Raw genomic sequence first — 144,179 nt, forward strand, 5'->3', positions numbered from 1 at the left:
TGACAAAAAATACTGTCAATGTTTTTTAACAGTTGCCTGATGATGATGACGATGTGGATGGTGGTGATGATGATTTTCCGAATGATTATGATGATGATGATTGCGATGATTATGATGATTATGGTTAGGATGTCCATGATTACCAGCATGATGGTGATTATTATTATTATGATTGGACATGTTTCCGCTGAGAATATTCTCGATATGATATTTTCGAAGCTATATAAAAAATAAATTAAAAAAAAATTGATAAGAATCAAATATGAACAACAGAATGTAGATTAAATTCAAATGGAAAATTGATGTTTTGTTCGAACTATCAAAATGGAAACTTATTTTATATAATCTTGATATTGGATCAAAGAAAAAAAATTCACAAATCCAGATATTTATGATGTTCATGTTGTACGGATATTGATGCACGCGTTTCGAATTCAGATTGTTTGCCAAAAAATCTATTGAATCAAATCACGAATAGACACACACATTCGGGCACACTCACTAAATATATACTTCATCTCACACTCAATTAGAATCGAATAATAAGCCTATAATGACATGTTAATATTGTAATTGGCAACGATTCTCATTGTCATCATCATCGCTGTCGTCATGATGATGATAACAAGAAGTATTTTTGTAGATTTTAGAACATTAGCCGTTGGCAACACGCGCTCACACATTCATTTTTAGTAATTCGGATGTCGACTGATTTATATATTTAAAAAATGATATGATTCAAAGAAAAAAATGATGATGACAGAATCACATCGAAAAATAAGAAACAGAGCGCAGAATTGGCCACGTGTCATTTGTCATTTTTTTTTGCCTTAACAAACGCGTGCTCCAAGTCACTTGAGCATACAATTAGCTAGTATTATTAGACATTGTCCATTATAACAAATACATACGTAAATATATTTTCTGCTTGAAGCCGTTTTCTCTGGATCCATGGATCCAAAATATGATCGACAATAGATTCAAGCTTGATTTAGCTGCTATTGCTATAGTTTGTCAATACGTGTGACAAGTCATTCAACTTGTTAAAAAACCTGATTAATAGTGATTTGATTAGCTGTTATTTGAAAATGAAGGGGAGGAAATACGAATATACAAGGGGATTGGTCATGTGTCCTATCCATTCATGTATAGATTTTTTTTTCTATTCTATTAATGAATTTTTTTTCAGTTTCTGGATTTGTGTATGTGAAATTCGTTGGTTCGATACTGCAACAAAAAAAAGAAACAGGAGAAAAAACACGAACGGTTTTTTTTCTGTTCACAGTGTAACAATATCATTGCATATATATATTTTTTTCGTGTTTGTTCACCATCATCATACGCGAATGTATCCTAATATCATGTTATTATTGTTTGCATACAATTACAACAGCACAATCGAAGGGAATCGAATATCAGCAACAGCAGTCAACATTCATCACATTTTTTTGTTGTTAGTTTTTTTTTGTTTGATTGGACAATGTATCTGAATGTAAAGATTTTTTATATTACATTTCTCATCACATTCTCAGTCATGAAAACGAAGTGCAAACCAATTAGACATTGTTGATATGTGTGAAAGAATAAAGATGATACATACAAACATAGTCACACACATACTAATGATAATAAACAAGCCAAACAAACTAACAAACGTAAAATTGTAAACGATTGCGTGCCAAAAATGCGTTTTTATTGTTCTTCAATCATTGTATGTAACAGTATTTGTTAGTTTATATTTGTTGGTGTGTTTGTGTGTTTGCTATGAGCATCATCATCATCATCATCATCATCAATCAATGATCATTCGTGCAATTTCCGATCAACACGGCATTGTAAAATGAAGGGAAAAAACCAAACAAATGAAATTGAATCGCGAAATAGATAGCAAGCGAATGAAGAACATATATGAAGAATGAATAAAAAAATTTTTTTCATGAAAATAAAATAAAAACCACCACATCCACACATATATAGACAGAAATATATATATGCGGTGGACAAAAGGTGATGCGATAGATTTGATATTTATGTATGCAATCAATGCCGCTCAACATTGACCAATCAACCAATCGGCCGACCAACACTGACATGTTAATTGTACAAATAGAATGCTATTCAACAACATTTCAAGTTATCGGTTATATACGAATGCAACTTTGATTCGTTTCCGACATAAATATCTAAAATATCTATTGGTTTGTCGATGAACAAAGAGCATGAAAGAAAAAGAGGTGCCAAAAACAAAGTATTTCGAGGCTATATAAACGAATAAATAATGGACAATGGAGAGATGAACATTTTGTGGCTCTACAATTCGGTGTCTTTGTCAAATATATCATTCATACCATAGACTTTCAAATATGGTAATGATATGTTGTGTAACAATTAAATTCAACTACACACATACTGACACAAGCAGAGAGAATAATGTTGTATGATAATAAAAATTGAAATCAAAATGTTATCCTAAGAAAGAATAGGGAGAAAAAAAATTCTTTCTTACCTCGCCTTTACTTAGATTGGCTGGTGTAGTCGTTGTGGCCAATGTGGTTGTCGCCGTTGATGTTATCGTTGCTGTTGCGGTAGTGGTCATTGTAGTCGTCGCCGTCGTGATCATAGCAGCTGCTGCCGTATTATTATTATTATTGGAATTAGCATTATTTGTATTGGAATTATTTTTCTTCTGATGTTCAGCTTGCGCTAATTTATATAGCCGTTGTCTTTCTTCGAATTCTCTCATTCGTAATTTATATTGTTCAATTTGTTGCCTTAAGATTGCATCCTCGATTCGGCCACGATCTTCATCATATTCTAAACAACCAACACCATCCAGACGTTCGAGATCAATATAGCCACGCCATCGTATACATACGCCATCGATTATCATTGATGATCGTATATGAACCTTAAAATAGATGAAAAAAAATTGATTGAATAATAATAATAATAATAATGATAATAGATATATCAACGAATAACAGGAAGCTTTATGATGTTGAATGAAACGATTTCCGTTTTTTTTCTGCAATGAACAATAACAAATGTCATCTTTCAATAATGATTGATACGGAAATGAAACAAATTAAAAATATCCAATTTTAGTCACATACTGGTAGATTCTTTCATTGTTATTAACAATCATGTTGTTGGATATGATTTGATCACAAACAAACACATTTGACGGAAACGAACAAACAGAAAGACAAGGAATTTTTCACCATTCCACACTGAAATGAAATGTTTTGAGCCAAAACATTCAATTGAACATATAGACATATGGTAGTCATGATTCATGTTTTACTAATGAAAGCTATAATTAATCGAGATATAATCTAAGCCATTCAACAATCATTACATCCATATGTACGCGTCATAATAGTTCAAAAATTCAAGTTTCAAAAAATTTTTCCTGCTGAAAATTTAATTCTAGCCTGTAGACAGTCAAAATTTGATGATTGGAACAAGAATGTCACCGCCACTCTGTGTCGTACCATTTAATAACACAGCTAAAATAACCTATATATATATATATATATATATATATATATATATATATATATATTATTATGACCTTTTCCATTGTTTGAACTTTGATTTTTAAACAAAATTATTCTCGACACGCGCCAGAATATGTATTGGCCTTTGGGCGATATACATGCGATAGAATCATCATGTACAATAATACCAGAAGCAGAAGCACAGTACTTTTATCATACACATGTTTTTATTTTCAACAAGGAAAAAGAAATAGATTTCACTCAAACCAAAGCTAGTGGATCAAGCCTAAATAAACTGTCCAAGCAAAAGGGAGAACGCATCTCAAATTGAAAAAAAAAACAAAGTGAAAGCATCGGTTCTCCACATGTTTTGTTCAACTTATCTCTCCATACTTCCATGATTCATTCATCCATACGACGATCATCATTATCATCATGGAATGATGCATCTAGAGGTACAGAAAAAAAACTAGGAAATTAGATGAAAAAAATTATCATTCGCTCGATTTGGTTTCTCGGTTTTTGCCGAATACAGTGGGTACTCGACTTACGGAAAAAATTTTTTTAATTTGAAATTCTAAACTTTTCCAACCAAAAAAGAATGCAGAACCAGCCAATGATGATTTTTTTTTTGTTGTCAAATAAACTAATAAATAAAATTATCATAAATGATGAATTTCAACCGGACATTAAAAATTTTTTTCCGCATACTCGAAAATCTATCATTTATTCAAATTGATTCCATAAATTTGAATAAAAACATCCTCTGTACATTATATTCTTTAAAATGTTACAAATTCGAGTTACGAACATTATTCTTGAATGCAATTGTTCGTAAGTAGAGTGTCCACTGTATATCTATCTATACAGGATGCTGCTACTGTGTTGTGTCATACACACATACAAACACACACACACACACGCAGACTCGTCCAATTTGAACCATAAAGAATTCTAAACGGAAATATTTTTTTTTCACTAAATTCTAATCTATATTTGTGTGTGCTATATATAGAGCGAATTTTTATTTCATGCTATGGATACGAATATTCTGTATGAGATCACCCATTGAGGAGGGAATATAAAGCGTAAAGAATGCCACTCTATATATAACTTGTGATGATTAACTAAAAGAGAGAAAATTTTCGAATGATTTGGATCATTCACTTGGATCGGGGATTTTGAGTCAAAGAATTTTTCTTTTTTTTTTTTTTTTTTTTTGGTTAGTTGATATGTGTGTATGAGGAGCTAAAAAAAATGTAATGCACAACATTTATATGGTTGTATATGGGAATGGAAAAAAAAGTTGTTTATTTCATGTGTGAATCACATATTTTCTTCGGCATTCATACCAACAACGGCCATAGTCAAGCAAAACGAACGTTTGATACCAAAAATCTTATATGATAATTTTTGCTGGAAAAATATCATAAAATTAAAAAATTATTGATAAAATTATATATTGAGCAAGAATAACTAAAAAAACAACGATAACACTACAATGAAGATATCCCAGCAAATGAAATGAAAAAATACAAGGTTCCATTTACAAAATAATTTCCATAATGGCCTGCCACAACACCATATAAACATCATCATATAAAACAACGATTGCACATCATCATCATCATCAACAACAACATAGACGTGCAATTAGGATTCTTTATAATTTGTTATTGTGAAAATATTCTGCTTTCACTTTCTTTTTGGTAGTCGTTTGGTTTTGTTGTTGTTGCTGTAGTTTGAATTCATTTATTTGCTTGGTTAGTGCTTAATATATTTTTATGTGACGGAATTCAGGCAGCCAACCAAACCAAAAAAAAAAAAAAAAAAAAATAAATAAGTAAAAGTTGAAAACCCGAAAATAGGAAACAAACCGGGCCCCTGAAAAAGTCTGTTTCAATTTTTTTTCTTGATTTTATAATCATCATCGTGTGATTGTATGAGCAAAAAAAAATATTTAAACACAAACTTATAATCAAAAAAACATAAGAATTGAGATGTCTGTCAATTCAATCAAACAAGAAAAAAAGAAAGAAAGAAACAGACTATTACACTCGAAGTTGTAGTTTTTGATAATGTCGTTCGTGAAAAAAATTTAATGATGATAACACCATGTATATGGTTTTATTTCATTCGCAATACTTGCGCAAAAAAAAACAATTAAAAACTAAAAATCTCACATTTGAAAACGAAAAACACAACACACACACACAGAGAGAGAGAGATATAAACACCCATCATCATCATAATCATATTTACAAAATTACTGAAAAGAAATCAGTTATACTGACTGATATCTGATATGATATGGGTTGGAGATGTGGATCGTAAAAAAAAAATTTACATGCATATAAAAAAAATTCAAAACTATCAGGCAAGACGGAAATAGATAACATGATGATGATGATGATGACATTGTTGAAGACAAAGATTTTTTTATGACAAAATTGATGACGACATCATAATGATTATGATCATTATTTTGAATCGAAAAATTTCTAATGAAAAAAAAATCTTAAAGCTACTGTAATGATGGTATAGTCATTGTTTGTTTGATTATGGCAATTTTTTTTTTTTGGTTTTTAAATTTTTTTATTTGTTATTTTTTCTTGTCGGCTTTAGTGGTAATGATAACCGGTCGTCAACCGAACTGATGTAGAAAAGAGAGAAGACAACATCATCATCATGGTTGTCGGTTTTTCTTTTGTCATTTGTCCAGAAGTCACACACACACACACAGGTTTTGGTTTTTAATAATCCAAAAAAAAAATACAAGATAATTGCTTTAGGGAATAGACTTCATTATATTGTATATTGTATATAGTTTCAATTCAATAAATGACCATGGATTTATTCATCTGTTTCAAAAAAAAATTGGTGTCATATATGAAAATAAAAAAAAATTTCCCATAAACATATGAAGAGATAAGATAATATTTAAAGTAGATGTGAATGTAGTAGTCAATCACAAAGGTAGTTGAATTATTACCAGTTTTAATTACTAAAGAAGAAACAATCATCATTATTTTCATTGAATTCTGCCAAAATAAGAGGTTATCTCTATTTAATCTTTGATAAATAAAAAAAAAAAATTTTCCGCTTGGATGTCAGGGATCAATGTATGATTTTATTATTGTGTTGAACGACAAAAAAAGTTAATATTGGCCAAACGAATAAAGAACAACATTCTAATCAATAACTACATTGTCTTAACTCGAATAATTGTTAACGAATCGTATATTCATTTTTTTCTATGGCTCAATTATATATATAATTGGTATACCACACAAAGTTCAAAACATTTTATGAAAATTGGAACAATCAAAACAAAAATTGATGACTGAAGAAAAGAAACAACCAAAATTATTATGAACAAGAACAACAAGAAATGTGTAAAAAATACATATTGGCTAATAATATGGTTCATCATTATCATCATCATTATTTTTCTGTATTCGATACATAGATGTGCATCGATAATGATGATGATGATCGACTTTCAAAAAAAATTTCGAGATAAGAAATTTAAAATTTATTCAAAAATATTAGAAAAAAAATGAATTTGCATCACAATTTTTATTTTCTCTAATTTGAAAATCTTATGATCATCAATGATGATTGTCATGATTAGCGTCATGGTCTATGGATATTTGGTGGTATAGATATTTAAAACAAGGCGAGAGTTTAGATCATTTAGATAATTAAATGATAGTTGGTCTCTGGTAATGGTATTTGTATGTGTGTGTGTGTGATTATAATCATCATCTTAATTATTATAATCGTTATATGGATGATATCAATATTAAATTGGCTAGCCATCAAACGACATGCATTCTTGACGATTATGGCTTACCAATCATTTCTTCACCATGTCATAATGGTATTTAGCTCAACAACAAAAAAACGTATCAGATAACTATCGTTAGTTTGTGCAATATAATTGTTATATCGTGTGTTTAGGTTTCAGAACCATGAAAAAATAACAAATTTTTAAGGAGAGAATTTTTTGAAATAAAAAAAAATTTGAAAAAATTGAATAATTAACTCAAACATTCAATGATCAACGATAAACACTGAAAAAAAACCAAAATTTAATCATTTACTATTTAATATTTTGTGTATTACATACTAACAGAACAGGTGACAACTTGTCACATAGGTATATATCCTTTATATTTGTCGGTAACAAATGACAAATTAGTAATGACAAAATACGACAATCAAATCAAGACAGATGGAAAACGACGATGAATTTTTTTTTGCTTTCTGTATACAAAAACACATTTATAATCACAGACAGATTAAATGAGTGTTTGTGATTGTTGTGTGTGTGTGTGTGTGTGTGTATAAATTGTTTCTTGGCTTGTTTTTATAATTTGGCGCCATTAAAACTATTATTATTATTATCATTATTGTTATTATTAGGACCATCAACCAAAGAGAAAAATAAAAACAATGACCAGAAACGTGCTTTTCATTGACATATTCAACAAATAACTGTTACAACATACACGATTGACTGACTATGGTATGTGTGTGTTTGTTGGAATAAACTTAAACCATTTATCACTATTGTTGTTAAGAGTATGAAATAAGTTATTATATAAACAAAAGAAACGAACGAACCAAATCACGATAATGTTTGTATTTCAAATTTTTTTTTAATGATGTCGATATGTTTTACAGATACGATTATCATCAACATCAACAACAACATGGTAGATCATTTGTTTGCCATGATGTAAAAACAAATGAATGTTTAGAAAAAACACACACACACACACACACACGCACACACAGACAAATTTTTTTTTCTTCATACATTCATACGGATCGAATTATCATCATCTTTTTTTTCGTATTTGTTTTCATCATTACAAATCCAGAACGAAAAAAAATGAAAATAAAACGAAAACGGTACCAAGTTTTTGTTTATTCTCACCATTTTCAGTTTTGTATATGGTGATATTTTTTTTTATTATCATTCGTGATAAAGTTACTTGTATTGGATTCTCATACATTGGAAATAAAAAAAAAGTGGAAAAACAGAAATAAAAACACCACATTTTAGCCGTTGATTGTATTTGGCAGTGATTTTTTTTTCACTGTTTGGTTAGTTGTGTGTGTGTGTGCTAAAATCGTATGATTATCACAGATGAAACACACACACACATATAAATGAAATGGATTTGTTTCAATTGTATATCCGTATACAATATCATAATATGATTCGTAAACGATCACTATCATGAACCTAACTAACAACATCACAATAATAATAATAATAATGATCATAATAATCACACTGATAAAAACCTAAACCTAATCATTATCATTAATTAGTGTCAAAAGAGAGATGTATAGTGAAACAAAAGAAAAAAAATTAACAACGACCCGGTATATTAGATATATCAGTATCGGATTTCAAAACCTTTAGGGCATTGATTTTTTTTGCCAACAATTTTGGTCAAAGGTAAAAAAAAACTTTTAAAATTTATCCATAACGATAACCACCATCATCACTATTATCATCATCATCATCATCATCATTATTATTGTTATTACCTAAAAAATATAAAGACAATACAGCAATTATACCGCAGAAAAAACATTGATTTAAAAACTTGAAACAAAATATATGAAAATTTTTTTTTTGAAAAATGAATGAAAAATTTAAACAAGGTGTGTTTTTTTCTTCGTTTTCATTTACTACAGACTGTGCTAAAGAAAGATTGGCGCCAATTGCCGATTGTGGCCTAGCCACATTCAGTTTTTTTTTCATTCATTCATTCATTCATCTCTCTTGGTTAATTCAAGACAGAAAAAAAATGGCAAAAAAAAATTTCAGATTTTTTTTTGTTAACAAAAAAAAATTAGAGGTTTCACCCGATTGATCATTAAATGAATGAATGAAAACAAGAGCAATTATTTCATCTCATCATAAATGCACAAACACACACACACCAGAAGAATTAAGATCCTAATCATACACAGCATACACACACACACGACTGATTGGCAAGTTTTTTTCTGTTGTTGTTATTCCTGTTTGTTTGTTCGTTTGTTTTTTCTTACTTTGAACCAAAAAATTGAAAAGGTTGATTATATTTTCATCCGTCAAAACAGAAAAAAATTTTTTTTTCTCCATTCCAGATAGATTACTGTCTATATGTGATGCCTTGATCATCATCATAAACAATAAATTTTTTTTTTGCTCCCTCAAAAATCCATGTAAAACTGTGGGCTGTGTTCAATAATAATGATGATGATGATGAGTACAGCGAAAAAAAAGAACAAAAAATTTGTAATGCAAATTTTTCATGATGCAGTTATGAGTTGGACAGTTTTTTTCTCTCTCGTTGAAATATGATATAGTTTTTATAGTAATAAGTAGTGTAATATTCAAAAAGACAAGATAAAAAACATGATCATTGATCAACCACCTCTCAGATTTTGTCATGTTGAATATATTTATACATAAAATGAGACACTATCATCACTATCATCGGCCACGACCACGATCATCATCATCAACATCGTGGTGATGATCGATGTGGCCAACCAACGCCAGAAAAAAAGAAGCCACCGTTTGTGTGGTGGTTGATGTGTGTGTGTGATACATACATATGTAAAATGATTCATTTTAAATCAATGATTAAACATTCAGTTTCCAGAATAATAATAATAATAAAAACCAAGACAGCCAAAAAAAACAACAACAAGCTTCGTTTGATACAATCTTGGTTGCGCCCTTTTTTTCGGCTGCAAAATTAAAACAACCATACCTTGCCTTTTTCCTTGTCAAAATCACAGTAATCAGTGCCGGTGAATGCATTGGCCAATGGATTGAATAAAAGTTGTAAATTCGTACCAGTCGATACAAATGCCTATTTGAACAAATAAAGAACAAAAAAAATAGAAAAAAATTTGATTTTTTAGAATGAGAATTTATTATTTGAGTAGCAGCAGCAGCAGCAACAACAACAACAACATCAACAATACAACCCTACAGGGTTCAATAATCAAATTTAAAAAAAATTTTGAAAAAATATGTATTTTTGTTGTTGTACAAATATTGACACATCATCAACACATCCACTTGTCAACAATGTCATTTTAAAACAAAAAAAAAACAAAACAAACAAAATGGGGTATGAAAATTTTTTTCCAATTTTATTGTTTTAATTTTTCTTAACACTATATATACATACATGACACTATTAATCATCAATGATAAAGGCAAACAATTTTTTAGTTTTTTTTTTGCTTAACCTTTAACTCGAAAGGTCCGTCCAGTTAATCGTTGTATAATTAGATATTTTTGTTCTTTTTTTTCGTCAAAAAGAAAAGATTCATTAATTGTCTGAACCATTTATGCTGTGTTATTGCCTGTCAATTTTTTTTTCGTCTGATAAAAAAAACTTGACCGAACCCTTAAATAATGTGAACCATCATTTTTGAAAATAGAGGGTATCGATATAACATCATAACAAGCATAGCGGTGCATTATGTCAATGATCAATTAGTGAAAGCAGATTGAAGGTTCAATATAATAATAGAATAGAAAATGCAAAGCAGATGGTCTAGTCTGCATGGTTGAAAATTAACCAAGCATTTTATACATACGCATACACACACACACTAAGAATCATAATACCTGTTCTCTGTTGTTTGACTGGAAAATATAAAAGGCATCAATTATAAATTACAAAATTTTCAGTTTTTTTTTTCTTAAAAAGCTGATAATGATTCTTAGTAAATGTCTTCTTCCAGATTTTTTTTTCATTGTCTTTGTTTATGGTTATCTACTTTGTATACCTGTGTGGCTCTTTTTTAACGATGAGCGATCAAGCGAAGATGCACCAAATGAAAAAAAAATTCAAGATAAATGATTGTCGGTGGTAATAGGGGTGGTGGTGGTGGTGGTGGTAAATTTCTCGCTTTTCACATTCGACCGGTGACAATAGATACAAACAACAGATAAATAGATGGCCAATGAATTAATTGTTAGTGTCAGTTTCATTTGTATCACCAATTTTGTCGATTCTCATTGAAATGATAGAATTAACCAAAAAGCCTTGACAGTTAAAAAAAAAGAAACTAAACATCAAACAAGTTTGTTTCATCATTCGATGGCTGTGTGACGCCAGATAAGTTGCCGAATTACTTGTGTCTTATCTATTTTTTTATTTTTCTTAACCAAGGACAATAATGACTTCCAGATTTTTTCTCTATTCGTTAATAACTTCATATCTAGTGTGAATAATCAAAATTGTAAGTTGGACCAAGACAAAGACAAGACCTAAAATTGTGTCTGCATAAAAACATATTTTTGGTTCACCAGACTATCATTATTTTGGTGACGTTAATTTTAAACCGATAATAAAGATATCATGAAAGACCAATTCAATACTAGCGTGGACTTAAATTTGATTATGAAAAAAAAATCAAAAAAAAACCATATCATAGCTCTAGCCAGCAAATTAAAAATTGACACAGTAACATTAATAAAAGACTATAAATTGATTGACAAGAGACGAATGTCGGTTAATCGTTACAATCATCGACGGCAGCGGCGGTGGGCGGCGGAAGATCTTTGAACATAGTGAAACCAAACAAATAACATTAAAAAAGAAAATCTGAATCACAAAAATCATTTTAACACACCGAATTTCGATCCGAAGCCACATGTATGTAGAGTGTATTGAATAGTCATCATTCGTGGTTGCAATGTTGCAATCACATTTTTATGGTCATGATCATGATAGGAGATTTTTTTTTTATTTTTTATTACCGACCAATGAAGATGACAACAGCAACAGCCAAAGTTACTACAAAACTATAGTCAGATAGTAAGTAAAATGATATCAAGATTCATCGAGAAAAAAAACTCATATTTAACAACAGCAGATACAATGAAATAAAACCAAAAAAAAAAGAATATCTTGTTCTTTTCAAATAATAAAAAAACAATTTTTTGTTTGTTTGTCTGTGTGTGTGTGTGTATAGATCGAGTCGCTAAATTTCACAAGGTTTTTTTTTGTTTTGATCTATAATTTTTTTTTGTATGTTACATTTGTCGATGTGAATATTCCATATGTTCGAGATATAACATTTACACCAAAAAAAAAGATCAATAGATACTGTATTATTTAATCTGGTTGTTATTTTTATGATACGAATCTTCTGGTATAGAATCTGGTCTACGAACATTTCGAGTATCATTCAAGTGTCATAAAGAGTGGAATGGAAAATTGAACCCGGTTAAAAATAAATGGACAAGTGTGTCATGTTATGTTTATGTAACTTTCAAATGAAATAAAATGGGCTAGTTTAATCATTAGTTATGGTACTTACAATATCTGTATGGCCTTCACGACATCCATTTATGAAACGTATTTGCCGTTCTTCGAGTGGTCGATCACGATAACCAGTATAACGAATCTTAATTTATCATCAAGAATAATAACAATAAAAATGATAGGATTAGGCAAATCCAAAACAAGTGTATCGATTCTCATGCATTATTCTCTATATGAATTCGACCATACCTCACTTTCTCTTGATAATTTTCTAAACAATTCATCATTTTCAAATTTAGCTTTTTGATCGGTAACCACTCTTGGCATTTGAAATATGAATCGTGGTAATTGTTCAAATATTGTAGGCGTTTCAAATGGTAACATTTTGCTATAATAATAATATTGATGACTTAATGGTGATGAAGAAGAAGGCGATGATGATAATGATGAAGCCAGATTGAATCGATTTTAGTTTCACAAAAAACAACAACCAAGAAAAATAATAATGAAGGCGAATATATTTTGTGGAAATCAACCCACACACATATACACAAGCATACACACTTGATGGACACAAATCCACTTATAAGTGGTCAAAACATCAGCAAAAAACAAAAATTTGAGAAACAAAGAAAAAAAAATCGGGCTCTACTAGATGATGGGCGACGATTAGAAAGACAATTGGCGGTAGAAAATGTCCAGAATCCAAGCGGTGACAAACCAATATTGAAATACAATTGCTTTTAAACCCGAACAAATGCTTGGAATTGAATGATGCGTCAATGTTTGATAGTTGGAGTTGGTAGGTTGGAGACGAATTGATGAGTCTCTTGATTGAGTTGTGGTTCGACACAAAATATCAGAATGTGTGTGTTGAGCATCAACTTGTCTTGCTCTCTCTCTCTCTCTCCCTTTCTCTATACTATACTATACCACAGGCACACATCCACAGGAAAAACCAGAGAGATGCGGATTGATGTTGGTTAGTTGGTTGGTTAGTTGAATGGAATATCTTTTTCTCTCTCACTCTTGATTCATTGGAAAAAATAGAAAACAACAATAATAAAAACAACCAGAAAATTGAGAGAAATAGAGCTGTTGTAGCAGCAGTATTGGTCGATGATGACGATGGTTCCTGTTTTAGGTTTTCATTTATACTTTTTCTTTTAGAATAACTAAAACGTATATCTTTTCGCGCCCAGACCAACTATACATGAAAATAAAGAGAATTTAGTTGAAAATTTTGGCGGCAACAGCATCGGTAGAGGTTTTTGGGTGCCATATATACAAATTTGTTCGTTTTGATCTTCTTTCATCGACCAGAGAGGAAAAACCATCATAAGAGTATCAAATAAACTCACAATACAACGAACTAACCAACCACAGATTTTTTTTCGTTGTTTTACGGTAGTGAAAATCAATATCCTTTGATTCTGTTGAGTTGCTCGATGGATGAATTCTGTTTAGAAATCTAATATTCAACTTTTTAGCTTCTGGAATTAGAGTAGATTGTGTTTTCTTCATTTCTTTTTTAATCTATGGTAAATTTTATTTTTTTACATTAAAATAAATTTCAGTATCTCTCAGTTACAGTTGAATTTAAGCCATTGCATCCAAGTGTATTCATGCACAGACACACAAACATAATATACACGCAGAATTAGTTGAGTTGAATTTTTTTTTGTGGGCACTTGGTTTTTTGGCGAGCCACAGTATCTTGGCCACACATTCACCAAATATTCTTGCTTATGCTTTCTCTCTTTTTTTACGTATGAGTAGCTCTATCTATCTATGTATGTATGTGTCGAGCCACAGCACAACGGCCGAAAAAGATGAAGAAAAAGAAAAAAAAACCCGAAAAACCGAAAACCAAACCAAAAAGACCGACCGACGAGTTGAGTTGATGATGGAACACCACACATACATAAAAGGAAAAAAAAGGGAGTCTTTTCACAATGTCTGAGTATGTGTGTGGTGGTGTATAGAGTGATGAAGGCCTGGTTATGAAAAGCAAGATGATGCTGTCGATTCATACATGCAGATAGCTAAAGAGAAGTTTGAGCAATAACGATAACAACAACAACAACAACAGACCAAGAAGCCGCACAATCCAACCAAAAATACCACATATACAACAGCAGCATCAACAACAACGGCAGTAGTATATAACACCACAGAATAGTATTTATGTGTGTGTGTATGTGTGTGTGGTGATGGACCAACCCAATATAATATATTAAATATAACATATAACAGTGTATGTGGCTCTTTTAGTGGAAGGCCGCAGAGCCAAACCCATCATTCTTTCAAACTATACATTGAACAAAACACACAAACACAAACACATGAACAGATCAGAAAAAAAAGATGAGAGATTGCCCGATAATACTATGGATGTTGGAATTATGATCAGCACATCAACACAGCCCCCGCCTTCCCTCTTATTTCCTATTTTATTTTCCATTTTATATGCTTTCTGTTTATTATTATTATTATTATTATAGCCTTAGTGCATCCAATTCCATTCATCGATCAATCCATCCATTTTTTCTTTTATCCCCAAGTTGGTTCGATGTATCGGGCGATGAGGGACTAAAGCTCGTAGGAAAAGAAAAATCTGAATGCTCGGAAATTGTATCACATTAAAAAAAAGATGGAAAAACACTGTCAACAAGATAGGATGAAATAAAAAAAAGAAGCGTGATGCTATGTGACAAATCAAGCGAAACCACCACGAAAACGAAACCAACAAAAAAAATGTTTAGAAATAAAAACAATACAAATATCATAGACTAGTGAATACAAAATTTCAAATTCTTCGATCATCATTTTATTGCCTGAAAGAACATCCGATAGGCTAAGAATACTGAATATGTTTTATGTTTAAATAATAAGCACTGATTTGAGTCTTATTGTCTCAGTTAGGGTTGCCAAGAGGTCGAGGAAATTTTTTTTTTTTTTTTTTTTGGAAAACACTTAATTATACAGTTTTACATCGGTTAAAGATTTTTTTGGTTAGGTGAGAAAGTTGCTGAAAAGAGAACATGTAACCCTAGTCTCAGTAAAGTAAGTCACAAAAAAAACTGAAAAATTGAACATGAATACTGAAATAAAAAAAAGCATCCATGGTAGTGATGTACAAGAATCCAGCATATTTGTGTGTGTGTGTCTACATGTGGAACACCACATCATCGCGGATTCACACACATACACAAAATACAAACCAGCCAACACAGTGGCTGACTAAACTTGAAACTAAATGTAGGATGGTACAGCATCGAAAACATCATGATGATGATGACATGGATTCATGCATCTATACATCTATGAAGACCAGCTGTAGATAAACTTTATTCAAAGTGAATAGAATACATCATTCAAAAAACATTCAACCGAATGGATGCTACACATTGCTCATCGTGATGCTACTGTGTTATTAATTTTGCTACATACATCCAAAAAAAAAAAAAAAAAAACAAAATCTGATGTTTGGCCAGTCAATTCATGTTGGAGAATTTATGTTATGAGTTTTATATGCACGCTCACACATACATTAAAATGACTTTGATTTTCATTTCATCACTAGATTACAGAAAAAAAAACTTATTTCATAAATCCATAGAAGTGAAAAAATCAATTCTGTTATATGCACATTCTTAACAATGTGTGTGTGTGTGTTCATATTGTTCAATCGATCGTTTTCACTTTTCTCCCCATGAAAGTGTATGTGTGATCAAAAATTCTTGATTCTGATGTTGTTGATTGTGTGTGGAAAGCCACCAACGCCACCACACACATCACACAGAATATAATAAACTATAGTTCAACCACCGTCACCACCACGACTAACCTAAAAGAATGGTTTGGTCGTGAACAGTCGGTCGATTTCGAGCAATGATGATATGTGTGTTTGTGTCAGAAAAAAAAGAAGAGAGGGAAAGAGAATTTCGGGAGATTCAAGAAACAAGGCGCATACACACACACACACACACACACACACACACACACTGTATACATAAGAATTGTGAAGCGCAACCACCAAAATGAATCCACATTCACAGGGCACTAGTTTACTAAAAGTTTTAGTTCATGATTCTGAAACTCATTCATTTTTTTATACTTCATATATTTGAGCATCTGTGTATGAATGCCTGTTCAAGAGAACATCATCAATATTTCATCCCTCTATCCGGCCAACAAAGAAAAATAAAAAACAGTCAATCAAACCGACCAATCTATTGAGAATATAGTCAAGTGAAAATGAAAAAAAAATTCAATTCTATAATCTTACAAAAAAAAATGAAAAAATAAAACATAGTCCACACATCATTATTACAAATAAAAAAACAAAAGTAAATAGAGAATGACCATTTCGATCGGAAATAAAGCACTTGTTCGTATTTCTCTTTTTTTTCTATAAGTTGCTTTCATCATTATTGACACCAAGTCAACTATATCAAGTTATGAAACGATATGATTATTTGGTAACTTTACTTGGTAACACCCACACCATTTTTTTTTCTTATTCATTCGCCCAAATCCTTTCTATGTTTTTTGGTATGCTGTCCGACTGATTTTCACAAATGAGACTTTTTTTTGTTTGGTGTGAACCTTGATTAGTTTGGTTTGTTTTATTTCCATTCTAATAATGGTGTACAAAAAAAAGAGAGTTGCCAGAACATTTTGTTGTTTTTTTTTCACTGGAAGCTAATCGTTTCCATTTGTCGTTGTTGTTGATGGTAGTAGAACATTTATGTAATGTAATGTGTAAGCTAGTGTGTGTGTGTGTGTGTGTGTGTGTGTGTGTGTGTATGTTGGTGGTCATTGATGAAAATGTTATTCGGCTTTTTTTTGTATTCGATTATTTGGCGGTATTATATTGGTCTAGAGACTTATGTGATGTGGACATTGCAAAATAGTCATTTGGTTTTGCTGTTGGTTTTCTTTTTCTTTTTGTTTCAATTGAAGTTTGTAGTTATATTTGTCTGTATGTATATATGGCACCTATCTGTCGGTACACCGAATTACTAACATAAACATTTGGTCTGGTCATTTATTGATTTTTACCTGAACAAAAACAATGATGATTATGATGACATTGAAAGTATGATAAAATGACTAAATGCTATTTCCTTCCACAAAAAAAATATGTAAGAGTTGTCCATGGGTTGTAAAACAACAAAGTTTAATTGAATTTAGACAAAAAATAAAAAATTTCGTCAATAAAGGATTTTATTATGATGATGATGAATATTACCGATCAACAAACCACCACACAACAGTGTATATAAGGTGACAATCCGATTTGTCGGCATTTTTTGTTGGACTTTAGACAACTAACTAAAGGAAAACATGAGCCGACAAGAGAACAAAAAAAAAAAAAAAACAAACAAATGATCCATGTCAAAATAAAAACTCTTTTCCCTTTCATCTAATCAATCAACAATAACGACACAAACATTGTTTGAGGATGATTGATTGATGACTGAACTATCTGAACAAATGCAATGAACTAGTCCGATGTTTTGTCCTGGTTGTAATCATTATTTTTCTTTCGTTAATAGATTGTGAAAGTTTGAATTACTGAAAAAAAACAATAACAAATGCTACATTTAATGACAATTATATAATTTTTATATCAGTAACTGTAAAGCATAATAATAACGAGATAAATTTGAAAATCATCACAAAAATTGTTGACGATGCAAACACGGAAAATTATATAATAATGCGAAATATATTTTTTATTTTCTGTCATCATAAGCAGCTTGTTCTTGTTGTTGGATATATAAATATAATAATAATGTAATGTTAAAAAACGAGGTTTGTTAAAAACAAAAACAAGACCTATCCAGCCTCTATATACGATGTCGATAACGAGCACAAAAACAAATGAATTTGGCAAAAATCTAACTGTTTGTTACCGTGATTGGACTAATTTAAAAATGTCTATCTCTCTGTTTGTACAGGGCATTATAATTGACAACAACAACAACAACAACAACCATCCAAAAATATTCGTTTCTTTTTTCGCCTTAGTTTCGTTAATTTTGTCGTTATTGCTTTTGTCATCATCATCATCATCAATGGTTGTCATTAGTGAGTTTTTTTTCGCGTTGGACAAATTTAATTGATAAAGTAAAACATTGAATGTATAGCATTTTTTTTGCTTGTTTTCTTCTTTCGTACTCGTGTATAATCATGAATCTTATCGTTTATATACAAAATTATATCATTTCAATCAGAAATCTTATGGGTTCTTGTTTTGGTATTGAGATTACTGATTCAATATGGTGTATATGTATATGGAGTGTGTACATTACCACCGATTTTTTTCCTTATTATTTTTGGCTTGTATTCGATTATATTGAATCGATGATCCACATGCATAGATATACAGATGAATGGATTCACTTTGATACGATTTTATTTTTCATGTGTATCCAATCGAATCGAATTGAAACAAATGAGAATAATAACAGCAAATATAATGGACATAAACATTGATGACCTACGATATTTGATATGAAATGGACAAATAGATTTAAAGTCATTTGTCGACAATTGGTAACTATTGAATTGGACCACCGGTTTGGATTTGCTTGCAATTATGAGTAATAAGAAGAAGAACAGAAAAAGCTAAGACCAAAAACGTGTCTCAAGTTTCATTTGTATTCTAATCTAATCTCCCTTTATTTCTCAGCTACTGTGAATATCGTGCATAGTTTTTACTGAGAGAATGATGAAAGTACGAATTTTTATCCATTTTTGTTTTCGCTTACAACACAGATTATTTATTTGCAAAAAAATGCATCTATTACATTATATCATTGAGGTTCATGGTAAAATTTTATTCGTCTTTTTTGTTTCTCATAGACATAATATATGTCATGCATGGCTTAGTCGTTGATGTATTTATGAAGTAAAATTTCCTTCTGAAAAAGCAGTAGCAACAAAAACAACAACAACAACAATAACAATGATAATAATAACGACAACAATACGTTTGTTTATATGCTGATGATGATGATGATGATGATGATAATAATAATCGAGTCGGTGATCGAGCAATCTCGCTTTAACCAGATTATAAATTGAAATAATAATGAGAAATACTGAAACAAACAAGACCGAACAAAGAATATATCGAATGAATGGAACGACATTTGACTAAACGCGAAATGGTTCTATAGTAGTTTACGGAAAAAATCAAAATCCGCTCAGATTTTTTTTTTTTGAAAAATATGGACCATTACTTTATTGATAGATTGAAATGGATGATGGATTAGAATATGAGCAATTTTTTTTTGCAGGCAATCAGGCTTTTAATCTGAACATGCATTGACTGAATTCATTGTGTGTGTGTGTGTGTGTGTATTGGATAGCAGCACATTAATGATAATTAACAACTAAAATTGGTGCTGACATTCATTGTGAAAAAATTGGTTTTTGTCATTCTTGTTAAAATGTTTAAAGATAAACAATATCAAAACAAAAGTGTGCACTTATGTTGACACGATTTGATTTGATGATGTAGTGTTATTCGAATAATAAACAACAATAGTTAAGTGTTTTGCAATAAGAAAAGAATAAAGCATCATCATTGTCATCAATATATTCATATAATTGTATTGTGAACAAAGAAATTTTGATTTGAAATCAAAGTGAAATGAACATTCAATATTTTATTGTTTGTATCGAATCAAAAACCAGTTTTTGTTGTTGTTGTTGTTGTTGTTGTTGCGATGCCAAATAGGAAAAAAAATCAAAGCACGAAAAAGAATCAGGTCATCGTTTTTTCTTTTGCCTTCTAATTAACCATCACGAACCGTTTATAGAACAAATAAATAGAATAAAAAAACAAAAAATTCAGATTTTTATTTATGAAGAGATCAAGGATCATTGGATTAGTGGGAGAGAAAAAAAAGAAGAAAACTCTTCTTCAAGTGATCAATTTGGATATTTTTTTTCACGTAAATTCGTGATGATGACCATATCCGTTGGTATTAAAACGATAAGTGTTTCCAATAATCATCATCATCATAGAAAACTACTATTAAATTCAAAACTTTCTAATAAAAACAGATTGTTTTTCTGTAGAATTATCATCATCATCATCATCATCATCATCATCATCGTTTGTACGATATTGTGTGGCCATGTTTTTTAACTTAAACATTTTTCTTGGTTAAAATTGGTTGAGTTATTATTTGTGATTATTATACGGGAAATATTTCTAGAAGCCACTGCCACACCACATCACCACGATGACCAAAAAACAAAAAAAAAAAAAAAAAAAACAACAGCTAATAATAAGATGTAGTATTTTTTTCCAAACAAAACACTATGACTACCAATAATTATGATAAATGCTTTCTCATGATAATAATAACACCATCTTCTCATCATCAACAAAAATATGAATCCAGTAGGATGATGATGATGATGATGCCGAATACAATTAAAGATTTTTGGTTAATATCCTTAAGCTTAAACTATTGAACCTTTTTTTCCATGAACTGAAACCAAACATAATCATGATTATTATATAATGATTATGTTTGATATAAGGTGTTATTTAAAGTTGGTCATAAGAAACAAATCGTTTCTGTTTATATTTGGGATGATGATGATGATGATGAGTAAGACAGGATATGAAGATCAATTTTACGCCTGACGAGAGAATAATTTTTTTGAAATTTTTTTTTTGGTTTCGGTTTTGGGATCAACATAATTGTTGGCCACAATGATAAAAAAAAAATGGTTTCTTTTTTTTGTTGATCTCCTCTCTTGACATTTGCATATGAGAAACATGTAGAAACAAAATATTTTGAGTGAATCGTACGAAAAAAAATACATTTTTTTTCACTACAACTATGGCAGTGAGATATCCACCGTTGATGATTGCATGGACCAAGAAACAAACAAATTATATTCATTCATCCTGTGTTTCATTGTAATTGAAAAAAATCATTGTTTCTCATACAAAATGGCCATTGTGTAGTGAATATTGTTAGATTATTATTATTATTATTTTGTAATTCAAATTCTCCTGATTTAAAATGATGGTGATAATAAATTTATCAATCGAAATCACAACAAAGAGGGGATTGCAATAACGAAAAAAAAATCAACAACAACAACAACAACAATCTGAATCCGACCAAATGAGGGTCCGAATATGGGCCAGATAAATTTGGATAAATTTCTGTCAAGGGCAACAAAATCATTATTACGACACATATACACGCGACATTTGTTTGCATATACTCATCAAAAAGATACACAATATTTTATATGTCATCGAGTTTATTATTGTCATCAAGATCGCGTGTGTCTGTGTTTGGCAAAAATTTTAAAACATATTAAAAAATTTTATACAATCCATACGAATTCTTGTGATGATGTTCGGTTGGTTATTTGGTTGGTTGGTTGGTTGAATGGCCAGTATTCAATCACTATCATATGTGTATTGAATAATTTGACAATGACAATTTTTGTTGTGTTCTCAGTAAGACACGTGGCTAAATTTTTCTACTTTTTTTCATTCTCTCATTTTCTGGGCCCCATTGTTGTTCAATGAGAAATAGACGATGCACAAGGCCCAAACGAGCGCGTGCTCAATGAACTTCTAGTGTTACTAAGACACATGAACAAACACATATTATATATGGTATATGCATGATCATGAATAGATTAATGAATGATGATTATGAAACACACATCATAACAAACTTTATCATGAAAACAATATAACGGGGAATCGTTTTTTTTCTACATTAACAATAGGAACAAAAGAATGGGAAAAAAAGGTGACATAGGTCCTAGTCAACTGACTATTTTCATTTTTTCTGGTTGGTTATATAGTCCAATAAACTTTGGCCCAGTAAATCATATTGTTGTTGTTGCAATATTTTTTTTTGGTCGATTCAATACAATCTAATATTTTTTATTGTATTTGATCATTCTTCTATCTGTCCATTCACATCCATGTATACATCAATACATCCAAAATAAGTCAGGTCAGGTTGTTTTGTTTTCCTCGCTCTCATTATTATGTTTCATTTGGCACAAACACACATAGTGAAATGACTGACGACTAGCCTCCTCGTGATCTGAAGACAAATTGAGTTTTTTTTCCTGCTATGAATTTAGATTGATAATAATATCAAGAATGACTTGGTTGACTGTTTTTTTTTGGATAAATATGTGTGTTGTCCATATCGGTGATCATTGATCAGATCAATTTTTCCATCTATATTACAGTATAGTGAAACCATTTCTAACATTTTGTTTTGATTAGATATATCGATTATAATGATGATCATTTTGTTTAGATAGTGTCATTCAATCATTTTTTTTTGTTCGACATTTCAATTGATGATGATAATTATGATGACCGAATGAATGATGATGAATAGATCCAATTCTTTTCATTTGTACCGACCGGTTTTTTTTTTGAAGAGAGATAAAAAATTCACTAAACATGACTTGACTTGCACACAATAAAATATGAATGAATTGGCCACACAAAAAATGACACGGAATCGACGACAATTTTGTTTCGTTTTTGTTTTGAACACACCAATCAACTAACCGATCGTCAAACAAGAAAACAAACACGAACATTAACTCTCTTTCATTCAAAAGTAGATTACCTGATCACATATGTAATTTATACCAAAGGTTTTGTTTGTTTTATTGTCGAGGTTTTTATTGTTATTGTTGTTGTCATATATAATATAACAATTTTGAAATAGAATCATTCAATCATGAGAAAATACGATCTCATCACATGATTATAAACATAATCATCATCATCACGACAGAGATGATTGCAAAATTGTTTCAGACAAAATAAAAAAAGGTACGAAATGAGCATTGTAACGATAGTGAATGACATCTCAATCTGTATGAATTGAAATTGTTAACGCAGACAAATAAGAAATTCATACAAAATTAGATAATAAAGTATAAGGCAAAACAGACAAACACACAATGAGTAATTTAGTGTTCATGATTATATTGTTATCTACCAACGGATTTGGCCGACCATGATTATGGAAAATACAAACATGAAAATCAAAATGAATCTCATCTCATATTTTTGTTTCCTCAATTTATGAAATGAAACGAAGAAAACATTTCTATTATGATAATTGGGCAATATTGTATCGATTGATAGCATGCGTCTATGTGTTTTTGTTAATGGTGAATCTTCTTTATATATAAATATTTTGATTTATAATAGAGAAAATCAGAATCAATGATTTTTTCTCTCTGTATTTTTTGATAAGAATACCCTACATTGAATAAAGAACCGTAAAAAAATAAAAATTCAATGCGGATAAAGGAGCCAATTTTTCTTTTATTTCCTTTATACAAAAAAAAAACAGATCCAAACTAATTTGTCATAGGCATCAAGAATGTAAAAAAAATAGTGAACCAAAAGAACTGTTATTGGTGGTCAAAATACCGGCTTTATATTGAAAGAAAAACTGGTATCAAAATGAATTGATTATGTTCATTGTTCATGTTCATTCCATTGTATACAATACGATTATTTATGACTTTCTTATTCAAGATATAACGTCATCGTTGTCCTGATGTCATGATATCAGAATGGAACACACACACACACACGCTACAAAGTTTTAAACTTTTTTCTCTCCTCATTTTTTTGTTCATATTGTAGTGAGGAAGCCAAGTGTCGATTACAATGAATGACTGATATTTATATGACAAAAAATAGACAGACACACATAGTCACAATATGTGACACCCGTTTTTTTTCATTTTCTGAATCGTTCGTTCTGTCATTATTGATATCAAGATTTAAATAATAAGCTAGTTAAGCTGTTAAATTGAGATAAATTAAAAGCTGATTTTCAAAACGATGAAAAAAACCTATGCGATGAATTATAATAATTGAAGTCAATAGAAAAGAATGGGTCATTGTATTTGGAAGTTTTTTGTTGTTGTTGTTATTGCTACTGTTATTGCACATAGGTTCATTTGTCATGCTACCAGTAATATATTTGAAGTCAGTAAGCTTAAAAATTTTCCTTTTTCTCCCCCCCCTCTGAAAACTAGGTACTAATCGTTGAGGGCATTATTTTGATCACTATTCACACAATATTGTATTATCGATACATACACATACACATACATTCAAATCTTATCACATTGATAGAAGGCGTGACGAAACTAGTAAAAAAAAAATGAATTAGTTTCCAAATTTTTTTTCTGGTCATTTGGATCTAGTTTTTGTAAATTGCATTGATGGCATTTGTATATTTGGACATTTTGGTTTCCAAATATTTGCATTGGTTTAACCACTGTTAAGCTATTGTGTCCCCTCTTGACTGAGTGTGTAAGTTTTGAAGAAGAAGAAAAAAAATGTATGTTTTACTTTTTGTTTGTTTGTTTGTTACTCTGATAAGTTACCAAGAAAGAAAGTGGACCATTTGTCCATCCATATATTGTAACTATAAAATTGTTATTATTTTGCTTCTGACAGGATCGATCCATCATCGTTTGTCTATTTATCCCATCATCATCATCATTACATTGCATTGCTCCAAGTATATTGGCTCAAATGATTCCAATGGTTAATCCGTAAATTTTTTCTCGCCTCGTTCATTTTTCTTTTTTTTTTGCTCGTATCTAAGCTTGAGTTATTGTTATGATTATTGCTCTTCATACAAACATATAACTTAAGAATTATATGAAGAAAAAAAGTCAAAAGGTCAAAAAAAAAATTTTGAGACAAATGTATGGACACATGTTTATGTGTTTAGATAGAACAATCGGAATGCCATTATTCAACCCAACCAAATAACAATCCAATACAAAGTTTACCTTTCAATTCAATTTTTTTTCTGACAATTTTTCTATTCAACACATTCCCAAAATAACTTAATTTAAAATTACAGATAGAAAGATGTCTAATTTATGTGACAAAATTTTTTTACGCAATAAATACATACCAAATTGAAACAATTTCATTGAGCTGTGTATAAGGAAAAAAACAGGACAAAAAATCACTACAAATAAATCAAAATATGGATTTGGAACAATTCATGCTGCGATTTTTTTCTTTGTGCGTGTTTTTTAGCTGAAAAAAAACAAATTTTAAAATAATAAAACCATCCAATAGCTTGATAATCATGAATCCAGTCGATCTAAACACAAATGTAAAATAAACAAATGAAAAAAAGAATTCGGACAAATAACACAATAATGATTTAAAAATTCAATCAGACAAAAAAAACTTGGCAGTTGAATGTTTAAATTTTATTATAAAATTTTTCACAATTTTTTTTATTTGACGTTTACAACGATGAAATGTTGTGAAACAAATCAAAGATCGAAAAAAAGGAAAAAAATTTAAGATGGCACTTGATTAAGTAATTGTCAAATAGTTCATAATATTATGTGCTAAGTGTATACATTGCAAAATCGATAATTTAAAATTATTTGTTTAGTTTAAGAAACAACAATTTGTAAAAAATTTTTTGTTTATTACAATATTTTTTTATCACAAATGATGATATATTTATTTTTTTGTCCAGACAGAAAAGATCGGGTTAAAGGTGAATAAAATCAAACGCAAATATTAATTCGGTTTTCGGAATTGGTATTGAAAAGAGTATATGATGGATGAATTTGTGAGGAGATCGGTGGTTGTTTATGAGTATGTCAATCATTTACATACAAAATATTTTTTTTATTCAAGATTTTGCATCAAAATCGATAGCTCACGAAATGATCGGCCAATTTTTCCCTGTAATGTTTGTCGTTTCAATACGAATGCTCGTGCTGATAGAAGATAATTGTAACATTTCATACATTTGTTATATCTATGACATGAAGAGAAAAAATTACATGAATGATTTTTGTTATGATAAATTATAAATCAAAAATGAACCTCACCTTTCTTCGCGAGAGATATCCACACCGATACCTGGTGGAGCCGATATGTTATTCTTGATTGTAGGTGAAAATGTTTTCAATATCAAAGCCAATGCACTGCATCCGACTGACATGTAACTGTTTAGATTTAAAGAAAAGAATTAATTTTTAAAAATTATATAAAAGTCAGAAAAAAATTGATGACAAAACAATCAAAAAAAATGTCAACAAATGAAAATTTTGAAATGACTTGAATTCGATAATGAAGTGAAAAAAAATGAAAGGCAATTTTCCTAATTATATCGATCTAATACAAAACACAGTGATCCAAGTTGACAATGATAATAATAACGAATACAGGCCTATGGGATATATGCAATTTAATTGACAAACACTATAGAAAGGGAGACCTCCAGAGGAGATGTCTTTATTATCGGGGTCTTTGAGACAAATACACACACACACACACACACACCTGCAGCTGTTGCCCATAATAATGCTTTTTTTCTCTGAATCATCGTCACTGTTTGAAACGAAAACAAACACACACACACGTATAGAGAATAACCGTATAGCGATCATTCAATTTGGTGGTAATTGTCACCATTTTGCACAAACACAATAAAAAAATTGTTGGTGCGATCGCACAAATACACACAAACACAATACACGGTTTGCATACACAGACACAATAGGTTTCAAAAGTCCAAATGAATAAATGGATGGATGAAAATACAAATGAATTGAATAGAATAATGATGATGATGAAAACAAACGGCCCAAAGTTTGCCGTTTTCCTTTTACGTCACATTCGAAAACTATAGAAAGCCAAAAAAAAATGTGTCCCGGGCATCAAATCATAATATTTAACAACAAAAACAGCGATGATGATGATGATGATATTGACATCACAATGTTAGCTCTGTTTGGTTTCCAACTTCAAACAGCAGCAGACATAGATTGGAACAAAAACGTCAATGTAAAATTCAATTTCATAATAATAATAAAAAATTTCATAACAATCAACTGTCTTTCTTTTTCATGTATGATGTCATATTATGAATAGTTGACAATTTTTTGAATGAGAATAGTTCCAATATTCACCATATTCACTGAGCAAACTATGTCATTGTAAAAGGAAGCTAATTGAATAATCAAAACAGATAGATAGTTTTCATCACTGAAATAATGGAATGCCCAAATAATGAAGAATAATGATGGTTCAATCAGATCATCACTGGTTTTATAAGATGAAAGATATATGAATTTTTATGTTAATGATTCATTCCATAATTGATTGATGAAATCATTATGTTGAACAATGTTGGCTATGATTTCCAGCATAGAACACATAGCTTTGATCATACGATCAATAAGCTGTTTGAATGGGACACCCATTTGAGAAAAATTTGGAACAAGAGTTCGATATAATAAACGTCACCGTCATCAGGTAAAATAATATCCTAGATTGACATATGATAGACGCGAAAAAGCAAAATGAACAAAAAACAAACAAACAAACTATTTCTGAGTGCTCTTTTTTCTTGTCAGTCGATCGCAAGCAAGCCGACGAAACACAAAAAAAAATCTTTGAGTGCTACTGCAATTTTTCTCCCCTCGTATGAAATCCGAGACATTTCCCAATGAATGCCAAGTATAAACGAACCAAACAAAAATGACATCTTTTTGCTTTAAAATCAATTTATCGGATGAGAAAAAATTTCCAAGTGTGCCTATTCCAGAAGGTTTCGGTTTAATAAGTACCAAGAAAGGTGCATATCGACAAACTTTTTACAATTTCCAATAAGATATCCATAATATTGTGACTGCATGTGAAATGAATGAAAAGTATTTATGATTTACGCAATGAAAATGACAATAAGATAAATATGGCCTTTTTACAGGCGGAAAGCGACCTTCTTTTGATCCATTGTTCTTATTTTTTTTTTTGTCAAAGAAAGATGAGCGATTTTAGAAAAGCAACCGAAAGAAAGATTGATCAAATCGTATTAAAAAAAGCCAAATAAGACAGGCGAGTACAAACATAAACAATAACAACAAAAACAACAACAACAACAACAACTTCAGAGTTTTTTCCTGGATTAACTCCAGGTCCCATGCACAAACAAACAAACAAATAAATAAATAAATAGACAATATGCCAAATTTTCCCTACCATTCTTCTATCCACAAAAAAAATCATTCATTCATTGAAAAATCCGTGAAAAAAAAGATTCAAGTGACAACCAGATGAAAATAACAACTGACGACAACAATCATGATGAAAGCAAAGATGCACTTTAATATTCAGTTCTTTTTTTACAATGAATAAAATTTTGAATAATAAATTTTTAAAGCTGCTTAGGTAAATTTTTTTTTTTTTACTTTCATCAAGGATTTGAAGATTCAATCTCTTATTGTTTCTCAAACTGTTATCTTTTTCTTTTTTTTTTTTGCTGAAAGAATGATGATCCTATCAACCAAAAAAAAGTAGCATAAGCAGGTATAAAAATATAGAGAGAGTTAAGAATGAATGAGTAAGTGATTATCACACAATTTCAATCTCAATATGCATAAAATTCAATTAGATCTAGAGAGAGAGAAAGAAAAAATACAAACGATTAATATGGCATTGAAATAAACATTTTTATGTGACCAGACAGTAAACGGAATAAATCAGTAAAAATGAATAAAAAACGGAAAACTATCATCATCATCTACGCACACACAAAAAAAGGGAAACAATATTAGATAGGCAGACATTTGTTCATTTGTTTATGTCACCGAACCGATCGAAATTTGGGGTTTCAACAAATGAATATGAGGAAAAATAAACTATCAAGACAATAAATACTTTTTCTGAATATATACACTAATGGATCCAATATCATACTATTATCATGTTGATTAGATCTAAACTGAATACTATAAAATCGAAGGTTGCAAAATGCCATAGACTTATGGATTTTTTTCCTTCTCATTTTCGGTGCATTATTCTGGATTATGACTTATTATTATTATTATTGTTATCATTCGATTGTCACACATTGTCTAAAATGTGTTTTAGAAAGGGCAAGCAGACGGGTGACCCATGATTATCAGCAATAAATGAATGAATAAATAAAATTTTCTTTGACACATCATGTCTCAAAAACCAGTCAACTAGTCAAACATACACACACAAACAAACACACACGTAACATCTCAATATGGAACGACAACAATCAGACAGAATGAAAATGAGATAGATAGACAAAAGAACAGAATGATCAACTAAAAAAAGAGCAACTTAGCTTAACTTCAGCTTGTCAAAGGTCAGATGCTGAGCTATTAGAGTGAATCCATTAGAAGGGAGATGTTTGAAATAATAGTATTAACCATTACCTAATATATATTATGGTGATATGTATTGAATAATAATCGATCGTGAATGAATGAAACTTGCCCTTATCCATTCGAATAAAAGTTCCCAACAACTAGGACTATTTTCCGGAGTTTAAATAAAACGATCAAGTTTTAAAAATCAAATCAAATGATTGTGTCACAAATAGAACCTAAATAAGTGTATGAAAGACAAACTGTCAAATACAGTAGACAATAAAAGAATGGATCTTAAAGTCCAAGCAATTTTTGTTTCTTTTGTATTTGTCGTGTTTGTGTTGCTGTTGACAATTCAAATTATTCATTCGAGCAGGAAAATGTTGTCTAAAGTATTTTTGATAGTCATGAATTAAAATCGAAACAACAACAACAACAACTAGTGATGACAACAAATCTGAATGAGAAAAAAAACTTGGGTGTAATGTTTACATACATACGTACAATTAAGCAAATATAATGGACATAAATACAGGTAAGCATTACAGGTATGTATGTATAGCTGCGAACCATAATTCATTCTATGGTCTAAATCATGATCAATTGAGCATGATTAACAAACAACAACAACCATAGCATATCTCTGGTAAAATGAATAGCTGTTTCTAAATCCCACCATGAAAAGATTAATGGCTATGATTACTATTGTTCGATTGATTTTACTTATGAAAATAAATGCAAACAATCAGAAAAAAATCTGCAAAACTAGAACTAATATTTCAAAAACAAGAAAATTCATTTTTCAATGCTACATAGAAAAAAATATGAAATTTGAATCTTTAACCGCCATCTGTTGTTTTATTAATAAAAAAAACACTAACCTTTCATATTTACTTTGAAGTAATTCCTGTATGCATGGCAATAAAATCAAAGCAATATCCAAATTCCAGACAGATCTACAAAATAATAAAAATTAGATAAATCCATTAACAATACAATTAGATATTAACATACGGTTTCCAAATCATAACATTCAATATATCGATAATAATTGATTTTTCATCCAAATTGATGGCATATTCCAATGCTGTTTTTGAATCTTTTGTCGCCCACATTGCCAATACAATCTGTACCTGTTTTCTTCGGTAATCTAAACCAGCTTTTGCTGCTTTATGTCCTTTCATTATCGTATTAATAGTTTCGACTTCTGAAATAAAAGGCTGTTGATCACAGCCATACTGTTGTATGTGTTTCGGTAGAAAATCGTTAAAATCCAGACCGGCTGGATGATCACTTATCTCCGGTATGATCATAGTAGAATCATTTGTTGTCACGTCTATATTGCTATTCTTTAATGATGGGGATATCTGAACAATAGACGAAGATGATTTGACGCAGGTCATTACATGGTCATCCACATTCATGGAGATGGAAGGTTTTTGTTGATGAATCGGATAGCTGCCAGTGATGGAAGGTCGATTTGAATCGTTTATGATTGGACGAACCATGGATGTGATTTTATTTGGAGTCAATGTTGTGGCTATAATGGATGTATTGTTATTATTGCCATTTGATTTTTCATTCAATTTCGTTGATGATGACAATTTATTGGTCGTAGTTGTTATGGTTGTGGATGTTGTCATTGATGATGTTGTTGAATTGCCATAAACAGAGGGTGAAATTAGTGAATGATGACTCATTGGGGACAAGGTGGTATTATTATTAGATGCGTTTGTATACAGGGATGAATATATTGGATTGGATGCCATTGTCATTGATGACGAACTTGATGATGGTGTGTGTATCATTTTATTATGACTTATATTCGAAATATTGGGAAGTGTTGTTACATGATGGCCATCACCGTTAGCATTTTTCAATTGATTGAGACCCGTTAACGATGTAGAATGCGGTAAAATGTGATTATTATTGGCTACATTCGAATCTTTTATGGCCGAAGTTGAATGATCATTACTTTTGTTTGCGATAATCGGAGACAATGGAGTACTAGGTAGGATATTATTATTTCGATGATTTAAATTCAAATTGTTAAGCGATTCGGATAGATGGCGAACTGAATGCAATGGTGTCGATATTGATGTTGTTCCTCTGGCCATATGCATTAGATTGGATTTGAGCGATGGTTTTTGGCCGACCGTAAAACCAGTCGAAGATGTGGAAAGACTTGTCTGGTCGAGTTGAAGGCTATGTAAGTTTTGATCTATAAATGAAAATTGTCGGAAAAAAAACCATCATTAGTCATTTGAAATCGATTTAATGAAATGATTATGATACCATTGGATATATTATTATCTAATGGTGGAGGTGTGCGCATTACTATCGTGCATCAAATAACAATATAAAAAAACATAACGGTGAATAATGCCAACAAAAAGAAATGAAAGCCAAAACAAAAAACAAAAAACAAAAGACATAAGATTAAAAGCAATAGAAAAATTAATTGATGAAGATATAGTTACATTCTCTCCGCGATTGAAATATTTCTTTATAATCACAGGTATTGTAAATTTCTGCCAATGAATCAATGCCATCCGATCCATTCATTGTATCCATATCATCCGTTCTACTTGATTCCAAGGACCTAGAATAAATTCTACAATGAATTAAATGGCAAATCGATTGGTTAATTTGTTCATACTCTAGTTGTTTGCAAGTTTTGCTTGTATGTTCGAAATTGAAACTTCTTCGTGTACTTTGCCGTAGAACGTTGTCACGTGAACAAAGTTGAGATTTGTTTGCATTATAATTAAATGGCTGTATGGCATTCAAATCGACCATATACACGGAAACGTTTGTCGTTGAAAATGTTCCGGCAACAATTTGTTCATCCATAATGGCCATGTCATTTAATCGACCCCAATAAGTATGTGCTACATCATAAAGATGTGTTGGCTCCCATCCGAATACTTTCATTACATCTTTACCACTTGCAATCAATGCTTTGCCTTCAGGATGGAAAGCAATCTTTCTAATGGCTCCAATATCAGATTGATAGGTAGTCGTCGATACTTGAAGAAAACTTTCTAAATCCCAAAATTTTATCGTACCATCTGAACTTGAACTGGCCAATAGAAATTCGTTCGGATGGAATACCACATCGGTTACGGATGATGAATGACCTTTTAATTCGGCAAGCATTTTTCCGGCAACAATATCATATAACATCACAGACCCTTCATTGCCGCCGGATGCAAGCCATCGGCCATCCGGGCTAAGTTTCAGACAGTGTACATCTTTTGAATGTATCTATATATAAAAATAAATAAATACACAGATTGAATCAACGTGAATCGTATTCGATTAAATTTTTACCTTATATGTAATAATACAAGTCTTTTTCCGGTAGTCCCATAATTTAATACTAGTATCGAATGATCCAGAAGCAAGAAAATGACCATAAGGATGAAAATCAAGACAACGTACATTAGTCTTGTGACCAGTTAATGTTTGTATCACTATTGAAAGAAAAGAAAATTAGAATGATTCAATTCAATTGACAAATAAATGGCATTATTAAAAAAAATACATTTGGCTGCTTCAAGATCCCAAAGTTTAATGGCACCAGATGCTGAACCAGCTCCAACAATATCTTCATTTTGATTAAATTTGGCGCATTCGATCGATGTTCGATGGCCATTTAAGCTCTGTGAAAAATATTCGAAAACAATGTGAATAAGGTATTAATAATTACAATATAAACAATGATAAAATTATAATGATCGTTCAACAAAGAAGTCATTGAGAATCGGCCACAGGTGGACATTTAGACGATAAATAAGAGGGTAATGAACTCAGGTGCAAGGAAGTATATAATCATCTCATCATTATCATTATACATTCAAGGTAGACTTGAATCACATTCTAAATTATAAACATGAAAAAATTAAAATTATACCGCTAATCACCAAGGGTGAAAAATTTATTGTACACCTGTCTTTTGGTTATAGTAATAGAAAACAATGGAAATTTCATAATCACAAATGCAAACATATAACGATTCTTGACTACGCTTCCTAGTGTTGTCAGGTTTATCAATTCTATAAATTCATTCAGAAGCCGTTCAACTCTACAGAAAAAAAAACTGACAAAGAGGTTGTTGGCCTCAATCAATATCACTGACGGTCATGTCTGTCTGGTTGTTGAATCAAGACCGCTAAAACGTAATAAAAATGGGAAAGTAATGATAAAAAATTGTCAATGGGAAAACTGATACAACATGATCATTTTTTTTAGAAATATCGTTTGAATGAATTGAACGAAAACAATTCCATTATTATTCGATTAATAAATTTATCAAGTAATCAATCAATCAATAAACCAATCGATTTCTTATCATTTTATTCGATAAACGATCAATCGAGTATGGCAGACGACTTTTTTTCTGGTCGGAAAAATTTGTTTCAGTTTTTTTTGCACAATGGTTACTAGAAAGGATTCTGATGAAATCTTTGCCAACTATTACCATTATCATTCAGGAAGTTCAATGATCTACATTCTTAATTAAAGTTGACAACAATCATCCATCTGTCTGCTGTCGAGTATAATTGTCATTGGAAAACGTCTTCATGTTTGTGATAATAATGTAAGACTGATGAAATGAGTATGGCAATTTTCATTTAATGAACAAACAATGACAATACTATATGCGAGAGATATACTATGAAAAATATCTGAGATTGTTTTACAACTGGTCAAAAGAAAACGAATTTCCAAACACAATAAATATAATGAGCTTGGCCATTTGACCGCTTTAGGTGTGAAAAATTAGAGTGAAAAAATCTAAAGATTTCGTCCATTAGATATGATATGGAATTTTTTTTTTGTTAGACATAATTAGACAAAATTATTTCAAATACGTGTTCGGTCATGTTTTCTATCTAATATAGCATAAGCATTCGAATCGTTTCTTTCATACACTGACCATCATTGTCATTTTTTTGTTGTTGTTGTTGTTCAGAATGATGGCCACTTTTTTCAACATTTGTTGATATCGCTATTTATCCTTGCATTTTTAATACAAAGAAAATAAATTACATTTAATTTCGAAAATAAATCACCTTGCATACATTCGCCTTGTCGCCATACACCCACACGAATTGTTTGACATATGATAAAAAAAAATGGATCGATCGAACTGTGATTATTTATATAATCACAACAAATGGCTACCATTACGCGTAACAAATTCTTTTATTATAATCATAGTATGTCTTTCAAAATATTTTCAAAGAGAAAAACTTAATTTCTGGACTAATATCTATATATATTTGATGGCTGATCACCAAATTTAGATTTGACTTGTAATGACTATAAATTAATAAAAATATCGAAATTCGTAGTGATTTCTGAAAAAAAATCAATTCATATATCGGATTCACAAATAAAACATATGGAAAAATTGTTAAGGATACGGATTCATTACTGTTGTTGTCAAGATACGATGTAACAATTAAATATGAATTTATTGACAAGCTTAGAAAACCATTTTCCAAAAATAGCTCTTCAATGACAACTGACAGATCAAGTACGGCTGATATTTGAAATCTAAATGTCCATTTTTTTCTGAAATTAGAGTTCAAACGTTTCATAATTCGTTTTCAATCAAACGATCGATGATGATGATGATCATGATTGTCGCAATGATAAAAAGTGTATGACTACAAAAAAAAATTTTTTTGATCGATTGAAAATTGAACACACTAGCGAATAAAGTAGTGAAAGTAATAAATGACTAAACGATTTGTTGAGTATTTGATAAAAACCTTCACACAATTACATGGACAATTTGGATATAAATACGATAGAAATCGGTATGCTGGCTTTTCTGAGCAAAAAAATAAAAATAAGGTATGTAAATACCAACCAAACAAGTATGAATTGTGTAAATTGAAAAATGATAATTGAATGACAATTTATAAAATGTGTTTACATATAACACAATGATTTTTATTTGTCAATCAACATGACAAAGTTGATTCTAGTATTTTATTTGATATTTAATTAAAAAAAAAATTTCTGACATTTAGGGCGCCTAGTCTCAAATATAGGAGAAGGATGAAACTGAATTCGTACCGTGAAAAGATTGGTTTTGATATCACATATAAAAAATAATAATAAACACAAACACCAACCACAATAATAATGATAATGTGTGTAAGGAGAAATAAGAAATTTTTTTAAAACTTTTTTTTTACTTCTGAAATTTTGAACTTAAAGGATTAGAAATTCGAAACAATCATAATGGCAATTCTTATAAGGATAGACTATGGCCAGACAAAAGAAAATTTTGTATATTTTGATATACATTGTATGATGATTAAAATAAAAATAGAATGAGTGTGAACCAGATTTCCAACATAACAACTGAACACGAAGAACATGATTATAATGGTGATATCAAAAGGAAAAAAAATAACAAACTAACAGACAACTGGAAAAAATCAGAGGCTCGACATCGCACAAACTGACTGACAGGTAAATCAATTAGAAATGGCCAATACAATTGAAAAAGAAAAAGATTTTCCCATTTTTTTTGACCGGTCGACTGATTGGCCATTGTATTTATTAATATAAAATAAAATATGTGTTTGTGTGTATTTATATGCATGTTTTTAGGAATGATCATCAAAATGGACGATGACAACGTGATTCGTCAGATTCGAATGAATGGATTAATATATGAATTTGATCAAACCGGTCAACAAACACATACAATAAATATATGGTGCTGCACCGTTTACACGTTGATTTGGACGAAAAACAGAACATACAAATAAAAAAAAACTTTGTATATAGATTTGGGACAAAAATATCATTGAGAAAAAAAAATTGCTACTCACCATAATACAATTTGGTTTACCAATGGCCCATAAATTTATTTTGGCATCATCACCACCGGTAACCATAACACGGCCAGATTTTTGTCCTAAAGCCAAACATGTGACAGCGGATCCATGGGCGACAAATTCGTCTAAACCAGATCAAATGACGATAAATACATGTGTAAGAGAGAGAGAGAGAAAATATTGATGAGAAAAAAATTAATTCATTTGTCAAACAAAAAGTGTTATAATAATAGAGATATTGAATGATTCAGGATTTCAAAAAAAATCTCTGATATATTTTGTGTTCAATTGCAATAAAATGTTTAGATCAATTAATAAATCAATCAGTAGTTGATGCATAAGATTTCATATTAATTGACTCAAAAAAAACTAGTTTTGATATAATAATTTCCAATGAAAAATTATCAACAGGATCATAATTTGTGATGGCCGGGAATGATATCAAAGTCGAATTCAAAATCTTCTCATTCGAATTTTTTTTTGTGTTTGCAATGTTAACCACTTATTGTTGATTGTCATTAAATGATGATGATGCTTATAGTGAATATATTTTTGACCTAGAATCACGGTTTTCATAATAGACATCAAATTTAAAATTCAAAGATGAAGGGTTAAGCCCATTTGATATTTACATCTAAATCAACTAAACCATAATCATCATCCTTGACAATCGAATGGATGATGTCTTCGTTTTTTTGATAATTGTTCACATACACACATACTGAATGATGGGATAGTGGGATGTTTTGTGAAAATCAACAACAGGAAAAACCGTTATTTTTACATTTGAAAAAAAGTAAACCTAGGTCAAATGTAAGTTACATCCCTCAATGATGATGATGATGATGATAATGATTCAAAAGCCATAATTTTTCAAGTAAAGTATTGTTTGTTTGTTTGTTTATTTCTAATCATCTCCAAATCATGAATTTTATTGTGAAGATGTTCCATTTTACAGTAATAATTTATAGATGAGAATAAAATATGATAATTATAATCGAGAGAATTGAAAGTCAAAATTATCATCATTGACATTGTACAATCAAATTATAATTTTTTTAGAAAGAAAAAAATAAATTTTTAATCATTAGAGAAAAAATCGATTGATTCAATAAACAATGTTTATAAATACAGATGCGAAATTCGACACACAGCCTTCCAACCAATCAGATCACCACCACCACCACCACCTGACAGAAAAATGAAGAATTGATTTTCTTTTTTTTATTGAAAAAAATGTGAAGAAAATTTCAAAGTATAAGTGTACAATAATCATCATAACGCCATTCAATTTTTGAAAAAGTAAAGTGAAAATAACACTTTAGGCTTTTAATATACGAAAAAATAATGAATGAATGTATGTAATGTGTTTGAACAGGTCGAACTGATGGCGGATTGCATCCCACATAACCACAAAAAAAAAATTTTGTTTTGAAGGTGAATATAACTTAGGAATATTTAAAGAGTTGAATCGCTATTATCATCATCATCATAATCACCGACATCATCGTTATCATCACAGGCTGGGCAAATATTGTGCGAGAAAAAGGAGGTTAAATTTAGCACGTTTTTTTTCTTTCCAAAAAGATTGGATAGACGATAAATTATTTATATAAAATACAAACATAATCATAATGAATAGTGAATTTATGCTCGGTATAGATAGGATTGTTTTTGGCCACCATTCCATAATGGTTATTTATCTATACAATACCAACATCATATTCTGTGAATGCATACATCAACCACACAGACAGAAAAAAACGAAAAACTGAATGAATAAAAATCAAAGCAATGAAATTCAAATCTGAATACAAACAAAAAAGAAAACAAAAACAACATGCAAAACACACACACACACAACAAAAAATGAAAGATAACGGGAAAACAACCATGGAAAATCTAAATTTATATCTATTCCATTTCAGAAATTTGCCCAGGATTTCATTTTTTTTTCTACCACAATCTGATGATGATGAAAAAATCTGACAAGAACAATAATGACGAAATAAATGAATGCATATGTATGTTCATTGCTTACTGATGGTTTCATCAAGCATACATTCAAAGACTTCTAAACATAGAAAAAAAATTGATGCATGGCCATCATTGACTTGCCTATTGTTCATTTGGACATTTGCGTTTTATATATTCATTCACATCCTAAAGTCATATCGAATCGATTAGATACTAATCATCGAAAATGAATTGATTATGGTTCATATCAAAAGATAACGAGAAAAAAAATCAAAAATTATTATTACTATTGAGATAATTATAAATCAATCAACTCATGAGAAAAATTTTAACCATTTGAATCGTGATCAAATTTCATGCCCTCAATTCGAAATATCAGATGACCAACAAAAAAAAACAACAACAAATTGAATCGTACAAAAAAGACCTGATGAAATTACCCTTTGGCGGATCATATTTTTACACAACATATTCCTTGTTTGGGCGCATGGTTCGTAAACGATCCATTGGTGGTCTAATGTAAAAGAACAAAAAATGACATATGCACATATAGAGATGCATAATGTGCAGATGATAAATCACGATTTATAAATTGTTGATTCGTGAATTATGATAAAAAAAAATAAAAACAATCGAAAGTGTGAACAGGCACACACACACACACATATACAATGAATATCAATAAATTTCAATCTCAACCATAACAATAATATTCTCACACTCATAGGTGCATATTGGAACAACAATAAAAAATAACAATGATGCATATTGTTGTCCGAATGGTCAGTGAAAGAAAATTAGGATAAAATTCAAATCGAAATGTATGGAAAGATGCTCTGATTAAATTGGATAGATTAGCCAAACAATTATGAGTTCATTAACACGGATTGTCCATCACACACATACACACACAAGAGATGCATAAATGAATGAATTATAAAGAATGTATTTTATTATAACATCATCAAACATGCATTCATGTCTTCAAAGATGAGATATGTGTCTAATTGTTTATGCAATCTGTCTGTAATAACCAAGATAACGTCAACAATTTGATTTATATTTATAGCCATTTGGCATAGAAAAGCAAGAAAAAAAAATTCAATTCATTCCTTACGAAAATAATGATAGCTAAAGAAAGCACGATTTTCTTCTTTTCTTATTATGAATACTAACCGATCACTGCAAATTGCATTCGACGGTTATTATTTCAAATCGAGAACGAAAATTTCGTATGATATCTCACAATCATCATCACTAGAACGCGAATCGACACAAATGACGATAATACTCTAAAATTATCGATATTATTATCGATCTATCGATCAGGTAACGTTATTGTACTGTTAAGATCAAAAATTATTGATTGTAAGAATAATGACAATTTCAGAGATTGTAATGAATGAAATCAGATTGAATTGAATGAAAAATGAGAAATAAAAAAAAATTCGTGAAGTAAAAAGATTCAGCATTTCTCTCACAAGAAAAACGTACGCTCAGTTATTTTTGGATGATTGGATCTGTTGGAACGAGTCGCGTGACTTTTGATGATGCCGGGACCATTATTACTAACAATTGTGGATGTTATCGTATTTGCTTTTGATGAAAAATGTTCATTCGTCAACGATGACATCGATGATGATGAATGATGATTATGAGAACGTTTATAGTTCAAGAATGAGGATAAATAATCCGACGGTGCTGGATCGGAATTTGGTGATGATGTCACCGATGATGGCGATGATGATGGACAACTACTTGTTGTCGATGAATAAGTGGCAAATAATGATGATGTCCATTTAGGTTTCGTAACCGTAGTGTATGTCGATGATAAGGATGTGGCCATTTTACCGATACCAAAATTTTTCTTTCAGACAATAATTCAAAATTCATTTAAAATGTATACGAAAAAAAGTTTCGAATGTAATCACGCACGTAAACTATCCACACATTTGAGATGATTGGCACGAAAATAATGGCGAAAAAAAGTGAAAATAAAATCCACTAGATTTTTATCATTTTAAACGGTAATTTTTTTTTGATTTTACAAATTTGAGAACGAAAATATATCGGAAATTTTCAATGTAAAAAAATAAACATATCAGACTTTCCATTTAAAATTTATTTTAAAAAATAAAACCTGATAGGTGTCACACACACAGCCATTTATTTCATTTGAAACGTAATTTTGCGATAATCATCAAATTGATCGATCGTGAAACTTTATGGGAAAAAGTTTGAAGGAAAAAAGCCGATCACAAACATAACATAAACATAACTGGCATCAACATGGAATGGTCATGTTTGACAATCATCATATAGTATTCAACATCATAAGACCATTTAATTCAATTCATTTTATTTCTATACAAAAAAAAATAGTTGTTTTATGTGGGATGCTCTTTCAAGGAGAAAGAGAATCACAAAGAGTGTCCAATAAAATCGAAAAAAGATTTTTCTCTTTCTCTACTTATTGATGAAACTTTTTTTTTCCCCTTTTTCTCTGTGTTTGGCGCCATTCGCCAAGTCTCTTTCGTTTTTTTTATCATTTTACAAACAAATGAAAAAAAAAATTTCCTATTATAATTGTATACACATTGTCAACAATAAACTGTGTACATTGTATGTAGTTATTTGGTTGATTTTCATTCAAGAATGAATGAATGAATGAATGGCCACAAATTCACAAGGATGATATTCTAGACAAAACCAGCTATATTCGATTTGTTTGTTATTTTAAAAACAGGATGATAAGAAGAGGAAGAGGAACATATACGACAATTATAGAACAAATAGTCAGGGACATTGAATAATGTTGAAAAGCTGATGCTGCACATCAACGCATCAATAACAATGATGAAATGATTATGGATCGATTCATATATACTGCATGATGTGATGATTTCTATAAAAAGAAAACTCACAAAGATGGAATTTCTAACAATTCATTTTGCACATTTTAGTTGAATGACTGTTTACGGAAGAGGAATTCATTCATTAAACTGCGTGTGTGTGTGTGTGTGAGTGTGTAACAGAAAAAATCGCCAAATCTGTGTTTAGAAGGACAGAAATTTAATAAATTATCAAATAATTTTCAAAGTGATGATAATTAATTATGAATAAAACGAATTAAAGCAACATTTTGTGTCAGATATCAACACTTAAAAAAATACAGAAAAACAAAAAACTTGCCGAGTTCCAGAAACAGAATGAATTTTGAGTTGGCAATTTTCTTTTCTTTTTTTGAAACAAAATCATCTGTTTTGTGTGTATATGTGTGAGTGAACAGACATACCTATAAAATTTACAAATTTTAAATTTTTACCTAGTTAGCGTATTTGGGAGAAAAAAACAGGCATATACTGTCATGTTCCGGGATCAGTACTGTGATGGTGGATGATGATGATGATGATGACGATTGTCTACAAACACAAACATTTGTATAAAAACAGACAGATAAACAATAGTGGACACAATCGAAAAAAAAACAAAATGATGTGACCGGAAAGCAAAAACAATGGTTCATTGATTGAAGAAGAAAAAGATTAAGTTTTGTCCAATGATGATGATGATGATGGACAACTAAAAATGCATCATCATTTTGTTGATGAGAGATGGACATTAACATTAGCTTCATTAAACTTATGTTATTATTATTATTATAAGCTTGGAGACATACAATGGTGAATTTAATTTATTTTTTTCATTTCAAACATTTTTCAACTACAATACGATATGAAAAGAGAAAAAAAAATCAGAACAAGATTGAATGTGATTCGATTGATCGATCGGTCATTGAAAACAAATTGCTACATTCATTTCATAGTTATAAAAGAAAAAACAATGAAAACAAAACTAAATGGATCAAATGTAGATTTTCTATTGAAAAATACACTAACATGAATGATTATTTTATTCAGCCATCATTTCATTTCATTATATCTCATCTATAATGATTGTTGTCGGAACAATATCGATTGAATTTGAAGAAAAAAGAAAAGCAATTATTATTGTTACCTGGTTTTGGTACACAATTAATATATATTGGGATAACAACAATACATACAGAACAATTACATTTCGATCCAGAAACTTAAAGTGTTATAATAATAATAATAATTGTGACATCAGTATTTTGCATCATAGATAATCTCTGAAACAAATAATGATTTGATTATATTGTTAATGATAATATCTTAATCCATGAATTATATTATATTATTATATAATTATTATTCTAACTAGAAAATGGTAACAAAAAAAATTAAAGTCAATTAAAATATTACATAACCTCATCTATCCACTTAACTTTGTGGTAGTATAGCAGCTTCAATTTTTTTTTAGTTTTTTTCATTATAAATAAAAAACAAAACAAAAAAAGGCCAGCTACGGCTAATCGACTAAAGGTGAACATGGTTAAATATAGCTACGCATCAATCTTGGAATACCACACAATATGTGTGTGTGTATAATTTGGTTAGCTACACTCTAAGTTCATCATTCATTCATTCATAAGACATAACAATCTCTGGTTAAATTCACTTGTTGAATACATTAAAAACAACAAAAAAAAACTTGACTTCACGCTATGAAACAATTCACACAAGCTAAGAAAAAAAAATAATTCAATTTGATTATGCTTTTAAGAATCATTATTATTATTGATGTACACAGACAGCACACTGGTCGAATGATTGGTCATCCATCATTTGCAAATATGAAAATTGATCATCAATTGGTCGATTGGAAAATGTGTCATAAAAATTATATACAGTAGTATTTCGGTTAACGATGAAAATCCATTCCGAAAAGGTTATCATTCAAACCAAAACAATTGTTAATCAAAGCAGCCATTCTTGGCTGTTTGGGGAACATATATTAACCGAAATAAAGTTTACAACCATTTTTCTTTGTAGACGAGCAAGAGATGTAAACACTTGCCATAGTCAAGGACGAAAACGCTGAAATCAGATGATGATCGTTTTATTGCTGAAAAGTTTATGTTACAACAATTTAACCTGGAAATCACGATAAAGGTCGATTCGAGCTGTTAGATCATAACATGTTCTACCCTTAATTACACATTATAATCATCCACATACAGGTTACGGTTTTTATGATAGATCAATTTTGATAAACAAGTTTGAAATGCAATGTGCAATGCCAAATAAACTGAATATATATTGGATATAAAATCGGAACATGCCATTCTTTAATGATGAAAAAAGATTTGATTCATCGATAATTTAAATTGAATCAAAACAGGTATATATTACAAACAATTCTTTATGAAATCAAAGCATTATTTTATCATAATCATTGTCAATATTAACAATCAGCTAAATCAATTTTAAATTTCAATTACATCTATCTATTTGTAAACACATTTGTATGATATTAAAAACCAATGGAAACAAAAATTTGCCTACTTACATAGTTTATGATTTCGGCCAGTGAAATATGGAGACATGTTTCAACTTGTTGAAGGATCGATAAACACTGGCTATCATGTATATTTATATTCTCATAAAGATGACATCAGACTAACTACAATTGGGTGCGTTATGGGCGATATTTTTTTTTCTCTTGATGAATGATGAATTGACTTTTAGTATAATAAGTTGATTTTTATCGATGAATAAACTCGATTATAAATTGATGATGACTTTTGAGATTTGACTTTTTAATACAACATTGAACACATACATACAAAACAAGAGTTATTGAACACACACACAGAGAGAAAATTTGAAAATCAAATAGATGTTTATTTAATAGGTTTGAAGTTTTTATAATAATAAAAATAAAAATAAAGCTCATATATTAGTAATTGATGCGTTTTTTTTGCTATACACGACGTTTGTGAAACGTCTCTCTTTGATACATATATTATGATTCATAAACGAATTCGAAACGTTTATTATATGATGCATCAACAATATAATTGATGATGATGATGGGAAGATTAAGATGAAAATTTTTGATCGTAATACGTATTTTTTCCTCTTGTTATTTTTATTATGATGATATGAAATGAATGAATTTTGTTTTTCGTTTATTGACTATGACAATTTTTTCCAATTGTCAATAGTGTATATTGTCACATTGATATATCACAAAAGAACAATACGTGTTGAATGTTTTTTTTGTTTAATTATTGATTGACATATGACTCAATTGGTTAGTCATATTTGATAAATAATGATTTATTATGGTGACTAAAATATTGATCTTATTTATATTACAATCAATAGATATATAAGAAAATGCCTTTTTTTAAAAAAAAGCAACAGTCTCATATCAAACAAGTGATAGAATATATCCAAACAAAAAAACGAGTATCAATATGTACATGGCACTAAGTCATCACCACCTCCATCATCATCATCATCATCATCAGTTACCCATTTGTTGTTGTGGCATTCGATCAATGATTGATTATTGATAGCTGGCATATATTGATGGAGATTGGTAATGGGGTCGTCAAGGCTATAACTTGGTTTTTTCCTATATTTGTTGTTGAGCAATCATTGTTATCCATTGAAATTGGATGCATTAAAAAAGTATGATTTTTGATTATTATTATTATTATTATTATCGATGAAGGAAGCTAAAGCATCACATTTTCAGGCTTCATGTTCTGAAAATATGATATGATTTATGGGTATTTCATGGATTTGATGATCAAACAAATCAAACATAAAAGTTTACATTTCTTCTTCGTTGTATTCGTTAATTCTGGTCCTGTAGATTTTTATTTTGTTCTCAAAATGCTCATTTTGATGACTTTGCGTTTATGATTATAATAGCTGTATATATAAATGATGAAGATAAAAAATGATAACGTTATATTTTCCAATATTGTTAATATGCCAAGCAATATTATCGATTCTTTAAAAAGTTATTTTTAATTCTTGAGAATCATCTTCATTGATTGAAGTTGGCAATGGATACCTTAGAATCCTTGGCATTTTGTGGGTTATATTTTGATATAATTTTTCGTTTGTGTTGATGATAACAATGTTATAAACACACAGACAAATTTATGTGAGTATATCCTCGACTATGGCATTGGTTGATTTGTTGGATAGATAAACTGGATAGAAAAAAATTCACAAACATACACACACACAAAACAGAAATTAATATCAAAAAATGATTTCGTTGTAATAGATGATTTTGACAGTCGATGTTGGTTGACTGAAATACTGTCAAACACAGATTGTATATCACAATGAAAAATGAAACGTCAATTGTAATCTAAAGAATCTCATAACACAATTATGTTCTGTTTGAGAAAAAAAAGAGTTAGAGGTTAGAGCGCCAAATCCATAAATTATTCTATTCTATATTCATCACCACTACCACCAATCATTTTGTTAGTTGTGGTTCTATAGAAAAAATAAAACCAAATGTTCATCCTACCTAGAAATTAATTGTATAGCAGAATGACAATTTGAGCTGGCATCAGATCAGCAATCACAACTGGTCAGTCAATTAGTCAGTTATTCAAATTGATATGAATTCAAGAAGGTTGAATCATCATTATCATCAACGGTGATCACAATCAAAACAAAACATAAACTCACGCCAATCCATACACACACATACAATGAGTTTTCTAAATCGTCGATTTCGTGCATATACACAGTAGAGAAAAAAAGAGAAGCAGCGGACACACATTGGCAAATCCAATATTCAATGTTACCTTGTTGTAGTTTGTGTTTATGTGTATGTGCAGGTATAGTTTTATTTTATCATCACAATACACATTGGTTACCTTTTTTTGATGTTATGTTTTTAATGTTCCACTATCCAGCAACAGACGATGACAGAGATAGAAACGTGAGTGAACTCGATATATTGTATGGAGACAGGTACCCAGAAAAAGAGAGAAAGAGACGATGATTTAGCTTGAAAGTGGACCCGTTCAACATCAAGAAAACAAAGATAAACATTTGTATGTATACGGCCGAAATCGTCGTCGTGACAACCTAGCTGCTATTGGTCGCTATACAAGAAAAAATTTTTAAAAGTTAGAAACCTAAAATGTTTGTCCGATCTAACAAACATGTATTGCAAGACCGATCAAGAGTAAAAAATAGGATTTTTTCGGATTCAACCTATAGGTTAACGCCGGAGGGTTCGATCCATCAACGACATCTGGTATTATAAATGCTAAATTTTTTCGAAAAAAAATTTGAACCCAAAAAAATGCTGATATCATCGATGAAGAAAAACCCAAATTATTACCGGTAATAAATAAAAAAAAGTAGAAAAATCTAGCAACAACAATTTTGGATGACGGACGACCAAATTACCGATGAGGATGAACACTACAAGAACAAATTTTAAGCAAACCGGCTGGCAACCCAAGTTTTTTCTGATGTTCGTTACCAATAACACCAACAAAAAAGACGGGCAACCAAGCGTACCGATGCGTGACAAACTATCTGTGAATGTACGTGGAATGAAATTTAAAAAAAAAATTCAACAAAAACATGTCAGAAAAAAATGGAAAAAATATTATTTAATTGGATGATAAGATTAAGGCAATTTTGTTCCATTGTTCATATTTATACGAAATTGATTTGATTTTGATTTTGTAGCCAAAAATATTTTTATTTATTGATCAATTGATAGTTTAACACAGAATTATAATCATTCAGATTTCAGTGCATTTGTTGCTACGACAAACGAAAGCGATGATGATGTTGATTGAAAATGGCAGAGACAGATACGGTGATACAAATTGTCATTCAATGTCATCATCATATATATTAAACATGTCAGGATATATTATTATTATTATCTAAAGATAGATTGGTGGTGATTGTCTGCTGGTTTCGTCTCTTGTTTCCATTGTCATCATCAGGCAACCAAAAAAAAAAAAAAAAATTTCGCTTTTGTTATTCTCTGAGAACCAATATAACAAGTTTTGTTTACATTCATTGGACAGAACACTGCTTATTTCCAACTATCGAGTAAATCTTTTTGATTGAAATAATATCCCACCAACAAGATGATCAGATTCAATGAAGCAAGTTTTTGGAATACTACGCTACATTGATTATCATTAGCAATATGGCCAACCGTCACCGTTATTCTCACATCATCACCATCCTTGCCGCTAATATTGTCATAAAGATAGATTTGGAATTCATTTCGCATACGACTACAAAGACGAGTAATTTGCCTTAATAAACAATAGGTATCATCAGGTTGAATAGAATCCAATGCGGCCAATAGTGAATAAAGCCATAGGCCTCTTTCGATAGTGAATTTTTCATGACCATCTTCTCGTAACCATTCGTAATGATAGTATAATAATCGGCAAACTTCTTTTTGACTAATTCTAGCTAGTAATGATAATCGAGGCAAATTAGTATGATAAGAATTTTCAGGCTTATATCCCATGTGGTTAGATTTATTTTCATGGCTGAAACAATATTCACGCCACCATTTACGGGTATGTTGGATTAGTTTTCGAGTGTCAGAACATTTTGTTCGTAAATCATCGATATGTTGGCGTAATGTTAAAAATGATTCAATCAGTGATGGTACTATTGATTGCTCATGAATTTCAAACGCAGGCAGTGAACGTATAAATTCCTTTTCTTCAATCGATTTCACGTGATAATCATAACATTTTGGTTTTCGAATCAAAATTTGTTCGGCCACTTTTATACTCGGTTCTTGTTGAGATTCAAGTTGAACTCGTCGTAAATAATCTGCACCGTTTTCAGGTGGAATACTTGGATCATAACTATCGAATGTAGCCACAGGTAACCTAGGAACCAGATTCATCAAAGCATCATCATCATTAAGTTTGTCACTATCTTCTTTGTAAAGATTCATGATTCGATTTTCATTTTTGAATATTAAAAACATAAAATCAGCTGCATGTCATGCTTCAAGACGATTAAAGTTCATTCATAAAAGACGAGCAGTTATATTTTTGTGTTGAATTTCGTGAACTCTATCATTAAAACCATCTGTGATAGAAAATGATCCTTAAACTTTCAACGAATATCAATCGCTTCAAATGGTACGATCACTTTTTGTTCATTAATAGTCTACGGCATCAATCGAATCAATCATCGAGTAAGCTTTATATCCAGGGACAAAATGATCCAGAACGACCGAAGATTCGCGAATATTTCTATTACATTGATCACAATGGAATGGTAATTTTGATTTTAAACGATGAATTAAATTAAATTGTGTTATTCATAATCGATTTCAGTTATTTTTAGATGATTCTCGTATGAAAAATTTTACTAGTTGTTTTAAGGAAAAACAATTTTTGAATTTCTTTTTCAAAAATATAAAATTTAATAAAATGGGTCGTTATGAGAAAGAATTTCCATACATTTCATTATGTGGAATCGAAAGAAATTTTATACGATGCGATGATGTGCCTATCGTTTATACGCATATAGTTCCAAATACTAAGGATTCATCGAAAAATGAATTTAATCTGATCATTGCTAATTCGGATCTAGCTTTTCCATTCAATCCTGAATCATTGTACATGTTACCGGAATCAATCAATACTGAAAAAGACAATGATGATGATGATGATGATGATCAAAGTATCCTGAAACACGGTGGACGTATCTATCACGAAGCCGATGATCGATTCGGAAGTTATGGATTAATACGATCAATGCTTGCCCAAGAGATTGGCAACCTGTTCGTTTTGAATGAACAAAAAATACCAATCATTTTCAAATGGAACGGAGTTGAATACAGACTATCGAATAGATTAGCTTCAATTGTCATTGGAAATAAGGACAAATAAACCGGACAATAAAATTTATTTCTTTTTTATTTGTATATAGTAGATTGGTAAAATTCAACTATACACTGAAAAAAATCCTACCGGGAAAAGAGGGCAAATTTTGTACAGTAACAGTTAAATCGAATTGAAATATTGGTATAAAAAATGCGTGGCTTACATAGACTTTTTTCCCCATTTTTTTCAATGTATACTATACAATACATAGCTAGTATATTTTTGTATCAATGAAAAGTTTTCAGATTATAATTTAATTTTTCGTAAATCGTTTGTACTTAGTTCGGAATAAAGCCTTAGCAATTGATGTAATTCATTTGGATTCACTCTCAAGGCATTATAATTTCCTTCAGAATGTATGTAATCATTGATCTCATTGATATTCTCCAATGTGAAAATGACCCCAATGAATTTTAATTTAGAAAAATATTCTCGTAAAGTAATGGTCGTCGGCGAAATTGAGGTTAGGAAATTGATAATGGCACGCACCTCTCTATCTAATTGAAATCCACCAAACTGTAAATAATTCAAAAAAAAAATTAATTGTAAATAAGCAGATGTTTTTAATGCTTTGATCGAGTAACATGATGGGAACTGGCAAATTGATTATCATACTGACCTTATTGAATAGACATTTAAATAAAGCTTTATACAATCGATTGGATATTTCCGCACTGATTACGGTCAAGAGCGTGTCAAAATTTTTCTCGGTTAATTGTTTTTTGAATGGCGCTAATGTTGAATTTATATTCATCAAAAACGTTTGAATGAAAGGCCGTAAACCTTCACTGACTTCATAGGTGATAATATCTTGATCATTCAATTCATGACTAGTTGATATAAATGAATCGATCATTGATTTGACTATTGTTTTGAATACGACTGCGAATAATTGTTGCATACCCGACTGAATCAACATCTGAAACTTGGAACTAAGTGAACTGAAATTCGAAAGACAGCTATCGAAAAGGTCAATTTGATTCTTTTGCAATACACCGCTGTTGGTTACATCGACTGTTATGGTCTGGTTCAGTTTATTTAAATATTCACAAGCCGTGTCCAGATTGTTCAATGCACATATGAACATTATTTTCATCTGTTCAACATCGTTGGAAGATTGGAGATATCGCCCAGCTTGAAGAGCATTATATGCATTGGCTAGATCCAAAGTTGATGACGCATTCGGATAGCCACATTTGATACGGTTATTGATTACTTCATAGAAAATCGTTTCCAAAACAATACTACAATGATTGATCATGGCCATTATAACATTGGCTGAGCCACACGATATGGCTCTTTTAAGGCATTTTTTAATAATAAAAAATATATCATCAAGCATGCTCGATGTAATTGCTGTTGAATCCAAATCTTTATGGTCAATATCAATCGCATCCAATTGAATGGCTTTCTGTATAGATTCTTTTAGGAAATATTCTTCAAGCAAAACATAAACGGAATCTAGATCATGTATCATACGAGAAAGAGTACAGTCCCTAATAAGAGAATCAATATCTTGAGAGCCAAATCTAACAGGTAGTTCGTCATGTCGTTGATCCACTTTTTCATTGTTCTTGGCAGCTTCTATATCGCCAATCAAACGGTTGGAGATGAAATTGAGGTATGTTTGGTTACGATTTATCATGTACATAATATCGTTTAGATGTTTGTCAACCACTTTTGGATCTAATTTGTTCATATTCTGGTTAGTGGAAAAATTTTTCAAAGCTCGTGACACGTTTGATACAAGGGACGTGAAAGTTTTTTCATTTTGGTAATCCTCGATAATCGATTTTACTTGTGCGTCACACTCTTTTTGCAATTTTACGACAACCGGAAATAAATTCCCGGGACCATAATAAGTTTCGATCAGCGGATAATGAACATCGATTTTTTGCGCAATTGTTTCAAAAAGATTGGACAGCTTGGCCAACGTAACAGAACCTTTTGTGGCAGCATTGATTTTTTTGTTCGTGATTTCTTCAATAATCTGTGACCGAAGATAATTTGAAAATTGATCCAAACCTTGTTTGTGCTGTTTAATTAACGGAAATATTTTAAAGAATCGCTCAACACCGGCGCTATCTTTATGAGCGACAGCTTCATCAAATCGTATCATAACTATTGATTTCAGATTTTGTTCCGCTTCATGCAATTTCACAAAAGATTGTTCCAATGAACAAGTATCAGGCATTTCATTATTGCCGCTAAGACTTTCATCCAATGCCGTTTTTCTCAACATAGATTCATCCATAGACAAAAATCTATAGATATGGCGAGCAGCTTTCTCATAATCTTCATCGGCCAATGATTTTTGTATTCCATCTGTACATGAACGAAGGTCGATAATATCTTCTACTTGTTTCAAACATTCACTCACACGATTTTTGACCAGATCAAATGAACGTATTTTATAGCTAACATTATCAGCCATGACTGATGTGAAATTTATCAAATTGGCTAAACGTTCAGCGTCGCTTTCGATTAACGATATGTTAGCCATGTGTTTGATTAACGATGTCATTAATAATTGCAATTCGTTTTCTTTTTTCAGAAATAAATCAACGTCTTGCTGGATCATTTGTTCTTCTTCATTAAGATGTTCCAACGTGCTTAATATATCGGATCGACTTTGGATGTGTCGAAATTCATCCATGATTAAAAATCAAATTGAAATCAGATTATCAACAACAATATTTATTATTTATCATTATTTAATGTGCAAGAAATTGGGAAACGTCAGCTGTATGGCCGACTCTATCGGCGTTTACTAGATGGCAGACCAGAATGATTAGAATCAATCATCAATAATAAAAAGTGATTAAAATGCCAAAAAATTATCATTTATTAATGAAAAGTATAATTAAAAGATAATAAATAAATATAATACAATCAAAATATGAAGGCAAATAATTATATTGATGATTGATAGCTCAATTGTAAACAATTTTTTTCGCCCAAGATAGACCAGAGATCGAAGTTGTACAATAATTACGATTGGGATGTTCTACTGCACTGGATATATTACCATTGGCACCAAGATAATCAATACCAGAATCCAGAGAGAATTTTTCTGTTAATAATTTATGTTTTACTTTGTCGATTATGGAAGAGTTTTCTGGCTCAGTAAAATCAATATAGTTTTTATCATCGCGTTTTATATTCATGGCACGATCATTGAAGTCATTCATTTTATCTTCGATCATTGTTTTCAATTGTTCCGTGTCATAATTTAATTTATCAATATTGGCCAAGTGTTTAAATTGTTCGATATCATCAAATTCGAATACTCGCTTAGCAAATTCAATTACTTCAAATATAAAATTACACGTCGAATTCCATTTAATGAATTTACTGGACATGTCCAGTTCACCAGTCTGTTCATTTATCAACGGATGGTGAGGTATTGGATCAAATATTATTTTCTATGAATAGAATGATTAATCATAAGGTGGCTGATAAATTCATTTGAAAACAAACCGGTATATCACAATTAGGATATGATGGGCTGATGTGTATAGAGAAGCGAAATATTTTTCCTTTGTATAAACCATGATGGATGAACATTACTCCAAACCATTCAAATGCAGATTCATGAGATGGTGATATGTAGACATGAAGAAATTCTTGTTTTTGAAACAAAACGCTAAAAGGAAGTAAGTAAGTAGAATTAGAATAATTTATAAACATTGTGAAAATACAAACAATTCTTTCATGAGTTGATATTCGATGAAAATCATAGAACATTGTGGTGATGATGGCGGTAATGATTGTGTTGATTGATTTAATGGAAATCGATTCGGATTAGATTTTGTTTTAGATGCTGACTGTTGTTGTTGGGTGGCTTCCATGATTAAATGACACGTATGGCTGAAAATTCCGTAAACAATCAAATACAGTAATACCCCGCTTAACGCTGTTTCGATATAACGCTGTGCAATTACATTACATTGTTTTCCTGTACAAAAATTTTCCTCTCATATTTCTATACTGCTACATTTTAAATTATCAATAAAGTCAAAATAGACAAAGTAGACTGTGAATATAGTAGCAATTTTTACAATAAAATAAAAATAAATTTTGACCACGCATTTTGATTTGAACACGCAACCTTTTGATAAGCTTCAGATATCCAATAAAGTCAAAATAGACAAAGTAGATTTTGCCAAATGTTGAAAAAAAACTTGATTTTTCATCTTTTGACGATGCCTAGGAGAGATAAAAATACAAATAAATCAATCGTTTTTTACAATAAAAACAAATTTTGACCCGGACGTGATTTGAACACGCAACCTTTTGATAACATCCGGAAGTATAAAATTTTTATACTGGAGTCAAACGCGCTACCAAATTGCGCCACCGAGCCAATGTCACAATTAAAAAAACTACTGTGCCACCACATAAGTACACCGAAAAAAATGGGGGAGTCAAGTCTACACTCAGAAAAGTAGGAACTTGATGTTGACAAAGAATCTTATCCATTGATGTTTTGCAATTATTGGGCACTAACGTTCTATACGAATGTTACTCTGGCTCAAACCGCGGGCTATTTCATATTTTTTACATAAATAAGAAAAAGTATAAAACAGTGACACCAGATGACGATCAATATTCAATTAATTTGCCATGACATTCGACTTGTGCGAAAAAGAGGGGAGACACACCTAACAACATAGTGTTATATACTGTATGTGGTTCCGATTATAACCATCTGATATTATATGATTACAAATGGAATTTTCGTATGTAGTATTTGTTTTGATAATTGTCCCGATGTTATTTGTGGTTACCATCGAGATAATCGGGTGTTACCGTTTCGTTTATATAATCAGTGAAAGTGAATACAAAAGAAAACCTCGACCAGTTTGGTTGGAATGGAAATTACGATACTTTGGTCAATGACGACAACAACGACATCGTGACAAGGTGTGATACTATATTATTCGCAATGGTTGTGATCAACCCAAAGAGAAAGGTTTCTACTGGGCGTATGCTTTTTTCCAATTTTGATTTAAAAGAAAAAAAACAACCAACAGCTTTTTCATTTATTCTTTCAATGATGATAGATTTTAGTTTAATATATGTGCCTAATTTAAAATGAATCGTCTGTGCGATTGCTCAAGTGGTGGTGGTGATGATGGTTTACGTTTTGAATTCTAAAATTATCGATTCTGGCTAATCAAAAGCACCACCTGGTCACACATAGCTTGGACAGCTGTAGCCGGCTTTGAATTTTTCATCTGCATCCGATTCAGCTGTATAGTTTTAGTCTAGTTTTTAACGTACGATTCTATCAATATAAAAACTAAGATTTAAATATTAAAGGCGTGGTAGCAGCAATTCCAACGATAGATTTTTTTGGTTGCATAAATGATGCTGAATGATTAGATATGAAAAAAAACATGCGTCATATCCTAAATATTCTGGCCTAGAATATATTAGATATAAAGGATAAAATTTGGTAGTGGCATTCGAGGAAAATATTCATTACATTACCGATGACCGCATTGCAGTAGTTTTAGTGAAAAACATAATCTTTTAGCTCTTTGAACAGCCAGTCTGAATTTTCCAATTACATTTTTCCATTATCATCAATGATGACCGATTTCCATGGTTAGTCATGTGTTGATTGTAACATTTCATCAATTCATTGTTGTTCATCTTCAACCAAATGAAAACAATGGCTGATGCAACCAACTATTTTATACAAAAGCAATAGCAAGCCATTGATCCATACACACACCAGATTCACATTATCTGTTTCATTTTGTATGACTCAACTTGAACTCAAAATAGTTGACAGAAAAAAAATTCACAAATTCAAATTGGATCCAGATTCGAAGTTTGACTGTAAACACAGTCGATCTGTCTGTCTGTCTCTTTCCCTATTTGTGTAAAGAATTGTATCTTCAGACCAACCTAACCATAGCCACCAACCGGTACGCACAAATCAAAAACGATACAACGTGGATACAATATGAATCCCTGAAATGAGCGCCACTGTTTCATGGAGCCACCACCACGATTACAACCACGACTACCAAACTTATACACAACCGCGCCCTAACCTCGAATCAAATTCATCCATCCTATTTGTGTATGGTAGACGATTGTAATAAATTGCGGAAATCTAGGTTCTTTTAGGGTCACTAAATTCTTTGGATAGATATATAAAGATTTATGGGTTGAAGGATACCGTGTTAATATGACCATGATGAGATCGATTTAACAAATTTTTTATTTTATTTTAGATGGAATTTATAAAAAAACCTATAATGTTGGAAATTGAATTGGAATTGACTCAACAAGATGTAAAATGAATAAATATGATTGTCAATGGCCCTATGACCTAATGATCATCGGGATTATGAAAAACAGAACCCAATGGATCAATAATTCCATGAATTCCAATCTTAAACAGTAAAAGTGAAAATACGCTGTATATAAACCAATGTCTAATATTCAACATGCTACTACGTTCGATAGAAGATCCACTATCACGTTGAATACCACTACGACCATAATATAACTTGCTACAGATGTGGACCTGATGCTGCTATGTTTATTTGAATGAGCAAGAAATTGTATCCGTGTGTGTGTGTGTCTATCTGAAGCTAAGCGCATAGATGGATTGTGTTGTGCTGCAGAATCTTAATTAGTTGGTGATTTTTATATTTTGGTTTGATATATCCATATCACATATTCCAAGCAAAACATTTAATGCAGCTTTTTTTCATGTTTGTGTAATGTTTGTTTGTTGTTTTGTTGTTGTTTTTGTTATTGATAATGTGATCCATAGGATCCGGAATAAAATTTTCTAAATAAAAACTTTCATCCTTTACAACATCTTTGTAATTAATATCGAACATCATCATAATCATTATCGTCATCCATCTGACATTAGCCGATGATCAACAAACACTTGAGCCAAGAACAAAGATTTTTTAGCTGTTGGTGGCTCTTTATTTTTATTTACGGTAAGCCATGCAATGTTAAATGTGTTTATTATTATATACAGAGAAAAAAGTAAAATTCGGATAGTGTGCTTGTTGAAGAATCATAAATAGAATCTTTTTCCTTAGACTCGAACACACACTCATTTGATCTAATTACTAATGAATTTGTAACGTTTATTTCGTATCGAAAATCTTTGTTGAATATATGATTTTTGTTTTCAATTGTCGATGACAATCAAAAATGGATCCGATTTCTGTAGGATCAATCTGAATTGGAAATTAGAATAAAATAATACCATTTTATCAGTCATTGTTGATTGTTGTGATGATGTTCTCGATTTTCATCATATCTTTTCAATTTTAAATTCGATTTCGATGTTTATTTATTCTCTTAATCCATTTGTCACATCAATAACTTGTTCTCAAATTCACACATGCATAATTTGTTGAAATGAAATCATTTCCAATGATGATCTAAGAAAAAGATGAGCAGTTATCATTATCACATATAAAAACACACACGCACACTGAGATTTACTGAATTCAAAATTTGAATGAAGTTATGCCTCTTTTCTTCTGGTTTTCTCATCTTGTCGGTTTTTCAGGCGGTTGGCGTTTTGTTGCTCATTCCTCGCCCAATTTCAAAGTCCATCCACGGCATCGAACGATCAATTCAACCTTAAAAAACAGACAAACAAACAACCAGACAACCATCATTGATGATGATCAACATCAATTATAAAAATAATAATAATCATATATATATCCATTTATTCAAAGACTGTTGCTGCTTACCAGCCATCCATCCCAATCATTAATTCAAGTTTATATCAAAGATGAAGAAAAATGGGGTATCATGATGATGATGATCATTACAGTCGTTATGTCCTTTTGTCTATTTTTTTATGATTATGATCATCATATTGATACATAATTGAATGGCGTATTCATAACAACAACAAACAACAGCAACAACAAAAAAATTGTCAACATCATTCTTTTGTCACATTCATTCTCGGTCATTATGTTTTATTGTCGTCATATCAAGCTTATGATTCAATTATCATTTCGGTAAGACTTTTTATTTTTTTTTTAAAAATATAGATATTCATGTTGTGAATCACCATGCTACAGTAAGGAAAAACTATAAAATTATTCTGCTGTTTTTTATTCGTTGATACTACCGGTTGTGAAATTGTCACCGTCATTTATTTTTTCATTTTTAAACTTTTAATTGTTAGCAATGTTTGTCCTCATCGACATTCATTCTCTATATGATTGATCATTTTTTATCGTATAAACTATATCGTGTTTACACATACACACATGTCCCTTATTTTACGGTTAAGAAACATCTGATTTGCTATTTTTGTATGACTGATGATGATCATAATGAAAATCAATAGGAAAAAAAATCTACCAACTATTTTCATTGTTTGGTCGTCCGTGAATGGTTGGTCGAAATAATGAATTAAAAGTAGTTAATGTCACATCATTTATAAATTGGGTCCTTTTGTCATCAGATCTATTTTTATATTGATGGATTCATTCACCCATTCACAAGTGAAGATTTCTTATTGTTATGAATAAAGTGAATTCATTCCGAATTCACAACTTGTTGCTTTTCAAGCATTTTAGTCAATGAAATTGAAGAGAGAGAGAGAGAGAGAGAGAGAGAGAGAGAGAGAGAGAGAGAGAGAGAGAGAGAGAGAGAGAGAGAGAGAGTCGAATTTTTAGACAATTTCAAAATGTCATTTGACCTTTTTTTCTCCTATCGTTTGTTTGTTTAAATTCGCTAGATTTATGATACCTGTCATTTATTCATCATCATCATCATCATTCATTTTATTTCAATAAAATAACTGGCTTCATCATTTGCATTAGCTTCAAATTCTATTAAATAAAACGAAAGCAAGTGTGGCAAAACGGACATTATTGAAATTGAATATCAAATATACTAGGTGTGTATGTGTTTATTCACAGTTTTTAAGTGTTTGCCAGGAAAAAAATGTTTCCTTAGCTCATTTTACGGCTATATTCACACTTTTTATTGTTCATCAATCATCAATCAATTAATTGCATTGATTCATATAGTTTGGAATTCCAATTTTCATTTCATCAAGAATTGAATGTATCGATTTTTTTATGAATCATTTACAAATGATAATGCCTATTGATAATGATGATGATAGCATGTTGGAATGTTCGTGTTATGGCTGACCTTGCCAAACAATTGTCATTTGATTTATTAGAAATATGTTGGTCATTTGGGATGTTCGTTCTTTCGTGTATCCCTTCCCAAAAAACGAACATGCATATACACATACACATTAAGATCAAAATTGAAAACAATAATGAATGTTCACTGTGTTTTGTGTGTATGTTTTTATTTTAAAAGGTAATGCTTAAATCGATTGTAATTATGTGTGTTCATCATTACACATTAACTTTGCCACCACATATAATCATTGGCTGATTGTCGTCGTCATTTCAACATCATAACTTTAAACAGTAAGAGAGAGAGAGAGAGAGAGATTGATTGTTGAAGGTTAATTTTACTCTCTCATTGAAAATATATTTGTATCCTATTGCCTTTGTACACAATTGAATTTTTTAGCCTAAAGAGAATGTGAAAGAATTAAAGAGTTTGAGCTACTAATGTATTCTACGATTTGTATTCGCATAATTGTTATAACAAATGGATTTTATCCACTATATTACATGTGATATGATATAGCAGACAACTACATCTACAAATTTTATTATGAGGATGACTACACAAACGATTTTGTCATTTTACCACAGATTTTTTGAGATTAATAACATTCACAATATAGTTTACGGCATTTTTCGAAATTATGAGATCCATCAATAATGTTGCAATGATTATCCCTGAATTAAATTTAATAAAAAGCCTGCGCAAAGTTATCATTAGCCAAGTTTTTTATTTACCAAATTGTTTCGTTTGCGAAAAAAATCAATCTTTTTTTTTGATGCCATCACCATTAGTAATCTGATTCATCCAATAGAATTTGCCCAAGTTTTTTTTTTGGTATTCTTGCAATGAGTTTGATTATATTGAAAAATTGCTTTTATTTTGGTTTTAAGCAGAAAAAATTTTTATTTTTGGCACCTTTACATGTGCACATGTGCCTCCGTGATGATAATGTTCAACAAGCGTGCAAGATTCTAGATAACGAGAAAAATGTTGGCTTTACATCTCCATTATTTATTCAACTTTATATGAACATCGAGAGAATGTGAATTTCATTTGTCAGTATTTTATTTCCGTCTTGGTTTGTTTGTTGTTTTTTCAACATTTCAAATTCATAAAGAATTAATATATACGATTATCTAATCTCCAAAAAAGAATTTATTCTCGTCTGACATGAATGTTCGGGTCGTTGGCTAGAATTTTTAATAAAAAGAATTGACTATTTTCTTTCTTCTTCTCTTTAAGTTGTGTTCAATGTCAAAAACAAAACGTAAGCATGCAAAATCTCATTTCTTTCATTCCTCCAATTATGCAGCAGATGAATTCGATTTCAATTTTTTTTTTTTTTTGGCTACAATATTAGATTTCTTTGAGATCATTTCATTTAAATAAAAATGTTTTTGACTGATGTCATGGAACATTTGCAAAATTCGTTAAACATTTCTAATCATTCAATCGATTTATGAAAAATTCGTTAAACATTTCTAATCATTCAATCGATTTATGAAAAATTAACTGAAACAGTCAATGATTGAATGACACACATTTACAGCAAACCAATTCTTTCATCTTTTTTTAATTGGTTTGTAATGTGTCATAAGCTATGTTGATTGGTTGATTCGGTTTTTTATGTGAACTTGAAGCCAGCCTTTCGCTTATTTAGGACAATATTTACTTCCCACACATGTCATGATTTTCAATCATATCATATCAAAAATCATGATAGCAACGGAGGTGTTAATTGTTATGTCAGGCAAGTTGAAAAAGTTGCACTTGACCCTAAATATTATTGTATTGTTATGTACAACAACCTGAATCATTGTCTTTGGACAAAATACCATTGGGAACTAGTAGTAACTAAGAATAAAAACTGGTGATGACGATTGCTTACTTATTGTGTAATGAATGAATTAATAAGCATGTCATTTCTTTGTGAATGGCCAAATCTAATATTTTTCCTCATTGAAATCATATTTGGAATGGAGAATTTTAGCTTGATTAATATCTGTTTTTTTATTCATGTCACTCTTTTTCTATTTTAATTGGTTTGATAATATTCGATGATTCTAAATATATAAAACATTTATTTTGTTTGTTTTTACTAATACTATTTTTTGTCTGTTTGTTTCGTTTGTAATTTAGGAAGAAAAACTTTTGACTGACGATCGAATGATAATCGAAACCTGGAAAACTTTGTCCACTTTCATTTTTTCTACGAATTTCATATACTTGAAGCAGCTGTAATTAGGGAATCTTCATTGTCATATTCGACATCTGCATCATCGTTAATTTTTTTCCTTATTGTTGGATCAACATCATCATCACTATTGTAATTTTATTGTCGTGTTTGCTGATCAAACAAGATTTTTTTTAGTATACTTCTCATTGAATACAATAAGTGAACATAAAATGGCCACCCAAGCGGTGAATAATCACCATAATGATGAATTTGATCCAGATGATCCGGAAATTCAACGACAGATGATGCGTCCCCCGGATATTGAACAAGATATGAAGGAAATGGATCGTCGTCGTCGTGTTGATGTCATATTAAACAGCCAGGTGTTCCGTGAAGAATTGGAACGTATAATCGAGTCACAATTGAATGATGGCTATTTACCGGCATCATTATCGGCATTGCAACAGGTGACAGAATTATTGATGCCTGGTGCCAGTAGTCGTGCATTGCGTTTGGGACATTGTGGACCACCAATCAATGATATCCGTGGTGTCGATGGACTCAAATATGCTAAAGGAGAAAAATTACTGCGCTGTAAATTGGCATCCGTTTATCGTTTGGTCGATCTATATGGATGGTCGATGAGCATCTATAATCACATCACCGTTAGAGTCAGCCGAGAACAGGAACATTTTCTATTAAATCCATTCGGATTGCAATATGATGAAGTGACCGCGTCTTCTTTGATAAAAGTGGATCTACAAGGCAACGTTGTCGATCCTGGTTCAACGAATTTTACATTCAACAAGTAATTATGCAAAAATCCTTTATCAATAAGCAAAGCGTTCTATTAATAATCTTTTTTAATCAGAGCTGGTTATGTATTGCATTCAGCCATTCATGCGGCTCGTCCAGACATTAATGCCGTCATACATCTTCATTATGGACCTTGTGTGGCTGTATCGGCCATGAAACAAGGTCTAATGCTATGTTGTCAAGAATCTTGTGTTCTAGGTCACATTAGCTACCATGATTATCGTGGCTTATTGGTCAATCCAGAGGAAAGAGCTGATATTGTTCGAAATCTAGGACCAAGTAACAAGGTATTGGGTTTTTTTTTACAATCAAGAGTTTACCTTATCATCATTTGTATTTAAACCGTTAGGTTTTGATACTCCGCAATCATGGTGTTGTTACGTGTGGTGAATCATTGGAAGAAGCATTCTTCCTTATGTATAATCTTGTATTGGCTTGCGAGACACAAATTCGTCTCGCACAGGTGGGAATGGAAAACATTCAATTACTGCCACAAGAAACATTTGAAGAGGTACAAAAAGTTCTTCGTGATGATGCTGGCGCCTCTGTACAAGGTCTTGATTCAAAAGATGATAAACAAAAGCCCAAAAAATGGAAAATCTGGGATTTGGAATTCGAAGCACGGATGCGTATGTTAGACAATGCGGTAGGTTGATTGCTAATTTTTATTGTCTTCATCAATGATTCTATTGTTTGATAATTTTTTCTGACAATTTGCAATCGTGATTTATCGATTATGATAATTATTTGGTTGTTCTATTGTTTTTTTTTTTTTTTTTGATGATGATCACCTGAATATGAATGTAGGGATTCCGTACTGGCTACATATATCGTCAACCATTGTTGCGTGCCGAATCAGCACGACCACGTTCGGATGTTGAAGTGCCACCGGCTGTCACATCACATGCCGGTCAATATGAAGAAGATAAATGGCTTAGTCCGTTACGAAAATTGGTGCAGGGAAAACGTACACAGGATAAATTGAATTGGGTTAATTCACCGAATAGCTATCAAAAGGTCGAGGTGCTCGAAACGGGTACAATGGACCCAAAAAAAATTACCAAAGTTTGTTTTGTTTTTTATTAATCTGTATTGAATTATGACAATGAATTTGTGCTTATTTGCAGTGGGTACAAGATGGCGCATCACCCAATCATAGCACCCCGGTCAAAATTGATGGTCATAATCAATTTGTTGGTGTTAATGGAGGCGATCCGGCCGAATTCAAACGAAAACAGAAAGAGGTTTGGAAACATGGAAACATTTGGAATTATTTATTTTTAAATTAATTACTTGCATTTTTCCTGTACAGATGAAAGAGATTCGAATGAAGAATATGATTTCTAGTGGACCACAGAGTTTAATCTTAGAAGGAGCAAATTGGGATGATGCAAGACGTGCTGCACAACAAGATAACATCGATGGTGGTCGTGTGTATTTGGGCGCAGCATCTAAAGGAATTATTCAACGAGATTTCCAACATAATGCTACTGTTTATCGAAGTGCATATGCTAAAAATCCATTCGATGGTGTCACCGAAGAAGAATTAATGGAATATCGTAATCTTATTGAACGTAAACAACGTGGTGAAAATGGTAATTGAGAACATTTTAATCTTTCATCATTATTAATCGCTTTATCATTCTTATTCATTCCAATTTAGTTGATATTCCAGAAAAAATGAAACATTTAATGGTTGAACCAATGTCTTTTAATCAACAAGATTCGCAAGACATTGCTAGTCCTACATCGCCGACATCACCTCTTTCGGATGAAGAAGGTAAGATAATCTTTTCTAATAAATTTCATATAGCCACAAACTAGTAGATCATTTGACCTTTTCCTCATTTTATTTTGAATATATAACACTAAGTTATTCACCTATTTTTTGTATTTTATTTTACTACCCCGAATTTAATACACATTTTCATCAAAACTAAAACGAATCATATCCGTATTTGTTGTCGTTGTCCTACTAACCTCAATCGATTGCGACCGAATTTCACTCAATCAAACTGATTTTTTTTTGTAATTTCACTGCCATATTACAAACGCACACATCCACACATATACTAAACCGACTAAAACCACCTACAAAAAAAACTCGATTCCAATGGCGGTACAAACACATACACATAATATTGGTTTTGAATCATTTGTTCCCAAAAAATGTGATATATTCTGAGTATAGATCTGACTGGTGGTAGAGGAGGAGTACATAGATCACATTCAGCTAGATTAGCTCTTAAAGGTAAAGTTTTTATCTCACCATTGTAGACCATGTATCTGTATATCTTTCTGTTTCAGTTATTGGTCTATTTCTATCTGTCTTTTGTTGAGGAACCTTTCGTTGTTTTCAATAACTTTGGTGTCTTTGATATCTTTACCATTTACAAACCCATTGATACCCATTCATGTCACACAGTCAACCATTTAATTGATTTATATCATAATTTCTTTATCTTATCTTATTTTTTTTTCTAATTTTATATTTTCATCTCGGATCTATTTATCGTTCTCTATTTCTCGCTCTATCTATATTGGTCTTGCCTGTCTTTCTGTCTGTGTGCCTGCCTTTATTCTTTGATAAAAATAATCATAAACACAAAATATTTATTCGCAAATATGAATTCTTAATTCGTGACAATAAAACTTGTTTCAGCAACATACACAGAAGCAGATTATTCTGAACCAAGTCAAAGTCAAAAAGGTAAGATATCGCTTATTCGTATATTTTAGTTTGCCGCCATAATTTCGCCAAATCGAATTAATTATAATATTAAATGAATGAATGAATGAATGAATGTATGATGATGCTGATTTTATGGTTAAAGAACCAGTGATGGCCATTAAAACTTCCTGTCATACCTGGTGGTCGAAATTTATTTTTTATTGTTACAAATGTTGTTGTTATTGTTTTTGTTGTCCGAATCCTACATCTAAACATTCTATTGCAACTACTTCTGTTTCCTGTTATTCATCTGGCTGATTTCCTTGCTAATTTTTCCTTAGTATTTTTACTTTTTTGTTTTATGCAATTTTAATTTATTTTTATTTTTTATCCATCCGTTTTTGTATGAAAAAATTCACACTTAAATTGTCATTTTGAATTTTGACCTAATTTTTATTTGATTCGTTGCATGTCACATCTTACCACAATTCATCCTGCTTATGTGTCTTGTTTTATTTTGTATTAATCATGATGATGATGATCAATATAAATACCTAACTGTGTTACTCGTGTGTTGCCCGTCTGGATTGTTGCTAACACAAAAAAACCAAATACCAATGCTAACCAGCCACCGAAGATAAATTGTTTGCTAGAGGACGATTTAGGTCCGAACGAAAACCACAAAGATCACGTAAGTTTTTTAGTTCCAGAAAATTAATGTTAGTGAATGTAAATTTATATGGGTGTGGGTTATTGGTTTTTTGAATATTTGCATATATTATACTGGGAACGTATAAATTCTGTCATTTTTCGCTTAAAGGAATTCATGAAATTATTTTTTTTTCTATACTAATCCTTTCATATTATTTTGAAAATTTGTTTTTTTCTTGCTTCAAATATAGAATCAAATGTAAATGGCGATGATAAACATGGTACATTGGAACGCGGAGCTAGTGGTGCTGATACCTTATCCAGAGAGGTATGATTCGATTCATTTGTTAATGATTGTAATGTCTAATAATCATTTTTAACCAAGGGTTCACCAATGAAAGAGGAAAAGAAAAAGAAAAAAAAGGGTCATTCATTGTCATTCTTTTCCAAACGTAAATCGAAAAAAGATAAAGATGAACAACATGCCATGACATTGAATTAATTTCTAATCAACGTTTCGTTCGATACATCCATCCATCGATCGTTAAGGCGCTTTTTTTGATTTTATCATTTTTTCATCTCGGTGACAAAAAAATGTAAATCAATCAAATTTCGAACGAAATTTACTCAATCTCATAAACGAATAAAATTAGCCTCTCTCTTACATACACTCAAAAAAAAAAAAAACAAAAACATCACACAAATATCATTATGATTATCATCTACAAGCCATTCTACACCCATTGATGATATTTTATACAAAAAAAATTGGACGAAATTCAGCAAAAAAAAATTTCCTTAATTATTCATTACCATTCGATCATACACCCCATATTTTTGAATCAACGATCCGTTTTTACACACACACACACACCCGCACAAAAGAGCTCTAATTATTATTGACGAAATTAAATTCAATTATTATTATTTGATCACATGTAAAACACAAGAAACATTTGACAGCTTTTTTTTCTTGCACACACCTACCTTCAATTTTGAAAGCTCATGAGATGCAGCTATATGATGAAATGATGATAATCATTACATAAATAAAATTCTTGATATAATTAATTACATAATGAATGATAATGCAAACCTTCAACCCTTTCCCAAGACATACACACACACACAGGCCGCTGTGTAATTTTCATTTCATATATTCTATGTTATTCATTGGCTACTACTCATGCATTTTTTTTTATTCACAATCTTTTTGAGAAAAATCACAAAATATATTCAATTTACAAAACTTTATATATTATATATTTTGACCATTGTGCATATGTTCTCGATAAACAATTTTATGCTACCATTATATATTAATATAGATTACAATGATAAAAAAACAACTACAACAGAAAAAAAACCAATGAAATTTTCATATGTGTGTACGTGTTTAATTGTTTTATTTGAAACTTAGAGGAGTTTTTTTTTCTCACTTTTAATGAAAAATTGGATATTTTAATTTTTATTTCATTAATTTTTTATTCACAAAAATTATTTCATCATTATCATTTGATTCTATATTTTTTAGTTATATGATTATGTTTCACTCATCACTTCACACAACCACACACACACATACAAGTGATAAAGAATTTTTAAAAAAAATTTATGGTTATTATGAAAAAAAAAAACAGTACACACACAACACTCTCAAAACACAAACAATCATAAAGATTTTATCAAATCAATTATTTCGAAGAAAAAATTAAAATTGAATTAATATTTAGTTTTGAAAATTTCGTTTCTTTTTTTTATTTTATTTTAGAAATAACCCCTATGCCTTTATTAACCCATTAATGCCCAAATTTTTTTTTTTTTGAAAAAAAGTTATCAATTATAAAAATTTGATGGCTACAAGTATATGAAGGGTGAAAATGCATTATGTAAAAATAGCCCCGCTTAGCGCTGTTTCGCTTAACGCTCAGAATTTTTGTAACGTAACCCCGCGTTAAGCGGGGTATTACTGTATTATTAAATCTAAAAATTATTCATTATCTTATAGGTCACTGTCATAATCTCTCTTTCCTTGAATCATGTATTTTATTCGTCTCCCGGTACAAAAGTCTCCGGACTTCGTACTTTGTTCTTTGCAAATAAATTATTATCTATCTATCTATCTATCTCTTTATTATCTATCTATCTATTTATTTATTTATTATCTCTTTAAGAGGCTAACGTTTGTGTGTAACTGCAACTTTTACACTCGCCAAGTGCTTGCACTGTGTACTAGCACTGTGTATTAACTTGGCATTTAATGCGGCGAAGCTGAGCCGGCCATTCCTGCTTATTTTCAGTACAAACATAACTATTTAGTATGAGCTACTCAGTGTGTGTTGTGTGTGTGTGTCTGAGCATGCGGAAAAACTTTTGAATGCCGCTGAACAGTTCGTCCAGCTCAGAAGTAGAAGTCACTTCTGTGGTATGTAGCTTTGACAAAGCTTTTTTTCATTGTTCTAGCTCAGCACACGTTGCTGCAGCTTTTGCATCCAATAGATGGTGCAGTCATTCAATAGAACATAGAAAGAGTTCGAATTCGAATTTTAGATAGTGACACACGTGATTTTCATTTTGTGTTCATGTATGAATATGTGATGAGTATATGATGAGTATGAGTATGAGTATTGAAAAGTGAGTATTGTTTTTATCAATTCTAATCTAATCTAATCACCATCATTTTATATTCCGAAATCGAATTTGAATTCGAATAATTTTCATTTCATTTTTTGTTCATGTTTGTTCACCATAATCATTCATTTTTTTAGTGTTTTCGTTTAATTGTTTGTTCACCATCATCATTCATTTTTTTAGTGTTTTCGTTTGAAGAAAAAATAAAGAAAAGAAAATGCTAAACGAACAAGAAAGAGCACGTAGGCGTGAGTATATGCTGTTTGATCGATAAGTTGATGTTGGATTTACGTAACATTTTCAAAGGTGTCAGGTACAATACACAAGTCATGGCTGACCCTGCGGTACCAAACCGAAAGCCGGAAGCAAAACGCCGTGCATAGAAATCCACCGTCAGGCACGAAGCGTTAAAATTGACACCTTTGGCTGGATGCCAAGCAGGGGGCGGTGCAGCCGTCCCCTCCTGCGGGTATCCAGTTATATTGACCGTCAAGGATTTATACCTTTGGCTGGGTACCAAGCAGGGGGGCGGCGCAGCCGCCACACCTGCGGGTATCCAGTTATATTGACCGTCAAGGATTGATACCTTTGGCTGGGTACCAAGCAGGGGGGCGGCGCAGCCGCCACACCTGCGGGTATCCAGCTTTATTGACCGTCAAGGATAGACAGTCCCGCAAGGCCAGCCTGGGCAGGCGCGAAGCGCCTGTACCGGGCTGGTTATTATTATTATTCAATCTAAAAATTACAAATATATGTCACGACATTTATGAAGAGAGTCGTGGATAAGAAAAACAACGTGGTGTGGAAAAAACGTGTCACTTGAGTCTTGGTAGTTAAAGCGAACGTGTCTCTTGTAAAATATTAAATTTTGATAAATTTGAAATAAAACCGAAATAGTTTTTATTTTTAGTTTTTTTCACTTTCAACAATATCTTGAATATCGGCAGCTGGAAGAAAGTAAGTTTTAATTGATTTTTAATTATTTTAAAATTTTTTCACATTTCTTTCATACTTATAAAGATTTTTCAACTATTGTCAATCATTATCATTTTTGTGAGAAGAACATTCCTAATTGTAAAGAACAACTTGATAAATATACTGATACATCTATTGATATATATACAAATCCATTTTGGAAAATTCTTCAAAATTGTATACATGAAAAAGATCGTCTAAAACATAAAATGGAACAAACCAAAGAAATGATGAAACAAACTAGAAGTTTATTACAGATGGATGAATTGAAATGTCATAAACGTGTACTACGTCGTTTAGGTTATTGTTTATCATTCCAAATCAACATTATGTCCACACATATGGCTGCCGTTACTTTTGTACATTCAATTGGTGATTTTCGACCCAATAAATTTTCATCACTACTCGAATAACATTGCAAAGACCATTGAATATTTCTATAATTTGTTTATAATATTAACTTGTTTAAAACATGTTTTTTTTCTTTATATATATGTCAAATCAAAAACAATTCGGTTTTATTTCAATTTATCAAATTTTTACGAAGACACGTTTACTTCAACTGCCAAGACACCAGTGACGCATTTTTTCCACTCCATCACGTTGTTCTACTCATACACGGCCCTCTTCATAAATGCCGTGACATATATATAATAAATAATTGTTAACACATATATGTACAAAAAATAAAAAAAATTACAAAAAAAAACGAAATTTTTGTGATTGTTATTTCATCATTTTTGTCCTGCTATTTATATCTGTTTGCCTGTCTGCTTATCTATCTGGTTCAATATTTTTTTCTAGTGTTCAATATTTTCTGTGGAAAAAAATCAATAAAAATAAAAGTATTTTCAATTGGAATTTCATACAAAAAAATTTTTTCCCCACAAAAAAACCTCACTAATGAACTGATCCATTATACCAAATAATGTTCGGAAGATAGTGGTACAGGAGAATGTTGATAATTTTATAACAACCTCTACTATTATTTCACACACACCAACGTTTGAATTGAAATCAATGTTTTGGCGATATATTCAAAGATTTTATTAAAATTCAATTGTTACATCATCGAAAACTGTTTGCTGCATATCATTTTGATTGTATAACACATATATCTATCTCTTTATGTCTTTTTTATTATATTATCATTGTAATAATTACGATGTCAACTAATTTCAAACGTAAATTTTATCATGAATCGCAAAATGAAACGTCAATCGACGATAAAAAACAAATAAAAAATTGGAGTCTACCCGAAAAAATAATACATTATTATGGCCAAATGGGTATAAATCGATTTTTTGATTGGCAAGTGGAATGCCTTGAATTACCCGGTGTACTGGATGATCAAAAAAAATCTTGTATATTCTGCGCCAACCAGTGCCGAAAAAACAATGGTTGCCGATATTCTTTTGTTCAAAACATTATTGGAAAGGCGTAAAAAAGCCATTATCGTTTTGCCATTTGTTTCGTTATCATTAGAAAAAGTGGAAAATTTAAAACCGCTATTCAATCAAGTTGGTATACGAATAGATTGCTTTGCTGGACAAACAAATCCTCTTGGTGGTATACAAGAAGTCGATGTAGCTGTTTGTACTATCGAAAAAGCAAACAATATGATCAACCGATTGATTGAAGAAAGAGAAATGTATCGTATCGGGCTTGTTATTGTTGATGAATTACATATGATCGGTGATACATCAAGAGGCTATATTCTCGAATTAATGTTATCAAAATTGATTTATATGAAATTAAATGTCGATCTTCGTCAATTACAAATTATCGGCATGTCAGCAATAATACCGAATCTTAATGATATCGCCAAATGGTTGGATGCTGAATTATTTGTTACCGATTATCGACCAGTACCGTTAAATGAACATGTTGTTGACAATAAAATTATCAAAATTTCGACAAATTCAATTCAATCACCATACACACAGTTTGATTCATTAGCATCGACAGTTGTTTCAAGTGGTGGTCCGAGTAATAATGACAACAATGGAAAAATCGAATGTATACCGATAAAGACAATTGATTGTAATCTATTAAAATTAAATACAACCTTTTCCAAATCGTTGATTTACATGGCCATTGAAACATTGGTTCAAGGTTTTTCTACATTAATTTTCTGTCCAACTCGTTCAATGTGTGAATCAATGGCTAACAGTATTGCTGCCAACATATTCAACATTGGCCAGAAAGATCATGTTCCACAGAATGATCTCTAACGTAATATTCGACAAAGTATTCATTCTGATAATATCCTATCATATGAACGAATTGTTTCGCTCATCAACACATTGAAACGTTCATCTTCTGGTTTTGATCAAAATCTTGAACGTGTATTGAAATTTGGTTGTGCATTCCATCATGCCGGTATGACAATGGAAGAACGTGGCATAGTTGAACAAGGTTTTCGTGATGCTCCCTTGAAGATACTTTGTTGTACAACCACACTTTCAACCGGTGTAAATTTACCAGCACGACGTGTGATGATCATATCACCATACGATTATTCCAGTAAACTATTGCCCGTTGGTATTTATCGTCAAATGATTGGCCGTGCTGGACGTAAGGGAATCGATACAATGGGCGAAAGTTATCTTTTCTGTACGGACAAAGATATCAATATGGCTCGTCGACTTATTACGACCAAAATGCCATCAATTAAATCCAATTTAATTACGATACAAAAATTGAAAAATAACAAACCATCTGCAACAACAACAACTAGTGTTGGACAACAAATTCCAACTACATCTAATAAACAATGGGAACCTGTAGTTAATGATCCAATTTTACGTGCTGTTCTTGAAGTGATTGCAAATGAAATGGTCAAAAATATCGATGATATTCATGTTTATCTTGGCCGTACTTTTTTTTGTAATTGTCCATTAAATTTATTGTTGGCATCTGAAGAACAGCAATCATCACAAACAAATATGGAAGAATTAAGAATGGAAAAGGTTGAAATCATTAATGAATGTATACGTATGGCATTGGATAAATTAAAAACTTATGAATTTATCTCTATTGATTCATCTGAAGAAGCGAATAACAGTAGTGAAACAAAATCGGTTGATTCATCATCACCAATTAATGTAACTGAACTTGGTCGAGCTGTAATAAGTTCAGGTGTATCACCATCGGATGGCCAATTCATCTATGAAGAATTGAAATGTTTCCGATCAAATCTATCGTCACCGTTGCCTGACTTATATATGGTATATCTTCTGTATGCCAGGCAAATGATGATTGCCACATGCCAATAACGTATTGACACCCATAATTTTGATACCATAACTATCGTTGATAAGATCCAAGATTGTATTCGAATTATTGATATTAAATTCCTTGCAATCACTATCTGTTAATGATGATCCAGGAACATCAACACCATAAATTGCCGAATTATAGGCAATTACAGCCAGAATATGAAAATGAAAATTCCCAATGGATGAGAAAAAAAGACAACGTACGAATTTACCAAAAAAATACGACCATTTCAGAATCGAGAAAATGAAAAATCCAACCTACCTGTTGTTGTTGCTTTGCTATGTTTTGTTTTTTAATTATGGAACTTTACAAATTCTGTTTTTGAACATAAATATTTGTCACTAAATTTCTATTGATTATTATAAGTTTCTTTCCGTTTTTTTTCTGTTCGAATATACCAATTGTTAATAATTCATATTTCCAAAATCATTTGTTAATTCAATAAAAAATCAAACATATTCAAAAAAAAGCAAATAAAAGATAATAAAAACCGATTTATTTGTCAATAAAAAACATTCATTTATATATATGTAGACAAAAAAAATTAAAAAAAAACAAACTTTTGAATCAAATTTAACCTTTTTCAATGGGGGAATATCAATATAATCATTGTTGGTAAGTGATATCATCATTTATTATTAATGTCTGGTTCCATCATATCGATTGATTAATTTGTTCGTTGATCCTATCTATTTACATTCTGTTATGATTAATTGTTGAATATGAAATAATGTATTTATGTTAATTGAATTATCGAACTGTTTTGTTACTGTTGATATTATTGAGTCTGAAAAATAAAGTTCTAGTTCTTGCTTTGTTCTTGTTACGACTGGTTGTTCTTATATACCAATTGTGCAGTTTTTGTTAGTGCGACGTGTCATTAAAAAAACTCAACATATTCCACCTGAATCTGGGGAAAAAAATTGGAATTACTTGCTAATAAACTAAATAGTGGTAATAAATCGAACCAACCTTACCTGTTCACAATATCAAGAATGTCCAACATTTTTACGTAATAAAATGACAATCATCTCGCCACAAATTTTGTAATGATGATGATTCCGATTCATGATCATTTTTATTTTTGTTTATTATCCATGTCTCATGTTTCATAGATTCATCATTATCGATTCGATGACTAGAATCATCATCAGAGATGTACTAAAGCTGTCTTTTTCAGAACGAGCCATTGACGACCAAAAACCTGTTGAACAGATTTACAATGATAAGGCTTGTTCCAATAGCGGTTGAAGCATTCGATTGATTCATGTTGTTAATTACATTTATCAATAATTATGATTCATTGATTGAACATTTCAAGACAGAGATGAACATTTTAAAAAGTCGATAAGTGCAAGAATCATTATTTCATGAGTTTTTTCTTCGTGCCAATCTCGAGGTATTTCAATAAGCGAATCTTGAGTCAAAAAATCATATTTTTCAAATTTGGCAATCAAGTTTCTGAAACTCAATTATAAAAAATGTCAGATTGAAGCTTTTAACGAAATGTTAAACTTACTGAAAAAAAATGGGAATGGCTAAAATTTGCGAGTGTGGATTTTCAATGAATAATCGATTGATAATCCGAGTTGACTGAAATTCGATCAATTCACTTTGAATTTTCAATTATCTTCAACATTGAAGAGAGTTATGAACTGACTTATGAGGTGAGTCGGTAACTATTTCAATTGTGGCATTGGCTCGGTGGACCAAATAATTATCATAATCGATAAATCACGATTGCAAATTGTCAGAAAAAATTATCAAACAATAGAATCATTGATGAAGACAATAAAAATTAGCAATCAACCTACCGCATTGTCTAACATACGCATCCGTGCTTCGAATTCCAAATCCCAGATTTTCCATTTTTTGGGCTTTTGTTTATCATCTTTTGAATCAAGACCTTGTACAGAGGCGCCAGCATCATCACGAAGAACTTTTTGTACCTCTTCAAATGTTTCTTGTGGCAGTAATTGAATGTTTTCCATTCCCACCTGTGCGAGACGAATTTGTGTCTCGCAAGCCAATACAAGATTATACATAAGGAAGAATGCTTCTTCCAATGATTCACCACACGTAACAACACCATGATTGCGGAGTATCAAAACCTAACGGTTTAAATACAAATGATGATAAGGTAAACTCTTGATTGTAAAAAAAAACCCAATACCTTGTTACTTGGTCCTAGATTTCGAACAATATCAGCTCTTTCCTCTGGATTGACCAATAAGCCACGATAATCATGGTAGCTAATGTGACCTAGAACACAAGATTCTTGACAACATAGCATTAGACCTTGTTTCATGGCCGATACAGCCACACAAGGTCCATAATGAAGATGTATGACGGCATTAATGTCTGGACGAGCCGCATGAATGGCTGAATGCAATACATAACCAGCTCTGATTAAAAAAGATTATTAATAGAACGCTTTGCTTATTGATAAAGGATTTTTGCATAATTACTTGTTGAATGTAAAATTCGTTGAACCAGGATCGACAACGTTGCCTTGTAGATCCACTTTTATCAAAGAAGACGCGGTCACTTCATCATATTGCAATCCGAATGGATTTAATAGAAAATGTTCCTGTTCTCGGCTGACTCTAACGGTGATGTGATTATAGATGCTCATCGACCATCCATATAGATCGACCAAACGATAAACGGATGCCAATTTACAGCGCAGTAATTTTTCTCCTTTAGCATATTTGAGTCCATCGACACCACGGATATCATTGATTGGTGGTCCACAATGTCCCAAACGCAATGCACGACTACTGGCACCAGGCATCAATAATTCTGTCACCTGTTGCAATGCCGATAATGATGCCGGTAAATAGCCATCATTCAATTGTGACTCGATTATACGTTCCAATTCTTCACGGAACACCTGGCTGTTTAATATGACATCAACACGACGACGACGATCCATTTCCTTCATATCTTGTTCAATATCCGGGGGACGCATCATCTGTCGTTGAATTTCCGGATCATCTGGATCAAATTCATCATTATGGTGATTATTCACCGCTTGGGTGGCCATTTTATGTTCACTTATTGTATTCAATGAGAAGTATACTAAAAAAAATCTTGTTTGATCAGCAAACACGACAATAAAATTACAATAGTGATGATGATGTTGATCCAACAATAAGGAAAAAAATTAACGATGATGCAGATGTCGAATATGACAATGAAGATTCCCTAATTACAGCTGCTTCAAGTATATGAAATTCGTAGAAAAAATGAAAGTGGACAAAGTTTTCCAGGTTTCGATTATCATTCGATCGTCAGTCAAAAGTTTTTCTTCCTAAATTACAAACGAAACAAACAGACAAAAAATAGTATTAGTAAAAACAAACAAAATAAATGTTTTATATATTTAGAATCATCGAATATTATCAAACCAATTAAAATAGAAAAAGAGTGACATGAATAAAAAAACAGATATTAATCAAGCTAAAATTCTCCATTCCAAATATGATTTCAATGAGGAAAAATATTAGATTTGGCCATTCACAAAGAAATGACATGCTTATTAATTCATTCATTACACAATAAGTAAGCAATCGTCATCACCAGTTTTTATTCTTAGTTACTACTAGTTCCCAATGGTATTTTGTCCAAAGACAATGATTCAGGTTGTTGTACATAACAATACAATAATATTTAGGGTCAAGTGCAACTTTTTCAACTTGCCTGACATAACAATTAACACCTCCGTTGCTATCATGATTTTTGATATGATATGATTGAAAATCATGACATGTGTGGGAAGTAAATATTGTCCTAAATAAGCGAAAGGCTGGCTTCAAGTTCACATAAAAAACCGAATCAACCAATCAACATAGCTTATGACACATTACAAACCAATTAAAAAAAGATGAAAGAATTGGTTTGCTGTAAATGTGTGTCATTCAATCATTGACTGTTTCAGTTAATTTTTCATAAATCGATTGAATGATTAGAAATGTTTAACGAATTTTTTTATTTAAATGAAATGATCTCAAAGAAATCTAATATTGTAGCCAAAAAAAAAAAAAAATTGAAATCGAATTCATCTGCTGCATAATTGGAGGAATGAAAGAAATGAGATTTTGCATGCTTACGTTTTGTTTTTGACATTGAACACAACTTAAAGAGAAGAAGAAAGAAAATAGTCAATTCTTTTTATTAAAAATTCTAGCCAACGACCCGAACATTCATGTCAGACGAGAATAAATTCTTTTTTGGAGATTAGATAATCGTATATATTAATTCTTTATGAATTTGAAATGTTGAAAAAACAACAAACAAACCAAGACGGAAATAAAATACTGACAAATGAAATTCACATTCTCTCGATGTTCATATAACGTTGAATAAATAATGGAGATGTAAAGCCAACATTTTTCTCGTTATCTAGAATCTTGCACGCTTGTTGAACATTATCATCACGGAGGCACATGTGCACATGTAAAGGTGCCAAAAATAAAAATTTTTTCTGCTTAAAACCAAAATAAAAGCAATTTTTCAATATAATCAAACTCATTGCAAGAATACCAAAAAAAAAACTTGGGCAAATTCTATTGGATGAATCAGATTACTAATGGTGATGGCATCAAAAAAAAAGATTGATTTTTTTCGCAAACGAAACAATTTGGTAAATAAAAAACTTGGCTAATGATAACTTTGCGCAGGCTTTTTATTAAATTTAATTCAGGGATAATCATTGCAACATTATTGATGGATCTCATAATTTCGAAAAATGCCGTAAACTATATTGTGAATGTTATTAATCTCAAAAAATCTGTGGTAAAATGACAAAATCGTTTGTGTAGTCATCCTCATAATAAAATTTGTAGATGTAGTTGTCTGCTATATCATATCACATGTAATATAGTGGATAAAATCCATTTGTTATAACAATTATGCGAATACAAATCGTAGAATACATTAGTAGCTCAAACTCTTTAATTCTTTCACATTCTCTTTAGGCTAAAAAATTCAATTGTGTACAAAGGCAATAGGATACAAATATATTTTCAATGAGAGAGTAAAATTAACCTTCAACAATCAATCTCTCTCTCTCTCTCTCTCTTACTGTTTAAAGTTATGATGTTGAAATGACGACGACAATCAGCCAATGATTATATGTGGTGGCAAAGTTAATGTGTAATGATGAACACACATAATTACAATCGATTTAAGCATTACCTTTTAAAATAAAAACATACACACAAAACACAGTGAACATTCATTATTGTTTTCAATTTTGATCTTAATGTGTATGTGTATATGCATGTTCGTTTTTTGGGAAGGGATACACGAAAGAACGAACATCCCAAATGACCAACATATTTCTAATAAATCAAATGACAATTGTTTGGCAAGGTCAGCCATAACACGAACATTCCAACATGCTATCATCATCATTATCAATAGGCATTATCATTTGTAAATGATTCATAAAAAAATCGATACATTCAATTCTTGATGAAATGAAAATTGGAATTCCAAACTATATGAATCAATGCAATTAATTGATTGATGATTGATGAACAATAAAAAGTGTGAATATAGCCGTAAAATGAGCTAAGGAAACATTTTTTTCCTGGCAAACACTTAAAAACTGTGAATAAACACATACACACCTAGTATATTTGATATTCAATTTCAATAATGTCCGTTTTGCCACACTTGCTTTCGTTTTATTTAATAGAATTTGAAGCTAATGCAAATGATGAAGCCAGTTATTTTATTGAAATAAAATGAATGATGATGATGATGATGAATAAATGACAGGTATCATAAATCTAGCGAATTTAAACAAACAAACGATAGGAGAAAAAAAGGTCAAATGACATTTTGAAATTGTCTAAAAATTCGACTCTCTCTCTCTCTCTCTCTCTCTCTCTCTCTCTCTCTCTCTCTCTCTCTCTCTCTCTCTCTCTCTCTCTCTCTCTCTCTCTCTCTCTCTCTCTCTTCAATTTCATTGACTAAAATGCTTGAAAAGCAACAAGTTGTGAATTCGGAATGAATTCACTTTATTCATAACAATAAGAAATCTTCACTTGTGAATGGGTGAATGAATCCATCAATATAAAAATAGATCTGATGACAAAAGGACCCAATTTATAAATGATGTGACATTAACTACTTTTAATTCATTATTTCGACCAACCATTCACGGACGACCAAACAATGAAAATAGTTGGTAGATTTTTTTTCCTATTGATTTTCATTATGATCATCATCAGTCATACAAAAATAGCAAATCAGATGTTTCTTAACCGTAAAATAAGGGACATGTGTGTATGTGTAAACACGATATAGTTTATACGATAAAAAATGATCAATCATATAGAGAATGAATGTCGATGAGGACAAACATTGCTAACAATTAAAAGTTTAAAAATGAAAAAATAAATGACGGTGACAATTTCACAACCGGTAGTATCAACGAATAAAAAACAGCAGAATAATTTTATAGTTTTTCCTTACTGTAGCATGGTGATTCACAACATGAATATCTATATTTTTAAAAAAAAAATAAAAAGTCTTACCGAAATGATAATTGAATCATAAGCTTGATATGACGACAATAAAACATAATGACCGAGAATGAATGTGACAAAAGAATGATGTTGACAATTTTTTTGTTGTTGCTGTTGTTTGTTGTTGTTATGAATACGCCATTCAATTATGTATCAATATGATGATCATAATCATAAAAAAATAGACAAAAGGACATAACGACTGTAATGATCATCATCATCATGATACCCCATTTTTCTTCATCTTTGATATAAATTTATGAGTAATCTATGATAATCAATGTAAATCGATATAGATTGACAACTCAACTGAAGTGATCAAATTATCTTCTATTTGTTCTCTGACTAACATAAAGATACTATAACGATAACAGAATCCTCTTCATTATAATCAATCGGCAAATATGGGAAAAAATGGGCCACAGTACAAACATTTGCGATTAACACCATAGTAAAGACTAGATTATCAACATAAAGAGAAAGAGAGAGAGCGAAAGCAAGTATCAATTTGACATAGAAAATATATAATTTCTTGACGGTTCAATTCAATGCTATGATTTTGTGTGTATCCTGGAATGAATTATGTATATTTATTATCATTGTTGATTGAATATATGAAAAAAACTTGAATTAATGATTGGGATGGATGGCTGGTAAGCAGCAACAGTCTTTGAATAAATGGATATATATATGATTATTATTATTTTTATAATTGATGTTGATCATCATCAATGATGGTTGTCTGGTTGTTTGTTTGTCTGTTTTTTAAGGTTGAATTGATCGTTCGATGCCGTGGATGGACTTTGAAATTGGGCGAGGAATGAGCAACAAAACGCCAACCGCCTGAAAAACCTACAAGATGAGCAAACCAGAAGAAAAGAGGCATAACTTCATTCAAATTTTGAATTCAGTAAATCTCAGTGTGCGTGTGTGTTTTTATATGTGATAATGATAACTGCTCATCTTTTTCTTAGATCATCATTAGAAATGTTTTCATTTCAACAAATTATGCATGTGTGAATTTGAGAACAAGTTATTGATGTGACAAATGGATTAAGAGAATAAATAAACATCGAAATCGAATTTAAAATTGAAAAGATATGATGAAAATCGAGAACATCATCACAACAATCAACAATGATTGATAAAATGGTATTATTTTATTCTAATTTCCAATTCAGATTGATCCTACAGAAATCGGATCCATTTTTGATTGTCATCGACAATTGAAAACAAAAATCATATATTCAACAAAGATTTTCGATACGAAATAAACGTTACACATTCAATAGTAATTAGATCAAATGAATGTGTGTGTGTTCGAGTCTAAGGAAAAAGATTCTATTTATGATTCTTCAACAAGCACACTATCCGAATTTTACTTTTTTCTCTGTATATAATAATAAACACATTTAACATTGCATGGCTTACCGTAAATAAAAATAAAGAGCCACCAACAGCTAAAAAATCTTTGTTCTTGGCTCAAGTGTTTGTTGATCATCGGCTAATGTCAGATGGATGACGATAATGATTATGATGATGTTCGATATTAATTACAAAGATGTTGTAAAGGATGAAAGTTTTTATTTAGAAAATTTTATTCCGGATCCTATGGATCACATTATCAATAACAAAAACAACAACAAAACAACAAACAAACATTACACAAACATGAAAAAAAACTGCATTAAATGTTTTGCTTGGAATATGTGATATGGATATATCAAACCAAAATATAAAAATCACCAACTAATTAAGATTCTGCAGCACAACACAATCCATCTATGCGCTTAGCTTCAGATAGACACACACACACACGGATACAATTTCTTGCTCATTCAAATAAACATAGCAGCATCAGGTCCACATCTGTAGCAAGTTATATTATGGTCGTAGTGGTATTCAACGTGATAGTGGATCTTCTATCGAACGTAGTAGCATGTTGAATATTAGACATTGGTTTATATACAGTGTATTTTCACTTTTACTGTTTAAGATTGGAATTCATGGAATTATTGATCCATTGGGTTCTGTTTTTCATAATCCCGATGATCATTAGGTCATAGGGCCATTGACAATCATATTTATTCATTTTACATCTTGTTGAGTCAATTCCAATTCAATTTCCAACATTATAGGTTTTTTTATAAATTCCATCTAAAATAAAATAAAAAATTTGTTAAATCGATCTCATCATGGTCATATTAACACGGTATCCTTCAACCCATAAATCTTTATATATCTATCCAAAGAATTTAGTGACCCTAAAAGAACCTAGATTTCCGCAATTTATTACAATCGTCTACCATACACAAATAGGATGGATGAATTTGATTCGAGGTTAGGGCGCGGTTGTGTATAAGTTTGGTAGTCGTGGTTGTAATCGTGGTGGTGGCTCCATGAAACAGTGGCGCTCATTTCAGGGATTCATATTGTATCCACGTTGTATCGTTTTTGATTTGTGCGTACCGGTTGGTGGCTATGGTTAGGTTGGTCTGAAGATACAATTCTTTACACAAATAGGGAAAGAGACAGACAGACAGATCGACTGTGTTTACAGTCAAACTTCGAATCTGGATCCAATTTGAATTTGTGAATTTTTTTTCTGTCAACTATTTTGAGTTCAAGTTGAGTCATACAAAATGAAACAGATAATGTGAATCTGGTGTGTGTATGGATCAATGGCTTGCTATTGCTTTTGTATAAAATAGTTGGTTGCATCAGCCATTGTTTTCATTTGGTTGAAGATGAACAACAATGAATTGATGAAATGTTACAATCAACACATGACTAACCATGGAAATCGGTCATCATTGATGATAATGGAAAAATGTAATTGGAAAATTCAGACTGGCTGTTCAAAGAGCTAAAAGATTATGTTTTTCACTAAAACTACTGCAATGCGGTCATCGGTAATGTAATGAATATTTTCCTCGAATGCCACTACCAAATTTTATCCTTTATATCTAATATATTCTAGGCCAGAATATTTAGGATATGACGCATGTTTTTTTTCATATCTAATCATTCAGCATCATTTATGCAACCAAAAAAATCTATCGTTGGAATTGCTGCTACCACGCCTTTAATATTTAAATCTTAGTTTTTATATTGATAGAATCGTACGTTAAAAACTAGACTAAAACTATACAGCTGAATCGGATGCAGATGAAAAATTCAAAGCCGGCTACAGCTGTCCAAGCTATGTGTGACCAGGTGGTGCTTTTGATTAGCCAGAATCGATAATTTTAGAATTCAAAACGTAAACCATCATCACCACCACCACTTGAGCAATCGCACAGACGATTCATTTTAAATTAGGCACATATATTAAACTAAAATCTATCATCATTGAAAGAATAAATGAAAAAGCTGTTGGTTGTTTTTTTTCTTTTAAATCAAAATTGGAAAAAAGCATACGCCCAGTAGAAACCTTTCTCTTTGGGTTGATCACAACCATTGCGAATAATATAGTATCACACCTTGTCACGATGTCGTTGTTGTCGTCATTGACCAAAGTATCGTAATTTCCATTCCAACCAAACTGGTCGAGGTTTTCTTTTGTATTCACTTTCACTGATTATATAAACGAAACGGTAACACCCGATTATCTCGATGGTAACCACAAATAACATCGGGACAATTATCAAAACAAATACTACATACGAAAATTCCATTTGTAATCATATAATATCAGATGGTTATAATCGGAACCACATACAGTATATAACACTATGTTGTTAGGTGTGTCTCCCCTCTTTTTCGCACAAGTCGAATGTCATGGCAAATTAATTGAATATTGATCGTCATCTGGTGTCACTGTTTTATACTTTTTCTTATTTATGTAAAAAATATGAAATATTTTGCGTGGTTTGAGCCAGAGTAACATTCGTATAGAACGTTAGTGCCCAATAATTGCAAAACATCAATGGATAAGATTCTTTGTCAACATCAAGTTCCTACTTTTCTGAGTGTAGACTTGACTCCCCCATTTTTTTCGGTGTACTTATGTGGTGGCACAGTAGTTTTTTTAATTGTGACATTGGCTCGGTGGCGCAATTTGGTAGCGCGTTTGACTCCAGTATAAAAATTTTATACTTCCGGATGTTATCAAAAGGTTGCGTGTTCAAATCACGTCCGGGTCAAAATTTGTTTTTATTGTAAAAAACGATTGATTTATTTGTATTTTTATCTCTCCTAGGCATCGTCAAAAGATGAAAAATCAAGTTTTTTTTCAACATTTGGCAAAATCTACTTTGTCTATTTTGACTTTATTGATAATTTAAAATGTAGCAGTGTAAAATAAATTCCAATGTTTATGAATAAAGTTGATCAAAAGGTTGCGTGTTCAAATCACGTCCGGGTCAAAATTTGTTTTTATTGTAAAAATTGCTACTATATTCACAGTCTACTTTGTCTATTTTGACTTTATTGATAATTTAAAATGTAGCAGTATAGAAATATGAAAGGAAAATTTTTGGCGCTTTCACAACAGTAGTGGTAAACATTTTTTGGCTCAACTTTTGTTATTTACGCGCCAAAAACATGTGCAGCTCAACGATCGTAAGCACAAGTTATTATTTGCACAAAGGCCTTCGTCTATTCAACAAATTATATTGTAATATTTGGACCCGATCTCATCTTTTCTACCTAAGTTTACTTTATTAAAATTCTGTATGTTTAATCAAAATTTTATTTTTGTCATATTATTGATAATCAAAATTTTTTTTTCAGTTTCAGTAATAATTTTCAAAGAAAATGTCCAACAATCAAAATTCGTACATTATTGATTGGGTCAAATTGATGGAAGAAAGTGATGATGATTTAGAAGATCAAGATCAAAATTCATTGATTAGCGATTTCAGTTCAACATTGAAATGTTCAAACGAATTTGAACCCTGTGGATCTCAAACAGACGTTTCGAAATTGTTCTTATCCAAATCTGATATTTCAGTATCAGCCATTGAAATCAATAAATCAGACGAAAAAATGGAAGCTAAATATGAATTGGAATTTTCCAACCCTGAAGAAATCCAATATGATATCGATTCTGGCTTGGGCATTTCTTCTTCTGGTTTGGACGTATCATCTAGTGATTATATCAATGTAGCTATTGATGCTCAAGAACCTTTAGTTATTGACAACAACAGTATTGATGATGATATACATACTACACCAAGGTTAAAAAGACCATTGCGTGAACTTAATTTCTATCCAAGCAATCATTCTCGATCATATAGCCCGGCAAGTTCAACTTGTTCATCATTGGAACGTCCCAGAAAATCGACACGATTTAATCATAATAAATGTGTTGAATTCGAAACAGATCCTGATGTGATCAAAAGACGACAAAAACAAATTGATTATGGCAAGAATACTATTGGATATCAAAATTATATAAGTAAATTGCCGAAAAATCGTCGAAACAAAACTGACCTTTGTACACCGAATAAATTTGTCAAATACAGTCGTCGTTCATGGGATCAACAAATTAAATTATGGCGCCTACGCTTACATGAACATGATCCACCAGAAATGGGCAGCAAATCCGAACAACAGCAACCATCACACGATAATGTGAATGACGAAAATGTTAACAAAGTGAATCGAAAACTTGAATTTGATCAGGCTTCGATTGATATCGATGACCAAAACGAACCTCATTCAGCATCGACATTGGACGAAAATTCTGATTTAAACCTGGACATTTCGGACATTTTACAATTGTAATTTGAGACTTGAACTTCAAATTTTTATCATCATCGCTATTTACTCAGTATTCATTGTTTATCAGGATCGACTTTTCTTTCCTTTTGAAATCACATACAATTCATAAATTTAGGCTTCACATTTCATTAAACTGATTTAATATATCAAATAAAACTATTCTTATTTGGCAATGTATTCGTGTTTTTATTTATTTATTTAAATGTGGTTGTCACTTTTTCAAAAAAATGATAAAATGAAAACAATTGAAAAATAGCAATTAATAATAATAGAAATAAGTAAAAAAAAATGAAACACCTATGTTCAGCAAAAATTATCGACATCAAATGGACGACAGATGTTGACAGAATTAGGAATTCGATGTTATGGAGAAGCCAGAATAAAAAAGCTCTCATTTTATAAATTGTGCGATCATGTTTAGATTTTTCATTTCAATGATTGATTGAAAATAAATTGAACAAACAAAAATAAATGATTAATACAGGCAGATAAACATAATCTTTAAATTTAATGTAAAAGTGAATCTTAGATTCGATATAGAATCATCGAAATTGTGCTTTTTGTTGAATCGATCAAGACAATTCTTCTTCCTTATTTCGTTTAGATTACAGCGTCATCCGTATATTTATATTTATAGATTTGTACAACGTAGAAAAAATTATGAAATTGTTTTGTATACAATAGTAATAAATCAACGACTGAACAATTCGCGATATCATCATTTATTGCAACTTGATTATCAGATCTTCAGATTAATCAGCTTCTTGTTTTTGTACTGTTGAATCACGTCGACATATGGGACAAGTTCGATTAGTCTAGTAAGGACAAAAAAGATAAAATTATTCATAGCACAGATAAATCAAACAAACGGAATCGGATTCTTACCTTAAGCCATTTGTCGATACAACGGGCATGAAATTCGTGATGGCAAGGCAATACGCGAAGATTTTGTTTTGCCTCAAATTCACACATACATATGACACACAATGTTTGATCGGTTTCGACACTACTTTCCGGTTTATATCGATATGATGGTAATTGATCAATTTCACTTTTGTTTAGGCCACGCGGTTTAGCTTCACCCAAACGTTCGGCTAGCGATAGTAAAGCTTCATAATTTTCAGCTTCAGGCATATTATCATTAAATATTGAATTTTGCAATGCATTCGCAGGGAACAATGGTAAGTCAGACCATTCACCAAATCGGCGATCAAAACCTGGAATAGCAAATGGTGATAAAAATGCGAAATGCGGATAGTGAGGGTGGTGATGATGATGATGATGATGACCAGAAGTTCTGTTTATTGTCGGACGTCCCGACGATGAAGTGTTGTGTGGTGTAAAATTTGTTATTCTTGGAGCAGTTGGATAGTTTATTCCCTGTCTCGCTTGGTTAGCCGAACTTTGATGTTGTTGTTGTTGTTGATGATGATGATGATGATGATGGACACCGTTGTGGTTATGATTCTGGCTGGATACGTGTGGGGTCGATGTATGATGCATTGAGGATGGAGCATTTGAAACGATCGGGTTAAATCGATTATGAAATGACGAACTAGCTGCAGCTGTACTGGCAGCAGCAAGATTAGCGAATGGATTGAACATATTTGAGGAAACTTGAGCCGATGTCGAAGAAGCCTGCTGCTGTTGTTGTTGCAGTGATGAACGAATTTGTGAAGTAGATTGTTGTTGTTGGTGGTGGTGCTGCTGTTGTTGTGATGATTGGTTGTTAGAACCATTACAGCCATTTGAAGTATCGTTTTGACGTTGAATTCGTCGGACCTGTGATAACGACGGCGACGACGGTGGATAGTTCCCATGAGGTAATATAAACACGTTTGGTGGCGATATTTGGTCCATGTTTTGCGTCAAACCAAAATTATCTATTTGTGACAAAGTTGTGACATTAGGTAACACTGAAGCTGTTGGTGGTAATGAATGAATAGAACTGGCTGGCTGACCGTTGGTTGATGCCGTACCTGGTCGATGTTGTTGCAGGGGCGCTGTTGTTGTCGTCTGAGATGATTGAGGCAGTAACAATGATAATATCGGATTAATTATAGGATCATAATGCGGTGGTAGGGTTCCGACTTGATTGTTGTATAGACGAAGAACCGGGAGTCCGCTTGCAGATGATGCCGTTGTTCCTGTAATCGCTGATCGTTGCCATTCAGGTCGTTGAAATTGTGATTGTGATTGAGCCTGGCTATTGGGCGTTCCATTTTGAGGAATGTTAATGCCACTATTGCTTCGATCAGATGTCGTTCGAGGCAAACGAGAATTCATATAGTTGATATGATGTGATTGATGTTGTTGTTGATGCGATGAAGATATCGGATAATTATTCGTATTACGCTCTTGATGACGAATCTGAGAAGAGTGGGTTGCAGAATTAGACTGATGCACTTGACCAGTATTTGTTGGTTGTGATCTGGCATTTGGACATTGTTGTGTTGGTTGTTGTGGTGTGTTGGATGTTGGACCCATTGATTGCTGCTGAGATTGTCGAATAAATCGAGGATCATGCATCAGCAAATGGTAAAGCCAGTTAATCGATTGTGGATCATCTGAATATCGATTATTGAAATCAATCCTAGGATCAGAAACGACATTTCTTGTGGAGTTAGAATTCGTCGCAAGGGCTGCTGATGTCAACATATGCGGATAAGCTCCAGTACCATTGGGAAAATACTCATTGATCAATTCAAACAATCGAGGATCGGAATAATGAAAGCTTGGTGAGGATTGGTCAAACAATAGAAATGCAGCTGGAAATCGAGAATAAGTACCAGTTTCGTTCGATTCCATGGATGTTTGTTGAGGAATGGGGAGTGGAGGTTGTGCTGATGGCATTTGGTGATTCGACATTCTCTGATATCGACGCGATGGTCGATTAGATGATGACCGATTAGCTTGACGATGCATGTCAGATGCAGTAACATTCGCTGATGGCAATTGCATTTGACCATGTAAATTTTGATAATTTGTTGCCGAGTGTTGAGTATTACTATCATTATTGTACCGATTCAAGTTGGGTAACTAGAATTTAAAAATTAAAAATAATAAATTCATTAATCAATTTAACTACTAAATATTGATATACAATCAATTACCGTTCGAAGATTATTCAAACGCTGGAAATAAGGACATCCAGAATGTATATGTGCAGTAGATGCACTCGTAGTGTTGGCAGTCATATTGTTAACATTCGGTTCTTGATTTGTTCTATTAATTGATTGCCGTTCTACCTGATGATGTTGTTGATGGTAATGATGATCTGTTTGTTGAGATCTTTCAACAGTATCATTCGCATTAAGATTAGTAGATGCCACCGGTGGTGAATGATTAGAAGAATATGAGGATCCATTACTTTGCTGAAACATAGAAGGTAGAATAGCATTGCTAATGGAATTATTACTTCGAGGACTGGAAGATAATGTGGACCGATCACGCTCTACAGATAATGCTGTTGCTGAATCTCGATTAGAATTATGAAAATGCGAATTTATGAATAAAGCCGATTCATTAATCGCTGCTGGTATACTTCCATTACTGCTACTGCTGGATGAAGATTGAGGTGATGATGATGATCGTGGCACTGATTGGGCAACATCCATTGATTGAATCGAAGATGCAGAAGATGAATACAGGGCCATAGATGCTTCTGAGGTAGAGTCGATTGTGGCAGCTGTTGAATCCAATGATTGTGCATCAGACAATGTACTGCCATTTTCTTCACGCGCTTCTTCATTATCCAAATCAGTTGATGTTTGTGCGTGGTTTGAACGTGCACGGTATTTGATGACATCCTCTTCATCGTCACCTTCGTCACCATTTCGTTCATCATCATCATCACCATTGTCATTAGGATCTTGGCCATTCCCATCATTATTTGGATCGTTCATCAATGTAGAAATGGTTAATTGCTGTTGCCCGTTAAGAAAATTATTATTATTATCATGATTGGCTGATTGAATTGAAGGCGATAACTGTGTATTTATAATGGATTCATGGCCAGAATTTGCGTTAGTTGCTACGTTTTCATCTTCCTGAGATGATGTTGAGGTGATCACAGTACGTCGATTCCATGATGACGATGATGATGCTGATGAGGAAAATGATGAGGTATGATTTTGTGATACATCGAGTTCAGTGTGGTCAGAAAAAACGGCAAGAGGTTCATTCGTTTCAATGAGATCATCCATTGACGATGCTTCGGCTGCTGCTGCCTCTAATGTTTGTTGAAGGACGGTATTGTAATGATGATTATAATTATCGTTATTTGGAGATCGTCCGTCTTGGACAAATTCTCTATTCGAATCAACAGCTACTATTGGCGTCTGATCTGTGTTTTGACTACTCGCATGAGGAGGAGGAGGGGGTGGTGGTGGTGGCGAAACCAATGCAACCCATGATCCTAATCGACCTGTACCATCACTACCACTGTTAGCTGAAACATTATTCTCTTCAGCTAAAGAATCTTGAGAAGGCAGTGGCGGTGACGAAGATTCGACGACTAAATTGCGAAAATGATTTAAGGCAATTGATGTCCCGGGAAAATCCGTACGTCGACGTTTTCTTGAAGGACTTTCACTCTGTTTGGAATAAACAATTATATGTGAAAATATATTAACAATAATATCAAGTTACGGTTTTTGGTAATGATAATTTAGTCGATCATTTCCTTTAGGCATACGTCGTTTTTTTAAACATTTGCATTTGGAAAGATTATTCTTTTTCGGAGGAAAAAATTATGGGTATCTCATTCACACAAACACACACACTTCTCTCTCTCTCTCTCTTGAGCTAGCCAACACAATCATCTGGTATTGGAATGAATTGTAAAGAAAAATTGCAAACCAACAAAGCATTTATTAACGGAATGATAATTTAGCCGACCAACCAACCAACAAACTAAATGTACAGATACAATATTACAATGAATGATATATGGACTACAATTAATGAATGAAAAAAAAAACAGGTGACACCAATACTCAATCAAGCAGACAAGACAGGTGACAGCTTCAACCGGGATTAGTGAGAGTTTTGGGTCACAACGCCATTCAACGTTATGGTACCGAAAGAAAAGACAACATGATTAATCCAAAATGAGCAAGAAAAATTTCTTACACTTTCTTAAACAAAACAAGTGAAAAATTATTTCCCAATTGTAAATTTTTTTTCGAATAGAAGAATAAGAAAAGCCATCATATATAATCATATTCGAGGGATAGAAAAAATGTGATTGTGGGTTGAAATAGCCAAAATGAAAATAGCCAAGGCAGAAAATAGCCAAATAAAATATATTGAAAATAATAAAAATATTTGGCTATTTTCTGCCTTGGCTATTTCATATCGCAACCATATTATGTATTTTTGATGTTGTTTAGTTAATGATTTGGAACAATTGCTAGAAATTTCAATTTCATGGATCGAATTCCAATCACTATCAACACGTATGTTCAAAACTTTCCTGGATCGGAGGATAATATAGATGCAAAAAAAGCTAAAAATCTATTTCTAGCTTATCCTCTAGTTTCAAGATAGTGAGATGAAAATGTTTTTTATCTCCAATCCTAAATGGTGTTTGATGAGAACATTCAAACTTTTAATCCAATCTTTTGGCCAGGCCGCAAGCTGAAACAAAACTCGAATGTATTTCTAGATTGAAAAATGAAAATTATTTAGCATTTTAAAGATAGGCCTGATCTGATAGAAAATGTTAAACTTATACATGAGGGATAGGTCGGAAACTAAAATAGTATGCCAGATCATCACGGTCATATATATATATAAATTGAGAATTTTTTTTCATACTAAAAAACCATGTTGAATTGAGTGAAGATGAACATTCCTAAAAAAGAAATCAAACTAAAATTGCGACAAGTTTATTTATATTTTTTTTCTCGCTTGACAATTTTATAAATATACTTATGAAATTGTTTGGATGTAGGAAAAGTAAAAATTGTCAAATTATTTGCTATGTTGTTATTAAAGACTTTGGTTTCAAAAATGACTCCAAAAAATCCAGTTTAAAAAGATTTAACGCACACATACAAATTCGACCGAATTAGGAAGTAATTGGAAATTTATAGGGCGTAGGTCGAAGTAAATGCGTTAAAATGGTAACAGATTTCTAATGAAAAGGGCAATTATCATCCATTGATATGTGTGTGTGTGTGCCAAAGAAAAATCTATGCTAATCATAAGCTTGGTTGAATGAATTCCAATGGTCATAATGATTGTCATCATCATCATTGCTTTAGTACACAAAAATATTGGCCAAAATACACAAATTCAAATATGCAAGCATTATGGTTGTTTTGTTGCAACCATCTACCAACCAAGGGTTGATGTCATCGGAAATGACCACACCAAAAATAATTTTTTGTATTTGATCAAAAAGCGTAAATTTTTCCCGAGCAACAATATTATAAAAAGTGTGGAAGAGCATACCTTTCGAGAAAGAATATCAACCTCTGGAGCATCACATGGATTAATACGATAATGTCTGGTTCGATGAAAATGATGATGACCATTATTCGTTCCAATGTTCGGCTGTTGTGTTTGATCAACATCTTCGACGACATTCATCGCTGACGTTGTAACTGATGGTTGTTGCTGTGGACTTGTTAATGACGATATTTGAGATGATCTCGTTGATCCATTGGATTGATGATGTGTTGTATGAGGATGATGATGATTGTTGTGATGTCTTCGATAATGGTGCCCGGATGAACGAATCGGGTGATGACTTTGGCTACTACCATCACCATTTTCAGTATTCGTAAATACGGATGAGGAATCAAATTGAGCGGCGGCAACAGCTGCTGCTGTTAGATAAGCATTGGCTAATTGTGATGGTCTTTCATTAGGATCGGAATTAGAAATGGATGATGACAGATCAGCTGACGAAGTTGTTGCAGCAAATGTACGTGAATGTTGTTGATGAGCAATCGATGTTGGCGATGGTGGTGAAACAATACCAGAAGGGGCGGTAGTACCAGCATTGGAACCATCATGTAATAAAGGAACACAGATTGCCAATCCAGAACAATCAACAGATCCAATAGTGGTATTGTGGCGATGTACATGCCCCGGATGATGATGAGCCGGATATGTGGATAAATGTGCGGGTGGTGGCTGTGTTGATGATGGCCCAACTGAATCACAACGGATACCGAGAGTGGACATGGTACCAGCAGCTACACCATTAGTTGAGGATTGATGTCGTTGATGATGATGATGATGATGTGGGTGTGATGATTGCTGTTGTGGTTGTGGACTATTCAATAATGAATGCTGTGGCTGTTGTACATATTGGGAGTGGTGATGATTTAGATGATGATTATGATGATGTGGATGAAGATGATGATGATGTCTTACCAAAGGATGATGATGATGAGGATGGCCACTGCTAGGAAGCGCCGTAGTTGAAGCCGTTTGTTGTAGTACCATTACTGGTTGACTTGTAAATGGGTTGTTGGTTCTGAAACAATTTTCAATGAATTTTACACGTTCTCATAAAGAGAAATGCTGTAATTTAGTTAGATATCTATAATCATTTGTGATGAGTAAGAATTGATAATTGTGGATCGATCCTAACTATAGGATGATTAGACAATTTTTTCTTCTTTATTTATGAATTGTACAAGTGACACGAAGATTTTCCAAGAAACAAGGTTTTGTCACAACGAAGGTAATAATAATGATGATGAAAAAATCGTCGTCGTATTCGTTGGTAATAATGATCGATTCATCTGTCAGCCATATATTTTTTCAGGTGTGTTAGTGAATCAACGATCCTGTATAAAAATGATCAGTGGGTGAGAAAAATGAATGAAAATGAAAAAAAAGAAACAACAAGATTAGTGGTATGCATTATACGATTTTTTTTGTAAAATAGCTGAATGCAATGAACTGGCAATGAAAATGATTTTCGAATCATCGTCAGAATGAAACAACATCCACTTTCATGTCCACCAAATGGATCAACGGCGCGTGCAATTTCAATGCAATGGATTTTCAACTAATGTTTTTAGATTGGAATTGAAAACCCTATAGCCTGAAAACAATTCACGTTTATATTGCGTGCGTGTTCTGTCAAAAAGGATAATGGTTTGTCATTTCGATAATGATGATAATGCTAAATGGCATGGAAGAACATCATTATTACTCCTCTATAATCCTATCTCGTGGCTCATTCGAATTGTTGTTGATGATATTTCATGTGTATGAGTCTATTTTTTCGTCTGATTTTGATTCAAAGCTGCTATAATCATTACCGATCAATCATTAGAAAGACAAAGACCTCGACAAATGTACAAGGTCAAAGGTGATGATGATGATGATGATACGCCATACAAGGAAACACATTTCGACATTGCAACTCAATCGAGTAGAGAGAAAAAACTGCAACAATCGAAAGCGAATAAAAACGGATGGGCAATGTTTGTATAAAAGGATCATCAAGTGGTTGGAAAAAGATTCAACACAATCATCAGAAACACAAAAAACAGGGACAACAAGTGAGAGTCCAAAGTGGGCGCGATATCCATTCAACTGCTAGCCAGATTCAAACATATAGGAAATTCATTCACGATGATGACTAGACTCCTTGTTTCATGAAAAAAATGTGTGTGTATCTGCATGTGTCGGCAGTTTACAATGGTTGCTTATAGAGAGAAAGATTTTTTTTTTTTTTTTTTGAAAAAATTGCAGAAATCAACTATACAGCAATTTCATCAGTCAGTTATCTTGCAACATCCATTATGCTAGTATGTATTATGGATATAAAACAAAAATGAGGTCAACCGGCCAAGTACAAAAAGACCGAAAAATAGGGAAAAATATTTAACACGAGTAAAAATATAGAGACACGTGTTCAATATAATATACAAAATAATAATTTTGAATGAAACGAATGATCATGATCGTGTGGTTGATGATGATGGCCAAGAAAAAAATCATGATAAAAAAAACGGAATGTAAAGCAAAAAAACTTTTGAGCCATATAAATTAGCTATATATCCACATTCAAATGTGTTGAAAATGTTATGTGTGACATAATTCCATTTGTGGATAAGAAAAGTTTCGGTAAATCAACACACATTGATGGAATAAGCACCCACATTGGTTGTCAAATGAATAATTAGCCCATATTTCCAAATTTGGAGAATGGCAAAGAATCCTTGTTCTAATATTTGAAATACAACAAGCTATATGTACCTTGAATGCATTTTTTGTATCAAGGTTAACTGAGTGTATTTGACAATTAATGATTGGTCTCTCAAGGTTCGATCTTGCCGGTACCAGCAACCATGATCAAAGCCAATAAACTGTCAAAACATTATATAAAATATATTTGACAAAAAATAATCAATAGTACAATCATTAAGAGAAAAGTAAGATTATCAATTTGAAATTGTATTTAAAAAAAAAACCAAATCAACGATTAGAACAAGAAATTATCTATCATTTCGTACTATATAAAAAATTTTTCAACTTGTTGCAACCGAAAATCAATATCGCATTTGAAACTTGAGTTAGTAAAATAAAAATTCACCGAGAATTCATTCAATCCTTCATCATTATGCTTGCTTGTCAATACAGCAAGTAATGAATCAAGTTTTTTGGCTTTGAATAGAAAAGTACTTCCGAAGGTCGACTATAGTTAAAATATATATTTGCTTGAATGGATTTTATTTTCATTCTTCAATTTATATCTTGTTGTTGGCAATATTCATACTATTCAGAAGCGGTACAAGTTTTCTTTACGACATGCTGACCCTAACACACATACATACAAGCACAAAAAAACACACACACACAGAGAAGAGAGAGCATGGTCATAAAAATGAAGAAAAAAAAATGTCAAATAACCGAGATATGTTGTATAGAAAGAAATGAAGGAAAAAAAAGAACCAAAGAAACAGGACATGCACAAACACATACAGATTGCATTGTGTAATCATCATCATCATTTCATGATCAAAGCAGCAAGCAACAGCGGCCATTCAGCCAACAAACAACGAGGAAGAAATCTCAATTGACAATCTCTAGCAAAAATTAAAAAAAAAATGAATGCCTTAACGAGTACCAGTTCTTGTTGCCATTGCTTGGTTGTTGATGTAGATTTTTAATTACATACATCCGACAATTGCTCGGACATGGAAACTCTTAAAACAACAACAACAACACATCCGGGACGACAATAATAAAGCCATTGACGAGAGATTGATAAGAACCATATTTACTGAAGCATCGATTATTATAAAAAAAAGATGTGATTTAATGATTCAAACATTTTTTATAGTTACATTGCTAGTCAAAATAAATTCTAATATATATAAATATAGAGAGAACATCATTCCAACACAAATTCTTATTTTTAAAGAATATGTGATATGGTCAGAAGCGTTCTAAGAAAACAATGACAAGGTCATCATTGTGACAACATGTCATACATTTTACTATTCGATTTGTCAAAAAAAAAAAATTTTTTTTCCACAATACTGGGATGAATTATTTCCTCAATATATCAACCAAACAATTCATTTTATTTATATGGCACACATTAGCAATCATCATCATCATCAAATTCAATAAGGCCATGACCACTATCTGCTGTTAATACATACCAATAATAGGAAAATTCATTTGAAATGGCTATAAAGATATTATAAAAATGAAATAAACAACGTTCCGTAAAACCTACGTATATACAACATATAGACATGGCGCCCATTCATAGTTTAAATCAAAAAAAAACTGAAAAAAACGAAGTGAAATCAGCAATCATTCTTTGCAATGATTAAAGGGAATGAAAAACAAAATTACTGTCTGAATATAAAGCTGGTTGTATTCGGTCGAATCCAAATAATAACAACAAACAATCAACGAGCCATTTTTGAATGGAGAAAAAAAAATCAAGGTGAATCACTTTCACAATTATTCTCTTCATTTTCATTCCATTCATTTCTGGCTGGCTGATTGACTGTCATGGCTTATTGCCATACTCTTTCTCTCTCTCTCTTTCTTTTTCTTGTTCCCTATCTCGTTCAATCGAATTGTGGTGGTGGAACAAACAATAAAAAGAGCCAGGTAAAACGAAATTTTTGCCAATCTTCTACTCATTACGAAAGTTTTTTTTTACAATTCATACAGGTTGGACACACCAATCTTTTCAAAGCCAACAAAAATGGCCAAATTGGAAAAAAAGAAAATTCGGAAAAACCTGTTCATACAACAGAATGATGGGTATTATTTTAGATGCTTGGTGGGTACATTTTGGGCTATTTTTCATTTTATATAATAAAATACCGAAGAGTGTTTAAAATTTTGAACAATTCACAAAGACACTCACAAGTTTTGATTGATCACACACACACACACACACACACACACCAAATGAATAGCAAATACAGGTAAGAACCAAGCCAGCTCTATCCAGTCAGGCAGGGGGGCAGTCAGTCACTAGTGCGTGTGTGGATATGGAATTCATCATTGTTGCCTGTAAACGTAATTGCAATCCAGTCAACGTAATAATATAAAAACAGAGCATTGAATTGATGATGGTCAAAAGCCAATTGTCTTCAGCAAAACATCATCATCAAGATTCTACGTGGCAAGACAATCCTGTATTTTCGCTTTCTTTCGAGAGTTGAAAATTTTTTTTAAAAAATCAAAGGACCTGTGTTATTAGATTGTATTGTCTTTTTTTTTCATTTGGTGGCCAAGGATAATATTTATACCTACTTACTCACTATATCAGCCATATTGAGACTAATAACTTTGAACAATGAACAAATATATTATAGCAGGTGGCAAAAAAATTATTTCCTTTTGATTTTATACTTATTCTTTCTACTTTCAAAACTACTGTTGAAAGAGAGTAGTCGAAAAAATTCACAAGAATTACAGATGAAAAGTTTTGTCATATTATAAACCATAATGAAGAAATGTGACCAATCATCATCATCATCATTATCATCCACTTGTATCAAAAAATCTATATCATCAAATCGATGGAAAAAACTATATATTGCCATCATCATCATCATCATCAAGGATGAAAACCGCTTTTTAGTCCATCAATGACGACGGAAAAAATCGAAAATTTCAGGCCATTTCAAACAACACTATGTGGATTTCTAAAAAAAAAATTTCTTTCTGAAATTTCCATGAATGGAATAAGGTTCGAAAAAATTGTATAGATCCTAGTACCAGGCGATTTCATTTAATTTTTCTTTCGTATCGATAATTCAAGTGGATATTTTGTTCTTTTCCTCTCGTAAAACATTTCATAACTATAAATTAACATTTGTATCATTATTCTTCCACAAAAAGATTGAAGAAAATTGATGAAGAATTATATTGATTTCTGCTAGGCAATAATATACGTTTCTGACACGCCATCAAAAGATTGATGCATTTTTCTAATTCTCAGATGTGCTGTCAGGCAATCAAATCACTTAGGTCGTAGCTATCGTCGTCAGGTGTGAGCCAAAATAAAAAAATCAGATTGGTCAGAGGTTGGACCCAACTAAAGTAATTTCAATAGGCACACAAACACCGGAGGGAGTATGTCTACTATGTTATTCATTGGAAGATTCAATATAATTTTCAAATCTATTGGGTCTTTTCTTCACAGGTTCAGGTCAATCGATTACAATTGGTCATCATCAAGAAACTGTTCAGGGCTATATTTTTTTTTGCTTGGCAAAATGAAAATAAATAAATAAAAAATCTTAGTAAACAGGCCGCGTAGGAGAGACGAAGACAAAAAGGTCAGAAAAAAATATGGCCAAAACGGCTATAGATAATCACAAATTTTCGGGACAGCCAATTCAAAATCATCAAACGACCAAAGCTATTATATCCAAATAGTCGGTCCGTCGATCTAAGTCTTCACCGTCGTCGTCGAGAAGAAAGCCTAAGGGGTCGATCATCCAAAACAACGTTTGATGGAAATTGTTTTGCTTATTATAGTGGGGATCAAGTCGAAAAAGTACAAGTTTTTCAAAAAATTATTATGGCGAAAAATTACAATGGCCTGTCTCTGTTTCATATCATCTCATCTAATCTGATCGGCCAATGAATAACATTTGGATTTAAAAATCTGAAACAAAAACGATAAAGCATAAGCCAGTGCATAGAAGAATTCGATTCTTTTTTTTAGTATATATTTGAGCAATGTTGAATTTCATTCTTGATGAAAAAAACAAATTCATCAATGATTATCGAAAAATTCATATCAGGATATTTTTTCCAGAAAAAAATCAATTTTTTTCGATTATATATTCTATATAGGATAGAAAAAGATTTTTTCCATTAAACTTTACTAAATTTTTAAACAATTTTTTTTTTGATAAAAAGTAAACTGAGAAACCAGAAAAAAAATTAAAAAGAACTTATAAAGCTGAATGAATAAAAAAATCACAAAACCCATGGACAAGTATGACGATGATGAAGACCAATGGTAAACATAGAGTTAAATATATTTACAGCTTATAATCCAACAGGAGAGAAAATGTAAATATTTGTATAATGCACACACACACACACACACACACACACACAGAGGCACGAACCATCGGAAAAAATGCATGAAACGCCAGGCTTAAGATTCAAGCAACTGACTATAGTTTGAGTGACTAAAAAGAAAAAAGGTTGATATCTCATATCATAATGCCAGACATTTATATTCTACATAGGATTTCATTTTAAAAGGATAGCCAGAAATGAAAAAAAAATCCTATGGACCATTGGTTCTTATGACTGAACTTGGACCAATCGGTGTGAATTTTTTTAAATTCCAAAATTTTTCTTTCATTCAATTTTCATTCGACGTTCCAATGGAAATGCATAAATACATAGATGAAGATTGATAGATAAAACTGTCATTTAATGAAAAGCACGAGAAGAAAATATATTTCATTATTATTATTGAAAGAATTATTGAAACACGCAGACAAAAGGTCAGGTTTTTTCTTTCTTTCTTTCGTTTGTTTGAATTTACTTATGTATGTGATTTTTTGCCATTATAAAAGTTTGAATTTAAAACGAAGGGTCGAATGTAGATCGTCATATATTCGAAATAGTAGTACTCCCCACTTGATATATATATTTTCTGAATATATATACGGGTTCTTCATTGTGGTATTCAAACGAGTTTGAAAAAAAACTCGGGTCACCAAAAAAAAAAAAAAATATGGTCGTCTTGAAGGTTGAAAACACATACACAGAGAAAAAGAGAGATAGAAACTAAAATCAATTCACTTTCCATCATCCAACGCATAAATGCAAAAAAAACAACAAAAGGTTTGCTATTAAACTTACCAAAAAGATACGCATTTATTTGGACAATGGAAATATAATATTTTTTCTTTTTGGTTGATCCAGAGACAAGTGTCAAATAACTTTGCCTGTCGTCGTCGAGGTTACAGATTAGCGTGTCAGTCGTTTCTTTTATTTTTTATTTTTGTTTATATGAATGTTAAAAGTTGACTAAAAATTCGAGAAATTCAAATGACGTATCGTGAATCACTTTCAAAATACGATGATGTTGATTCGACATATAAACAAGAGAAACATCAGCAACAAAGATTGTTGTAAGCAAAAAAAAAAAAAAAAAAAAAAAAATACCCAAAAAAATTTTAAAACATGAGATGAAAAATACTATACAAGCACACTGTATAAGATGATGAAAACGAATAATAATGATGATGATCAAGATGAGATCAATTGGCGTCCCATATAGCCTATTGCATCCAATAATAATAATAATGATGATGATGATGATGACTATGATGGAAACACATTGCCGTCACAAAGAGAAATAAAATAAAAACTAAACTATGGTGACAAACATCAATCGTTGTTGTGCCTTTTTTGATGACAGATTTATCCAGATGGCATTCAATACATTAATGGAGAATGATGACAGAGGGAGTTATCATCAAAATTTAGGGTAGGTCATTATTTGAGGGCGTTTTCACAGGAATTGTCGTTTTGGAACATTGATTGGAAAACCAAAGGTTAAAGACGTCAAAAAAATGGTATGACGAACAATGAGAATATCGGTTTTTTAATAAAAATGGATAAAAAATATTAGATTAGAATAAAATGTCAAAACAAGGGCGAGTAATATTTTTCGTTTTGAACCAGAAAAAAGAAGCTTCCTAGAAACATTTCAAATTTTCATATAAATAAAGGAAATGATCAAGATTCACCTCCTTTAATTCTATCCTATTTTTTGACACTTGTTGACAATCACGCGTAAAAAAAACACTAATCACGATCAGTCATCAGAATACTTAAAAGGGCGAACCAGAAATAAAAAAAAATTTATTTGAATAATGAAAAACTGATTGTTATTCGGTAAATAAAATAAAAAAATATATAACACACAATAACAACGGAAAACATGATAGATATAGAAAGCTTTCTCTATGACATATACCACACCAAAACAAAGATGATGATGATGATGATGTTGCTGAATGATGACAATCAAAGCTAATGCCAATAAGAACCTAACCTAAAATACATAAAGTTATACGCACGATATATATATTTATTATGCGATAAGTAATCATAGACGAGTGTAGTGAGGATAAATAGTCGATTGACAAACATACAAACAAATTTATATATATGATGATGAGAAATCGTAAATATTTTCATCAGAACATGACCGACAGAAAAAAAAACTGAACATAAGCTAATATTGAATTCAAAATCCTGAAGAATGGACAACGTTAGAAGGAAAAAATTAAAACAAAGTCCAACAAGTGTCGCCAAAAACCATGGATTATTTTTTTTTGTTGGGGCCATATATACATACAATACATAAATGCATACATTCAACTACGACTACAATGATTGACTTTATCTATTCGCCATATATATAAAAAAAATAATATAAACCATCAATGAGAGAAATAGAAAGAACGAGCAGCCATGATATTTTGTCCAATAATATATGAGTCGTAGTCGTTGTCCTTGTAGCTGAGATATCATTCATCTAAACCATATGGACACACAATATATTTGGTAAAGACAAAAGAACCGATTTATGACCATTATACGATAGTCATATACCAAAAAAAAACCGATTCGATTTTCAGTATTATAATATATCAGTATTTGTTTCTGTCGGCACATCGGGTTTTTTCGGTACAAGTACTCATTCAGTCATCTTTCGGTTTGTTTTTTTTTGTTGTTGTTGTTTTCTTGGCACAAAGAATAGTAAATTACCAAAAAAAACTGACCTATTCATTTAAAATTGGCCAAATTCAAAAACAGCGGCATGAAAAAAAACGACATAAGAAATGAATGGAAAAAAAATCTAACCAGATGTGTGTGTGTGTATGTTTGTAATTCAACGAAGCTTTTCATAAAAATTCCTATAGGACTTTAACACGATTCAAACTAAATTGTATTTATTGTATGTGCTGAAAATTTTATATGATAAAAAATTGCTGTATTTTGCCAAAAAAAAAAGTTTAATCATTGGCCCTTTGAATAACGAAAATGTGACAGTCAATCAATCCATCTATATTCACAACCAATCTTATATTGGCAATCAACAATAATCATTTGATGATGATAATAATGCAATAGCACAAAAAAAGGCTCAAATCTCGAGAAAATTTTTCAAAAAAAAGTCTAAAGTCAAAAACTTTATGACGATGACAACAACTTGATAGAAGACTTATAAGATGCCATAATCCGAATGGATATGCCAATACAAAGGAAAAAATCTTGGCAACAACACAGGATATATGGAACGAAACATCCGTTTGTTTCAAACTAGAATATATTATTTTGTAAAGGGTTAACTTTTTTCTCGAGAAATCGATTAATTCGATGAATAAATACAATAACACCCTGACAAATATAATATAAAATATTTAAAAATTAACTCATTCATTCATTCTGTCAATGGTGGTAGCAAAAGCGTTAAGGAATCAAGATAAAATTATCGATTTCAAATGTAGCAAAAATCAAATATGTATCGGCATGAATTGTAGATATATTTTAATCAAAGTTTGGATTTTTCAAAATAAAAAAAAAATTAACCACTCTATCTGTGGTCAACGAAGAATCATAAAAAACAAAATCAACAAATATCAAACAAAGAACTATCTGGTCGTGGTTATGGTTCAATCTTTTTGTGCACAAAAATGATCATCGTTTTTTGAAGTTTTCCTATTATAATAATAACAGAAGATCGAAACGATTCGTTGCCTTTGTATCATGTCTTAGTCATCGTCTCTGAATTGCGAAAATATTTTGGTAGATCGAATTGTTTTTTTTTTGTCATGACAAGCTTTAGCTCGTCAAATTTAATATGATTATATATGAGATATTTCACACAAAGAATAACATATACACACACACACAAATAATCCTCAGTTTATAATGGGCGACAAAAGCGTCATCATTTTTGTTTGTATATGTGTATGTATGTTGTGCTTAGCATGACATTCTTTTTGGCATCGGTCGTCAGCATCATCATCATAAGCAACACCATCATCGGTTGTCGCCTTTTTTTTACTTTGCCTTTTACCAAATTACCAATTTTTCTGTCTTCACAATATTTAGAAAAGAAGAATATTTACCACAAACTTTATATTTATAATCATAATCATAATATATATATAAAATCAAAACCAAGTATTCGATTGAATACACATAAAAACTATAGCTAAATGAAAACCAAACCAAACCAAAAACCAATATATAAGAACCATAAGAGTCCGTGAGATCTGTAAACAGGACGACACACACACACAAAAACACACACAGAAATATGATGACAAAAGTTCAACTAATATAACACAATATAAAGATTGGTAAAGAGGACTTTAATATCCTCCCATATTAATATTATATACAAGCGTCATAATGAATTAGATTCACAAGAAACCGACAATAACATAAAAAACATTTTGTGACACCCGATGTTGACATACAAGGTGGCGGTTATTGTGTAGATGATGATTGTGGTTTGTTGTATATCTCATACCATTGATGATGATGATGATTATGATTATTTATTATAAGCACAAATATTGCAAACCGGAAAAAGGAAACAGACAAACAGATATAGATTGACAATAACAAAGAAATAGAAAAAATGCAACGCTGTGTAACACCCAGCAACAATCAACGACAGGAATTGGATAATTTTCATTTTCATTATTTTTATTTTATTCAGAATGGACATAGACATCAATGAAACGCCTTTATAGCAATGTTTAGTGTGTATTTCTTGAAACGTTCTGCTTGAACAATCAAATGGGTGTGTAACACAAATAAATTATGTTTTATCCTACCTAAAAAATCGTATAATGATGAAAACCAGTCACCGATTCTATAAGTTTATATATTTTCTCTGTAGACAAAATTGCCCTTTTCAGAATTGGAAAAAAGATGAGATCAAGGCTAATTTTTTTTCAAGTTTCAAATAATATGTTGTCGATGGATTATTAGGCACTAAAATACACATAAACACATTCAAATTTTAACATCGAATGGCCATCATATTTGGTGATGATATTTGACGATCTCTGAATGATTCACCCGTAGTTTGATATCGCATATGATTCACATAAAAACACACACAGCTGGCCTGCATTCGAAAGCAAGTTTAATAAAAAAAAAAATACAGAAAAACAAGGAAAAACACAGACACACTGCAAAAATGTCCGTGATACAAGTGAAATGAAAACGATGATGATGATAACTCTACGTCGTTGGTCGTCCAACCATAATGACGACGACGTGGGTAAAAAAGAAATGAAAGTTTTTTCTCTCACAATTTTACTAGCAGCATATTTTCATGTTGATTAAATAAATTCATGATGATGTGATTTTACTTTTATTCATGCTTCTATCTATCACTTTTGTCATTGCCACTATGACAAAGTAAATGTTTCAATTTATTTGGGCATGCGTTAATGCCTTCACTTGACTTGAAGGAATGTACGTGTACAAACGTTTTGGTAGTGGTAAAAGAATTTTTTTTTTGGTTTTACGACTTAAAGAGATAGAAAGCTTTGCTATTAAAAGTTTGAATGGATGGATACAATTGGCTGGTAGATGTTGGCAGTAAGAATGGATCAATGATTATTCTTCTGTTCCATTCTGGATCTTGTAGACTTTTTGTTAGTAATTCCCATTACGCATGTTAAATGTGAATGTGTGTGTGTGTGTGTTGTCTTATCAAGCATATACAAAATATAAACATCGACCCAAGAATGGGCTAACCGAGAAAACGATTGAAAAAAAAGGATTAGGATTATGTAGGATAATGGGCGACAGGACTAAATTAAAAAGAGAAATGTTGCTTTAGTCGTTGGTTGTGGTGGTAGTAAACGACTTGGGTGGAATAAAACGAAAATATATTTACAGGATGAAGTTCATCTGCATCATCATCTGTCTGCATGTATTCATGTGTGGAATTTCGAATGAGAATGTTTATCACTCAGCCGTTTGTTGTTTGGTTGATTGGTCGTGATCATTTTTGCAGTAATGAAATGCTAATGCAGCATCTCGTACTGTAATAACATTGAAATTGAAGTTTTGAGTAAATAAATGATTATATCTAGCAAGCACATTCATGTTTGCCAATGTTTGTTGCAATATTCTGTCTAGTGATTACTAGGGTATATATATTATTATATTGACAGACCATATAATCTGGTAATGAAAGGATTCGATTGTCCAATACACGTTATTGGTAAATGAAATTTTCATTTCGTGACTTTCACTTTTCGTAATCATTTTTACTGTGTCAGGATTGTTGATATAGAATAAAGAAAACAGAAAAAAAGACAAAAAAAACTGGTTTTACATCTCAAGTTTTATATCTTAATTTTTCTCTTTCTTTCTCGTTTTATCTCTGCAACGATACTACTCAATGATATAACAGTCAGTTGAGAATAAACATGTGAGATTGTATCTATAGAGAGAAATAAGAACAAGATTAAGGCAATATCGTCATTTGGGCCAGATAATCTTGGTCCATAAAAACCGGTTTCAATTCATTGTTCAAAAAAAACTATGTTCTTGAAAAATTTGGTTGAAATTTTCAGAATTCTTGAAATTTCGAACCCTCGTACATTTTGCCATTGAATGAGTTGAATAAATTGAAGTTTTTTTTCGCAAACAAAAAATTGAAATTTTTCTGGTACATTATATTAATGTCTTATATTATTGAAAAAAAATCTATTTCAATGTTTAATAAATTTGATATTCATCTCTATGATCATCATCACCAATAATCCATTCAAAATTTCGGATTATTAATTATGAATATCATTATGATATCTATAATCACAATGGCATTGATATGTGTGTGTGTGTGTGTGTGTGTGTGCCCCATTCATTAAGCTTCATTCATCACTGGTTTGGAACACTGTATTTTCAAAAAAAGAAAAAATAAATGATTTAATATATTCATAACCAAATGAAAAAAAGGCCTATACAGCTTTTCTCCTTTTTCTATTTGGATTTCAATATGAATGAACGGCAAATATGCAAATGTTCATCAGAATATTTCATTCGTTCATTCTGTGTTTTTGGAAACCATTGCCATTGGCTGCAATGTATGTTTAATAATATTTGTCTATATGATATGTGATATATTTTTGGCAAAGAAGACTACAGCCATGTATTGTATAGAATAAATGATAATCACAAGCAAACACACGAAGACCTAATCTATTATTAATCTCTAATCTTATCTTCTTGAACATTTTCAGTTTAGGTTCATCGTTTGATTATTCTCAGTACATACATTTAAATAATATTTTTATATAGAAAATGAATGCCATGATATTATTCCTTCTTCTTTTTCATAGCTGGTTTTCATATATTTGGAAAATATTCTCTTCCTTGAATTTATAGTTTTGTATTTAATTCTACATTATTCATAAGTGAAAACAAGGCATTGGAATTTTTTTTTCTTCTTATCCGATTTGTTTGCATCCATATAGAATTCTGCGGTATAAAGTTTTTTTGTATGTATATGTGTGTGTGTGTCATCATCAGAATTGTAGCAATATTTCTTCCGGGCTGACCAATCAAGATTTCAGCGGTTTTGTAATTTTTTTTCTTCATTGCTGTGGCCATTCATTTCAAATTGTAGTAAATGCAAGTACATTGCGTGTTGCCATACGGATGAATTCAGTTGGGCCATTCATGCATCAACATTCTATGAATATTCCAGGATGCGTAACGTCTCACGATTCTGTGTATGTATCGTACAGTTTCTATATAAATACCAAAATCGAAGCTTTGATATTTCCTTTTTTCTGACTAAAACATAAATTGACAAAAAAATCTTTAATGGAATCGTCTAACAATTCTTTTCAATGATTATATGGTTTCTATCCTCGATTCATTTCTTCCATCATCATTAGGAATTTCACACATGCATCCATTGATAATGATGATGGTAAAGACACTCGAGAATATCATTTAAGGATATTCAACTTACATCACTTCGAACAATCTGATTCAGATGATGACACAAATTAAGGCTTTGAACGAATTTTTTTAGATTCTCTAGTTTTTTTTTATTTGTTTATCGTTATCATTCGATTTTGTTATCATCAATTCATCAAACGAACCATAGTTGATTTTCTGCTTATGGTTTGGTGATTCGTTCATCCGATTTGTAAAAGACTTGTATGAATGAACTTAACTTGAATATATGAAGCAAAACTTTCAGTCAAGTTAAAAACTGAAAATAGCGTTTCTATTCTGTTTATTCCGGTAATGAATCCGAAGAAAATCAACTTTGTCACGCTAACAACCAACCAACTGATTCGTTTTTCATTGTTGTTTGAGAACAAGAGTGGAGAATAATATTCCAATATATATTTGAATGAAATGAAAATGAACTTCAGAACTATAGAAAACATATGGTTCATATGATAGCAGCTTTAAGTCATTCTAATTTCGGCCTGTTCCATTTTTATAGTCTTTTATTGGAAAGTCATCCGAAATGACAGAATAGCATGCGCTTCGAAAATGTTTTAAAAAAAATTCCTGATTATTCTTTTCCATCGTTCAACAACCAATAACTAATAATAATCTTTTAGGCATCACCTATTGTTATCATCTAGTGTTGTTACGAATTTCATCATGGCCATTGTTGATTTTGACATTATCATTTCAATATCGAATTAAACTTGTTTGATTATTCAAAATCGCTTCAATGATATTTTTTTACCAAATGATGAATAGAAATATAATGTGAATTTTTCATATGGGATTTTCTTAATTTTTCCTTCATTACTTATTATTCATTTATTCTATCTTTATACTATTAATTTTCTAGTTTTTTAAAACCATCCAGATCAAGAATCAAGAATTTTTTAATAATTTGTGGTGGATGGCTTTCATTGTATTATCGGTTCTTTCCATTCCACTTTTTTCTCCAGTATATATGATGAATCTTTTATTCATTTTTTTCAAGACCGATCCATAATCTTCATCATTATTATTTTTTTTTTCGATTTCCTGGATGATAATACTGTCACCATCCCGATAATGTGTGTACTGGACAATGGCATATAGAACATTTATCTAGCTTAGTTTTTACACTAGACTTGGGCTATTTCGACTTGTCAACTATAAAAATAGGACCAAACAATTTCTATTGTTTTGCTCGATTCTTATACCGCATTGATATAAACAAACAAATTCATTCATCCATGTGGCAGGATGTATATCGTGATCGGTTCTTTTTCGTAGAAAAAGAAACGTTCAACGTTTCTCAATTTCGATTCACAGAAGGTTTTTTTTATCTAACTTTTTGTTCATAGTTCGGTTATACGGTTAATATACAATTGCTCGAATAAATTATGTATCTCTAAGGTTTGAGCACACACAAACAAATGGTGCGTACAAACGACCAAAATAAGGCTTATCCACCAAACTATATGACTTTGAATTTGATTTTTTTTTTTCGTGCGAATAAAATCCCATGAATTTCTAATTAAAAATTAATCATACACATACACATATCCCACAGTTATCCAGTTTGATATTATTTTGAAGAAAATCTTTGCTTGTAAAACATTTAAACATTTTATCTCATTTCATTTTTCAAAATGATCAATTTGGTTGTTGCTTGCATTGGACTTCATATGTATGGCTGACCAACACAGAACTAATGTTACCAACAAAAATCCGTATTATTATCATCGTTTCAATTAGCAAAAAAAAGTAGAAATTGTCTCCAGAGACTTATTACAAGAAGACTGAATGAATCGAATCTACCCAACAAGCAGGAAAAAATCTCGATTATATTATATACATCCAATCAAATGGCCAAATAATTTCATCCAAACACTTTTTTATGCTTCGACCATTGTCTTATGATTATTATATTGTAATGGTTATTGGCTGGTGGCGCCGCCAATGGTGAGCGGTGATATTAACACGTGAAGTGTGTAATGTTTTTATATTTTGTAAGTTGCTATTTGACTGTCATTGAATAAAGTCATATTTTTGTAGATTTGAAAATAATTCTTGCATTTATTTGTGTGATTGCAAATGATAATACATTACAATATAAAACTATGCAGAGTAAGTTGTATAATTTCCAATATAAAAATTTTAATCGAACTGTACCATATATATCATATTAAAATTCAGCTTCCAGGTATGTGTTTTGTTCGTTGCTATGTAGCATATTATCATCATCATCATCATTATTATTATTATCTACATTGGTTGATCCACGTTAAACAACCGGCCAATTTTTTGAACTTGAGAAAGAAAAAAAATTCCAAATTATATAGAATGAATACAATCTGTGATTTTATCAGCGACAATTTTTCAAAGACGACAAGATCGATGAAAAACATCATCATTACAATGTAACTTTGTGCAAAATCATTTAGACACATGTATAGAGTCTAGACAACGAATGTTTTTCATAGTATAAATACTAGGTTTAAAAATTACCATTCACATTGAATCTTCTATATTCTATGTAATGTCGACAATTTTCATGAAGAATAAAATAAAAGAAGGTAATGAGAATGAATGAATGGCATTAAAATTGGTCAGTTGTAATATACAATCAAACATTCATTCAATGATGTGTACGAAACTAATACAATCACCATTCTACCAAAAGTTTAGATTCTTTTTTTTGGTTGTTGTTTTTTTTAAATCTTACTACCTACGACCATATTACATGCTGTCATAATGTAGACATTCATTCATTTGTTTATCCCAATATTTGTTGTTTTTTCATATTTTACAGGGTTTGGTTCATCAAAAAAAAAAATTATCCATCTTTTTTATTATTCTTTAGAATCATCTTTAATGATGATCATCATGACCGAAATACCGTTGGTCTTGTTTGCGTGTGTGTGTGTGTGTGTATGAATTAATGGGCGAAACCAAAGACCTAAACGAAATGGGCTTACCAGCATAAGCTCAATAGATTGAAATTATGTCTGGAATTTCAATTCATTCTCACCGCCATCATCGTCATGATGATAAACATTTTATTTTCTAGTTCTTTCTCGTTTTGTTTGGCTGAAATGGCATGTTGGCGTGTTGTGAGGTGAGAATTTCAATATAACGACAAAAGATGTTTAGTTTACTATGTGTTGGTTACTTTATTCTTGGTGTTTATATATGTGTGCAATCGAATTCATGAATGATGAAAAACAAAAAAAAGTTGTTTTTAGATCTGATGGAGAAATTTTTCCTCTTTTTTGTGTGTTCAAGGTTTCAAGAAAGGTCCAGGACAGATCCAGAGAGAGAGAGAGAATGAGAACGATGAAGCCTTATTGCATCAATAAATGAAGAGTAAATATTCCATTTTGTTTCTACAGCTAGAATTATTCAAGTCAGAATCTATTTGTCCATCTTGTCTTCAATAGTATGACTTATATCACAAGATCTTTGGAACAAAAACGATTCCATAGTGGGTTTCAATCATAATACACATGGCAAATTTATTATTAAATAAGGAACGTTAAATATATCTTGGATATTAATAATAATAATTTTAAGTGATTACAAAAAGTTTTGAATTTGATGTGTGTATGTGTGCGTTTGTTCAGTGTAAATTGTTCTAATGAATTTATGTATTCTAAATTTAATTGTTGTCTGACGTTGTTGTAATTTGTACAGTATACTATATCCATCTATTTATCTATCAATTCTGTAAACTTAATATGTATGTACAGAACATAATAGTTAGTAGTCATGCTAATAAGAAATTCGAATTTTGAATTTTCTCTTACAATTAAACGCAGAAAATAATGATGGTAGAATGAATTCAAAATATCGAATTATTTTTCGAACAAAACATTAAGGAATCTAATTTATTATATTATCCTTTTTCATTTTTCCAATGTTTTTTTTTTTTTGGTTGTGGCCGCCATTCGTTTCAGGCTCTTCTCCATGACATTTTTATCCTTTCATCATACAATTATAAATGGTGATTCATAAAAGTTGGTGTTTTTTTTTGTGTGTGTGTCCGTGTATTATTCGTGAATAATTGTAATAATTATCAATTACATATTGTAATTATCTTTTTCCATGTTGTTGTTTGATGACACAATTTTTTTTTTGATTTTTTTCTTCACTAATGCTTAGCTAAACTAAGAATACATCTGAGTGGCGTTGGTCCCAAATACCGTTGGAACATTCCAACTACGACAACACACTCTGAATGCTCAACTATGGCAACGATCCATTTTCATTGGCATCAACTAAATGTTTGTGCATTGTACTCTGACAGTGTAACGTATGCTGTTTTTGAATTCAGGCATCGAACTCATGGTGAGTTTTATCATCATCATCATCATTAGCAATACCAAAAGTCCATATGAAAGTTTTCAGTCCGGATTTTTTTTTGTGGAACCATCATCGAATCAGCAGTAACAGTAAATAGCTATAGCTGTTTGGTTACCCTAATTATATCCAAATATATCCATCAAGCCCAGAAGTTCATAGTAGCAGCCATATCATTATCATGATTACATATTGAATTATAGTAGTCAAAAGTTTTTTCCCATTCAACCAAAATCACTGCTTGTCTTGGGTGTGTAATGATAATGAACACATTCTTTAAGATTTGTTGCCATTGAAAGACTGTGGTTAACTGTATTATTTAAATTTTTCACATGAAAATTATCGCTAAAATTCAAAAAAAAAATTCCGTATTTTTTTGTGACATGTTCAAATCCTATTCAAATAAAACACATGGTATGTAACTATTCAGCAAGTATGAAAGTCTATTATATAAGAATCAAAATCCAAAGTTCTTTGTTTTTGTTCTGATAAAAGATAAAATGTTGTGATAACAACACCACGACAGTAACAAAAATCAAAATTCAGTAGCATCTGCTCTATTTTCATTTTTTTTTTTTTTTTTTTGGAACAGACAACAACATCATTCATTTCCTTTGAAATCATATACCAAAAACAGGATGGTGTAAAATTTTTTTTTGATATCATAACTTTCATTCACTCTTGAGAAAATGTTTTTTCACTTTTATATTGAGATAAAAAATTGAAACAAGTTTAGTTTTTTGGAATTTTTTTTTATCGAATTTGCATTCTCATTTTTTTTTAGTTGCCAATCATCATGTTGTATTTGATGATGTCCCGATCGTAACATGTTAAAATATCCATAAATATGTGGTCACTCAAGAATTTAATTTAAATACACACTCAAAATTATGATGATGAAATTCTTCCATATTGTCACATTTAATCATCAATTTCACTGGAATTGACATCACTTTTGCTTTTAATGAGTTTTAATTTATCAGAGGAAAATAAAACACATTTTTTTGAAGAGTACATGACCAGAATCGACCATCAACTTCTTGGTCATTATCATTATTTTATATTTCGAATTATGAGGAAAATATTTTTTTTTTTGTTTTGAAATCCATGGATGCTTGCCATTTTTAGGAAAAATTTCAATAAATTTCTGTTTTCATTTGAATTCATCCGTACCACTTTCTTTCGTAATAATTTCTTTTCTTATTCTCTTTGGATGATTATTGTAATACGATATTACCGATTTTAATTTCAAAACGAAAAGAAAACAGTGCCTAAAAATTTCGATTTTATTCGTCTTTATTCAAGCAAAAAAGTTTCCGTATTACAATCATCATTGTTTAGCGGCAAAACGAATTTTCTTCTCTTTGTTCTTGGTTCCGTTGTTTCATTTTCAAAAAATTTCTTTCGGAATGTTTCACCAATTGTGATTAGAGATTTCTGCCTGGATGAATTTTTTTTTTTTTTGGCAATTGGAACACCGGTTGGTTGGCCAAATGTATTCTAGAGAATTCCATTTGTCGTTTCCTTCATTTTATCTCTGAAAATTCAAGAATCCATACCATCTTTTCTGTGTGAATTTGGTCATGGTTCATTCATATTGGTGATATGAAAGTATGCATATGATCTATGATTTAATCGGATAATCTTTTTATAACTGTAATGTAATTTTATTTAATCTAATCACTATTGTAATGGATCATAAGTAATAAACTGGCCAAAAAAAATCATTTTTCAAGGTCGACTATCATAATGCATGCATAGCATTACATTGCTGTGTTTATGTGTGTATTTGGTCCATATCTGGGTCTCTTTTTTTTATCAAAAAATTGGGCCTGCTTTCACCATTTTTTTTCCAAAATTCGATCATCAAGCTATATAATAATATATTGCAAGATTCGATCTGTAATACGAACAACAAGAAAGAAAAAATAATGGAAAATCAAAATCACTATAAGTTAGTGTTTGTTTGCGTTTATGTAGAAATTTTTCTATTTTGTTTGGTGTTCGCTCAGTATGAGCTCGTTATAATTTTTTTTTTGCATTTCGTCGTCATCTTCTTCGAAGACGAGAAATAAAACTTCATTGAAATGTCAGAAGCAAGCATACCGCCATCGAACCGGTTCGTGATGATGATGATGATGATGATGGTTGGTTAGTTGAAGTTGCCCTCAAGGCTATATATTGAATGAAAATTGAATGGAAAAAAATTTATGTTTATGAACGAACTTCATTCATTTTGTGTGTGTGTGTGTGTGTATTCGTGTTCTCTATGCGTATACGATGAATGAGGGTGTATGTGTGCACGAACACAATGAATGAAGCCAAAGTTTTTTTTTACGAATTTCTAGAATCGTTCTACAAAAAAAAAACAAGAAATTGATGCCGGCCCAGATGATTCAAGTTTTAACCATCATCATCATCATGATCACCATCTTTGATTGTATCGTCTTCGTATTCGATTCGAATATCTGAGCCACAAAATCTTATTAGTCGCGACCGATTCAAAAAAAAAACAACAAATCGAATTTGTAGAATAAATTTTTACTTTTTTACTTGAAATCTGACAGCCGAATCAATCCATCCCTCAGCATGATCATCAGCAGGCTTCGAGTATTAGTGTGTTTGGGTTGAATTTTTTGCTCAAAAGTTGCAATGAAATACTGATTCGTTCCAAGGTTTTTTGCTTGACTTGCTCTCTTTTGACGACAACGTGTGATGGTTTCTCTAATATTCGACTTGGATTCGAATATTTTCGTTTATATTGTGGAGGCAACGAATGTAGAGCACATATATACACACACATACACACACACACACACACAAAAGCATTGCTACGGTCAATTTTCTATGCTTATCATGCAGGCTGAAACATGTCCTCTTCTTCGATTGAATCGAAAAAAAAAGTTTATCTTATTCTGCCCAATCAACAACAACACCAACAAGGCCAAGCTTTCATTTAGATCAAGTTAAAACAGAATTGGAGAGAGGGGAGGGGTCGTCCTAGTCATTCACTTCATATAATGAGACCGAAGACGACCCGAGAAATCCTAGTTATATTTACGATGTACCCATAATAAAAAAAAGAGTAATTTGATCGAATTGTGTGGAATATAGAAAAACTATCAATTTTCTTCATTTAGTTCTTCATTCGGGCGTTTGAATGATGGATAGTGAAAGTTTTGTTTTTCAGTATTGTTTTGAAATGCCGAAAATCCTTGTATTTGTTTGTATCACACACACAAATCTGGAAATTTTTTGTTTGAAACACCATTGAAAACAAGATCAGAATGTATGACAACACTTGTATAGCTTGATTTCATAGGATTCATAAAGGTTTCAATTAGAATTTCATAAGTCCTTTTGTCCTATATTTTTTTTATATTTGATCCAGTTTAAAATGATTCAAGTTTCATGCTTAGAAGCTGGTCCTAATTATCAATTAGTTTCCGGTTTAAAATATTCTAGTTTAGCAATCATCATTCCAACCATGAGAGTTCACAAATTCTGCTAATGAATCATATTTTAAAAAAAGAGCTGCATATAATCCTGTCTCAAAGAGATACCAATATCTTTCGACACAATTAAAGTTTGTACGACGAATCCAACTAAAGTATAGTTTTTAACCGTTTCTATTCGTCGTCGTCGTAATAGCTAACGCGCGTAAATGTGAACTTGGAGAAAAAACCGGAATACGTGCGAATAGAGATTTTTTTCATCATTTTCCTGGGGCGTCCTCTCACGGTGACCTCTAGACGGTCAAAGTTCAAATACGAAATATATTATAAACATCATTGTTGAAATGGTAGTAGCATAGTTTAAAATTATCTTAACATAATATATAGTTTAGTAGCATAGAATCAAAGTGTTTGTGTGTGTATGTATTGTAGGCATATTTCCTGAACGTCTTATAGCTCCTATTGATGCTGCTGCTGCACACGAACTATAGCTAAAGCATAATATATATACCAGTAACACAAGTGAGAATTATTGTTTAGGATTCGAAACCGAGAATCAAGATCGATAAGACTATAGTTGACACCCTACCCTCCGCCATACACAGCAGGACCAAGTTCTTTTTGTCTATGTATACATACAAACAGCTACCCTTACATGTTTGATCCATTTAGATTGGCTCATTTTTTCCAAGTGTTTAGAAGAAACAACACACATTTAACAACAAACCCAGGGACGAGTCCATTTTACCCAATAATTTTATACGATAGTCAAATTTTTTTTTTTTTTTGCGGAAAAACTTTTAAAACAAAGTTTCGCTTTACACCAATTGCCAATTACATTGAATTGAAAAAAATGGCCAAAAGAAAACGTCACATACACTGGTTTCAATTAATCTGATTGAAGAGATTCAGTATTTTTTACAGTTTAATAAAAATTTTAGATCATCATTATAGTTGTAGTAAGGAATTGAACATAATTGAATTTCCTATTTGACAGGTGCCCGGTGCTGAGGTTTTGAAAGATACAAGATGAAATTTTCTATCATCATCTTGCAATTTGTCATTAGTTGGAAATTTTTTTTTTCCTCTGAATAAAGATTCTGAAAATTTATTTGATTTTGCAATAGACACAGTATGATGATGATGATGATGATAGACAGGATGTACCATCATTGATTTTAATATTGATAATCGATTCAATGATAATGGATAAGACAAGAAGTCATAAATCTTCATAATCAATTCGAAATGATTATGGCTGATCAGATCAATGTTTTTTTTTCTGAAGAAAAAAAAAGTTTTCCAAGAAAAGTAATTATGATTCTACATGCGAGCATTTTAAATATTGAGAAATTTTTGGAAAATTTATTAACAATTTCCTGTTTCATTTCTAAATTGGTCGTTTTTGCAATTTTTTTTCCAATGTGAACATAGCGTTGTATCTGATGATGGATTATATGATGAATTGGAATTCTCAATAAAAAAAATTGCTAGAAAAATTATACGAATTCAAAAAAAAACTTTACATTTTAATTTTGTTACAACAAAAAATGGGTTTACCAACATCATATTCACAGAATCATGTCTTTTTGTTGAGAAAGAGAGAGAGAGAGAAAAAAAAGACCATAGGGCAATTTTATAGAATAATAATTGGCTGGTCCATTGAAATGAAAATTTCGTGACTATCACTGATGAGATATCATCAATTTGGAAAGAGAAATAAGACTAACTTTTAAACCAACTTTGGTGATGATGAGATTATGATGATGATGTTGATGATGATGGACCCAAATAGTAAAAGTTCGAAGATAAAAAGTCTAATAATGAACACTGTGGTGCTATTTTTTTTTCTTCTTAGCTCATCAGAAAATTTGAAGCGGTCAAAGTTCAAAGACGAAAGAATATTGTTTCATTATAGATTTTAGTAAATTCACTGATGAGATATCTAAGTCACTGTGTGTATCGAAACAAGGAAACCAACAAACTTTTTTTTTCTTCATTTTTTTTTTTTTTTTTGGTTTCGTATACAAAAACACACTATTTCAAGGTTCACTAGGACTTGAGAAACACAGAGAAGAACAAAAAAAAATGATGATGGATTGGTTTTCATTTCGAGTACTAAAAACTAAATTGTGAAAATTTCCTAAATGAAAAAGAAAAGGAAAACTAGATCGAAATATATGAAACACACAGACATATAATCAAGATGGTAAATGTTATATCTTCGAATAAGATTTAGGAAAAAAAAGCCTTGTTCATCATCATCATCATCATCATCATTATTATTATCATCATCATCAACAAGATAAATTGTTTACCAAGGAATATAAATCTGTCGAAGGTCAGTATCAGCAGCAAAAGCAGCATGCAGGCAGTCATATCGAAAATGAATCTTTCTTCATGGATTTCCACAGTTGTCTTTATCCTTCATGAAAAAGATTAGTTTAGCTAGTTTTTTCCTCATTTATTTGCCAAGCTTCTTTTGGCCTATGTAATCGAATTACACCTGAATGTCATGGTTTCTTTTTTTTGGGTACGATGATGCATTTTTTTTTTCTTAAGCATGATTATCATGATGATACTTTGGTGTAAAAACGTTGAAATTTTTACCTCATTTTAGTTCAGGATCAGTAGTTGTCAAAAATTTTATTTTAAAGTAAACTTTTCAATTAAGATTTTTTTTCACAAAAATCATTTTTTTCTAAACAAATTCTGAAAATATGAAATTTTTGACTCTGGTTTGGTAGAAGGAAGAAGAGAAAATGGACTGAAAAGTTTCTTCGTTTTTTTTCAATTTAAATCAATTGAATTTTCATGATGAATTCAATTTACTAACGATGTTGAATCCATACCAAATTTTTAGTATTTTTTTCTTATTGAAACGCGGCTAAGAATAAATCACTTGATAATTTTTCAATAAATATTGTAACTATTGACCAGAACAAATATGCCTTTAAGGGGGATAGGAACTGTAGAGGGCGTAAAAAAAACGCATTTTTTGTTAAATGATTGCTCTTCAATGAAACGTCCGAAGTTTTTGAAACTTACTTATGTAATTATTTAGGATCCCTAGAATAATTTAACATAAACAAAAAATAAAAAATATTCATACATCAATATGAAACAATCAGTTGAAAATCAGCTGTTTAAAAAGCATGGTCGGTGTGATATCTTAAGAACCATAGCTCAGAATTTGATGAAATTTTCGAGAATTATGGACAGGATTAGTGGCTATCGTGAGTGACTAAATCATGGCTCAGAACCGGATATTATGGCAGATATTAGCCTGAATGTGAAGAAAAAAACTGTTAATTTTTTAACCCTAAGTTTCAATTGGCCCAAAAATGCCCTTCTCCTTAGAGATATATAACGATTTAGTCACTCACGATAGCCACTAATCCTGTCCATAATTCTCGAAAATTTCATCAAATTCTGAGCTACGGTTCTTAAGATATCACGCAGACCATGCTTTTTGAACAGCTGATTTTCAACTGATTGTTTCATATTGATGTATAAATATTTTTTATTTTTTGTTTATCTTAAATTATTCTAGGAATCCTAAATAATTTAATAGATAAATTTCAAAAATTTCGGACGTTTCATTAAAGAGCAATCATTTAACAAAAAATGCGTTTTTTTTGCGCCCTCTACAGTTCCTATCCCCCTTAAGTTCAAATAAGATGAAAAACAAGTTTGAAGTTTGATCTGAATTCGGTTTGAGGTTGAGAAGGATTTTGTATTTTCATTGAAAAAAATAAGCATTAATGCAAAGTTAAACAAAAATGATTCTAAGAATTTCCGATAATAATGTATATACATTTCCTCATTTGGCTTAATTTATTTATATATCTTTTTGTGAGTAAAGGTATAAAATGTTCATTTTCTATTGCCATTTATATTACTATTATTATCAGAATTCATTCGGCAAATTTTTGTCATCATGTTTTCTTTGTCAATGCTTGGCTGTATTATATATTTGTTTTTCAAAATAAAGTAAAGACTTTATGCATATCTTTACGAGTAATGAACGTTATTTTTCATTTTTTTTTATAAATATCAGTTCATGAAAGTAATCTATGATGATGACATTGATGTTATACGAAGAGAAACGAAAAAAAATCGGTTAACGAGATCAGAGAACTTGGACCACTTATTTGGTGACAATGACACCACCTGCAGATAGCAAAGTTCGGTATTGTGTTTGTACTTATTTCCGTTGTTCATCATTTTCGGTATATTTCTTCTTAACAATCTTGTCAATCAAAATCAAAATTATTGAGCAACAAAGGTAAATCCTTTATGAGAAAAGAAATATTTGAACGGCCATTAAAGCAATAAAAAAGGATTGACAACTACTTTTCCGTCATATAATGTCATCCAGTGTCCATATAGATGCCATACAATAAATTTATATAGAATGAATGTCCTTTTCAAATTCAGCTATTAAAACCCCAAACACATTCATCGATATGATAGCACAATACAAAAGTAATAAAGATGGTGGTTCAGAACGGAAAGAAAATTCCTGCATTTCTAATCTTTTATTATGCCTACTGAATTTTATGGCCCTACCCAAGATCGAATAAGCAAAATAATGTTCCAAGAATTCATTTGGTTCACAAAACCGAAAACAAACACATGGACCAAACTTTTCACATTTGTTTTTAGGACGACAATCATAAATCATAAATCAAGCACAAACATTATTATCATGATGCCGTTATTCGTGTTAGGATTTGTCTCAGATAATAATCAGTTTGAAAACATTCATTTCGCCATCTGTTGTTTAAATAATCAATCAAAATTGGAAAATCCACATTGAAAGCTGTTCAAGGTTTATAAGCCAAAAAACTTAATAATATAACACTAGATGGCAATGTCTCTCCAATCAATCTGAAAATCCATAATAGATATATGAATATGAATATAGAATAATATAATAAATTCAAATTCTTTGTTATGGTCATGAGATCACCATCATGCATACAAACAAACACTATAACCATAACCAATCGATGTTATTGTCCCATTCTGAGTAAAGTTTGTCAATGACTTTTTTTTATGACATTCATATGTGAATATTTGAAACGATCTAAACGAATCAAGTTTTTTTTATATATACATAATGATAATAAAAAAATCGATCGTCTAATATGATATTGAATGAGAATGGAACAAGCCTGGCGTATTGTGCAAACTTTGTTGTGGGTGTTTGAGACCTATTAAAATGAACCGACCCTTAACCAAACATAGTGATCAACATGGATAAGGACGATTATATGATGAACATTATTACAATGATGATGATGATGATAGTAGTTCGTGGTTCATTCAACTCGACCTGAAATTACCCATACTAAAAATGTAAACTCGTGGTGAACTCTGTATTACAAGTTTATGTGTGTGTGTGTGTCACTCGTCATCATGTTTTCGGTCGTGATGAAACGATCAAATGGAAAATTTCTAATTTTTGCTTGTTTTAGTTTTGGTTGTCACATGTTCTCGTTTTTTTCCGTTCGCCCATTTTCATGATGACTTTTTTATGCTTTTTGCCTTACCATTTTGGGTCGATACACAATTTTTTTCCGATTTAAAACTATCACCATCATCTGACAATATATTCGTTTTATGTATTTTTTTTCTCATCAAATTCATCGCATACATGCTATGCTATGGTTTGACTATATCTCTAGGTATAATTAAATTTCAGCGACCATAAGGTTTCATATTCCTTTTTTTTTGATTCATCAATAACGAATTATCATTGAAACTGAAAGTATAATATTTGTCATATTTTTTTTGGTGACCATATTAGGCAAATTTTATGTAAATCAGAAGAAGAATGACCACTTTGCCAAAATACATAACATAGTATTTAGGAGAAAGGGTTTTTTCGATGCTTTTGCTACGAATGTCTATCTATGAATGATTTATGTCGATGCAATAAATGAGTTAAAATGAAAATCCAACACAATAAGTGTGGAACAAAAAATATTCTTAATTTTTTTCTATAAATGAGTTAAACGTGATTCAACTATATATATAGTATGCATTGTTGTTTCCAGGATTATCTTGATCTCTTGTTTTTGATATTCACTTTGTAATTCATTACAAATAATAAAAAAAAGAAAATTCCATACACGTTCAATGGCTATTTGTATGTTTGTTTTGCTTATTTAGCCTTTCTTTATTCACAAAATTGTATTATCTATTGTATAAACCACATTGTTACTGATGGCTACTATTATGATGAAACAGTTGTGATTATAATATTATCTCATTATACATACACATAGGAAGTGATGATTATGATTATGATGATGATGATGATGATGATGAATATTAAATTAAAAAGCATTTAGTTACAATAATAGGACGTAATAATGTAATCGCTTACAAATACCGGTATTATGCTTTCACTTTTATGCTTGATGATGATCATCATCATCGTCATGAATGATGATGATGACAGGACAATTCATGGATGACGGTCATCTTTACTATTTGTATGTATCATACATTCAATTATTATAAGATAAAAAAAATAAGTGAAAAATTTTTTATTGACTAAATCTTGAAATCTCTAAATATTGAATTGTTTTGTTAGTATTAAATCTTAAATGGAAAAAAAATTTTATTTTTTTTTGTAAATCATCATTATGACAGGGAATAAATCATCCATGTAATCGATTGTCGATCATGTTTATGAGATCAATATCACTATTATTTGAAAATAAATCTTGTATTTTTTTTGTTCATATTAAAATTTGATGATCATCTTTGATGATGATAACTTTTGCCCCATTTGATTCAATTCGATTCCATTCAACCATACATTGATGAACATCTTAATTTTGAAACGTTTTTTTTATTCTCATTTTATTGTTGAATTTTATTTGTTTTGTGTTTTGGTTTTACTCACATATAGAAAATAACTTTTTCTTTGAGACAATTTATTATATGGAAAAACTTTTTTTTTTTGTTAACCAGAACTCAATGATTTTTTATCCTAGTCAAAAAAAATAAAAATAAAACGAGTAAACTTTGCCTCCATTCTATCATTCTCTCAATTCAGACATAAAGACGGTTTGATATGAATTTTTGAAAACTTTTAATAACTTTTTTAAGAATTTATAGATTGACAAAGATTTGATTCTTTCATATATTTAAGGATCGAATATTCGATGATTGGTGATTTGATTCTTTCATATATTTAAGGATCGAATATTCGATGATTGGTGACCGGAAAAAAAGACAAGCCTATCGTTACTACTAGATAAGTGGTTCATTTAATAATGGGCCAAAAATATGTGTTATAATGCAATATAGCTATTGTAATCCATATTGAACGATTTACGATTGATTCCATTGACATGAACATGTTTGTCAGTTGTATTATTTTTCGGCTCATTTGTATTCCAATTACGTATTTGACTTTTGTTCGTCGAAAACCAACTTTGATCACAAATCATGATGATGATGATGATAATGAGAGATAATAGGCCCAATACGATATTTCGATCGGTTCAACATACTAAAAGTAGTGTGGATCGCCCATTTAAAAAAGAAAACTCGCTGCTTTTTTTTTGGTTCGAGGTGGCACGAAATGGTAAATTTGCCCTTAATCATTTTAGAATAGTTTGCCTTGCAAGTAATGTGGAGCCATAACATAGCATTTAATAATAATAATAATAATCGTTTATAATCTAATCGATTTTTAGACAAGAAAAAAAAAGTTTTACACTCCACAGTACCGGTTTATTTATTTATTTTTTTTTTTGCTTCCTCTCTTTTTCTCTTACCCATTCACTCACGAGTAGTTTTTTGTCCTCATTCCATAAAACATGGATGGATTCTTGAAATTTTCCAATAATAACAATAATGATAAATTAATTTAATTAAATTAAATCAATGAGGCGGTTTCTTTCTTATGTTTTTTTTTATTTGGTTAGTTACCAGGGTTCCTCCTACAATTTTTTTTTGTTTTTTGACTTTTGTTGGTCAAACATGAATCACGTATATCTGGTTATAATAAAATTCATTCAATTTTTGAATCAATCATAAATAGAAAAAAAAGAGATGATTTTTTAGTTATTCTGATATTATCAGAATGAATCAAAATAAAATTTGGCGTTTTTTGCTTTCTTTCTTTGAATTCATAGTGTGCATGTAGAACATGTTCAAATCTGGCCCTATAGGCGTGTATAACGAGTACATTTCATTTCAAAATTGCTTGTCTTTAGGCAATAATAATAAAATTTACACCATCATTTTTATCCTTATTACCAGCATTTTTGGCTCTGTTGTTTTTTTTGTTGTTGTTGTTGTTGTCGTTGTTGCTTATTTTCTGGTTTTTACAATCATTTTTTTCAACTATCAACGACCACAACAAACACCGTTCAAAGACGAGCAAAAACAAATGAAAAATTTTTTTGCTTGTCCATATCTCTCATGATCATTTAATTCTGCTATTTTTGAGCCTGTTTTTTTTCGTTTTATTAGTTATTTGGTCATGATTTTTTGTGTTGTTGTTGTTATTATTATTATTATTGATTGCCGGTTGATGGATAACCAATCGGATAAGATTTCACATCTGGTATCATCTCATATATAAATACAATAACAATAATTAGAAGCAATATTGATTTTTTTCCTCCCTATTCATTCGAAGAAAAAGTTCGTTGTTGTTGTTGTTGTTGTTGTCATAACATGTGATGTGATAATATAAAAGAAAGATATCCATAGTTTTGTATTGACTAAATGAATCTTAGCTTTATTTTTTTATTATTATTATCCCAAGATGTTTTTTTTGGAATGATTACAATCATCATCATCATCATCATTATAACATATATATATAAACATGACGTAGATTGTTGTTTGTTTGAATGGGTACAATGTTATTCATTTTCTATTGATTGAACAACAATGTACGAATAATGTATGGGTACAATTGTATTCATGTTTTTTTTTTGTATAAAAACATATTGGTCATTATTGAACCGCAGAATTGAGTTCGTTCACATACAAAAAAAACAGTCATACACCGTTATCCAATATATAATTTTATTTTTCAAAATTATTTAAGTGTATGTAATGAGGAAAGTGAATTTTTTTCCCATAATTTTTTTTTTTTTTTTTTTTTTGGTCACTATAAATATTAGCTTCCCTGTCAATAATTTACGTTTGTTGAAAAAAAAATGTTACAACTTTCATTCATTAGCCTTTTCTATTCAATAAATTATGATGATGATGATGATGATGATGACGATGATGATGATGGATTTGTGCATTTGTCAATTTAACCAGCTGATGATTGTAATTATGATTATAAGTCTTATGACACGGATTACCCAAACAACAACAACAACAAAATAAAATGAAATTGGCAAATAGCTTTGAAATGAACTAAACAACATGCATATGATGACAATTTCAGGGTCATTAAAAATAAATCTTTCAATTTGATAATATATCAATCTATGCATGATTGATGTGTCTGAATAAGATTTTTTGATAAAGATATGGAAATACACGCACCTGATAAACATAGAAACACACATACAGACACACACATTGATCAATTTTAACTATCATTATCAATGAATTGTGGTAATAAGATAGAAAAAAAATCAGTGTGAAAAGAAACAGTGGCTCCCTTAATGCATGAAAATTTTATCAAAATCAATGGTCGAAACCATTTTATATAACAATACCTAATCGATGATTGATTGGCTGTTTTCACTATTTATGATTTATAGATCAATCAATGTGTGTGTGTGTGTGTATATATATGCATGTTAGTTGAGTTTTAAAAAATGGCTTATTATTAGATATGCTCGATTAGTACAACGGATATTGAATGTATATTAGTTCAAATAATAATTTGTATTTGTATGTTAAAAAAAAAATTTAATGATTGATATGACCATCAAATTTTGATTGATTCATTTTATTACTATAAATCAATATTGAATTTTTCATCCTTGTTGTTGTTGTTGTCGAACTTGAAAATATAGAAATGTTTAGAAAAATTTCCTTTTCATTAACAAGAAAAACATTGTGTAAATAACAATGTATTCATTAATGAATGGTCAGCAATAATTATCATTTGCAAGCATGCAACAGCTTATTTCCTTATTTATTTAAAAAAAAGTCTCGTTTAATGTTGATGAAACAATAAGAAAATGCAAAACTTATCAATTTGCTCACAGATATGGTGTTGATGGCTATATTTCACGATGATCATCGTTCACCCTTAATCCATTTTGGTTTCGTTTCATCAACTAGCCATGGCTAATTTGAAGCAATTTTAATTATGTTACATCAATGATTTTTTAAACAATTTTTTTTTTGGATTCGAATGTTCATTAAATTCAATCAAGCCATACAGGAGGTGTAGGTAATAAAAGTTATTAGATAACTATATCTATCAATGAGTGTCCTGTCGTTTTGCATTGACTATTCTCTAGATAGTTTTTTACGTTACTAAAAATAACATCTTGTTTGTTTGTTGTTACTGATCATGTAGATCAAAATTGTCGCTATACGAAAATAGCTTAAATACACGTTTCTCTTCATATATAAGAAAATCGATAGCTAGAATAGATGAATGAATGAAATTAGTCTGCTCATATACCGTATATGAATGTCATAAATTATTTATCCCTAGACTCGGTGACGACGACAGAAAATTTTCCAATTAAATTGGAAACATAAAACGATGAAAATGAGATACCCAAAATGATAGAACAGCAGTATGAATGATTTACTTATTCAGTTATGATTTTATTTCTCCCCTTTTGATTGAACGGAATTTTTTCTGACGATAATCCGATGAATAGTAGTGGATATGACCTTACATTTCCGCAGCCGTAAAAAATTCGACGGATGTCATTTGATTTTGTTAATATCTCATCAGTTTTTTGTGCTTGTTATATGATGCTCATAGTTGAATCGGCAATCAATTTTAGTGAATGAAAATCCTTCTCCCGTAATGAAAGCCGTATATATACGAAGGATGAAAAGTCGCGCGACTACAATTATTATTGCACCGATGACAACAACGATGACGATGATGATGATGATGATGGTCACGTAGACCATCGTTTCGATTCACTTTGCTCCAACATGATCATAGGCAATGGCTTTGCATCAAACCATTTATACATTTCGAATTGCAATTCAGTAGGGCGTCTCATCTATGTTTTTTTCTTCTTTTTACTTCGATTGTTATTGATATTGTTGTTATTTACTTGTTCGTTCATAATCTATATCAATGACATGACAAAGACAAGCCGATCAATGAAAAGACATTTTTTTCAACTCCGATCGTTTTCATTCATCAAATCAACATCATCATTAGCAACAGCAGCTAAGTAAATCCAAGCCAAGATTATCATTAATTCGAATCGTCTGTGAGCATCCAGCGACATCATGGTTATGAATGAAAAAAAAACGTCATCCAATAAATCATTTGTGTTTTTAAGTGATAAATTGACAAAAAAAAATATCATAAACTAGATCGAAATCGAAATTAATAATAGAATTGACCAAACTAATATTTTGCATTAATAAAATGTTAAAAGTCAAATTTGATAGTTAATTTTCAATATTTCAATCAATCGAATTCACTGATATGAAAGGACATTGTTTTTCTATTCGAAAAATGAAAAATATAAACCACAACATTCGATTCTATTTTAGTACAAATCTAGTACATAACATCGTATATATCGATCAAATAAACAATCATAAAAAAAGTTAAAGTATTGATATCACCATAAACATCACTTGTATATGTATATCTTGTTTGACCCAGAAAAAAATATACTATAATTCGGATATATACAATCAATCAAATAATCAAAGCGTTTTATGTATGAAGACTCATACAAGTTCACTGTATAAGTGTGTATGTGTGTGTATTATTTTTCCGATGATGGAAAATCGACAGCTATCGATTGATTTGATCGCAATGTATTTTTATCAGTTTTTTCAATTCATTTTCTATCATTGTTTTGTAGCTTGAAAATATAGAAATCATTTATCCGCGTGATGAAAGCATTGGAATGGAAAATCGTTTCTCTTTCTTTTTATGGAAAAATGATGAACGACAAGAAACGATTTAATTCCAGTAAAAAATATCAATAACAACAAAAAAAAGATCAAATCAATAAACAATGGTCGGAAATGAGATTAAAATCATTATTAATATAGTAATCGGCATCGGCTGCCACATAGTCAATCATAAACGACAATCGTTTGTACACAATGATCGATTTCAGTTATTTACTCATTCATTCATTCATTCACTTTCAAACCGTGAAATTTTTGTGACAAATACTTTCAACATCAGCCTAGCATATCCAATAGCATTATGTGATACCGATAAAATACTGGAAAATGCTGAAAATCTTTCTATCGGATATCATTATTGCAATTCTATTGATTGAAGAAAAGAAAAAATTGAAGCAAATCTTCGTGATTTTTCTTGTTGATTCTTTTTATAAAACTGATAATGATTCCAGATTATCAAAATCGATTCGGTTCGATTTCGGCGTTTGCTGAAAGTAAAAAGCGAAACCTTGCATGTAAAACAATGTGATACAATAATAAACACATCATTCTTTATATCTTACAATTTCATCGTTGTCTCTTTGTTTATTTAATGAATGAATCGGGATTGGGACTAACAAGGCAAAATAGATATTTATCTATTGATTATTTAATGATTGATCTCAAACAATGATGATCAAATCGATAGTTTTAGCCTTTTGAGCTAATTGAGACATCATATATATTAATATTAATATATGAGCAATGATGACAATTGCAGAATCGATAACAAGAATGAAATGCAATGCTAAATTTTAATCGATACCACAATGATCCAAAGACCGGAAATATAATGAACAATTGATCTTTATTTGTATTGCAGTCAGTTTATTTGATCCACACAAAATCTCCGATGGTGCCATAATGATCGATTGGCGTGTTGGATTCCATTCAGACATATGTTTTATTGATAACAATTTTTATATGTGATTATCTCGAAATAAAAGAACCTACACTGGATTTCTGTTTTATTTGATTTGTTGATTTTTATTTTTTACCGGAATGATTGCAGATAGATTTTTTTCTATGGAATTCAACCTTAACCTTGATTGATATGATCAATGGTGGTTGTGTGAGTATCACATTGATCACATCATAATAATCAAAACTATGATATATATTAGGAAAAATAATGGCAGACAAATCAATGATTATAGCAAACATTGTTGCAATCAAAGCCTAAACATGTGTATATTATGTATACATACTAGTATCGGCAACAATGTAATTGATGTTTCAGAAAAAAAAATTTCATCATGTGAAATTTGTTTGTGCCTATATATGTAGAGGTAATGATAATTTGACAAGTTTTTTCAATGAATGCATTCAATATATATACATTGTGATCGTCATCATCATCATCATCATAGTCAGTTGAAAATGGTTATATTATCCACTCCATTTAGTAGCATTGATAACGATGTAGTTAGATTTCTTAATGATATAATGGTATAAGCTACAATCATGTGATTGGCGATTACAATGACATCTGACAATTGTAACGGATAAATTCCAATGTATGGATTACAGGAATTATTTAGACATTGATGACGCCGTCGACGACTAATTTATAAAAAAAATATAAAATTATGGCGCCAGTTTGCAATACTAAAAAATGTAGACTTGTTGCAATAACGATTTTCGATCAATACTAGAAAAATTGTAGAGCAATTTTTTGATCATTGTTGGATTATAAAGTAATTTACGTTGGTTGCTTGTTGGATCCTATTCGAAGTTTTAATCTTTTTTTCAACAATACTATCAGTGAATATAATATCATAAACTCGTATTCGATCATTCTTAATTTCTATTAAAATTATACTTTTAAAAAAAATTTTTGATCATTTTACAAAAAAAAAATAAAACAAAGACTGTTTGTGACAACAATTGTTCTCATAATTTTAGCCGGTTATCCTATCGATGTTCGAGACAAATTTCTGTCTGGTATAAAAAAATGAATCTATCTATACCATCTGTGGCACAATATACATGAACATATCGAATCATCGAACCGCAACGAATCAAGTTAAAAAAAAGAGTCTGGTATAATATGACTTTGTCAATCTTGTAATGTTGATGATGATCATGTCTATGATTTTGATTACGAACCCTAGAACTATCAAGACGACGACGACAATAATAATAATAATGATGATGATGATGATGATTGTCGTAAAAATCTTTTCTGATCTCAATCTTTTTTCTTTTTTTTGAATTTTCATAATATTTAGATATTTTTATTGGCGCGTAACACGCATAATAGCAATAATTTTTTTTTTTTGCTTGTATGTATTCAAGTATTCTTTCTTTCTCTCCATTTCTAAGACATGTTGACAAACGTCAATAGGCTCTATGATGATAATTATAAGAAATCGGTATCATTCCTTTTTTTTACAAACTCTTCACATGATTTTTTTCTTGTTTTGTTTTGTTCCAAAAGCTCATTAATAATGAAAAATTATAGTGAATCCATATTTACGGCCATACGCTGATCTTGTTGTTCATGTTATCAATTACATGTAAAAATATGAATGAAATGAAACGCGTAGAATGATAATGATAATGTTTTGTTTAATATTATCAATCTCGATTTTTAAGAAATGAAGGCCAGTTATAATCAAATACTTGTAATCATCATTATTATATAACAGTTTTTATCTATTTAAATTAAGTTATACAAACCAATAAAGGTAATATTAATCATCAAAACAAAAAATAGCAATATTGGATCGATTGATAAAAAAAGTGTTAAATATAGCCACAATGCGACAAATGAAATATTCTACTATATTGCATAATTATCTGCAAGTAAAAAAAATGAATTTCACTTGAAATGTCAGCCTGTACCATGTATTCAATAGAATACTTCAAAAAATAAAATATTCGAATATTTATGATGAATTATGCAATAAAAATCGAGCAACTTTAACGTAACATTTCATATATTCAACTAGATTAAACCAGTATAAATTTATGATTCCTACATGATTTCATTCACCCATGCATCAACAACAACAACAACAACAACAACAACAAGTTGTCCACATGAAATGTGATCAATTTTCGGTGTCATCAAAAATAAAAAATATTTAATCGTAAACAAACGATTATATGATGGATGCCATGTTTAATTTGTTCGCAACTCATAACAACAATCTTGTTTATATTCAATTTTTTTTCTGATGAACAAATCCGAATAATATTCATTCATTTAAAAATGAATACCATTTAGTATACAGAACAAAATCGAAGAAATCATTTAGTCTAGACAATTTTCGCCCTAATCTCAGTTTTGATAATCTTTGAAAATTCATGAGAAATTTTCTGTCCAAAAATAACAAGCTTTTAGTATCATCATTAATCCTGGTTTACATTCTAAAAGATATTTGTGGTCACTCAAACTATTACCGATGATTATCGGTTCTTTATTTTTGATCATTATTTTATAGACATAATTCATCATTGCGATAGAATGATTTGAATCATTTTGTACAATGTATTGGCATTAAAACCAAAATAATTTATTTTTACTGATTCAGTCGGCTTTATAATATTTACATACATCTATTAATGTCAGCTATATAAGGGGGTCATAAATACGATGGCGATGTTGATGATGATAATGATAACGCCAATAATCATCAGGTGATTAATCAGGTGTTTTTCCACATTTTGATTCAATTTGATTTTTGACGCCAGATTGATAACTCAATATATCCTAATGATTATTACCATACCATTTTTATTTTTTAAGATAATATAAACGCTGTTATAACCTAAATCCTGATTAATTAATTTTTTTTTGTTGGCACGTTATCAGTATTATAGCTGATTGTATGCACTTGTTGCATGCATATATGACAAACACAATCTTGTTTTTTCTTTCCATTATCATTTCTGAATCAGTATTTTTATTTTCCTCATTAGATATTCCCGTTTTTTTATATATATTCTTATTATTGTTATTAATGAACAATTAAAAATCAATAATCGAATTTTTAAATTTATAATCAGAAATTGTGAATAAACATGGTTAATGTTTTATTTTTTTGCTAGAGTGTTAATCAAGAACTGCACAAAAAATGTACGAATCAGGGCTTATTTAATCTTAACCTTGGTCATTTATGCTGTCCAAAAAATTCTTGAGAAATTCATTTTAAATTTTCATATTTATTTCCTTGTTAGTTAACAAATATTTTTTTATTATTATAAAACTTCACCTATGGTACACACACACACATAAACATGTATATTGTTCGATATGGAGTGCGTTTAACGTCAATAATAATCGATAATAAGAGAGAACGTTTTTAGTGTTATCATTTTATAATGTACAATGGTCATACTTACTATAGATTTCATTTTTTTCCTATTTGAAAAGATGTTTGACGTATATTTAGTGTTTAACAAAATCACCATCATCATCAAAACAACGTCAAACAATTGGTCAGATTATTGTGCAAATCGGTACCATATTTTAGTAATCAATCGTAAATAAAATCGTTGAAAAATGTATGCAACGAAAAAAATATGAATAACTAAAATGACAAATTTCATCAATCGAATGGAAAGTCATAATAATAATGATGATAATAATTTTTCATTGATGCTAATCATATAAAGTCAATGTCCGATTTGTCTCTTCTAATTAAGTTAAAAAAAACAACATTGTCGATTCGAATCAATTGCCATCGGCAATACTACCCAATGGCCATGTTGACTTTACAACCGTCTAGAAAATGATTACTCGATCCTAGAATCTAGTCTCATTCTGAAATTTTTTTCCAATGTTTACATTATATATTTGTATATGTGTGTATGGTTTTCCATGTTATTTTATTTTTTTTTTTTTTGCAACCATTCATCCTAATGAAAAGCCGACGTTATCGGATGGACTGATAGAAAATGATTCGATGATGATTGCCATTATGCTTATTTACATAACGATGACAACAACAAGTTGCAAGAATGTTATTTATATTTTTTTTTATTTTTTCTCTTTCTCTAAATCTCAAAATGAACACGCAATCTATCATTGATTATTGCCTGTTGCTGCTGCTGCTGTTATTGTTATTGTTGTTGTTGTTATTGTTGTATATTCAAGTGATATTTAAAGAGAAAAATCTAAGATTCTATTTTTTTTATACAGACAGAAATTTTTTTTTAAGAAAGAGCGGCAAAGGGAAAGATAATGACTAACCTCAAAATGTAATGCTGCTTACTTATTTTCTATGCTTCCCAAACCGGGGTTTTTTCTGAGCGAGTATCATATATGACGACAATAATAACAACAATCGAGAAAAAGGCACGAGGGCGCCATTAAGACGCCTTCATTTTTTTCAGGTGATGATGTATGATATATAGAAAATGTAATGAAATTTTGAATGGGTATACTTTGCTCTTAAATCTAAAGTGAAGACAATGCCATCATCATAAGGCTTTCTTATGAAACATGAAACAAGTGATACATTGGTAACCGACGATCAAATCGTTGGCGCCATGTCATACTGTCTTTGTCTGGGTTTATGTAATGAATCCTGTCTGTACAAATATACCAAATCAGAAACAAGGTGCAATAATTTCCAGGAAAAATCCAAAGAACAAAATTTTTTTTAGTTTTAGCGAATTAATTATAAATTCTGATTCCTTTTCATGTCTGGGATTTGTTACATAATTAAATTAGAATAATATTTGAAATAGATTGTTTTTAAACCCATTCTCTATCTACAAGCTGAATGATCAAATCGCCATCGATTTGTTTTGTAAAAATATCAAATTCTTTTAACAATCATTTCACAAAACAAGACAGGACAGTTAATGCAAAGTTCATGAAGTTGGTTTCTCCTAGTGACAATCGATAGTAATCAAAAAGCAAGTTAATTACGTCAAAAATTCACGATTTAGTTTTCTTTCAAGGCAATCTATTTTCATCCTGAAAGTTAATATTAATTGTAAAATTGTCAATGAATCTATATGCAGCTCATCAGTCATATTTTCTGCTTCTTCTAATATTGTGACTGTCAATTTGTGTCCATTCTGATTATTTTTGACAAAAGTAGTGAAATGACAACGAAAATGGCAATGAAAAATGGAGAAAGTGAATCCGAATAGGACACAAGAGCAATTAATAAATTAGATAATCATCATACATTGATGATTTTTGTTTTTCATTAGATGATTAACTTGTCTGTCATGAATATATTGAACAATGGGAGTAAATGTTTTCGATGACTAACCTCAAAAAATGTATATAAATCTGTCTGCTGTCGAATGTTGAATCGAATTCAAATTCGACTCGATGCGATCAAATGCAATGTTCAAGAGCTAAAACGACGACCACGCATTACGATATCCTTTGATTATCCATATCATGGATTCCCAACCAATTTGCACCCGTTAGGCGGTCCACGTTCAACTATATACAGCGATCAAAAATGTAGCCATAAAATTCATAAATAAAAGATGAGATTTTGAGTTATTAGTGATTATTCTTCGCATTCGTTTTCGATTCACAGAATCTTGTCCAGACAATGATCTTCATGATGATCACGATATGTAGTAAAAATATTTTTTTTCACTTTACTTTATCTCGATGGCAATCTCATATGATATAGATGAAATAAAATAACCAAAACTGATTAACGTGATGATGAGGAAATAATAAGCAAATATAAATTATGATTTATACATTTTCATATTATTCTTGAAATTGTTAAATGTCATTTTTGTGACAATCGCCAAATAATTCGCGGAAAACAAATCAAAACAAACCAGATAGCAATCTTCATTATCATCATCATTACTCAAATAATTTGATGATAGAAGTATATGATGATAAAATATGTAATGTAACATATTATATTATATTATGGTTTTTGAAGTTAAAATAAAAAATATAACTCAGTCAGAAACAATAATTATGATGATCATTGAAATCGACATCGATTATCGGATACTTTCATGATAGAATGAATTCCCTTGAAACAACAAATTATTATTATATTACAGTGTGTGTTTATATGAAACTTTTTTTTTGTTTATTCATGAATAAAAAACAAGATTTCACCGGAAACAAGGAAAAATGATAAAAAAATGTTTTATTTATGATAAATAAATTTTGATATATAGCCGAACCCTTTCATCAATGAATCGATAAGGTCAAACATTAGGATGGTCAACATGATCGATTAAAGTGAAAAAAATTATTAGACATACACCGATAAACATATCGAACGCGTATCAAACACTTTTTGGTTTTGCTTTCTAAATTTTCGAATTTCAACATTTATCAATCGAATGAAAAAAATGAACAAAAAAAATTCTGGCTGTGGTCGCCACACGAGAAAAAAAAACTCAATCATAGAATGATGATTTGCCTTGATTACCCATTTCAATCAAATAAATCTACATTCATTATACTTCATAACTTTGTTTCAAACTATTCTGTCTGTCTATATAATGATTGGTGTTTAACAAGTGGTTGGATTTCACATTTATTTCTTTTTTTGATTGTACCATTCTGAAAAATAATTTTCACATTTCAACGTTTTTATTCAAAACTTGATTTTCGTAAGATTCTTTTTTTTGGTTTTATGATAATTTTTCAATTGATAACCATATTTTTTTCGTAATGTTGTTGCTAATAATAACCATAAGACAATTGAATAAATAAACTAAGATCGGTTTCAATATAAAGTTGGATTCATTCGACAATAAATACGGCATCCCGATAAATTCTGAATGAAGGGAGCGAGAAAAATCTCCAGAAAAAAACATGAAATAAATGTTCATTTTAGCTTATTTCTTCATAACCGATCTAGAATGTAGTTCAACCATGATGGCCATTATGATGATGACCATGATAACCATCGCCGCCATCATAATCAACATCACCCCGATGACCAGTAGTAGTTTTCGGCACTTGTAATTGATATTTGTACGAAAATTGTTTGTTATTATTATTATCATTATTATTGCTTCTGCTGCTTTTAAATCTTAGCGCTGACAATGAATTCGTTTCTTTCTCCATTTGTTGGATACTGAAAAAAAACATTATTCAACAGAAATAAGCTTCAACGACACAATCATTGCGGAAAGCGTTGAAGCGTATAAACAACATGATGTCTATTATTATACAATCAACACACACACCACACAAATTTTTAAACTCTCACCGAACGGTGAAATGCCATTGCGATTGATGTATATCTGTGTATTTATTATGTTTTTTATCATTATGATTTAATTTTTCTCATTATTTTAATTTCATTTTTTCTGCTATTTTCCGCAGTTAATAACTAGCTTTGAAACAATAGGTCTCCCGCACAAACCGAACAAATGAATGAGTCAAATATCAGTGATTGGAATCGTTAGAGATGAGAAGGAACCAAATCGCGAATGTTTCAATTGCAAATGGTTGATCTATTAGATTTTACCATCATCATAGGAGTGGGCATAAAAAAAATGTGTATGTTTCACCATCCTGGACGACCACGATGATTTTGATTTACATAATTAAATCATCACCATTATAGTATACCCTTCAATAATCACTAATCATCAAGTTGATGGCAATCTATGTATTTAAAACCATCATAATGATGGCGATTCACAACTATGCTAGGCTGATTTTATATTTTTTTTTTGTGCTCACATTTTCACATTCAGTGGCTTTTGCTTTATTACCATCCATTTTTTCCCAAAGTAAAAATTGTGTCTATTTGCGATTTATGTAAATTAAATAGCCACAATAAATTGTGTGTCTTTTTTATATTTATTTATTTTAAATTTAACTTCATTTTTTTCCATCAAATTGAAATCCTAATAGCCATCATGATTCAACATAAGATTAAATAGACAAAAATAATTTAGATTGTAATAAGTGGAATTTCAATTAAAGCAGAATTTTTTCGTTTTCGTAATAGGCAGACAAGTTTTCCACTAAACAAAATGCATCAAAGCTAAATTGATGCCAAACATCATGAAGATATGACTGATTTACCTATTGATTTTTCAACACAAGAAGCACAAAGACATTGAGAATGTGCGAACAACCAAGATCGATATCAAATCATAGTGTTTGACGATTGGAATGAACAACCCATCCAGACATTATATGATCATCATTCTATCAACTCTGAAATTCATTCGCTCGAATGTAATTTTTATTTGCAAGCTTTTTTTCGTTTCTGATTCAGATGATCATTTATCTGCTGTTTGTATGGTCATTCAATTCATTCGTTTCCATTTTTTATACATTCATTCATTCATTCATAGATTCATCCGCGCTTAAGCTAATAATGATGGCGATGAAGAAAACAAAAACAAAAATATAATGACCATCATCAATGGCAATGATCATCTTGAGTTTGACCAGTTTGATTACCGGCAAGCACCGATGATTAAGTAAATGATAATGATGATGACCATAATCAAAGCTGATCAACTTGTAGAATTTACAGATTACCACAAACACTCGTGACGATCATTTTATATTACATCATTTTTGTTTCTTTTTTTAATATGTAGATTTTAGCTACGGACATAGCAAATTGATTGATGTGTTCAAATTCTTTTGATGATGTTTATTTGATCGCCACCAAATCTTCAATCAATCTAACACTTTGCAATATAATCGTATAAAAATTTCATTATATATCAAATTCAAATAATTTCTTTGTTTAAATTTGATCATGACAATCATTTTGACACAATGATCAATGTATTCAAATAGTTTTTAAAAAAATAGCTATGAATGCGATTATTCCATTATTATATGACAATTATTTTGCTAGTGTTTTCCATTCCTATGAATGACATTCATCATCATCATGTCCACCCATCATGATTGTAATGATGATAAATGTGTCAACCAAGTCAGCTGACCACTTTCATAATGATGAAACCAAATATGTCATGGTGAATGGTTCTTTTCATTCTTTTTGGTCATTGTTCTGATTTTTTTTTATCCAACCCTTCAAAAATTTTTTGTTTGTTTTTATTGCTATATTTTTTTGTATACATAGAAAAGAAGAACATATTGTTACATTGGGATGTTTTCTTGCTATTCACAAGCTGACACTGACATACAGGGAAAAAAATTTTACGAATGAATCATAATATATTGACAGAGTCAAGATAAATATCGAAATAGACCAGATAGGCCAGTCGAAAGCTTTTTTTTGAATAGTAGCTTAGATTCTTTATTCAAAAACCATTCGAATAAACATGTTCGATAAATATTGATGATGATCATTATCTTTATTAACAATAGATTGATGCCTTTTCTCTATCTTTTTCCTCTTTTGTTGCTGATGATGATAAAAGAGATTTGATCGTTTTGCACATTGCATACTATACTATTTAAACATACGAATAATGATTTGGCAATCTATTGTCTGATAAATGAATGGTGAAGAATGAATGAATGAACGCTATGTATCACATGGTGGTCATAATCATTATCATCATTACAATTGTTGTTCGCTTTCTGTCTTTTCAAATGATACAAGTCGTTTGTTTGTTTGTGATTTACTCGTAATCATCATTCCTATGAGTCCATTTGGTCTTAGTATGATAGACAACCATCCTTTTTATTTATTATTTTTTGTCTATTTTTCTGTTTACTTACTAACCAAATCGACCATAATGATAATGATGATGATGATGATTTTTTTCTTTGATGACTTATTGCTCATATTAGTTATAATTCTGCATGTTTTTCTATTAGACACCCAATCTCGTTAAAATTTCGACAAATAAGAAATACAAATTGATGAAACTGATGAATGTCGAGTATAGAATACATAGAATAATGTTAATTGCCCAGTTAAGCTGAATGTTCATTGTAATAACTATCTTCAGGTTGTAGTTAATAAGAATAATGTTAATGAATTAAGAATTCAAGACTTGATAAATCTTTTTTCTTGTTCATCTCTGTGATCGTCATCAATTTCGATAACAAAAAAGGTTTTATATGAATTGAATTGACCTGTTGGCTGCTGGTTCGATTCGTGAGTGTATGGTTATTTGCAACGTTTATGAAGCATCATTTTTCATTATTATAGATGACAGATATCAGATTGCGTGTTAAATTGCAAATATATTCATTTAGGCAAAAGCATGAGAAGCAGCCCTCATTTACCGCCAGTTATAAGCCAATTCTTTTGATACGATTCTATACAAAGTGGATAGTATATAATATGCGTGCGTATGTGTGTGTTTGTTTGTTTGGCTTTCATAATGATTATTTTTTTTTCTAACAAAGATAACAATCAACATTTTGGTTATTGTCACCGGCCGGCTTGTGTTCAGTTGGAAATTTTTCCTTCACTAGCACCGTTGTCTTGTCTTTTTTGTTATCTAACTCTCTTTTTCAGTTGATTATTTTGCGTGTCAATTTTTTTCTGGTCTTCTTTTGAGTTTGTTGTTTTCATTCGTAAAAGCATGTGTTATCCAAACATCAAAGATACATAGAAATAAACATACAAAGGCACGCAGGTAAACAAACAAACCTGGCCGTCGTCCTCTTATCTATATTGGCTTCATGATTGTTGGCCATTAGCCTTGCCTCATTAATCATCGAGGTTTTTAATGGTTTGTGACAAATTTTTTTGCCACGTTGCGATGAAAATAAACAAAAGAACGACTGAATGAACTTGCATAAGCAGTGTGCAAAGCCAAGTCAAATACAACTTGATATATTTGCCTATTTGACTTTTGGCTCCTGTGATTCAGTCGAGATGAAATTACCTGATATATATTCAATCCTAAAGTTGTTAATGTTTTACATTTTGATGCATACATTTATAAGTTTGGATAAAATCAACCTATTACCCATTATATAATGTCTACAAAAATCAAAAAAAAAAGATATCTCCATCATAACTTGTGAACTATGAGAGATATGTCAAATTTTAATAAATGTAATGAGATGAGCAATTTCAAAAAAAAATCTACAATAATGAAGCTGGTGAAACTATTTTTGATCATCGACATAATATTTGTGTATGATTAATGTTAGCAAACACACACACACACACACACACAAAAACATTCACAGATTGGAAAAAAAATTTTTCTAGCTACTAACTTGTTAATTATTATTCACAATTATTTTCTTGTTTTAAAAAATGATTTTATTTTACATTTTTTTTCTGATTGCTAAAAGTGATTCTTCATCCAATTCATTTGATTTGTTGATATTCGAAATTATTACTAGTACTATACATATTAAAAGGATAAATGAAAAAATTGTGTTGGCGTTTTTTCATTTGATCCAACTTGACTTTTCATCATAATCGTTTCGGATAAAATAAAAAGTTGAGATAATCACCATCCAGATTCATTTGTGTGTTTGATGTTGAGTGAAAAACAAAAAACAAAAATAAAATAAATTCAAAATGAAAAAAAATTCATATGAAAAATGTGAATTTTTTGCTGCTTCTTTGTGTGTATGTGTGTGTGTGTGTGTGTGTTCACTCTTAATGATCATTCAGTGGCTAAAATTAAAATGAAAAAAAAAACAAAACAAAACAAAAAAAAATGAAATCAAATAAACAACTCTCATTCACTTTGTTGTTCTAAGCCATGTAATCGATTTTAGCGATAGTCATTATTTGATAATGAATTCAAATTTTCTTTTTTGTTGTTGTTGTTGTTTTTTTTCACTCTTTCATTCTCCCTTACACACATATAACTATGAATGAATTCCATCAATTTACTTTGAATCTAGCTATAGAATCAACAATGATGATGATTTTTTTTTTGGAATAAAAAAAATGGAATAAAAACAGGCTCATTTTATTCATTCGTAAACTTTTTCACTGGAGACAGGCTAAAATTATATCTATATGTTGGGTATTTATTTTTATGAAAATTAATTGTTCACAAGTTTGAAACTTTTATGATCATATCGGAAACTAAAGAAATACATACATTCTGAGGGTGGTAAAAATATTTTTTCTGTTTAAAAAAAAAGTATAAAGTTTTGCAAATTTTTTAAATTTACATAATTGCTACTGTTCATTCTTCTGTAAGTTGATTAATTTTCTAAATAAAAATTTTATTTTCACGGTAAATTTCAAGTCCAAAGAGTCTTTTTGCGAAATTTGTTCCCGCAAAAGGATGGCAAAACTTTTAATTATTTGATCAATTTTTTCGGTAAAACAATAAAAATATTTTTTCACTAACACAACTAATAATGATACTTTAAACCCTTTTGTTCTACATACACACACATACACACACACACACACACACAACAAGTAATTAACTAAAAAAAACTAATTTTCCAAGTTCATGAGTTGAAAGAACATATTTAAAATGTAGAAAAAATTGACAGAAAAAAAATGATTGTTCGATTTTTACTTGACTGATACGCTGACTGGATATCTTTTTGTACCGTGATGAGGTTTTTTCCTCAAGATAAATTACAATAATGATTCATGATGCAACAGATGTAGTCGATGATAGTAATCACATATATCATATTCGAATATGATGAAGATACAATGTATATATATACAATGTCTGCGATGTACAATATAATATGTTTGACACCGAATTACATTAACATCAACAAATAACATTGTTCATTTGTCGCCAGATAACATGAGCTTTAACATGATTTTACCATGTTTTACATGTGTGTGTACTGATATATTTGCTTCAAAACAAAACAAAAAAAAATTCGCTCACCTTTCACACGCATAATATATGGATGATAAACCCTAGAAAATGGAATATAGTGCATTTGCACTCAATATACACGATATGTCTGGTTTGTTTCATCTTATTTTATATTGGTTCATGTTGAGTGCATCGTTTGTGTGTTCAATTCATGTGGAATTTTTTTTCCATTCCTAGAGGAAATGCCGAAAGAGGAAAAAAAGAAAGAATGAAAGAGAGAGAACGAGCATAATTTTGATTGATGAATTGTATCTGTCTGTCTATCTGGCTGTGCGAATAATTAATTGTTTTTCTAAAACATCACCACCACCTCTGTGTCATCTTGCCATTATGATGACCTGAACTCGTCATGCAATCATATCACTAATATATAGAAGAAACGCATGCACAAACCATGTGTGTAATGATGATGATGATGATGATGATGATGCGGCTAACCGGATTATCATTACTATGGATAGAAAATTGCTTAATGTGATTTGATGTCGATGTTTTTGAGTGTATCGTATCCATTAACAATCATGAAACATATTAATATGAATTAGTTTTTTCATTTTTCTTGTTTCACCTGTTGATTATGATGAGCAAGCAATATTATTTTGAAAATTTTTACATTTACAAATTTCTGATCGGCTAAAAATATAATTATTCTTTCTTATTTATTATTATTATCTCGATTAATGTACATTCATATTTAATAAAGTTAGTCTAGCAAATGCGACAAATTCAATTAAGGTATAAAGTTAAACAAAAGAATTTGCTTCAAGCTGATGATAATGTGACATTAAAAAGTCAAAATATCATGATTATTGCGTGTCAGACAAATAAATTCTGATTTCATATTAAAAAAAAACATTCATACGATACGACGAAACGATGCAGATGATTAGAAGCTCATTAGTAAGACAAAATTGAATTCAATGATTGAACATGTTTTTTTGTGGCTAATTTTTTGATTCTATGAATTGTTTTTAGATTCAATTCAAACAAAAAAAAATAGATGAATGATAAATTGCCTATAATTTCTAGCTTTGAACTCCAAATTTGTTGTTCTATAAATAGTTTTGCGGATGTGAATACCCACCATGATACAAATGAAAAATTTGCAGTTTTTGTTTTCGATTCTTTTCTTCTCAAGCAAAACTTATATTTTGATAGTCAAAAGTTATGAAAGAAAAAATGTTTATATGAATGAGAAATAACGATAGGTAGGCTATTTAATTTTTCAAGTCCTTGGGTCATCTCAAATTAAATATGAAATAAATGTTTTTTTTGTCATGGATAAAATGATATAATTGAGGTTAGTGATGTTGATAATAAATCTTCAGATCCAAAGTTTTACTATCGATTTGTCTCTTCATTTAAATGGCCTTTCTTGACAAAACAAACAAAATACAATTTAAAATTTTTTTTTTGCTAATAGTAAATATCAAATGATTCACTTCTGGTCAAGTTGTTTCCACTTGTTCGATGCGGATTTTTGTTTGTTTGTTTCTTTCTTTCTTTCTTTCTTTATTTTTCATTCCGTTCATTCATATAAACGTTCAATCTTCATCACACAACACATCAAAATGCAGTTTCCGTTTAAAACGAAAATAAGCGTTTATTTCTATGAATGGATTGCAATGTTTTTTTTCGCTTCTATTACATCGCTCGTATGTGTAGCTTTTAAGTGTGAGTAATAGTATTCAATGTTAACATTACTGTCTGATCTTATTGCACATTGCATTCATTCATTCATTCATTCATTCATTCTTTCAAAAATTTTTTTATGAATGTAAAAAAACCACATCAAATGAGTTAGCGTAGGAAGCCTTTAGTTGTAAGTTAATTGAATAGAATTTTTTATGTTTTGTTTTCATTTTCGGATTACGAAGAAAATCAAAGCCTAGTTTCGTCCCTATTACTGAGAGTTCATCTCTTATATGGAAGAATAGAAATAAAATCTTAACATCTTCCGACATAATTATTTTTTTCTATTTAATACGCATGTTTTGTCATTTTTTTTAAATGAATCTTGTATATGACACCGAAAAAATTTTCCCGAATTTTCCCGAAAAAATTTTTCATTTCTTATTGACAAGATGCCATATAATGTTTCGAGTACAAAATAAACAATAAAAATCAGCGACGAATTTTTTTCCTTTCTATTTTTTGATATTAAAATCATATGACTTGATTGCATGCTGCATGCAACATTGCTAATAGAACATGTGATCATTTTTTTCAATCCAATCCAATTTACAAATTTAATCCATTTAGTTATCAGTTACCGTTGTTTTGAGCAATGGTAACTGATTTGTAATAATAAACGATTTTTTCGTTTGTGCTGACGAGTTTCCGGTCCTGGTAAAGTAGACGAATTAATAGTTTATTTCATTTCTACATTGCTCTGAAATGAAAGAAAAGATTTTAATTCCAGGTTGAATGACTGTACTTTATGATGATATAAATAGAAAAATTTTAAAGATGATTGAACAAATTTCGATTCTGGCAAAGGTTATCTAAATGAATTGATGCCTGAGAATAACTGAATTAATCATTATATTTCAGCCTAACGAGAGTCAAGGACAAAATCGTATTTTGTACACGATGTGAACTAGAAAAAAAAACAAAATTTTCCAAAAATTAAAACAACATCACAAGTTTAGTCATTTAGATGATGAGAGATATGGCAACATCAACTCATTCCATCACAACATACATGTAAACATCATAGGGCTAGCATATTTTTCCAAACAAAAGTCCGGACAATCCATTTATCAGTGTTTCTCAACCATAGGGCCACCATAGACAATCAATACAAGATGATTACTGAAATTCCGGACATGTCCGGACTAAATCCGGACGAATGGTAACACTAAAACATCAACACACAATCTGTTTGACAATATAATAACCAATATGCCAGTGGCTCGTGCATCTGCTTATCTTGCGGTATTTCCACACCGGTATCGTTGTTGGTATTTTTATATGATGGCTTTTGCATCCACCTGTCAGACAGACACCGATACAGACACAATGTCTGATTTATCAAATATTCAGTCATATCAACACATATACCATCATCGCCCCGATAATAGTCGAGAAAAACATTTGTCTTATTTTTACCTGTTCATGATCTAATCATCCCTGATTTTAAATATACAATTGCGAATGGATTTTCATCTAATGGTATTCACCATAATATTTTGATCATGTTGGTGATGATAATGATTGATCCGGTTGATATTCTCTGTGTGGTTTGAATTTTATGATTTATGATCATTTTGCTCGGTAGTTGGTTCATAATTTGTTGAATTTGATTATATTATTTATCTATCTCGTGGTTTTTACCTCAATTAATTTATCTCATGATCAATGTTTTTCATTTTTTTCTGCATAGAAACTGTCAAATATTCATTAGTTTTTTTTTGCATAGAATTTCGAAAGTATTTGTTTTCATTGTAATAAAAATGTGAGAATTAAATCAGTTTCAACAAGAAAATTATACCAAAAAAAAAATCCACCGAGTGATTTATTCATCTTTTGGGTAAATGGTAAATCGTATGACAGTGATTTGAAAAAAAAATTTAATAGCCAATTTGCTTTTGATCATGATTCAACATGCAATTCAAAGTGACATTTTCCATTGACAATAGGATTGATGATGATGATCATATGATCCTGTTAAAGCAAAAGAAAAAAAATCACATTGCAATCATATTTCCGTTTGTCTCTTCCATGGTTATTTTGTTTAGCAATCCGATGTTGCCGTGGCCATTCATCGTTTTCGCACTGTTTATTTGTGTATGTGTGTGTGTGTGTGTGTGTGTGTTGGTCGATCAATTCCCTCGGATGTAAATTTTTGTGTATATGCGCTAGTTTTTTCCTTCAATTCATAAAAAAAAATTTTAGTCTTGTTTATAATGTCTATGTTGTTGTTGTTTTTGTTTTTTAATCAAGCGACAAACAACATAAAATGCTGAGACATAACATTCATATCTATTTCTCTACTATGGTGATGATGATGGTTTGTTTGTAATCGCAACCGGAAACATTTAGGCGCCATTCACATCCATACAAGTTGAGATTGCAAACAGTTCACTCACACACACACACACACACACATTCATTCACTAACCACGCAAATAAATCTAAGCTATAGAGAGGGAGTTAAAGAGCAAGAGAAATTTGGATAAGTAAAAAAATCTAAGCTAAATAACTCTTTTCGTCGTTGTTGTTTACGAGGATCATCCATCTATCAATTCATTTATTCATTCATTCATTGGAATGTACTTCCCACATGGATGTATAAATCCAACTGCTTTATTTCTTTTTAGTGTTTGAATTGAAAAGTTTCATTGAGATTTTTTTTTCCTTACAACGATGGAGAAAATAAAATAATAGAGAGTGTTTTCCGTTGATCGTTTGTGGTAGTGTTCATTGTTTATATTGCTATATGTAGTTGCTTTCGCGACATAGCAATAAGATTTCGAGCATCTGATAATCGTTTCGTTATCATCATCAATTTTTTTTCTTAGTTGTTGTTGTTGTTGTTGCTGCTGCTGTCATTTTTTTATGAATGAATGAATGAAAACCGTATACTCTTTGGCAAAAAAAAACTGTTGTCGTGGGCGACATCCTTTGATTCGTGCTCAATTACTCATCGCGTGTTCTCGTGCCCGATAATCATTTTTTTTGAATGAATTTTTGTTTTTGTCATTAATTCATTCGTCGTTGTCATAATGAGTGGTGGATATGGATATCAGCA

General features: G+C 30.8%; 10 protein-coding genes and 2 non-coding genes across 31 annotated transcripts in view; 5 read left to right on the top strand and 7 right to left on the bottom strand.

The window, feature by feature from the left end:
- LOC124491767 (protein big brother) overlaps positions 1-14,828 on the bottom strand; it is a 15,051-nt gene extending 223 nt beyond the window's left edge. The window contains exons 1-5 of the mRNA XM_047054467.2: positions 13,055-14,828; positions 12,861-12,947; positions 10,289-10,390; positions 2,507-2,908; positions 1-219 (exon numbers count right to left, since the gene is read on the bottom strand). The exon at positions 1-219 is cut by the window's left edge and continues 223 nt beyond it. Coding sequence (XP_046910423.2) covers positions 16-219; positions 2,507-2,908; positions 10,289-10,390; positions 12,861-12,947; positions 13,055-13,189 — 930 coding nt within the window. The 5' untranslated portion in view covers positions 13,190-14,828 and the 3' untranslated portion in view covers positions 1-15. The remainder of the gene's footprint in view (positions 220-2,506; positions 2,909-10,288; positions 10,391-12,860; positions 12,948-13,054) is intronic.
- Positions 14,829-26,079: 11,251 nt separating this feature from the next.
- Positions 26,080-46,776, bottom strand: kat80 (katanin p80). 4 transcript variants are annotated; one of them, XM_047054283.2, is made up of 12 exons: positions 46,306-46,774; positions 44,314-46,168; positions 36,898-37,028; positions 33,585-33,702; positions 33,371-33,513; positions 32,697-33,304; positions 32,518-32,639; positions 32,333-32,374; positions 31,052-32,258; positions 30,919-30,993; positions 26,741-26,857; positions 26,080-26,667 (listed from the first exon to the last, which is right to left on the bottom strand). In XM_047054283.2, exons 2-12 carry the CDS (start codon positions 44,348-44,350, stop codon positions 26,535-26,537), a joined length of 2,733 nt encoding a protein of 910 aa, XP_046910239.1. In that variant the 5' UTR covers positions 44,351-46,168; positions 46,306-46,774; the 3' UTR covers positions 26,080-26,534. The 4 variants fall into 4 exon arrangements, with proteins under 4 accessions (XP_046910239.1, XP_075591236.1, XP_046910237.1 ...); XM_075735121.1 differs by lacking the exon at positions 32,333-32,374 and having other exon boundaries at positions 46,306-46,776; XM_047054281.2 differs by lacking the exons at positions 44,314-46,168; positions 46,306-46,774 and adding an exon at positions 40,375-41,167.
- A 705-nt stretch (positions 46,777-47,481) lies between these two features.
- On the bottom strand, positions 47,482-53,690 carry LOC124491365 (ubiquitin E2 variant domain-containing protein pendolino). Its single transcript, XM_075735151.1, has 4 exons — positions 53,384-53,690; positions 53,159-53,324; positions 52,851-53,103; positions 47,482-48,722 (listed from the first exon to the last, which is right to left on the bottom strand). The coding sequence occupies exons 1-4, from the start codon at positions 53,527-53,529 to the stop codon at positions 47,848-47,850; spliced, it is 1,440 nt and encodes a 479-aa protein (XP_075591266.1). The 5' UTR covers positions 53,530-53,690; the 3' UTR covers positions 47,482-47,847.
- Positions 48,622-49,713, top strand: LOC124491366 (UPF0598 protein F59C6.12). Its single transcript, XM_047053993.2, has 2 exons — positions 48,622-49,067; positions 49,127-49,713. The coding sequence occupies exons 1-2, from the start codon at positions 48,888-48,890 to the stop codon at positions 49,682-49,684; spliced, it is 738 nt and encodes a 245-aa protein (XP_046909949.1). The 5' UTR covers positions 48,622-48,887; the 3' UTR covers positions 49,685-49,713.
- Positions 49,694-52,603, bottom strand: Cog4 (conserved oligomeric Golgi complex subunit 4). The gene is made up of 2 exons (XM_047053989.2): positions 50,298-52,603; positions 49,694-50,194 (listed from the first exon to the last, which is right to left on the bottom strand). The coding sequence occupies exons 1-2, from the start codon at positions 52,332-52,334 to the stop codon at positions 49,925-49,927; spliced, it is 2,307 nt and encodes a 768-aa protein (XP_046909945.1). The 5' UTR covers positions 52,335-52,603; the 3' UTR covers positions 49,694-49,924.
- A 253-nt stretch (positions 53,691-53,943) lies between the features above and the next one.
- Positions 53,944-54,044, bottom strand: TRNAW-CCA (transfer RNA tryptophan (anticodon CCA)). Its single transcript has 2 exons — positions 54,007-54,044; positions 53,944-53,979 (listed from the first exon to the last, which is right to left on the bottom strand). It is a non-coding gene; the product is annotated as a tRNA-Trp (tRNA).
- A 2,175-nt stretch (positions 54,045-56,219) lies between these two features.
- hts (adducin 1-like protein hts) lies at positions 56,220-66,237 on the top strand. Of its 13 annotated transcripts, none has more exons than XM_047055574.2 (13): positions 56,220-56,655; positions 60,992-61,836; positions 61,900-62,131; positions 62,194-62,490; positions 62,652-62,909; positions 62,972-63,088; positions 63,157-63,439; positions 63,508-63,624; positions 64,036-64,095; positions 64,507-64,554; positions 65,144-65,206; positions 65,418-65,494; positions 65,552-66,237. In XM_047055574.2, the coding sequence occupies exons 2-13, from the start codon at positions 61,259-61,261 to the stop codon at positions 65,666-65,668; spliced, it is 2,247 nt and encodes a 748-aa protein (XP_046911530.1). In that variant the 5' UTR covers positions 56,220-56,655; positions 60,992-61,258; the 3' UTR covers positions 65,669-66,237. The 13 variants fall into 13 exon arrangements, 12 of the variants coding, with proteins under 12 accessions (XP_046911530.1, XP_046911534.1, XP_046911532.1 ...); XM_075734849.1 differs by lacking the exon at positions 56,220-56,655 and adding an exon at positions 57,489-57,705; XM_047055578.2 differs by lacking the exon at positions 65,144-65,206.
- A 1,497-nt stretch (positions 66,238-67,734) lies between these two features.
- On the top strand, positions 67,735-72,400 carry LOC124493138 (DNA polymerase theta-like). The gene is given in 5 exon segments (XM_075735147.1): positions 67,735-67,800; positions 67,935-68,754; positions 68,818-70,123; positions 70,125-70,697; positions 70,776-72,400. Coding segments are annotated over 3 exon segments (2,034 nt in total). The 5' UTR covers positions 67,735-67,800; positions 67,935-68,754; positions 68,818-69,937; the 3' UTR covers positions 72,051-72,400.
- Positions 72,401-72,528: 128 nt separating this feature from the next.
- LOC124491367 (alpha-adducin-like) lies at positions 72,529-80,431 on the bottom strand. Of its 4 annotated transcripts, none has more exons than XM_075735154.1 (6): positions 80,025-80,431; positions 74,523-75,367; positions 74,228-74,459; positions 73,574-74,165; positions 73,032-73,515; positions 72,529-72,964 (listed from the first exon to the last, which is right to left on the bottom strand). In XM_075735154.1, the coding sequence occupies exons 2-4, from the start codon at positions 75,098-75,100 to the stop codon at positions 73,860-73,862; spliced, it is 1,116 nt and encodes a 371-aa protein (XP_075591269.1). In that variant the 5' UTR covers positions 75,101-75,367; positions 80,025-80,431; the 3' UTR covers positions 72,529-72,964; positions 73,032-73,515; positions 73,574-73,859. The 4 variants fall into 4 exon arrangements, with proteins under 4 accessions (XP_075591269.1, XP_075591268.1, XP_075591272.1 ...); XM_075735153.1 differs by having other exon boundaries at positions 73,032-73,521; XM_075735157.1 differs by having other exon boundaries at positions 73,027-73,521.
- A 2,206-nt stretch (positions 80,432-82,637) lies between these two features.
- On the top strand, positions 82,638-82,738 carry TRNAW-CCA (transfer RNA tryptophan (anticodon CCA)). The gene is made up of 2 exons: positions 82,638-82,675; positions 82,703-82,738. It is a non-coding gene; the product is annotated as a tRNA-Trp (tRNA).
- Positions 82,739-83,001: 263 nt separating this feature from the next.
- Slbp (Stem-loop binding protein) lies at positions 83,002-84,497 on the top strand. Its single transcript, XM_047055584.2, has 2 exons — positions 83,002-83,267; positions 83,328-84,497. Exon 2 carries the CDS (start codon positions 83,352-83,354, stop codon positions 84,321-84,323), a length of 972 nt encoding a protein of 323 aa, XP_046911540.1. The 5' UTR covers positions 83,002-83,267; positions 83,328-83,351; the 3' UTR covers positions 84,324-84,497.
- LOC124492629 (uncharacterized) lies at positions 84,486-103,138 on the bottom strand. 2 transcript variants are annotated; one of them, XM_075735172.1, is made up of 6 exons: positions 102,668-103,088; positions 98,664-98,870; positions 90,780-92,128; positions 87,434-88,915; positions 85,206-87,359; positions 84,486-85,135 (listed from the first exon to the last, which is right to left on the bottom strand). In XM_075735172.1, the coding sequence occupies exons 3-6, from the start codon at positions 91,779-91,781 to the stop codon at positions 85,073-85,075; spliced, it is 4,701 nt and encodes a 1,566-aa protein (XP_075591287.1). In that variant the 5' UTR covers positions 91,782-92,128; positions 98,664-98,870; positions 102,668-103,088; the 3' UTR covers positions 84,486-85,072. The 2 variants fall into 2 exon arrangements, with proteins under 2 accessions (XP_075591287.1, XP_046911526.2); XM_047055570.2 differs by lacking the exon at positions 98,664-98,870 and having other exon boundaries at positions 102,668-103,138.
- Between the last annotated feature and the right edge of the window lie 41,041 nt (positions 103,139-144,179).

The sequence above is a fragment of the Dermatophagoides farinae genome, chromosome 1 (genome assembly GCF_024713945.1).
Source record: "Dermatophagoides farinae isolate YC_2012a chromosome 1, ASM2471394v1, whole genome shotgun sequence".
NCBI lineage: Eukaryota > Metazoa > Arthropoda > Arachnida > Sarcoptiformes > Pyroglyphidae > Dermatophagoides > Dermatophagoides farinae.

What these genes read in the sequence shown, in the direction of transcription:
- kat80 (XM_047054281.2), bottom strand. Translation starts at nt 40,726, where the DNA reads ATGGCCACATCCTTATCATCGACATACACTACGGTTACGAAACCTAAA. An exon ending in CTTGTATTATTACATATAAG is followed by an intron (nt 33,305 to 33,370) that starts GTAAAAATTTAA and finishes TTTTATATATAG; the next exon opens with ATACATTCAAAAGATGTACA. An exon ending in AAAACTTGCAAACAACTAGA is followed by an intron (nt 32,640 to 32,696) that starts GTATGAACAAAT and finishes AATTTATTCTAG; the next exon opens with GTCCTTGGAATCAAGTAGAA.
- LOC124491366 (XM_047053993.2), top strand. Translation starts at nt 48,888, where the DNA reads ATGATCCTTAAACTTTCAACGAATATCAATCGCTTCAAATGGTACGAT. An exon ending in ACATTGATCACAATGGAATG is followed by an intron (nt 49,068 to 49,126) that starts GTAATTTTGATT and finishes AATCGATTTCAG; the next exon opens with TTATTTTTAGATGATTCTCG.
- Cog4 (XM_047053989.2), bottom strand. Translation starts at nt 52,334, where the DNA reads ATGGATGAATTTCGACACATCCAAAGTCGATCCGATATATTAAGCACG. An exon ending in TTAAATGTCTATTCAATAAG is followed by an intron (nt 50,195 to 50,297) that starts GTCAGTATGATA and finishes AATTATTTACAG; the next exon opens with TTTGGTGGATTTCAATTAGA.
- LOC124491365 (XM_075735151.1), bottom strand. Translation starts at nt 53,529, where the DNA reads ATGGAAGCCACCCAACAACAACAGTCAGCATCTAAAACAAAATCTAAT. An exon ending in ATCCTAATTGTGATATACCG is followed by an intron (nt 53,104 to 53,158) that starts GTTTGTTTTCAA and finishes TTCTATTCATAG; the next exon opens with AAAATAATATTTGATCCAAT. An exon ending in AATGAATGACTTCAATGATC is followed by an intron (nt 48,723 to 52,850) that starts GTGCCATGAATA and finishes ATCTTTACAAAG; the next exon opens with AAGATAGTGACAAACTTAAT.
- hts (XM_047055574.2), top strand. Translation starts at nt 61,259, where the DNA reads ATGGCCACCCAAGCGGTGAATAATCACCATAATGATGAATTTGATCCA. An exon ending in TGCGTATGTTAGACAATGCG is followed by an intron (nt 62,491 to 62,651) that starts GTAGGTTGATTG and finishes ATATGAATGTAG; the next exon opens with GGATTCCGTACTGGCTACAT. An exon ending in TCAAACGAAAACAGAAAGAG is followed by an intron (nt 63,089 to 63,156) that starts GTTTGGAAACAT and finishes TTTCCTGTACAG; the next exon opens with ATGAAAGAGATTCGAATGAA.
- LOC124491367 (XM_075735154.1), bottom strand. Translation starts at nt 75,100, where the DNA reads ATGGCCACCCAAGCGGTGAATAATCACCATAATGATGAATTTGATCCA. An exon ending in ACGAATTTTACATTCAACAA is followed by an intron (nt 74,460 to 74,522) that starts GTAATTATGCAA and finishes TTTTTTAATCAG; the next exon opens with AGCTGGTTATGTATTGCATT. An exon ending in ATCTAGGACCAAGTAACAAG is followed by an intron (nt 74,166 to 74,227) that starts GTATTGGGTTTT and finishes TTAAACCGTTAG; the next exon opens with GTTTTGATACTCCGCAATCA.
- Slbp (XM_047055584.2), top strand. Translation starts at nt 83,352, where the DNA reads ATGTCCAACAATCAAAATTCGTACATTATTGATTGGGTCAAATTGATG.
- LOC124492629 (XM_047055570.2), bottom strand. Translation starts at nt 91,781, where the DNA reads ATGGTACTACAACAAACGGCTTCAACTACGGCGCTTCCTAGCAGTGGC. An exon ending in TTGATATTCTTTCTCGAAAG is followed by an intron (nt 88,916 to 90,779) that starts GTATGCTCTTCC and finishes TATTCCAAACAG; the next exon opens with AGTGAAAGTCCTTCAAGAAA. An exon ending in GTATCGACAAATGGCTTAAG is followed by an intron (nt 85,136 to 85,205) that starts GTAAGAATCCGA and finishes TGTCCTTACTAG; the next exon opens with ACTAATCGAACTTGTCCCAT.